The sequence below is a fragment of the Vanellus vanellus genome (assembly GCF_965231255.1).
Source record: "Vanellus vanellus genome assembly, chromosome: 6".
Lineage (NCBI taxonomy): Eukaryota > Metazoa > Chordata > Aves > Charadriiformes > Charadriidae > Vanellus > Vanellus vanellus.
In genome coordinates this window covers 60399475-60542344 of record NC_138911.1, presented here as the reverse complement: position 1 = coordinate 60542344, position 142870 = coordinate 60399475, and the positions used below count along the sequence as shown (strand labels likewise).

At 46.1% G+C, this 142870-nt stretch overlaps 1 protein-coding gene across 1 annotated transcript; it reads left to right on the top strand.

The window, feature by feature from the left end:
• Positions 1-40948: 40948 nt before the first annotated feature.
• Positions 40949-127030, top strand: RCOR1 (REST corepressor 1; the record flags this gene model as incomplete). Its single annotated transcript, XM_082485495.1, has 12 exons — positions 40949-41135; positions 41276-41335; positions 83123-83206; positions 105234-105286; positions 109354-109515; positions 112150-112268; positions 115811-115889; positions 120346-120540; positions 121537-121614; positions 122325-122382; positions 123712-123941; positions 126694-127030. The coding sequence occupies 12 exons, from the start codon at positions 40949-40951 to the stop codon at positions 126733-126735; spliced, it is 1347 nt and encodes a 448-aa protein (XP_082341621.1). The 3' UTR covers positions 126736-127030.
• Between the last annotated feature and the right edge of the window lie 15840 nt (positions 127031-142870).

The window sequence follows — 142870 nt, the reverse complement described above, 5'->3', positions numbered from 1 at the left end:
AAAGCACCCACAATGCTTTGCAAATATAGATTTCCACCTTCTGTGTAAAAATGGTGAGATGAATAGTTTTAGCACAGCTGGTTCTGGTAATACTGTTCTGGTTTCAAATATTCAAGGAACCATTTAGACCCCCAGGTTCTCATTCTTGCCATTAGAGTTGAATCTTAGCTTGTATTTTATTTCAAATTCTGTTCCAGCTCTCAACTTCTAACTTAAAATTTTGCCCTAGAAGGGCTTAGGAAGACGAAGAAATTAAAAGACACTCCCAAATGCATTATTTTTAAGATCACTTATGATTTTTACATAAAATTTGAGCCTGGTGTTATCTTTAAGTGCTGGAATCACAGCTCATAATGTCAAAAAACAGAGTATTCAAGATAAGGTCCCTTTTAAACAAATAGTACGTAAGGCGCTGACCAATATTAAAACCTCTTGAAAAAAAAACAGAGGAAAATAGGTGGTGTGAATGCAACCCAACATGGTTTCTGCCTGGTCCTTCAGGATGCTGGGTGGGTACAGATACAGGCCCAGCACAGGTCACTTGCCTCGCCCCCTGGTACACCACCAGTGCCCAGAAACCCACAGAAACCACCCAGGTGGCTAAAGCCCTCACCAGGTGGGTGGTTAAAGCTCAACAACCTACAGGTCCTACAGATTGGCCTTCAGGTGATTGCTGTTAGCTATTCATGCTGGCTACAGAAGGCACCTAGAAGCTGGGAGGTCCAGTTTGAGAATCCTGGAGAGGAGGTGTTGCCTTAGGGTATTGCTCTCTGCTGGTAGGTTCAGACATAAACGTGTGCGGCAGCCCTGGGATTTGGGCTGGAAGGAAGTTTATTTTGTTAAGCTTTCTACTGGGGGCTGAGCAGTGCCTACGGGGAGCCTTCCTCTGCCTTGGAAGATGAAGGTGGGCTTCCACCTCCCAGGAGAGTGTAAGAGCTGGGCTGGGTGCTAATGAGGCTTGTGTGTGTTTTGGAGGATGCAGAAGCGGAGCCTGTGCGATGTTCAAGGGTTGGAGAGCTCTGTGTGCCTTAACGATGGAGAGTTCTGTGTGGGCTGCTCCCTGCTATGGGAAAACCTGTCCATCTAAGTTATTCAGAGCTGGAACCCCAGGAGCAGGTGGGTCCCAGGGGGAGCATTTTCCAGCGTGAGGCTGGAGGAAGGCATGTCTGTAGGCAGCTGGCCTCAGGGGACATCTCCCAGAGGTCCCCCATGATAACTAGTCAGTGCTTCCATGGTGTTGGTGATGCACACAGGAGCAATGGTCGCTGCATCGGCTCTGAGTCTCCCTGGCTAAAGTAATTATTTCTTTCAGAAGTATCATCTTGCCACTTCGGATGTGTCGCTTTTAGGCTGATTTGTGGCTGGGACCGGCCCTTCCAACAGCGGCTGAACGTTAACAGCTGAAGGCTTAACAGTAATATGCTTAGCGTAATACGATTTATTATTTTAAATGCCTGATTAAGAGCCCCCGGGGGCTGGAATCCTCCCTCTCGCTGGGGCGCTGGCAAGCACCCGGGCACCCGTGGGTGAGGTTTCCCCTCCTCCAGCAGCCACCGGTGTTGTACCCCTCGCTCCCACGCCCAGCCTGCTTTTAGATGTAAAAAGGCATTTTGTTCTGTTCCTACCACCTTTCGATCCTGGTGCTGGTTGCGTCAGGGACTCCTGTGACGTGGGTTTCTGCCCTTTGAGCTGCATGGCCATCGCTGAGTTGCTTCATCCTGGCTGGGAAACAGGCTGTACGTGAGGGTACTTTAATGCGGGGCTCTGGGGCACAGACCTCTGCATCCGAGCAGCTGCGCTCGCGTGGGAAGTGGTGCTGCAAAGCACCTGCGTGTTGCAAAATTAGCCTTACGTGTAACGGCGTCGCGTGCGACATGCTCCAGACAGGGAAAACGGGCTCAGAGCAAGGTGGGAAGGAAAATATGTTTCTGCTTCTAGCAGGTCAGCCTTCAAGTTCCCAGATGAGATATAAATTTCAGCTTGATGATAAAGTATATTCTACTAAATGTCATCAACTATATATTCAAACTATACCAGAGAGTCAGACCAGAAATTTAGAAGATAATTGAATCTGAATATTAAACCAGTGATTCCCCAGAGGGAAATTTTCTCAACTTGTATGATTCTCTAAGGAGACGGTATTCCCAAAGAAGTAATTTTGTAACTAATGATTAGATAAAATAAGGCTCTATCAATGGTTTGGAAGGCCTAACTTGGCACTAGTTGAACGCATATGGAATTTGTCATTAGTGATAATGAAAAAATTGTTTGAAACTTTCATTGAATGTGCAATTTTTCATTGAAAATGCACTTGTAACTAAACCCACTTTTCCTCTCCATCAGTGAGGTTGGTAAAAGGTGATTATTCCCTCCGTAACCTGTATTGAAGGGGATACTCTATCTTTCTATAGCATTTTCCCTTTATTCGAAGACCTTTTACAGAAGCCAATGGAAGTTGTCATGATGTGAGCGAGAGACAGAAAAGTTGCCAAATGTCTTGGAAACACAGACAGCTACTTCTGGGAAAGCGGATGGCTAAGGGCTAACAGGAAGGTGACTGCTTGATTCCAAATTTAGATTCAGCGTTCCAAATAGCGTAAGTCTGGTGAAGTCCTTCGCTGTTTATGCAGGACCTTTTATAAATCTTGCCCTCAGAATGCTGTGTCTTGGGACATTTGAAGGTAAATGCTGTCCCCACTTGGCACTAGTACATCGGGGATGATTTCTTCTTTATTAGGGTGTGTTGGAAAATACACTAATTTCCCAGTGTGGTCTGTCCTGGGCAGCAGAGGAGAGCACAGAGAAGCTTTTGGCTGGGGTGGGTGGAGGAGTTGGGGAGAAATGTGCAGGAGGAGAGGAGGGGGCTGCTGGGAAGAGGTTGGTGCTGTCCTTCCCATGGATGGACTTCCCAGGAGAGGAAGTGCGTCTATGTGTTGGCTGAGCAAAGCTTGTTTAGCCTTGTGAACCAAGTGAGTGTGCACAGGTACTCAGGAGAAATTATGCAAATGTTGATTTTTGGCAGAGTAACACAAGCAGAAACGTTGGGGGAAGAGTGCCGTTTGCCTCCGCAGCTCTTCTCTCAGCAGGGACAGCCAGGCTGTTATCCACTCACCCAGGCCTGGAAGAAGGAGTACAGTAACCTCCTGTGAACTGACCTCCTTTTCCCTTTCTTTCCTGACCCATCTTGGGTGGTGTTGGTGCTGCTCTGGGCATGTTCTGCAAGAGGTGGGTACACCTCTGGTGACAGGACTTGTCCTGCAGGGCCTTCGCACTTGAGCTGTGGTTGTAAGGAGCACAGAAGGAGAAACCAAACCCAAAAAGCAGCTATGGAGACCACATGCTCAATCCTATCTGTGTGTTGGTGGCATAGAGACCCCTGAAGCTCCTGCATGGAGGGATGTTGGCTAACTGGGAGGGTGTGAGTCTTCCTGGTTGAGGTGGATCAAGAGAGGGGGAAGGCTTTTGCTGCCCTCTGCACGTGAGTCCCTGTCTCCTCATCCTGCTGTGGTGCAGCAATCTGCCCTGCATCCTGATCAGGTGCTGCTTGCTGGAAGACATGAGGATCTGTGTGCTTCAACCCACAAACCTGCCCTGCCCAGTGGTTGGTGACGCCCAGAGTCACCCCAGAAAAAGCATGGGGGATGTCCTCGTGTGGGGGTGAGTGCCCAAGGTGGACACCAGCCCCAGGAGGCTCGGGTCAGCATCTGAGCCTGGATGAGCTTCCCCTCAGCAAACGCTCACACTGAATGACTTGGTGGCACAGTTATGTGGTGGCAGCAGTCCAGCACCGCAAACCACAAAGCAACAGAAACTTTAAACAGAAGTTGCTGAATGGCGCCAAAGGGGAGGCCTGCGAAAGGCCCGAAGTACTCTGCTTGGGACCATCTCTCCAAGGCTAAGTGGGACAATGCCCTAACCCAGCATGGCCCCAAGCTCCTGGTGGGGCTGGTGGCATCCTGGAGTGGGTGAAACCTGCTAGGGAGCACAGGGTGAGCCTGGTCAATGCTGACCTGTAAGGTAAAAATAGCCATATGTCTTTTATCTTCAACAGTTTTCAGGTGGAGTGGCATGAAAGCCCAATTTCCTTCTCATACATGCTGGTTTTCTACCCAGCCCTGGCAAGAGATTGGCTTGTGCCAGCGCGATGGAAGAGCTGTCTCCATGTTGGCCTGACCCGCTGTGCCAAAGCCCTCAGAGTTATCGCAATGAGCGTACCAGGTCTTGCGCGGATCCTCCCTTACGGGATTTGGAGTCAAGTTGCCAAAGAAAATCAACCCCTTGAGAAGGTGGGCGGCTTTTGTAGTGGTTGGAGATGCCTCTTGGTTTTTTGTGGCTCCCCTTGAAGCTTCTCCTGTGGCTCTGCCCTGCAGGAGCTGGTAGGGATTCACCCTGAAACCACTGCTGGGAAAAGGGGCTGCTCCAGCCTCCCCGGAGCTTTGGGGGGTGTCTGTGTCTCGGGACTGAACTGCAGCTTAAGGGCTTGGCCCCAGCCTTGGGGCACAGGGTGGCACATTTGTCACCTACAAGGCCAGCAGCTCCCAGCCGTACTGCCCCTCCTTCAGAAGTGACAGGCTGCTGTCCTGGTGGGCCGGGTCATGCAAGACGCTTTGAAATCTTCTTGTCGGTGGGGGATGTTTGGTCTCACTTTTCTCATGGGATGCCAGTGCGAGAGCGATGCAATTAGCCCGCTGGCAGGCTGGAGCAGCTCCCAGCGATCGCTTCGTTCCTAACCCGCCATCTCGGTTGAGTAGTTGGAGTGTTTCCCTCCCAAAAGCGTTTGCATTTTAGAGGCTGGTAACAGTTTGCTTAAATTCCACCCTCCTGAGAGGAGAGACATCTCTTCGAGGCATCTCGTTGCTTGCTCGTACAAAACGCAGCAGCCTGTGGATAATGCAGACTTCAGCCCTGGGTGTAAAGGGGGACCAGGCGGGTGTAAGAAGCCCTGGCCTCGTCTTGTGGGATGGCTGCAAACTGTGCTTATTGGCTCTGTAAAGCCTGCTTTGCTTTTCACGGGACTGAGCAGCATGGCTGGGGCTGGCGCTTGGCTCTGGTGTTTCTTATTACCCAGCCGGCAGCTATCCTGCTTTAATACCCCCCATGGCTCAGCGTTGGGTGCACTGGGGTTGCTGCCTGTTGGATCTTGTTGTCTTCTCACGCATGGGAGGAGCTTGGTTGGGAGCTGCTCTGCTGGGTTTGGATTTTCTTTTTTTTTTTTTTTTTTTTTTTTAATTTCCCCAGCCATTGTCACTGCCGGGTGATGGCTTTTTATAAATTCAATTCCACTAGAGGGCAATGTGATCTGGCGTGGGAAAGGGAGCGAGCCAGCGAGGAAATGGCACAACGTGTGCGCGTATGGATGTGATGGCGGTGGGCGCTGGCCTGGCGTGGGCATGAGCGAAGGGCTCAGCTCATCCCTGAGTGGGACCCCGGTGTCAGGGTGAGAGCACCTCCCGTGCGGCTGCTAGCCCACACGGTGTGAGGTTTGCTGGGCGGTGCAGGGACGGGAAACAACTTGACAGTCAATAAATGTCACCAAAGGGGGAGAGGGGGGGGAAGCCCAAAGTGACACTGAGCACTTCTGAAATGGCAAAGAAAATACGGGGCCGGGGGGAGGGATGGACGACAGGCACAAGTATGTGTTCCTGCTGCGAGTAGAGGATCCTGGACACATCTTTCTCTGCCCTGGAGATGTCGAGGACGATTGCTCTGTGCTTTGAGCACCGTCCAGTGCAGTGGGAGGTGACAGCGCCTGTCATGAGTTGTCTGTTCTCTTGTCCTTCCCCAGGGGCAGGTGGGTGCAGGGGGCACTTTGTTTTCGGAGGGTCTGGGGGATTGTATTTTACTCAATATATTGAATATAAAGGTGAGGGTTGGCTTCCTTCCCTGGTGTAGGTGGGTAAGGTTTGTTATAACATCACACCACTTGGTTCTGAGAATGTGTGTGATGCAGTGTGGCTTCTGCTGGGGGCCCAGAAAGCTGTAAAAACTGAGTTTCATTGTGTTTTTTTCTTTTTTGCTTTTTAAGGGCATGGAGGTCAGCTGATGATCTGTGCTTTGTTACACACCGTCAGGCACAACAAAACCCGCAGTAATGGCCCAGAGGGGGATGGAGGCAGGAGGGTGCTCCAGGCAGGTGACCAGCCCAACGCTGGGGTGGAGGACTTGGGGGTGCGCAGGGCTGGCTGGGTGGTGAGGTGAGGGTGATAGGGTGCCTCCATCGAAGAAGAGCTCTGGGCTTTGCCAGCAGTGAGGGCAGACTTGGTGAACGGCCATGGCAGCTGGCCAGCAGCTGTGTGGTGTGGCTGTAAAGTGCATACACCTTCAAACGTGGCTTGCTGGCTGCAAGCTGGTCCCTCCCACGGGGAGACCATCCCCACCTCTGCTGCAGGTGCTCCCTCCTGTGCAGACCTCTGCAGAGGGTCCTCTTCTTCCGGGGCCAAACGTTATCCCAAATGCTTTGTTTTCCAACTTCTATGGCGGCTGAGCAACACATCCCTTGTCTGTAGGCAAAAAAAGTGAGGAAGGAGATAACCTGAGGGAGCCTTGATCTGCTCCAAATGTGGTTTCGGGGTTTAAAGCCAACTCTCCATACAAATTTCAGGGGGCTGTGCTTCAGCAGTAGACTCTGGTGCTCCAACAGTGACTCTTGGCTTTGGCATTCTTGCTGCTCTGTGAGCTGTTCATGTTGGGCTGACTGCTGTCCCCAGGGAAGGCTGTGGTGCAGTGTGAGCGGTGCCAGAGAAGCTGTGGGACCCTATCCCCCTTTTGGTGGCCAAACACCTCTTGAGCCCAGGGTAGCCCTGGCTTTGCCCCAAACCGGCTCCCGGGGTAGCTGCAGCCAGGGCTCAGGGCTCCCCGTGGGGGAGGTGACACACCACAACAGCCGCCTGCCCTGCTGGAAATTGCACCCATTAAATTTAACATGGAACCTACTGCAAGGTGGCACATCAATAAAAAAGCGTGAATTGCTGACTTTGACATTCTCTCGCAGGAAAACTGACCTTGGGAGATGATAAAATGCAGCTGTACCGAGGAGTTAGCTAATGAAGTTTGACTTTAGTTATTCTAGGTTTTCCTCAACTTTTGGTAGATGGTCTTCACTGCATTAACGCTGTAGCAGCTCTCCTCTCTTCCTGCCCAACACCTTGGACACAGGTGTGTGGGACACGGTGACTCCTTCCAGAAGGCTGGCAAGAAAGCAAAATTAATTCCACTTTAGTACATTATGTCACTTTGTTTTTTCTTCTGTGGTTTATTTTTCTTTAATTTTATCTGCTCCAAATTTGGCCTCACAGAAATTTCCACTTCAACCCAACCTGTGAGTTTTTGACAGACAGGCTTATTTAAGACCTACAGCTGGAAGAAGTAATTAAGATCCCCCTGAAAATGCAACCCCTTGAATGAAGGCAAAAGAACTAAATTTCAACTTAGTCTTACTTTATAATCTCAGGTTCAGGTTTGTAGCTATGTAACATTGTACTGCTGATTGTGGAAATAGGGCGCTTGGATTTCCCCTTTTCTTTCTGTGGTGGAACCTCACAAAGGCATAAAAAGCCTGTGAAAACGCATTTCTCTCCCTTCACAACCCACAGCCTAAGACAGGTGTCTGCCAGTGGCAGGGAGGGCATTATTTTTGGTTATCTGCTAATGGTTAATGTTGGAGGTGCTGGGCAGGGCAGGATAGCCCTCAGCCCAAAAGCCATAGGGAAAGGGTAAGTGGAGGAACATGAGCAGCAGAAGGTGGGGTGAGCACCCACCGTGCCCATGGCCCTGCTGGATGCCAAAGCCTGTGGGTGGCAGAGGAAGGCAGCCCAGTGGGTGATGTTTCAGTGGGGGTTTGGTGTGTAGCATATTGGTGGCAATTGATGGATGTGCAAGTGCTGAAGGGGATGGCTGAGGAGCAAACTTTGGCTTCCCTTCTACAAGCCTGGTCCAGGCTGGGTTCGCACCAGGTGTGCGGAGGGGATGGAATGAATCAGACCCACCATGGGAAGCCTGAGCCTTTCCCCAAGCGCGTTTCCACCTACAGCCTTGACACCTCACTCTCCCATTCCTACCTCCACGGGGCTGCCAGTGTAACTTGGGGAGCATTTGGGCTTCTGTTCTCCTCAGCAGTCCCTTGGGACAGAGCTGTCCCCAGGGGCCATAAGGCCACACCAGCAGTCCAGGTGGGCTTCCGTGGTCAGGAGGCGCTAGGAGTTGGCAGCACATGTTGCTGTGGGGACCCTCTGGTTACAAACATGCCCAGCTCCCTTGTGGAGCAGCACAGAGAGGCAAGGAGAAAGCTGCCAGGCTGAGAGATGCTTTATCTAAGCTGGTGTGGGGTATTCACACGCTGTCCAGGCTCAGGGGAGGGAAAATTCCTTCCTCAGTGTTCCCCTCGTGAACCAGGATGCAGCCTGTCAGGTTTTAGGAGTTTGATTTAAAAGTCCTGCTTTTGTGTTCAGCGCCTGCTGTTGCCTGCAGTTGGAACGGGAAGCTCGTGTCGGTTGTGAGCTGACAGAGGTGACTCTAACCCCATGTGTCTGTCCTGTTCCTCTGCTCCATATGGTGTCAGGGCTCCGGCAGCACTTGGCAGACCACAGCAGAGAGCAAGAATTTTAAAAGCTTCAGGAGATGATACACATTAAATGACTTCTCCCCTCCCCCCTTTCTTTTTAAGGTGTGTCAAAGGAAATGAGCACTTCTAAAGGTTCACCTTCATTGCAGGGCTGGTGTTGAGGGAGACGGGGGTTGTCCTTGTTTCACCAGGAGCAGGATGAGTCCCCTCTCCATGCTTGGTTCTTACACTGCTGAGCTGAGCTGAGCTTTGGAGCTTCCAGCCCTGAGACCCTGCACAAGGGGCTGCTCCTGCCTCATACCTGCTCCAGGTCAGCTACGGCATTCAAGGCCCTAAATGTGCTACCAGCGCCTTGTCCAGTGTTGGCCATGGGGATGGGGAGGGGGGGGGGGGGGAGCTGTGCCTCTCCTGCGTCTCCGCAAGAGCAATTTCCATGTCAGAGAGGGGAATTTTAGGCCTGGCTCAGGGAGAGGGTGTGTAAAACTAACACTACAGCTGCACGGAAATATGCACAAATTTCTTAAAAATTAATAAGGAAAAAACCTAGTGTGGGATCCTTAGAAAATCAGATGATCAAATTTTCATTGCAGAACAGCACTCCACACTGATTTTTGTTTATTAACTTGCAGGCATGCTTCAACAGCCTTCTCCTGTCATTCCTCTCCCTCCCCCTCAACATTTCTAAAGGTTTTCCTGGGAAGAGTGGCCAAGGAAACTGCAAAAGATCAATGGAAAATTTAGAAACAACTCTTCTTTTGGAATGTTTTTTTTTAATATATATATAATTGCAGGGACAAACTTTGTTCTGTTTTCTGGAAAAACTTTACTTAGTTTCTTTACTTTCTTGAATGAATCACTGCTGTTAAGAGGAAAGCGGTGCTGGTCCTGTCCCTATCACTTCCTCTTTCATCAGTACCTCATCTCCAGAATATGTGCTGTTAATCCTGGCTGAAGCCAGCCGCTGTCTCAAAATTCCCTCTTTTTGGCTGGCTGGGGCTGTTGCTACTGTTTATCAATAAGCACGGTTAAAACGGGCCGCTGTTTTTCTCTTCGTGTCGCTTTGTCTGATTTCAGCTTCAGGAGCTGGATGAGAGGAGAACCATGAGTTTGGCTTGTTGGTGCAGCGAGTACCCGCTGCTGGAGACCGGACCGCTGCTGCTGTGACCCCCCCCCTGCCGCAGAGCCTTGGTGTGGCGTGAGCTCCCGCTGCCTGTCCGAATGGGCTTAAAACATTCTGACAAGTGAGCGGTATCGGCTGGCTTGATGCTTGATCAGATAGTGTTTGTCAGGGCTGCTCCAGCTGCATGGTTCATTAGAGATTACCCGTCTTCCCACAGCCAGCGCGGTCCCGGCGTGTAGCACCCAGCTCACAGCGGCGCTCGGGGTAATTCAGCCTCCCTGTGCTCCTACCCGACCAGCACCAATTTTTGCGCTGTGTGTGACCCGCTGGGGTTCACACCTGGTGAGGGTGAAGCCACGGCTGGAGGTGGGCACGCTTCTTCCACCCCGCAGCTGGTGAACACCAGTGGAGGAACGACATTTTGGGTGGGCAGGGGCGCAAACCCCGGGGGGATGCTGATGTGCACAGGTAACCCAGCCCCGGCAAAGCTCTCCTGCGGGATGGACCACTGGCCCTGACCTGGGGAGGAGCTGGGATGCTCCTCAACCTCTGTGAACCCAGGGGCAGGCGAGGGGGCACAACCTCAGCCTGGAGGGTTTATGCCCGTTGCGTACTGAAGCATGATTTTTGGGGAAGCGGAGATGGTCTGTGTTTGCTCAGCGGACCCAGGGGAAGCCGCGTCCTGGGGAGCAGGGAGTGGGAGGCCAAGGGAAAAGCAGAGAGCAATTTAAAGGACTCCTCTGGTATTCATTCACCTGCCTGTGCTGCAAGGTTAATGAGGAGGCTGTCTGGGAGCTTACAGCACTGCTGCTGCGCTGTGGCGTTTGCTAACACAGCTTTTGAATCAAAGGGGAGCGAAAGAAATCAACTGACACTTTTTTTTAAAAAATTAAAAAAAAAAATCCTTTAGATTTGGCGATGCAAAAAATGTGAATAACTTTATCCCTGTGAAAATATTTTTGGGGGATAGTTTCATGTGCGAACTGCCCCATTTTTCATTGATTTCGCAATAAAAAGCACCCGACTTCTCACCGGGGTTGGCTCTGGCAACGTCCCTCGGTGACGCATTTGCAGTTGGCAGGGGGGAGGAGGGAGAAGTTCATGTGGGGTCAAACACATCCCAAGCGGGTGTTCCTCCAAGCGGGGAGAGCTGCAGGGCAGAGCTGCATCTGCGGTGGCTCATTGTCCTCGGAAAGACCCCACAGGGCTGGCGAGGGACAGTAGTGTCCCTGTGCCAACTCTCATATATGTTCAGCAGAGCCCTTCTCCGGTCCTCTGTCCCGCTGGCTCCACGTGGGCTCCTTGTGGTTTGAGGAGTGGCTGTGAGGAGCCGGGGCGAGTTCCCCCAAGGTGTGTAGGCAGCTTGGCTCTCACCGCAGCGAGTCTCTGAAGGTGGGATTCTGCTGGGGGCTGTTCTCGGCAAAACAGCGCTTTGGGTGTTGCTTCGGTGGCGGTGCCCACGCATGTATGCGTCTCAACCCCCAGTTTCTCCATTACCTCCTGTAAGAAGCATACCTGCTATCCCCTATGGCCTTTATAAGCAGCCTGGGAAAAGGCAATGTCTGAGTGTTACGGGCAGTGCTGGCCAAAAGCCAGCTTCGAGTGGACACGCTTTAAGTGCCTGCGTTTGCCTCCCGCATCCTCAGGTGGATCGTGCGCATGAGCGATGTGACTGGCGAACGCCTGCCCCTGGCAGATAAGTGACGTCTCAACATTTTCAAAGTTTAAAAAAAAAAAATATCTGCTTTTCTTCTTCCAAATTATTTTAAAAAGCAAGCGAATTGTCTAGGTGATTGCCCTTGCGCCGGAGAGTTCATCTTTCTGTGTTGGGCGCAGTCTAGCGCAGTAGCAGGATTGATGGTACGGACAAACTGTGATGATCAGAAGGAAAAATGAAGCGATGTTGAAACAAAATATACTGAGCCGGACTGGCTTTCTTTGCAAGCGTTTTGTTTTCTGACGGTTGCAAGAAATCTTTGCCTGGGGATGCCATGCTGGGACAAATACCCCTGGGACAAGCAGCTCAAAGGCGTTTTTGGGAGGGGAAACTTTCTTCCAGCCCAGCTTTGGCAAAAGCACGCACAAGTGCAGGAGTAGAGCAAAACCCTCTGACCTCTCCCTCCATCTCCTCTCCCAGCAATGGGCTGGGTTCCTCAGGAGCTGCAAACCTTCTGCTCCCCACTCCTTGACTGGAGCTGGCCCTGATATCAGTGTTTTGGCATCTGAATTGTAAAATCTGTCGGTGACCTGACCGATTTGGAGACTTGGGAACTTGCCACCAGGATGCAGAGCAAGACTGTTTATAAGTTATGCTGCTGCTGTGACATACATCCTTGAGGGACAGTGGCGTGAACAGCAGCTCTGACGTGAAATGCTCCCGTGTGGCTCCATTCCCCTCCGCAGGGAGAGATGTGCGTACCTCGGCAGCCCTTCCTGGCAGCCGGCATTTTGGGCGCAGTATGGCCACACGTGTCCGACCTGGACAGTCATGATTTGGGACTGCAGCGTGGGAATTTGCACGTGGAGCTGGGGATGCTGGGAGAGGAAGATGGCTTGCACGGCTGTGCTTGCAGAGCCGGCGTTGGCGGGCTGACCTGCTGGTAACGATTTGACCTCTTTCTCTTAATTGGCGGGCCCCGGTTGGGGAAATCGTAATTATGGTGGCTCCTCACTGATGCTGAGCTGCGCAGGGTGGTGGACACGCACACGGCGTGGGACTGGGTCAGCTTTCTGAGCAAGGGTGTTTTCGCGTGGGTTGCCAGAGTCCATGCACACCTCTGGAAGTGCTGGGTGGTCTCTTTATCCCAGGAAGGTATTAAAGGCAACCCTGGAGGGGAAAATGCCAGGACAGAGGAGTTAGGAAGGCATGGAAATGGAGTGAGGGGGAAGGAAGGCAGAGATGATGTTTGCAGAGGGCCTAATTAGCATGAGTGAAAAAACAATGATAGGATGAACGGAGAAGAGAGGCTGGGAAGGAAGGGAGAGCTGTGCGCATGGAGAAAGCAGCTGGTGGAGAGAAACCAGATGAAAGGGAAGAAACTTGAAGCAGGAGAGGAGTAAGGATGGGGAAACGGGAGGTGGGAGGGAGAGGGGGAGGGCAGGAGGATTAGTTGTTTCAAGGGACTTTTTCAGCGGAAGAAAGTTAAGGTTAGGGGAGATGGAAATCTGCGGAAAGTGGAGAGGAGAGATGAACTGAGGGAAGAAAATGTGCGCTTTTATATTTCTCCTCTCTGGGGGAGGAGAAATTGGTTTCAGGGTAGCTGGGCATTTGGTTACACTGAGAGGAGAACCTGGGCAGTCAAAGCAAGAAAAAGAGGACCGAGGTCTATAAGGAAAGGAAAAAGAAAAAGGAGCAGAAGCAAACTGTAGAGCTATTTATTGCAGAAAGACTGCAGTTGGATTTTCTTTTCCCTCCTAAGCCAGGTAAAAGTGGGTTCAGCTCCCCTTCTCTCTCTCTGGAGCAACCCTGGGGCAACTGCTTTGCTGTTTTCTCTGGTGGTGACGCTGCTGTTGGGTTCACATCCACGCTGCGCACGTGTGAGCAGGGCTCGTCCATGGAGCAGTTTTTCATTCCCAGGCCCACCCCAGGGGCTTCCCTGGCAGTGCTGGGTGGGGGCACCGGCTGCGCCTGGGTCTGCAGCCCTGACGCCAGGCACAGGGCTCAGAGAACAGCATGGTGAGGGGGGTGCTACCCCTCGTCAGCTGCACCCCAAGGAGGATAAATCTCCGCAGCAGCCTCCCCTGCTCCATCTCCTAGCTGTGTGCCAGGTGGGGGAGCTCAGTTTTAATTACCGAACAACAAACTTTTTCCCATCCCCTTTGGAGCCACCACTGTTGAGCTGTGCTGGCATGCAGTGCTCGGGATGCTGAGCCCCGGGGCGCTTCTGTGACACCCAGAACATGTGGCTGGGAAAAAGTCCAACCAGGGAGAAGCCCAAACCACTTCACCAATGGAGACCCTTTGGACATGGCAGTGGTGGGACCATCTCTGCCTGTTGGGCAGAGGTAAGACCAGGTTACACGTAGGTCTCTCCTGCTTCTTGGTTTCTTTCTGCAATATCTACCCTCTGTAATTCCGGTTACATGGGTGTATCCTATACAGAGGTCTCCGTTGCTGTTCTTGCCCGGTTTGTACAGCAATGCCATCGGCAGCGGAAACTCAGATCTGGTTCAAGAAAAAGTTATTGGCTGAACAGTACAGGCTATGCCTGTAGCTGGCAGCTGGGTGCATGCAAAATAGCACTGAGGACCCTGGGAACTGGACTGTAGGGGAGGGGTTAAGTGTGTGTGGGTTTTTTGTGGTTTTTTTTTTTTTTTGCAACTTTGTTTTATGTATGTGAAATTTTGACAGACCTGGTGAAAACGTGTAACAGCTTTCATGTCACTTAAAACACATCCCCCTTTTTTCTTACCGTAACAGGGTCTTTCATAAAATAGAACGAGCACTATCCATGTAGCCTATCAAAGGTGCTCAGGGAAAGGGTCCTGTGGTGACTTATAGATAGCTTTGCATTTTAATGCACTTCTGGATAGCTTTTGGTTCAGTGTGAGGCTTGCACTCAGCAGAGAGGGGAAAAATATCTGTTGGGCAGAAGTCATTATCAAAATAACGAGGCCATAATACAGACCCAAATCCTGCTCCTTGTCACCGCTCAAGCAGTAACACTGCACCAAGTGCAACCAGGAGTAAAAAGTGCCATTCCTATAGAAATCTCTAAATAAGCTGTAGTGGTGGAGTAAATCAGGAGTGACTCCAAAACAGCTGTCAGCATCACCCTTCCACACTTGTCCTTCAGTGGGTGTTTCAGAAAATGGGGATGGCACTCTGTGAGTGTGAAGTGGGGCATACGAGTATAGTGTGGTCCTACGTACACCAGTGCCCTGGGCAGGACTCCAGCAGCCAAGGGGGAATCACTCCTGGGTGGCGTTTGTGCCTGGTGGGACAGCAGAGGTTGGTGGTCCCGACACCTTTGCAGCTAGCCCCCAGCAAAGTGATGCTGTTTGGCTGCCCTTGTTGGTTGCCTTTGATCCATAACATACCCCACCATGCAAAGAGGGGTTTGCCTTCGATGGGGGGAGAAAAAAATCCAGGATTGGGCAAAACAGAAAGCGAGGTGATCCCGGATGAGCAAAGTGAATCCTGTCTGAGGACGTAAGTGATGGCAATGACCATGGATGTTATGAGAAAACCCTTCTTGCGGCATTTCTGCTGTAATATAGCTGTGCTTCAGGCAAAAGGCACAGTCTGATTTGGCAACAGATAAAGTCTAAGTGAAACTTTTCTTGTTTATTTTTCTCAGCTTTACAGCTCATAACTGGAGTCGCTGGGTTTCTTCCACAAAAAAAAGCTAAAATTCAATGACATTGAAATGGCTGAAAGCTAAAGAAAATTAAAACTGAACAGTTTCCTGCTTTTCTAAAAATGTCAAACAACACTTTGTTTCAAACATTTTTTTTCTATTTTTACTCAATTTTAATTAATTTTAATTAAAGACCTTAACACCGTGGTTCAGTACCAAACCAGGTATTTAATCTCACATCAAACTGAAGTGCCAGTAGCAATAATACTTGTATTAATAGCCATTTTCATAATACAAAGACAGGGGCATGCTGAGGCTGGAGATCTTGTTTGGAAGGGTAGATTTGGTGGGCACCCTGAGACAGCATCAAGAACACAAGTGCATGCCATGGTCCATCCGTTTCACTTACAGGGTAAGATCACACAGTTAAATCATAGTCACCGGCCTTACAGACAGTGTGGCCCTTCCAGGATGGGATAAGGAAACTACCGTCCCTCCTTTTCTGCCTTTAATAGCAGTTCAAGACTCTGGACCACACTGATCCCCTCCCTTCTCTCTTTCCAATTACAGGATGCCAAAGTGACTCTGCTCGGTGGAAAAAAAAAAGAAGGAAAAAACCCCAACCCTACAACCCCAGAAAAAATATCAAACGCCCTCCCCCAGCCAAATTAGATATTTTTTATAAGGTGATGTTTTGAGGAAAGCGAACATGATCAGAGAGAGCGAGCACTGCGAGGGCTGTACGTGAGATGTGACAAACTGAAACCGTCCCGAGCCGGGCGGTTTAACTGTTTTAGCAGCCAGCAGGCAGATGCAGAGGGGTGGAAGGATGTGGGGATGCACATACAACCCTGCTGCCCATAAGGACGGAGCCTGTGATCAGCGCGACGAGGCGGTGGGTCCCCGACCTCCTCTGCCCCTGGGTGTGAGCAGGGAGTGGCGGCGGGCGGCAGTCTGTCCCTCTGCTCTGCCTCTTGGCTTCGCTTTTAACATTTTTGTTTCCTGTGTTGCGGTGGGATGGGTTCACAGGCAGTGCTTCCTGCCAGACAGCAGTCAGGGACCACAGAGCAAGCTGGATCAATAGTCTCTCCGCTGCGATGTCCTTTTGATTAGCGCAGTGTCTTGGTGGCCAGATCCCGGTGTCGTATCAGCTGCCCGTGGCTGGAGGTATCAGATTGAGTCAGGCTCGGCCTGTCTTGGAAGCAACAAGGTTTTCTATAACATCCCGTTGTTGGCAACTTCCACTTCGTGTCACAGACAGACAATAGACTTGTCGGTTTTTGCCTGCCAGAGGAGAAGCAGCTATAGATATCTCCCCTATGCAAATCTGTGCAGCCAAGCGAAGAGCACAGCCACTCGCAGGGTGTCAGGGTCCCCTCCTGGGCACCCAAAGACCGCTCCGTTTTTCTGGTCAAGAATCATTGTAAACACGTTTACTTTACCCTTCCACTCCCCATCTTCAGAAGGAAAATAATTTGTAAAGGCAAAAACACACTTTGTCCTTTTCTGCACATTCTGGGCTTGAACTGCAAGGTCACACTGGGCTTGTTCTCTGGCTTTTCCTGGGAGCATGATGAAGAAAAAACCACCCAGCACTGCAAAACATATGAAGAAGCTACAGGAATTTCCTGCCTGGGACCAGCTGGCACACTGGCATGGGAGCTGGGGCAGAGCCCAACCCCTGGCTAAAGAGGCATCAGGGCTGCCCTTGGCCCGGCCCGTCTTGGTGTTGGGAGAGTCCTTCTCCAGCCCTTCTGTAATTAAAGGCTGAAAGATTATGTCCTTGACTATCCAGTTGCCCTTCTCCACTTCTTCAGGTTGTAAAGAGGTAGGGGTCGGACTCTTCTCCCAAGTAACAAGCGGACAAGAGGAAATGGCCTCAAGTTGTGCCAGGGTAGGTTTAGATTGGGTATTAGGAAAAATTTCTTCACCGAAAGGGTTATCAAGCATTGGAACAGGCTGCCCAGGGAAGCAGTGGAGTTGCCATCCCCAGAGGTATTTAAAAGACGTGTATATGTGGCGCTCAGGGTCACAGTTCAGTGGTGGTTTTGACAGTGTTAGGTTGGTGGTTGGACTCAATGATCCTAAAGGTCCCTAGACAATTCTATGATTCTATGGCACCTGCTGGAGGTGACTCGGGCCTGTTGCTTTGCTCCGGCTCTGAGAACCGGTGGCCGGCAGCCTGCCCGCCTCAAAGTGCTGGCTGTGCAGGACCCGTCTCAAGCATTGGATGAATGGCAATGGATATATAGACTGTTCATGGCTTTTGGGGGAGGGGAATTCACTGCACTACTTATTTTTATTTTTGTTGTTACCTTTACGAGCACGCATGGCTGTGGGGCAGTATGATAGGACACAGGCTGCACTGTGAGACGCGGGTGTTAAGCTCCGCAAAATAGTGAATCTTCCACCATTTTGACCAAAAGTATTCTTAAAAGCAAGGAAAACCTCAGGATTGACTTGAAGCACAGAGCATTTTCCGTTTCAGTTTGCTCCTGAGGCCAACTTAGATACCAGCTGGCCCCCACAGCCGCAGTGTGCCTGGGCTGCCCACCTTTGGGGAAGCGGAGACTCCCTGGCAGGGCAGATGTCGGGAGCCACCAGCCCCGCCACTTCACAGACCCTTCACGCTCCCAGAAGGTGCTGGCATGTCCTCATAATCCCATCTGTTAAAAATGCTTGATGTAATTGAGGAAAAATGCTGTATTTATCTTTTGCTCATCTTAACTTAACTTGAAGAAAAGGCTCTGCTCTCATTGCTTGGCGGGGATGTTGTCCAGAAAGGTTAATGAGAGAGGATGTTTATACGGGAATGGAGTTTCCCAAGGAGGGAGCTGGGCAGAGGAGATGTCTCCTCCACTTGTCATTTTAATTTCCTGTTTTTAAATGATTGGTCTCAGCCTTTTAGAGGGAATACAGGGGCAAGCTGTGTTGGATGTGTGCTTCGCCACCATGGCGGTGTGACATGAGTAAACTGATGCCTCTGGCTCTGCTCATGGAGGCCCTCGTGTCTCAGAAGACCAGCATCTGACATGGGCTGGGGGGTCCCGTCTTTGGAAAACAGCCACCCACTGGAGGGCCCCTTCAGTTTAACAATGGGGAGGGTTGTATCAGCAATGGGAGGGACTTGTTCCACCTTTACTGCTGCCTTGTGTGATACATGCCCTCTAAGAGCTATAAGGCAGTTGATGTAATTACCCCATGGGCTCCTGGACCTTCTTCCCCACTCACAGCCACGCAGTGGTTGCACCCAGCCCTGTAGCAGCACCCAAACCTCTTATGGGTCTCCAGTGGTGTCATGTCAACCTGCTAGCCAGGAACTTGGATGGATGGGGAGATGCCTGCCATCTTGCTGGAGGTAAGGGCTGGAATAATGCTGTTTTGCCTCCAGATGCCTGGCCAACTTTATGCATCAGCACAGTCTCCTTCCCCATCCTGAGAGCCTGAGAGAAATTGCTCCATAGCTCTTCTGCAGAAGGCACCATGGAGAGGTGAGGACCAGTTTTCGGGCACACTTTCCTGTGTAAAGACACCAGCAACGGTTTAGAAGATAAGTGTGAGCTGGTAGACTGGAAGGGTCATTCCTGCTGCCCATGGTATGGGACTGAGGTTGGAAATATTGATGGACTGGGGTCATTTGTACCACCGAGGGTTGCATTATAAAGGGGCTAGCGGATGGCTGGCTAACAGAAAGGACTGAATTCTGTGCAGCCCTTCAGTGAGCTGGCGTAGGGTGCAGTCAGCTCTCAGTTTATCCCCAGTGAAGATGTTATTCTAGTTGGACTCTACTATATGGCATGGAGTTTGCTGCATTAGTGGGAATGGGATCAGAAATGCCTATATAGGAGACACTGCACACAAACAAAAGTAATTTTTCAGTTCTTCACAATTCGACTAGTGTTTCTGGGGAAGAAAAAAGGTTCCTGATGGGGATTCGTATCTAAAATTTCTGCTAGGTAGCTGCATCCTGCTGTGTCCTGCCCTGACCCTACATCGTTTTCAGCTGTCACGGGCTGTCCCTTGCTCTTGCCTTGTGAACTATGCGAAACAAAACAAGAACAAGTACAGTGTGAAAGCGTGAATGGCCTGTGCTGCTGGTCTCCCTCAGGTGCTCTCTGAGAACAGAGACCAGGAGTCAGAGGCTCTGGAGATGTGCCCTGGGCGAGCTCCAGGAGAAGACAACTTGCTCCGCACACCAGCAAACAGCCTCACACCTGCGTGGCCCAGGGGCACCAAGCTCCTGGCGCTTGCTGAAGCATCCAGCGTGGGGTCAGGGCACAGAAAGGCAGAGCCTGAAGGTCCCTCTGTGGTTTCCCAAAGGATGGGCTGGACTTCTGGGCAAGCAGCACCTCTGTGGCTCCTTCCCACTGACCACCCCGCCTTCCTCTTCCCAGGGCAGCACATGGGGGTGGGGAAGTTTCTCTTCAACCTTCTCATGCGATGCAGCAGAAAGTCTATTATTTCTGCTCAGCCTGCACCTCAGACAAGCTACTCAAGGTCTGGGTCTGGCTGACGGCAGAAAGTGTTACCCAGCTTTTGGTCACTTGGATTTGTTTTTCCTTTTTGTTTTCCCCTCTTATTTTTCTTCACGCTGGGTCAGGGGGGCATTTGAATCACCAGTAGATTAGCGCAGGATAGATTTTTAGTAACCCCTAACACATCTGCTGCTCTCCCGCAGTCAGAAGATGCCAGCAGAGGAACTGTGATGAACTGCAGTGACTTGGGGTGACTTTAACATCTTCCGCGTACACCAAGGCTGGAGCCAGCAGCCTGCGGGCAGGGAGAGCGGCCACTCATCCTCCTGTCTGCTGCTGCCCACTCAGGTGCCCACCCTGTCCGTGTATTCCCTCTGACTTTTCCTCTCTGACAGAGACCTGGGTTTCTGTCTGTGTACATATAGAATCACAGGATGGTTGAGGTTGGAAGGGACCTTGAAGATCATTGAGTTCCAACCCCACTGCCATGGGCAGGGAGAACTCCCACTAGACCAGGTTGTTCAAAGTCCCATCCAGCCTGGCCTTGAACACCTCCAGGGATGGAGCTTCCAGAACTTCTCTGGGCCACCTGTTCCGGTGCCTCACCACCCTCAAAGTGAAAAATTTCTTCCTAATATCTAATCTAAATCGACCTTCTTCCAGTTTGAAGCCATTCCTCCTTGTCCTATGACTACATGCCCTTGTAAAAAGTCCTTCCCCAGCTCTTCTGTAGGCCCCCTTTAGGTACTGGAAGGGGCTATAAGGTCTCCCCGGAGCCTTCTCTTCTCCAGGCTGAACAACCCCAACTCAGCCTGTCATATATTTAATGCATGGCAGAAGCAGCGTTAGGCTTAGCTTTGGGTGTTTGTGGGTTTTTTGGCAGGGCAATTGTTTCACCTCTCTCCCTGCTCTGCAATGGAGAGGAAGTTGACTGAACGTTTCTTACATTTTGTAGATTACAATATGCCCATCTATGGCATATGTTTACAACGAATTTATAGACCCCCTATAAAGGGGCTTACAGGCATTATATTTAATTAATGTGGCAGAAATTCTATCATTGTAATAACTGCCTGGCCTTTAGAGGTAAAACTCAGTGCCAAAGATTCCCAGATGAATCATCTCTGATAAGAACCAGAAATGACACAGGCCATATATTGTATGGTGAATTTGTTTGGATTGGTACCTTTGGAGTATTGAGCCTTGCCAAGTCTCTGCGGTGCTGACACAGTTTATTACACATTTTCATTTATTAAGAGATTATTTGACTGCAGTTTGTTGTTTTATTGTACAGCAGGTGATAATTTTACACTAAATTAACTGTAACATCTCTGTTAGGAACAGGCCGAAGAGGCTTCTTGCTATGACGCTAAACACTAAGTAATGGCTTTTATTCATCAAGGGAGTAATTTACTGTCATGTGCAGGGCTTGAATAAGACTCTCCACCAACCTGTTATTAGTCCATGCGTGTATGAGGTTCAGGTTAGGGTTAATGGGTCTTGTGCCAGTGCAGGCTGCCTCTTAAAACCAGATCTCTGTGCCAGCATCAAATAGCTCGCTACTTTGAGGCTTGACTAAAAAATGGTTTGAGGCGACCAAATCTGCACTTAGGCAGACAAATGGCCACCGAGGTCTGGAGGTGGGCAACGCTCAATATGTCAGCTCAGGAGCTCGGCTTTTAGCATCAGAAGAGGTTACAGCTGGGCAGGCAAAACAGGGAACGCTCCTAACACAGTCTGACTCTTCAGTAAAATGAAAAGATGCTGTTTCCATTCCTGGCTTAAATATTTGTTATTTCCACCAAAGAAATAATTCAACCAGAAAATAATTTTCAAACCTTTTATGAAAACAAAGGAAAAAATGAGCAACAACCATCCCTTCTTTTCCACAGAAATTATTAACTTTTGAAGGAAAAATATTTATTCAAAAGCTCTTTTTTCCATTTGAAATAGATTACAGATGAAAATAATTTGACTATCCCTTAATGAAGTCCATTATACCAGACTAGTTTCATAGTCTGTCTCACACAGATACCGTCAAGTTAAGCTTTGTGTTGGGAGATGGGAATTCCACACCAAATTGAATTGGAGACTGAAGCAGGAACAATTATGGCTGCAAATTATTAAAGCTTTGCTATATTGGAAATTCACAGCATGCTTATCGCAGTAACTTGCTATTAAGAAGAACCATACTACAAAGCTAAAAATAGAGGAAAAAAATCAGAACCATATTGCTTTGATCACAATTCCATGTTTAAAGGAAGTAATCATTGGCAAAATAATCCCCTTCCCAACTGCGCTGTGGATTAGCTTTGGTTAATGCTAACATTTCCTTTCTACAGAGCACATCAAGGGAAAAATTATCAATTAAAATCTAGGGCTGGGTAAGTAATTCATAGTAAATAATTTACTCGAGGGAACCCCCCCCGGCACACACATGCTCCTTCTCACTTACGACTTTTCTGCAAGCAAACCCGGACTTCCAGCACATGATATTGGCGAGCAATAACTGCCCTGGCGGTCAGCTGTGAGTTACACACGCTTGTTCTGACTGGACAAGCAGATGGAGTGTTATATTTCTAGCTGCTGAAGGGATGATCAGAGCTCCTAAATTAGATGTCCAGTGTGGGTTTTTTTTATGATTAGTTATTTCAAATTGTCTGCTGGGGAATATTTTCTAGGGCTCCTTTTAAAATTTGCTGCTCGAAGATCGTTCTGCGGCAAGCTTGTTAGCTGGAGCGCTCATGGAAAGCTGCTACCAAAGCAGGGCGCATCCACACGCTGAGAATAGAAAATTCTTCCCAACTACTTTTTGCAGTCTTCCCCAGTTCTAAAAGCATTGAACGGGCTTGTCTGTTTAATTTATTTGAGAGTGTTTGTTACTGTTTTTAGATAAGGGAATGTGAGACCATGTAAATGGCTGATGTCTGTTGCCTTTTGGGAATAACGTATGATTTTCCCCCCCCTCCCCAGATTTTTGGAGTCCCTGTTTTCTGCCAAGGGAACGTACAGCCAATTTCCAGCTCGTCCTTAATGTGAGTTTGTTTTTTTTCAACGTCAACACCAGCCTATGAAACAAAACTCTCCCAGGCCCCAGGCTGGCGAATCAAGTGTTTGTTGATGCTCTGCCCATGCATACCAGCTCAGATGCGAACACTTGGGGAAAAAAACCTGCACACCTGGGAGCAGAGGAGATGCATAGTACCCTATGGACACCAAAGGCACACCTGTACAGAAGGTACGCTTGGGAACGAATCCTTTGCTGGACAGCTTACAAAAGCTGCTGCTCCTAAAGCCACCAGCAAAAAAAAGATGAGCAAATTGGGGGATAACCTCAGGTTCAAACATCCTTTGTGCTTATTCAACATATCTTTTGTGCATAGTTAAGAATTTAAATGCATTTGATCCTTTGTAGGAAGTTTCAGTCGGTGCATTTTTAGAGGGATGTGGTCTTGCGCCTGGACTGGAACCTGCAGGTGCCTTCTGCCGTTGCCTCTGTAAGAGCCCAGTGATGTACATCTCTGTGGTTTTTTAGCAATTTCATACCTAAGGCTGGCACACAACAGCGTAACATGAGCTTGTAAAGCCCTGAGACATCCCTAAGTGAGGGCTGTTCTACAAAGTCCTGTTGTGGTCAGACAGGATTGCAAACAGTGAGGTGAGGTGGCATGAGTGACATGAACATTGACTAGATCATGTCTATTTTTAACATCCAGCAAAATTTTTAGAACCATTACTGTTATCATCAAAAAAACCCTAAAAGGACAGGGCTACAATGGGACATCCCATACAACACGATGCTTGGAGGTTGCACCAAAGCATATGCTCTTATGTTACATTCCTACCCATCTAGCATCCCTGCGGCCCGTTCAAAGAACTGTAAGTAAACCCTGAGCTGCTGATAACCACTTTACAAATGAAAATCTTGATTTTATTTGATGGTGTAAGACTCGAGAAGAAAATGGGGGAAAAAACACAGACCGGAATAAATTTTATTAGTAGAGTAGATGTGGCAGAATAATTACAATTTCTGGGAGAGTGCTGGGAGCAGCATAAGAAGGCTGGAAAAGAAATAGCAGCTTAAATTTTGATTGTCTGTTTGGGGTGATAGTAAAGTCAAGAGTGCCATTTCCAGTCTAAAATCCCTGTATCCAATACTAAAAAGCATTAGAGCCTAAATAAGGATTTGAATACAAATGCCTTCAACTCTGGCTCACCGCAAAATTAAAGGATCTGTTCCAGGAAATACAGTATCCGCATGAAGAGACCCCCCCAGATCTATGCCTTTAAAGCTTAAGTTTTAATTTGGGATTAAAAAAAAAAAACAACAAAACCAAACCAACTTGCACAAGGCCCTGCAGAACTCTGACACGGCATCCTGGAAGAGATCCACGGCATCCTGGAAGAGATCCTGTGCCACTGCTGGCTTGAGTGGAGCTGAGTTGGTGGTCTCACTGCTTGCCCGCCCCAGAGAGGGAACGCTCCCCCCAGTGATGCTGCTGATGCAAGAGCGCTTCAGCTGCAAAGGCGGAGAGAAATTCTGAATCCGGGAGAGAAGCGCGGAATCCAGGGCGGGCGGGTTGGCACACAGGCTGGCTGAGCCCCTGTGATGTTGGCTTTAAAGGCAAACGCACATGGTTTGGGTTAAGGCTGGCCTCCCTCTGTCCAAATGCGTTGCAGATTATAGATGATGTGGGCTTTGCATGGGTAATTTTTTCTTTTTCATCTCAGTATAAGGCAGCCCAGGAGACACTATCATGTATGATGTGTGCATTTTTTCATGTGCTCTGTGTTTCATTTACTCAGAAGAGCTTCTTAGCAGCCCAGATACAGTGGGTGACAACTTCTATTATTCTCAGTGTTGTGCAACGTTATTATTTTGCCTGTCCTCTTTCATGTGCAGGCTTGAGTGCACTTGGAAGCACCAGGCAGAGCTCACTCATTTAGGGCCATCTGAACTGGGATAAAATAAGATATCCAGTAGCTTTTACCATCACGCCTTTACCTCCTGGTGTAGGCAGAGCTGGCAGTAGGGTCATATTCAATAGATGCCCATGCGTGGCCCTACCAAACAGGATGCCTCAGCGCTGGGAACGCTGCGTCCCAGCAGCAGGGATGGCAGGGTCGCCAGATGCAGGGGATGCTGTTAGGGGAGCTGCTTTGAGCTGGGACTGGTCCATGGCTCCAGCGCTGGGCAAGCGGGTGCTGGGGTTTGTGGCCTCTGAGGTGTTTTCCCTGGGTAGGTGTCATAGACCCAGGAGCATCGGGAGGCTCTGCCTCAGGGTGACAGCGGGGAGCCACTGACCAGCCTCACCGATGTTCTGCCAGCTGCCCAGTTGCACTGTAAGCAATTCTGAGGTTGGGTTTCATTTTTATTTACTCCAGCGCATAAAATATTCACATCTCAAAAAAACCCAACCAACCAACAACCAAAACCCAAACCCCACAACACCCAAAGATATTCCCAGAGAGCAGTATTTTCCATTCGCTCCTGCTGGGCAGTGTCCCTGGCCTTTCGGCCCGTGGTGCAGCAAGTTTCCATTTTGATCTCCAATGCTCTTGGGTCAACCCTGGCTACAGGAGCCTGTCCAAAATAGGGGCCTCCTGAGCCTGGTTCATGGGCCATTTGCAAGCTCCACTCCAAGGTGAGTGCGTACAAATTCACTGGCCCTATTCCTTGTCTTTCTGGAGCTTGTTGTACAACTAAAGCTTGGTTTCTGAGTGATCCCACTGTGCATCCCGAGTCCCGCAGGAAGACATGCCAGTATGAGCCATATTAGCAAAAAGATCTAGTAAAAGGGTAGACGACTTCATTTTAGCCAGTGAGAGAACACGTGCGTCGCGGCTCAGCTGTGGGCTTGGCGGGACAGGAACACTTTGGTGAAGGGCTGCTGCTCAACAGACGAGGGTTGTAATTTTTTCACCTGGAAGAGCTGCATCTTCCCAAAGGGGGAAGAGCCTCCGAATCCCTCCTGTGAGCTCTGGAAAACATTTTGAAAAATTTTCCCTTCTTCAGATAAAGAACTCATTAAGTTTTCTGTTCCTCTGAGTCCCTGTGCTTCCCATTCCCAGAGGCATAACATTGAGCCTAATCACCGGCTAGAACAACTGAGGCCTTTATTTTGGTGTAAAGCTGCATGAAAAAAAGAAAGTCCCCTATGTATACAGCTGTAACACTTACATGATTGTAAGAAAAATGGAGGAACCCACAACTGATTTCCAAATCTGCATCTTCCTTTTTCCTATAACGAGCGTGGTGCATAATTTACACAGGGAAGAAAGCATACGAGGCTGATTATGTTTTTCTTTCTGTTTGTTTTCATTCAGTTGCAGAAGGGCTGGAGCTCCAGAAAGCTGAGATAAGAGCCCTACCCTTTGCTTGGTGCGGGGAGCATGACAGCGTGGACAGGAACGCTAGTACTCAAGGTACAACCACGAGGACTTTGTTGGGTTTTTCCAGCAGCTATCAAAAAAAGATGTCTTGTCTCTTTCCTGTTTTGGAAAGGAGGAGCATGAGAGCCATGGTGTGAAACGCTCAGTGGTGTCGGGGGCAATCACGGTCCCAGTCACCGAGATACTTGCCCACACCCAGGACTCTGGCAATAAACTGCTGACTACAACCAATATTATAAAAATTCCTCCCCGGATGCCATAGACACATGGATGGTTTTGCATGTCTGGAAGACTCACTGGGTGATGACATATTTCCTCTTTGGGTTGACTCATGAGCTGCTCCTCCTAGTTGCTATGAAAGTTGGAAGCACTTTAACGCTGCCTGCTGCAAGTACGTTTCATGAAAAGAAAGAAAATCTCAATATTATTTCCGGATTCACTGGTTTGACCCTTTCATTTTTGCCGTGGGTAAGCTTTGACATTTAGTAAATAGCTTGTTAGCGGCAGAATCAACAACAATAAAATTTGTGTGGATAATTTAAAGCAAACAATCTTGTCTCTTAATCCGTCCTTCAAGGCCTGAAGTAAACAACTGCATTTCAAGGGAACTCTAGCAAAAAAAGAAAAGTCTGCCGGGTGCTACTTTTTTGTAAACCATGAGAGACAATGTTTAACAGTCTAAAAGCTCTAAGCCTCGAGTTGTTATGGGGAGATAACAGCTCCATTAATTAGATGATCAAATATTACTTTATTAGTAAATTCTTGCATTGGTCTGGCATGGCTTGTGCTTGTTTATGAGACATGAGACTCTCTCCTTTTGAGCATTTGCAAGGAAATTTTTCCAGTAAGTCATTTAATGTGATTGCCATAGTTCTTTAATCCGTATAGTTGCATCAATGTTGTGTGTTGATTATGACCTGGCTCAGGGTAGTTATCTGTGCTGATTTTTGGCGGCTCTTGGGAAAATAAAGGAAAGGTCTTTTCATGATGTGCAAGTTTGCCACCGTTTCAGACCTTGCTTTGTGGCACTCAGCGGGAGAGGTGAGGCTGGTAGATCTGCGTACTTGAGCTCATCCCCAGATAGCCCCGTGCCAGCATGGGGGCACAGGGGAAAGCGAGAGGGAAGAGGGTGGATAAAGCCATTAGGGCAGCTGACAGGGACACCAGGAGCTGACTTAGCTCCCCTGCCACTGACTCCTGAGCAGCGGCAGTTTCTGTGGAGATGGACAACATCTCCTGCTGCGTCTGCTTGCCCTGCCACATGGATGGTTAAATCGCCTGCGAGCTGCTGACGGTCAGAGCTTACAGCCTGGTGGGTTAAGGGGAACTAAAATCACTGCTGGTCCACTTTGAAAGGTGGGTGTAGGCAGAGAGCTCAGCGGTATGGCAAGAGCCGAAGTGGGGAGCCGGAGGGACGGTGGCAGAGCGCTGCCAGCGGAAGTCACCCAGCCCTCGAGTCAGCGCCAGGCCGTCCTGCAGGGATGTGGGCTGCCCACATTGGAATCGCGGGTGGGTTTAAATCAGATCGAGCATGTCACAGCGCAATCTCTCCCTGTAGTTCCCTGCACAGGACCCGTATACATTGTATATTGTACAGCTCCTCCGCAGCCTGCAGTACTTTTAACACATAATATACATGGTTATCTCAATGCTGGACAGACACCAATTAACACTGCTTGTTAATGAGGGCACAATCAACTTGCATAACCTTGAACCACTGAGTGCACACAGTGATGTATGAATGAGAGGTTAACTGCAGATGACAGCTCATTTCTTTTTGTTCTTCTGCCCAGAACATCCTGCCAATACACACATTATAAATAATGTGTTCTTGTGATGGTAAGGGGGGGCATTTCAGAAGTGAGTGTTGCCTCTTTGTTTTAGGAGTGATTGCGTGACATTCGGGGTTTCAGCCTTAATATTGTCTATCACCACGGCTGCTGGGATCAGCTGTTTCCCCCCAGGATCTCCACTGCTGGTACCCCTGACCGCAGCCTGGTTCTGCTTTCTGAATTAGAAAGTTGAATATGACACGGATTAATTTAAAAACCTACAGAAAAGGGCAAGTGGCACTTTTGATGTGCCTGGGACACCCGTGCCCATCTGACTCACAGTTCACAACTCGCGGAGCAGTGTCATTCGTAATTCATGTAAATGCTCACTTGCTCACCCACGCACAGCCGTGTTATACACTGCTTTTCCATGCAAAATGCTCAGCCAGCGATAAAGCCCAGTTAGCATCACGCTATCTCCGCTCTCGCACAAATTATGCCACATCAGTGTTCTTTCTGCGGGGAATATATTTACTTGCTGTAAGGAGCCATCTAGTGAGGGTTTACTGCACATAAAATCAAAGTAACCGTTTCTTTACTGTTTCCAGGCAATAGGAAAAGAAAAAGTGCTTTTTTTTTTTATTTCCTCTTCCCCACCTCCACGTGCTCCCGCTGCACTCGAGCCACAGCTAAAGCGAACAGCTTGAGCAGGTGGGGCTGTACGGGACTGAATGCTTATTCCTCTGGCCTTCCCTTTACAAAAGACAGGCAGCACACGTGCTCGCCTTCGCTCAGCTCTACTCTTGGGGTACCCGCACGGAGTAGGAAGAGTCCCGGAGGACCTGCCCTCTGCACCGGCAAGAGCGAAAGCGAAGCGAGTGGGTGGAGAATAGAGGGAAGGGCCACGCTAGGCAGAAGTGAAAGGCCTTAAAGCTGGTCCTGTTTTAGCGTGCGGGGGAATGGAAGAATAGAGATGAACGGTGAAGTGTCCCTTGTCACGCAGGCAGCGATGGCATAGCCAGGAACTTAATTCAATTTACGGAAGGGTAAGCCAGAGCCTCGGTCAGCAGACAGATAAAGGGAGTGGCGTTTGAATGGGGAGCACTTGTGTGCTAGTTTGTTATTTTGTTCTTTAAAGAACAATGAACTTCAGCAGATGAAAATGTGAGAGTAGAGCTGAGAGTGTCTGCACACTACAGAAATATGAAGCTATTGCTCTTGGAGCATCAAAAGCACGGCTACATTGCAAATCTATATCGTTATGAATTTTGCAGTCTGCAGAAGGTACTGAACACACCGAGTTAAATATTAAGCACTCAGTCAGGGAAATGACAGCAGCTTTCCTACAGGTTAGAAATAAGATTTTGTGTTGTGCTCTGAAACTATACCTAGTGAGTGTGGCTGGGTGGAGGGAGGGGGTGCAGGGGCAGCATCTCTTCTTTTGGTTGTACTGAGGCAGTCTCCAGGCTAAATCCGAGCGGCTGCAGGCAGCAGGGTCTCCGTCAGGGTGTGCCCGGGATGCTCCACCGCAGGCAATACGCTGGAGTTATCATCGTGACATTCACTGTGGAGCCTCCTCCAGCCACTTCAAGCCTTTTGGGCTGGGAGTTTGCAAGCAAGCAAGCAGCTCCGCATCACTTTGGGCAGCTTTATGCTGTGCTGGCACTGGAGTGACCCTCCCCTGCTCCTGCCTGCGTATGTCCAGGGCTGGTTCTCAGTAGGCAGCTTTTCCGTCCCTCGATAGCTCAGCTCTGTGCTCTCCCGCCGTTGTCAGTTCCCCAAGGCACAACCGGCCAGCCCTCGATGGGAGAGCGCTGAGCGACAGCTCCTCCGTAGGGCTGAAAAAAATGGCTGGCACACTGGAGGTAAAAGACTCTGAGATGTTTGACACCGTAATACACAATAAACAGGACAGTAATTTTTCATAGCTACGCTGCGTATCAGGATAGGGAAAGTAATCCAACTTTTATAAACAAGCCTTTATTCTACAAAACCCAGACACTCTCTCATGCACAAGAAAATGCTCTGAATTATGAATGCCTGTCATTTTACAATAACTATTCCTTGCTTTTATTTTTTTTGAAAATGCAAACAATGAAAAATATTTTTTTTTACAGTAGGAAAATCCCCATTTTTAGTTGGCGGAAATTATTTGACTACATCAATGATTAATAGGTTTAATGTAATAGCTGCAACTGAAATTTAAAAAGCAAACAAGCCAAACAAAGCCGAATGGATTTGTTTTAATGATTTCATTAGGGATTTAAAAAAGTTTGCTTTATACTTGCAGTTTGTTGTCAGTAAGAATTGGCTGAATTCAGTCAAAATGGTTTGTTCTTTGTCTGTCCGTGGTCACCATAGCTACCATTTCAATCTGTTAACATATGTGGTATTATTTTGTTCCTTTCTCTTAAACTCCATTCACAGATGCTGTCAAGATTTTCCTTTGTACATATCTGATCAGTTGGTGCCAGGTTTGGCTCCGTGCCTTTTCAGATGAGAGCCTCTATGACGAGGACAAGGTGGTCAGGCACTCGATGCAGTAACGGAGACAGAAGGAGACGCTGGGGTGGGGATGGCTCCTACTTGACTATGGCATGGGATCCATAAGAAATACCCTGGGAGGACATTGTCAGAGGTCTATCTTTTTTTCTGGAGAGGTAAGTATTCCCTGGATGTGCTGTGGCGGATCCTCAGCTGCTGTAAATCAGTATAAAAGCATTCATTTTAGCGGAGCTGCCGTGCCTGCTGATGGTCAGGTCCTGTGATGTTGCTCATTACACAGGTTTTGGGTAAGGAGCCAAGAGATGAAGGGAGACATGGCTACAACATTTTAAATAAATAAGTAATAAGATTGTATATTCTCTATTCTCTTCTTTTTTCCAGTCTTAGTAAAGGTTCAGATTGCCACCACTGAGTATGGAGGTGTATCCACTCTGTATAATGGAGGTGACAGGAACATTTAGTGGATATCAGATTGTGCACATTTCACGTTTTAATTGGCATTGAATGGGAGAAAGTCGGTTTTCTCTATTGCTGAATGTGAAGATGATTGAGACGGCTTCATTTTCTTTCCAGCTGTGAAGCAGGCAGGTAAGTGTGTTGATGTGAGTATGTATGCAGTACAGTTTATAGTGGGGAAACCGTAAGAGAAATCAGATAGTCTAGAAAATATACAATTTTCTTTCACAACAAAGCTCTCACAGTAAAGAGTAAAGTTAAGGTGAGTCTGTCTCTCTCTCTTTTTTTTTTTTTTTTTTTTTTTTTTGTAGTATAAAAGCCTTTGTTTAAAGCTGTCTGAGTTTGATTTTCAGAGCCGCTGAGCACCCTGCTCTCTGATTTCTTTTAACTGGAGATGTAGGTGTTCAGCGTTTCTGGCAGCCAGGGCCCCTCTACTAATGCCTGCAGAGAGTAGCTGGAGAAAGTGTGAGAAACATTATTGTAATGAGGGGCTAATTCTGCCTCCTCTTCCTGCCTCTCAGCACAGATGAAAGAGTGCCTGGGAGTCATGTTATGCGCACGGAGAAAGGGAATTCTGATTTACTGGCTCTGGCTCCCCAGGGGCAGGGATGCTCTCCTAGCACAACTCACAGTAAGTCACATCTGCATTTCCAGTATAAGGCCCATTTTTAAGGACTCCTAGTTTGGCTATAAAAATTCACTTAGCATGCATGAATAGAAACCAAATTGACAAGATAGACCATAACTGCTCTGAAAGGGCCATTAGTTCCTGTCGTATGAAAAACCCACATTTTAAAAAAGCGAGTATTGTTCACATTTGCACAACAGGCTGTAACTGTTCCTTCTAAGTCATTATAGCCTGTATGGAAATAATAATTTTCAAAATCACTATTGATACCACAGGCATAAAATCAGCAGGAGGCATATGCCTGTGCTTGATATTAATCCAGAGCCTTCCAGTGCCTCTGAGCAGATTCGGGTCAGTATAATCTCTAGATTTACACTCCGATGTAACTGAGAAGAGGAAGACCACAATATAAAGATTCGGTCTGATGGCTGAGAGTTTGGTGCAAGGTTTCTGGTGTCCTCAGATGAATCCCAGCAGTGCAGTGGCTGTGAGAGGGTAGCAACAAGTTGGTTGTTGAGAAACACCATCCACCACCACCCTGTGCTCAGTGCTAGCGGGGAGGGCAGGAGAAATGCATCTGCATTTGGTGCTTTCAGTGTTTAATGAGGGAAAAGCCCAGGGCAGATAGGAATGTAGCTCTGTTTTCAATAGTGATTTTAAGAGATACTAGGTCATGGCATTTTCTAAAATAGTTTCTTTTAGTTGGTGATTAATCCCTCACTTGACGCCCAACTGAGGTTTCAATGATGTTTTTTTTCTTTTCCATGTTTTCATGTGTTGCAGGTTTTCTTTAGATAAATAGCAGTGAGGAACTAACTTTGATTTCTCTCTCCTCCCCCTGAGATCGCTAGCATTTGAGATTTCTAGATTATATTTGGAACGGATGGAAGAGAGTGTAAAATGAAAGGCTGGCACCAGAGTCCTGATGAGCTGTGCTATCCCGTAGGGGTGTATTCATGGAAACACTGGGCCTGAGCCTTCTTATACTGGTTTTACAACGAAGGGAATTTCCGGGGATTTCAGCAGAGTGATCCCAGTGTTCGTCAGAAGGATGTGAATAAGATGATTTTCTCCACTCCCACATTTGTGTATGGACATACCAACCTATACATTTTTACTCTCTTACAGAAGTTTGTTCAGACCTATGACTACATGTTTTGAGGGCAATTTCAGATTAATTTCTAACAGCTCCCTTTCCTGTGGGAATGCCAGGGGTCAGAGGCCCCGTAGGATACCCCTGGCTGAATTTCACTAAGATCATCCTATGTCATGGGAAGAGATTGAGCTGAAGAGCGGAGTAAAGGGGGTTGTGTTGGCAGAGAGTCAAACCAGGGATTTTTTGGTAAGATTTCAGAAGCAAGCAGCTGCCTCTCAGCTGGGCCTCTCTTCCCTGTTGCTGGGATTAGCACAACAGCAGCAAGGCAAGTGGAGAGGAACCCCAGGGAGGCTGGAGACCGCCTGGCTGAGGGACTTTGCTGCAGGGTTTCCCTTGGAGCCCTGGACATCAGCGTGGCTCCATGGGAGGGTGCAGGCAGGGGGCTGCCTGCCAGGTTGCAAAGGTGGGGCACCTCTCCCTGGGCTGCCTTTTCTGCTCTCAGCAGTGGACTCCAGTGACATGGGCCACAGGAAAGCTGCCACCGTGGAGGGTCTCACATGGAGGAGTTGTCTTGCTGGATCCAGCCGGTGTTTCTTTTAGTCCGTTAGCCGCTAGCAGCATCCTTCAAAGGTAATGCCACAGCACTGCATGAGTAGCTGCTCCTGGGAGAAGCTGCTTCCCTCACTCGACAAAAAAAGGGATTGATTTAAATGCTGAAGTGCAAGGGGTTGTATTCCTTGCAAAGCTCTAAAAATTATTATCTACTGTGATGTCTTAATGTCCAGCATCCAATCTTTGTCCCATTAGGTCTTATGACAAAGAGCTCCCTGATGGGTTTGTGTGTGTTTCTTGTTTGAAATCTCCTGTGAGAAAAAATAAGTTATTGGACTCCCAGTCACCCTGAAAACAATGGCAGCTGTCCCCTGCAACTCCATCTCCCCTCACAGGCTTTAGCATTGCACTGCTGCCACCGAGATGGTGATGATGGAGAGAAGTGAAATGAAAGAGGTTTATAAAAACAGAGGGATATCTTCCCAGGTAAGCGCTGTGCTAGCTGCAATCATCCCTATGATGGAGCGGCTCTCGAGAAGGAAATTTTTTTTCCCCATTTGTTTTTTTAAGGAGTGATGAATCTCTTCGCACCTTGTGTTTCTCTTCTGATATGGAGATTCTCTGCCTAAACACAGAACTGAGTGGAGCAAACTCGTCAGCTACCTGAGGCTTTCTGCTCTGATTTTGCTGTGTGCCTCCACCTCAGGAAGGGAAAGGTGCTTGTCCCACCTCATATGAGTCTGCGATTTCTGTGAGAAGGCTCCAACTACAGAGGGGTTAATAACACCAGAGCCTGGCTCCTGTCTCACCCCCTCTCACTGCTGTCCCTTCCCATTTTCTTCTCCTGAGGTCTTCAGGGGTGCAGGGTGGGGGGCAGAGAGGGGCTGCCCGCTCTGGGTGCTGCCTGCCGGGGGGTGCTCCCGCTCCGGAGCTGCACTGGCTGGGGGTGAGGGGGCAAGCTGGTGGGGAACAGGGCTCTCCAACAGCCTTAAATTTAATTACCTGAGAGAAGTTCCCAGGAGGAAAAGGAGAGAGGAGACTCCTGTGGGAGCAACATGGGGTGGTGGGGAGGGCCATGTGCCCCAGGAACTGAATCCCTGTTAAGGGGATGCTGACAGTAGCATGTACAGGTGGGTGACTTCTGTTCCCCTCAGCATCACAAGCTGAGAAATAGCACGGGCACTGAAACAAACCCACTGGCGTCTGTGTTCACACTTCGCTGGGGTAAACGGGGCGTTCTCCGCAACTCTGCCCACACCAAGACATCGTGTGTTTGTCCCACTGCTCTCCCTGGCATTGCCAGCCCCTGCCTGTGCAGGGTTTCCATCCCATCCTCTCCTTCCTCCCAAGGCCAGTTCTTAGTGCCTCCCCTCCGGGCTAGCCAGGAGCCCTGCTCCAGCCCAAGACGGGGTTTCCTCTGCTGCTGCAGCTCCCCTGGCTCCACCATGCTCACCCCACAGCCGCCAGCAGCCATTCTCCTGCCTCTCCCCCACTGATCCAACCCCAGCTGCCTCTCTGCACCCTCTCACTCCCACCATGGTCCTCCCCGTATTTTTTCCACTGGCCTCCCACTCACTACAGGATATGAGCCATTCTCTCCAGTGGGAAATAAAAGTTTGGATTAAAATTTGCCGTATTATTCCTTCTCTAAAAGCAGCTTTCAGGCTGAAAAGCTCCAAGGACAAATTTCCAAAGGAGCGCAGGATATTTAGGGACAGATTTTTAAGGTCTTTTAGTTACAATAAAATGAAATTAGATGCCTCTTGGGATTTTTTTTTCAGCAGAAGGAGGAGGTTTTGAAATTTGCATATGATGCCTGTTTACATCTTTAGGCATCAAAATGTTTCCAGAGATTTGGGTTTTGAACACCTAAGTCCCCTTGAAACCAAAGAGAGGCAGGCATCAACTCCCGTACATTCCTTCCAAATTCCAGCCAAAATTGTTGTCGAACTTGGAACACAAAGTTCTAATGTAGGAGATTATAAACCCGATTTCCACTATGCTTTAGGAGGCAGCTTAGCACCAGGGGAAAAAAAACCAACCCATAGCGTTGACTGTAAAAACATCTTGTTCAAAGGGTAACATTTTCCTGATTAATAGCCTTTCAGTATTAAAAACAATCAGTCTAGAGCATGATTAATTGTCCCTTCTACTACTAGTAACCAAATATATGTCTGTGTATATACATACATACATATATATATATACACTCGTGTAAACACACAGGCACGTTCTGACTGGGGTAAGCATTTTTAGTGTGTCTGTTTTCAAGGCAAATACAATGCGCAGGAGGCGAGAGCTGCTTTTTACAACTCAGGCAAATGGGAAGGGTTTCAGCTCTTGTAACCCTTTGTTGCAAGAACTGGCAGCCCCAGGGCTGCGCGGCGAGCATTGCTGTCCTGGCGAAAGGCATGAAACACTCACCTGGGCAGGGAGGAGACCAAGAAAGAGGCAGAAGACTCTTTTCATCCGGGGAATGAAGGGTGCTCAGTTGTTGGACATCTCGGCTGTGTTTCTCCTTCATCTGTATTTTACGTGTGGGACTGACAGGGTTAACGACAATAAAAAGTTTTCATTTAAAAGTTGGCAAGGAGAAGTGCTTTTCCCCTGACAAAGATAACCAAATTTCAAGAAATTATTTAAAAAGACAGTCCTGCCTGGTCCAACCTGTTAGGCTACAGCAAACACACAACAGTGAGACCGTGGACTGTCTTTGTATGGAAAAGACTTCTTCCCCCCCCGGCTCCCCCCGCTTTTGCTTTGATATCTAAACAGCTGAACAGGTTAACCATTGCATTACAGTAATGTTCAGAAGTTGCAGTCAGGCTCAGGGGCTAGGAAAAACGCCATCCTTGCTTTATGTGACTCAGTCTGCTACAGATTGTATATGAAACTCCTCCTGATCCCACACACGGCTTGACGAGCCTCAGCAGGACATATGGGTTTTCACAGTTTTATCGGGTTTGCGTGGCAAGGTTTTGGTAGCAGAGGGGCTACAGGGGTGGCTTCTGTGAGAAGCTGCTAGAAGCTTCCCCGTGTCCGATAAAGCCAGTGCCAGCCGGCTCAAAGATGGACACACCACTGGCCAAGGCTGATCCAACCAGTGACGGTGGCAGTGCCTCTGGGATAACCTATTTAAGAAGAGGGGAAAACTGAAATGGTGCAACCACAACCAGAGAGAGGAGTGAGAATATGTGAGAACAACTCTGCAGACACCAAGGTCAGTAAAGAAGGAGGGGGAGGATGTGCTGCAGGCACCAGAGCAGAGGTTGCCCTGCAGCCCACGGTGGTTAGGCAGGTGAGGCAGGCTGTCCCTGTGCAGCCCATGGAGGTCCATGTTGGAGCAGATATCCACCTACAGGCCGTGGAGGACCCCACGCCGAAGCAGGCGGATGCCCGAAGGAGGCTGTGACCCTGTGGAAAGCCCATGCTGAAGCAGGTTCCTGGCAGAACCTGTGGCCTTATGGAGAGAGGAGCCAACACTGGAGCAGGTTTGCTGGCAGGACTTGTGACCCTGTGGGGGACCCACGCTGGAGCAGACGGCTCCTGAAGGACTGCACCCCATGGAAAGGACCCATGCCAGAGCAGTTTGTGAAGAACTGCAAACTGGGGGAAGGACTCACGCTGGAGAAGTTCATGGGGGACTCTTTCCCATGGGAGGGAGTCCACGTGTGAGCAAGGGAAGAGAGTGAGAAGTCCTCCCCCTGAGGAGGAGGGCGCAGGAACAACGTGTGATGAGCTGACCACAACCCCCATTCCCAGTGAGGAGGAGGTAGAGAATCTGGGAGTGAAGTTAAACCCGGGAAGAAGTGCAGGCGGGGGGGAGGTATTTTAAGATTTAGTATTTATTTGTCATTATCCTACTCTGATTTGATTAGTAATAAATTAAACTGATTTCCCCAAGTCAAGTCTGGTTTGCTCGTGATGGTAATCAGTGAGTGATCTCTCCCCGTCCTTATCTAGACCCACAAACCTTTGGTTATATTTTCTCTCCCCTGTTCACCTGAGGAGGGGAGTCATAGAGTGGCTTTGGTGGGCACCTGGTGTCCAGCCAGGGTCAACCCACCACAGCAGTCACGTGTAGGAGCACGGCCTAATGCCTCAAAATAAAGTATTGATCCAGGTAAACAAGACACTGTACCCACCAGAGTTGCTCTTAGTGCTCATGGGGTTTGCTCCTCATCTGTCCCACCTTGGAGAACTTAAAAATAGTGAAGGTTTAACATCAGGTTTCCCCAGAGCAAGTGGCGTGAGCTGGAGGAGTAGAATTTGTTGCTCTTTTGGCACTTGCAGTAGTCTAAGGCTGCAAAAAGAACATTCACTGTTGCTGCTGAAAAATAAAATACAATTCTGTATTTTGTGTACAGTCTCTGTGTACACACTCGCCTACACTCTGTGAAGAGTTTTCTTTATGGACAGAAAAGAATTTTTCAAAGTTTCCTTCAAGAACAACACCAAAATATGTAGCGCTGTGTTGGGACACTCTCAAAACTTCAGGCTTTTAGCCTAAGCAAAAAGAAACCAAACACCATCACTAAGGAAGCAAAAACAAACACGAAAAATTTTCTCAGTGGTTAGAAACTAAAAGCTCCATCAGCATCGGAGATGTTATGTTCGGGGCTCATGAGTTTCTGTTGAAAAGTTTGAAAAAAAGAAAAGCAGCCCTGCTGGGGTTGAAGAGGCTGTTGTTGGCCTGGGACAACAGCTGTGATAGCTGCCAACTGGCTGTGACAGTGACAGCCCCGAGACTGCCTGCTCTGGGGACACACAGTGCACACAGACACCACCCCACCTTGGTACCCAAGGGAGAAGGGTCCACTCCTGATCCTGGGCTCTTCTCATCTTCTCTTGGGGATAAGGACCGGCCTCAGGAGTGGGTGGGAGTGGCAGAGCACGCCCTGCTGTCCCAGGCAATGGCTTCGGCATGGGTGGCATCTGTCAGGGCACTGCCAAGCAGAGGTGGGGCTGCAGGGGACGTGCTGCTCCTCCACCTGCTCCAGTGGGACGGTGCTGCTCAACCCAGCTCCTATGGGACGGTGCTGCTCAACCCTGCTCCAATGGGAATGGTGCTGCTCAACCCCGCTCCGATGGGATGGTGCTGCTCAGTTGGCTCCTAAGGGAACGGTGCTGCTCAACCCCGCTGCCAGGAGGGGCAGGGCCAGGGCCACAGCTTTAGGAAAGGCAAACAGTTGTGAAGCGCTGTCAGTAAATGTTGTTTCAACAGTTTAAAGGAGTGAAATTATGTTATAAATATTTTAGATGATTGACTTAGATTTTAATCCTGGGGCCTAAGCGGGTAATGGGTACGAAGAGAGGAGGAGGGAGGGAGGGAGAGGAAGTGAAGGAAGACCAAAATTAGGCCCCAATTTGCAAAGCCATACACACGTGTCTCTGTGTAAGCACATCTGTGGTCTCAGGTTCAAGTTCAAGTTGAATACTCAGGTGCGCTTCACTCTAATTCTTGGGTGAGCTTTTTTTTTTTTTTTCCCCAGGGCTGAGACTTGCAAAGCAGAGTGAAAAATCTTTCAAATTTCACCCAAGCTTATTTTTAAATGAAAATTCAGGTGCCTTTGCTTTTCTAGAGTAGAAACACTGGAGTACAGAGAAGGATAATGAACACCCTGGCATGTTTGCATTCCTGTCTATCATGAAAATGTATTATGTGCTGAAAAACTAATACACTTTGCACCAGGAAATATTTGTGGCTGTCAGTGCTGGGGTTTCAGAGCATCGCTAATTATTCCCCTGATTTAGAATTGGTATTTTTAAAGAGTGTGGGATCAAGAATGGCCATCATAAAATTTAAGATTTGTAAGCTAGAACAAAGGGGTTTTTTTTTCATAGGGTAAACTAACTTATTTTTTTTTTTTGTTCTGTAAATAAATAGTTGTGGTGAATAAATATTCACAGGTACATGCATGTGTACCTGAAGGAAACTGATTATGCATCTGTCAGTATACACACACAACATACACAGTGAGTATAGAGGGGAAAGTAAATATCAAAAAGAGGTCACTAGACTGAAGGAAATTAACACGCATTTCAACAAGGTATTTCTTTCTCTAATTTTAACGGAGCAAAGACTGCGTGTAAATCAACGAGGACCCTTTGCAAACTACTGCCTAGAGGTGAAATTATTTTGATAATCTTAAGGACAATATGGAAAAGGAACGGTAAGCTCAGTACGAGACCGTAGCTCTCCCTCAGCAGCTTTCCCCCTCCCCCTGTGCAAATTCTCTTGGATTAAAATGGCAGAGGGAGGAGGGGAGTGGCTGGGGACAGTTCGTCTGATATGAGATAACTGCTGCTAGTCAAATTGCACTTTTAATTGCACGGGCCAATAAAAAAAAAAAAAAAAAAACAAACTTGCTACAGAAGTTAATTTGAATGAAAATAGAAGACACGCCCCACAAGCTGCTTTCCATGATTATGTATTGTTTTCCCTCACCCTGCTGTACAGTTCAAGTCACACATAAAAGCGAGCAGTTTGTATATTTTTGGTGCCCGTTTTTGTCAGACGGGTCTGGACCGCCATCCCCGCTGTGTTCCCCCCCCCCCCCCAAAGCCCTTCTTCCCCTGGCACATACAGATGGCAGCCTCATGAGCCAAGGCAAGGAAAAGTGGTCTCGCTTCCCCTTTTGTTTCCTCCCCTTGCTCTCCCAGTTTTGGGGTGTGCTGCCCTGCCGGGCTGAGGGTCAGGCAGCACCCACGCTGCCGAATTAGACTCGGGGAAGGGACTGAGGTGTGGGATGATGCCGTCCCCAACCCTGAAAGCCAACTCATAGGGACGGCAGCCATGCGGGGAGAGTTTCTGTGCCATGCCCAGGCCTTCGCAGGCTGAAGGGGCTTCTCCAGCCCCACAGCCAAGGCTGCTCGGCGAGCCGGACGCCTCAGGGGGCCTTGCTGGTAAGGCCCCGGGCAGGGAAATTTAGGGCATGGGGTCTGTTGCTCTCGATGGGCCCAAAGAGCCAATCTTCACTCGGCAGAAGAGCCCCTTGAGGGGAAAGGTGTGTGTGTGTGTGTGTACACTGCGGGGGGTGGAAGGCCCGTCCGTGTGGTGCCCGCTTCCCGACCGGCTGCTCTTATCCCTTTAGGGCTCCGCTGCCGGGAAGGGCGACGCTGTCCTGTCTTCTCAGCGCCGCTCCCAGTCAACCAACCGACCGACCGACCGACCGACCGGCCGGCCGCCCCCCCCCCCCCCCCCCGCCGGCCGCTGGTTCCCCCCCCAACGCCTCGGAGGACTCTTTCCCCGCTCCGCGGGGCAACCACCCCTGCCGGCGGGGACCGTCCCGACCAGGTCGTCCACAGAACCCCAGCCCTGGCCGCCTTGACACACGACCCCCCCCCAGCCACAGCCCTCGGGCAACGGGGGCTTTGTATGGAATCCCATTCAAACAACGCCGTAACCTTCCGCCGGGGGGGGGGGGGGGGGGGAAGGGGGGAGGAAAGTAGTCCCTCGCCACCCTCCCCCCGGAGCTGAGTTCACAGCGGGGCGGCGGACCCCGCTACCATCCCCTCCACGGGCCGGGCCGGGCCGGGCCGGGCAGCGACGCTCCGGCGGGGGCGTGCGAACCCGCCTCTCTCCCCCCTCCCCCCCCACCGCTCCGCTCCGGCGCGGCCCTCGGAGGAGAGGTATCGCTGGGCGGAGAGATCGCGGAGCCCTCACACGTACGGCCCGGCGATACGCCTCCACCTAACTCAGCAAACGGAAGCGCCGGGCCGCCGCGATGGACAGGAAGCGCCATCCAATGAACAGGCGGGCTGGCCTCCCAAAATGTAGGTTTAGCCAATGGGAAGGGGCGGGAGCGGGGGAAGGCGGGGCTGGTGGCAGGCAGCAGCGCAGGTTGAACGGAGTCCCAGCGCAGGGCTGGAATGAGCCTCAAACTTCGGGGCGATCGTGGTGGGGGATGTAGCAGCGCCGCCGCCGCCGCGCACCGGCCCGCCCCGGCTCCCGCCCGCCCTCGGCGCCTCCCCCAGCCCCCCCCCCGCAGTTTTTAAACTCTGACACCCCCCTCCTTTTTCCTTTCTTTCTCCACACCCCCCTACCTCCCCCCACCCCCCTCCCCCCTTTCCCTCCCCTTCCTCTCCTAAATGCCAGCCATGATCGAGAAGGGCCCGGAGGTCTCGGGGAAACGGCGGGGCAGGAACCACAACGCCGCCGGGGCGAATAATAACAACAACGGCGGCAGCAAAAGTTTATCCGCCGCCCCCAACGGCAACAGCAGCGGCAACTCCTGGGAGGAGGGTAGCTCGGGGTCCTCCAGCGATGAGGAGCACGGTGAGGAGCGGTTGTGTGTGTGTGTGTGTGTGTGTGTGGGGGGGGGTGGTGGTGGTGTGTGGTAACCTGGGGGGGGTTGGGGGGGTGTAAGGGGCCGGGCGGGCCCACGCGGGTAACGCTTCTCCTTCTGCCTCCCTCAGCTGGCGGCGGTATGAGGGTCGGGCCGCAGTACCAGGCGGTGGTCCCCGATTTCGACCCCGGTAAGTCTTTATTAATTCTTTAGAAAGGGTGACTTCCCGCCCCCCATCCATTGCTTTGCCCCCTTCCCCCCCCCCCCCGCCCCCCCCCCCCAAGAGCGGAGCCCGGGGGGGGGGGGTGTACCCTCCCCCCCGGGCTCCGCTCATGGGGGGGGTGTCCAAAAATAATCCCCCCGTAATTCCAGTCCCCAACACCCAGAGCAAGAACAAGGACACCCCCCCCTTCCCCCCCTCTTCCCTCAACACGCACGGTTGATAAAAGAAGTCTCGATGCTTTCCAGAGGGCGCTTTGCAGGCAGGGAGGAACAGGGAAGCTGGCAGGGCTAGAGAAGGCAGGAGATGGCAGTTGGGTGGTTTTTTTTTTTTCTTTCTTTCTTTCTTTCTTTCTTCTTCTTTTTTTTTTTTTTTTTTTTTCTTTTTCTGCCCCCTCCTGGACTCGTGTGCCTGTAGGCTCGGTAGCAGGGGTGGAACTAGAAGGCATCAAGTTGTAAATAAGATTCCCCCCCCCCCCCCCGAACCTATTTAGAAGCGACTTGGGTCTGTATTTTAATTTTCTCGCCTCCTAAGGAGCTGCTCGCCTCCCCCCCCTCAAAAAAAAAAAAAATGTTTCACATTCCAGCTATTCTGCTGCGATCCTTTGTAAGCTAATTTAAAGTGGTATGGAAGCAAATTTTGAGCAAACAAAGGAATTGGGGCTGTGCTGAAAGGCAGGTGCTGGAAGCACGTTAGTACTGATGTATATCCGTGTATAGAAAGACAGGCTGTTGACCTCCTTAGTTTGAAATCTAAGCAATTTTTTTTTTTTGTTCCTTTGTAAGTGGAGGTTGAAGCTAGCGAATATGCTCCTGTCTGGAGATCCTAGCATTTGGAGTTGTCCCTTTGCCCAGCCCAAACTTAATTGAATCCTCCGCACCTCTTGCCTTAAAACAAAAAGAATGGTGTGGAAAGACACGGTGTCTCTTTATCGAATAATCCTGTAAGTTGCTATTGTGTGGATTCAGGAAAAAGGTTTCTTGTGGATCTGTGCACTGATATGTTGGATGCCTTTTTTATTATTAAATATAGGTTTGCTCTTAACTGTTAAGGGGGGGGAGGGGGGCAAAGAGGCTTTTTTTCTTAAGTTCAAGTATTTATTTAGAGAATAATTTTTCCCCACTCCTTCCCCTCTTCATTTTCTTGACAAAATAAGATTCAAGGTCTTGGCACATGGGAACTCCATTTCTTGGTTGACCAGGAGGAGGAAGGGAGGAGGGGGGGAAGGAGGAGGAGAAAAAGTGGGGGGGGAGGGAGGGGGAGCTGTTAGTTAGGCAGCAGTTGACACTGTTTTTCAATCTGTAGGTCAAACACAACGTTTCTGTAACACACAACGCGCATCACACTGGCTATTAGCCAGGTACCTCAACAATAGTTGGGCTTTTCGGTCACCCCTGTGAATTACACTCTTTTGTGCAATTCATTTCTCTAACATAATAGATGGAGGGGGAAAAAATACTATGTGCCCCTTCCTCACTATTATGTGCTCAGTTATACATTGTTCTGGTGTTAACTTACAGATGCACAGTGACCTATACAAAGGTTACTGCTTTCTGTGCTGTGGGGAGTGGAAGGGAGGGGGAAGTGTGTGATGTGGGGAAACAAATTGGTTTTTCTGAGTAAAATATATCCTAACACAGCATCAGCAGGCACTCTTCTTTGAGTACACAGTACACATAGCAAGCTCTTAGTAGATCCACCCAAAGTAAATGATCAGTCTTCTCATGACCTGAGTGGGCATCGGATCCCCCTTTACTGGTCTGTCTATTTTGTTTTTTTTTTTTTTTTCTTGAAAGTATACTTTTTAGTTAACAAGTTTGAGGTGAACTTTTGTCTGCTTGTGTATTGAAGAGTTGGTTTCCTGGCCTGTGGAATTACGCATGAATAATTTTGCAATGCAATGTTGTTCCCTGAATTTTGTGATCACTTCTCGATACTAAAGGCTAAATGGTCATGTTGTGTTTATTTGTTTTGCCTCTTTTGTTTCCCTGTTTAAGAAAGAAAACCCTAAATAAGCCTAACACACACTCCAATAAGACCTTTTGACTGAAACTGTTAAATTGTCCTGTCTCACTGGTAATTTCAAAGTTAAATGGATAGAATAGTGTTATCAGAGCACACAGATACTGCGTCTGTTTCTCACTAGAAATTTTAGGGGCTGATTGACCAAAGGATCCTAAAGCTTGAAGGTTGCTTGGTGTTGTGTTGTGGAGGCTTTAACCTTCACATTAGCTGTCTGGTAAAATGCAGAGGGCTCATGCTGCTCTAGCTGTGTCTGAGGGGAAAATGGCACAGACTAGGCCTTGTGTGTATTTTTTTTTTTTTTTTAACTTAATGTTCAACTATACCTTGGGTTTGGCTGAGGTATATCTGTAACTGCTAATTCTTACATCAGCATTCTTACGTGGGTGTTCCTCTGTCCCCATACATAGGGGCAGAGAAAGCATTTAATTTTGTTTCACTTCTCAGCCACATGCGAGCTGTGGCAAAGAGCAATAAAATTAGGAAAGCTTTTCTGAAATCCTTATCTGTGAGACTACGGGAGAAAAGAGAGGTAGAGCAAGGCAGTGGTGGGATGTTGGTCTGGGTTTCATGAATTAAATAGCCAGAGAAGAGCAAAAAAAGTACCAAATGGTGTGGCCTGAAAGTGAGGCCTGAAAGTGAAGAGAGTGTCTTCTCAATGATTCCCTAGGTTTAGGGAGGGAAGGGACCTCAGCACCTTTTGGTTAGCACAGAGGAGGATAGACAGTGCTTGTCTCTCCCTTGGTTGAGTGGAGTATGAGGAAAATGGTTAAAGGTTGTGCTTTGTTTTTGCTTAATCCTTAAAACCAGAACATAACAAGTTCTCATTCTGGATTAAAATATTTTGGTGCAATTCTCCTTGTGGCTAAAACTTGCTTGGCAGTGGCCACAAAAGGGCCTGATGTGATTCTTTGACTGTAAAAATGCTGGTGGCTGGAATGCTATTTAGGAGGTGGTCCTTACTTGCAGCTCCTTTGGTAAATCTTTTAATGGTGGCAAAGCCTATTCTATGTGCTGGCAGAGCCTATAGGTTCTGTGCCAAAACTAATGTTGCTATCTTTCTCGCTTATCCCAATCTCCCCTTACTTTGGGAAAGTAAGTTCTCGCTGCATTGATCTAACTTTTATTCTCTCAAAAACTGGCACCTCTATTATTATTGGTATAGTACTTACACCTCTATTACTATTTGTATAAGAAGAATAGTTGTACAGTAAAGGCAGGGCTTTTCAAGAGGCAACGTGTTTATTAAACAAGCCAATTCAACTAGGGAGAAGAACAGCCAAAACTTTTTGGGCTGAAAATCCTGTGCCAGAGCTCACTAGAATCAGTAAAACTTTCACTTCGGCTGTGTTTCACTGTTTGGCCTTGATTTCACAGATGTGATGTGAAAAATTGCTATTGTCTCTCCTGTTTCTTCTCTTATTAGAGCTCAGAGGCAAATATTTGCCAGCTGAAAATTCTGTGCATTAAACAAAGGCTGGTATCAGTAGGTCAGCATTTCTTGTGAGTTCTCTGTCTGAGACATTGAAGGTTTTGAAGAGGGAAAACTATTATGGTTCTTTTAATCCATACAAACGAAACCCACATGCCCTCTTAATGGAAAAACTCAGTGGAAGGAAACATTGCATATCCTAAAGCTAAATAAATATCTTTCATATGAGGAAGCACTGATATACTTGACCATTTTACTTGTTACGTATTAATTTATGCTATTGGAACATTGAAAGTAAGAGGAAGAAAACATTTGTGAGTACTTTATCACAGCCAGTGAATTTAAGTAAAGATTAAAGTGTCCATAATTTTGAGGAGTGTTAAATAACTCCCTGCAGGGAATGGTCTCTCCTGAATTATGACACGTATTGATGGCAGATGAGTTTTTCTTTCTCCTTCATAGCACTAGAGCTTTAGATTTTCTCATTTGTTGTGATGGCAGTAAGAATACAAGCCATATCTTGTACCTTTGGACATCTGTTATGTTGGTCATCTTTGGAAAGCAGCTTCTGGGGCTATTTCCAGTGGAAATGGATGAGTGAAGGCTGGTTTGACTCAGTAGTGTCTTGTTGTAGAGATCCAAAATTGGGATGTGTATCTGTTGGGAGACTTCAATCCCTTGTTTGCAATGCTGTTTTCTTTTCAGGTTTTTGTTGTTGTATTATAACAGTTAAAGTAAAACTGGTGGAAGGAAATACACTGTAGTGCTTCCACCCCTAGGTGCAGAAAAGCCTTCTGGAAGGTGCTTACTGCCAGAAAGTCACCAGTCCTTGAGGGGCTCCTTCTCTGGTCCACACTGTTAGCTGTGCTCTGCGTGCTCCTGCATGAACACTTGATATTCCCTGGCCTCCTTTCATGGCCTAGACTGTGTTGTTTCAGTGTTACCAAAAGTGAAGGGGGCGAGAAAAAAACGAAAAGAAACCAACAACCCTTTTCAGTGTGGTCAGAAACTCAGCCAGTGTAGTTGTGTCTAAGAAGGGTAAAAAAAAAAAAAAAAAATTAAATATAGTATCTGCTGTCTTTCATCTGGAATGTCTGATAGGGAAGTTGTGGCATGGCCATGTCTGAAGGGAGGACGCTCGTGCATCCATCCATCTATCCAACTGTGGCTGTTAAAATATGTCCACCCTCTGTCTATTTAGGATCAAAGGTGAAAGTATGATAATGGGACAGGCCCTGGGTAGCTGATTCTCCTAGAATAGCTGTATTTCTCTGGTGGTTGTAAAGGCCAGATTTCATTAGGTTGTGCCTTCAGCTACTTTGCAGGGTTCTCCGCAGAAGCACCTATATTGGCCTACACAATAGGGACTGTAGCCCTTTAACAAGAGGTTGTTAAAAGGCCCCTTATGACTTGCACTTGGCAAGTCCAACTTCCAGCCAGCTTGTTCTTTGTTTGCAAATAGTCCTGCTCCTAACAGTCCTAATAGTTTGCAAATAGTCTGAGTACCCAATGACTGTAAGACAAAATGGTGTTTACATGAATGGACTCTTCAGAAAGGCAGTGGGGAAAAAAGCATGCTCTTCAGGTGATACTTTGGGATCTCCATCTAAGCAAGTGGAAAAGTCAAAACCAAGCTCCTGAAACTGGAAATACTGGTATCCTGGAAAGCTATCTCATCTCCTCAAATGACTTTGCCTTAAACGAAACAGGCAGGAGGAACTCCTTTAGTGCAATAGTCCCTTTGGAAAAGACGGGAGAATTATGAGGATGTTTGATCTAATCAGAAATACAAAACCATAATGTACTAGTGCCCAGTATGTTTCGGCTGATATCTTGATAAACCAGGCATGTCTTGGTCCTTTCACTGTTGTATGAGATGATGTGCGTTGTCCCCAATGAAAGTGTATTTTCCCAATTAGGTGGTGGAAAATTTAGGTACTGTGGGTTTTCTGTTAAACTTTCTGGTGGGAGAAGAGGAGCTTTTTCTCCTAGTTGTAGTCTGCTCAGCCCCTTACTCCCTCGTGGGCTGGATTTGTCTTGCCCTCCCTCCTCCACAAGTCACAGCCTCTCTGTGTGTGCTGTGCTGTGGAGCAGATAAGTTCCTCAACAGGTGCTCTACTAAAAACTGTTGCTGAAACCTTGGTTTTTTTGGCTGTCTCAAACCAGTAGGCATTTAGGTACAAGTGAAGGGGGTTCTTAATGTCAGGCTGGTCCCCAGCAGCCTTGGGGAAGGGGGAAATGACTCCTGCCGCCTCCTTACCCTGCTGGCAACTCTGCTGGTGCGTGGGTGAGTCTCAGACTCGTTTTGTTCATCACTGCTACATACTGCTGGTCCAGTCACTGCGGCAGGAGAGGGTGCAATCCCACTACCCCTATACACTAGGAGAATGAAGCTGACTTGTAGATGCTAATGCTTCAGCTTATCCTCTGTTTTTTAAATCCATCTTGGAGGAAAAGAAGAGTAGTGCTCAAGTTGGAGACTTTATTATCCATATCTCTGGCACCTCAGGAGGAGCACAACTGTTGATTTGGTGTTGTGCCTTTCTTACCTCTGGGCTGCTTACCCAAGGGAGACCATTTTTAAGCCTGTGTGGCTCCGTAGTTAGCTTTCACCCAGTCTGTTCACTTGCCCTATGAAGGGATGCAGAGGCTCCTGGTGGTGAGTAGAGCTCCTGCTGTACTTTATTCCAAGGCATGGCTTCGAAGCTCTCTGGTTATTCAAATAGTACCAAGAACATCCTTCTCAAACCTGAATGCTGTAGTAAACAAACAAGTCTCAGTGCAGCCAAAGCCTGTGGCTTCCTTCCCTGCCTGGCACATGCAGTGTTTGTATGTGGAGGTAATAGCTGTCTCATGTACTGACAAATGTATTAATGGCTGGACTGGAATTAATACTAGGTAGAGTGAATGCTTTGTTCTTCATAGCTGGTTCCTGCTGCTTAATGAGTTGCTCTTAAAACTCTTGTTTTCAGCCCTGGTTAGGTCTGTGACTTGGCCAAGTGAAGGCTTAGAGCTCCCTGTGATTAGTCATTATAATTAGCTCGGAAATCTTTGCCTCTGTGATCAAGGTGCACTGTATAATGCGGCTTATAGTGGGCTCTAGTCCTGTCACATACCTTCAGAGTAGTATAAATGACAATGCTTTGTTGGACATCTGTATGTATTTTTTTAACTATGTTGTAACAGTAATACAATTTTTTTTTTTTTTTAATATGCACCAGGCAGGTAAATCTGAAGTAACTGGCTCCTCAGAAACTTGTGGTTAGTGCTAGTCCCCACTTCCCTCAGATGTAACAATTTCTGGTTGTGGCCAAGGCTGGCCTTACCCATTCCAGGTGTAAGCTAAGATCGAAACATGGTGACTAGTGGTTGACTGAGTATAGAGACCAAATCAAAAAGAAAACTTGGGGTGGTTAGAAATAGCATGCTCCCTTCCTTGGAAGTCTGTATCTCTCTCTGTACTGGGTGACCTTGTCTTTTGAGGCTTTGACTTGATGTTATAACAAGATGAGCAATCCCATGTTCTTAAGTGTTTCAATTTGAAAGAACAGTTTGAAATTCAGTTCTTGAAAATAAAAAGTTAATTTGTAAACTAAGCTTGGTGTTACAAAAGCATTTTTAAGGAACATTAGATTAGGTGTCTCTTTCTTTAAACTTCACAAGCTTTATAGCTCCATATGAAAGTTTTGACTTTGTGCTTTTTCGAAAGTGCAAGAGGATGTGCTCAGCCTTAGTGAAGGCAGTGAAAGTTTCTCCAGCATATTCTAGAATTGGGCTGGTTTTGTGCTCCTCTCACTGTTTGTTTTGAAGTGCAACAGATTGTGATATGACTGCTTTTAAGTATTGTAGGTTAAACTCAATAGATTTGCTTCATTTCTCATGTGAGGTTTTGAGACTAAACAAGTGAGTTTAACCTACCTTTCCAAGTATCTTCAAAAATTCAGCTCTATGCAGCAGCTTGCTCTTTGAACTTCATAAAGGAAGTATTGGTAAATGTTGCCTCTCTGGGGGGAGGAGGCTGCAGCAGTGTGATAAAATTGCAAAAATCCCCTCTTGGGGAGGAAATTCTAGTCAATGCTTCCCCCTTCAGCTCTGTCCTTCTATCGTGCAGGTACCTCTAGGGAATATCAGCAGGATACTCTGTGTGTGTGTGTGTAACTAGGTATATCTCAAGGAAAGTATTCCCCTGCCCCATTAGGGGCAGGAGGATAAAGTTGTGAGTTTTCGTCCTTAAAGTTATTTCATCTTCCTTGCCACCTCCCTTATCTCTGTGCTCTTCACCTGGGTGGATTTCACAAATAATAATCTGAGAGAGCCTACGGCTTGTTTTTGTAGTGTAGTTGCCTAATTAGAGGAGTCTAACCACGTGGCTGTCTATCGCAGCTTTTCAGTTTTGCTGTCTGTAGGTATCTGTGATAACCTGTCATGATAGCATGTGCATGTACTCTTAGATGACTAGATGTCTTATCGGGTTTGGGTTAAGTTCATACAGAGACTTTGATTTGAAAGTTGGGTATTGAAAAGAATTAGTGTACGTGACCTTGAATTTGTGTCCTTCTAGATTTTATAACCAAGGTATGAAAGCACAACATAACAAATGTGTAATCACAGTTGTGGGTTCTGGGTTGAGAAATCCCTAAGGAATACGTACAAACAAGGCTTGCATTCAGGGGCGCAATGCCTGCCCTCCCTCCTTAACTGTTCCCTGGTGAGAGTCCCTGGAGAGGGTACAGAGAAATTTTTAGTTCCACAGGGGGATGAGGGATAGATAAAGGCCAAGAAAAACCTCTCGTGAGTAGGAAGAGCCCTCCCCTCTTGAGGAACTGAAGCAGCAGAACTGGGAAAGTCTGGTTTACATAACAGCACTGCTTTTGAAGCAACTCTTTGCTTGCAGCTTTCATTGAAATGTGGATTTTTTTTTTTCTCTTCCCTCTTACTTCCCACCTTCTTTGGGGGTCTAAGCTCATCCCTCTGTTCTCATCAATAACATCGGTTTGAGTCTTGGCCACACATGAATGGGGATGGGGGAGGTTTTTTCACCTTATTCCCCGCTTTGTATTGAGCGCTGTTGGCTGGAGTTGTGTATAGTTCCGTGTTTAGGTAGCAAATGGATGAGTGAGAAGCTAAAAGTGCTGCATCTGTAATCCAAGCTTTTTTTGTGCTGAACAGTGCAAATGGTCTGTAGATACCAGTGTGCATGTCTATTCCTGCAGCTGACATCTCTCCATCCCTAGGAGGGGGCTGCTCTGGGTGCTTTTTGGGGGGGTAAGGGGCTGTAGGGGCAGGCAGGTGTGCCAGGTGTAGTGTTTGTACTTTCTCAGTATTGTTTTCTGTCTGGGAATCTTAAAGATGTCCCTCCTGGGACCCTTGTGCTGATTTGTGCAGCTGCCACCGCACTGTTCATGACAGTAGCCATGGGAACACAAGTAGGATGATACAAGTTTAAAACTCCAACTTGTTGCTAGGCAGACCCAGCTCAATGTGTGGATTAAGTAGTCTTAACAACAACAAAAAAACCCCTGTTCTGATATCCTACCTCTTTCGTGGGGGAAGACAGCTCGGCTCGCCCCAAATTCTGGGTCTTTGTCTTTAGGTTGGCAGAATGAGATCAGCCCCAAAAGGGTCCCCTGATACCAGCCGACCTTAGGGGGAAAACCCTCTTGTACATCTGAAAAATTAGTATGTGGAGGCTGGGTGTGCGGGAGTCTCAGCAGGTAGGGCTTGATGCAACCTTCTCTTAAGAACAAAGTGCTGCATAGTAAAGCCATGTGCCATCCAAGCAGAACTGTTGCACTGCTCGTATAGTCTAAAAGTTGTAGCCTGCATTAAAATAGATACTGCTAAAAGTGACATAATGCTCTAAACAAAGGTCATGAGCTTAAAATATCGCAAGATCACTTCTAAACTCTGGGTCTAAAAACTTAAAATTATGACTAAGGCAAGGTAAACACTTCCAAACCTTACAATGCTTTTGCACGCTGTTAGGGTAGATGCTGGTATGTGCTGGATGAGCTGGCTTAGAACTTACAATTTAGGTAATCGCTTGTTGATAAGTTGCTTTGTCCCAAGCTTGTGTTTTGGTACTTCTTATTCAAAAAATAAGGGCAGCCTATTCCCTCATGTTATTTTTGTCATGAATGCCTGACAAAGGATGTATGGCAAATTAGAGGGGCCTGAAGGGAACTGGAGACCAAAACTCTAAGGGAGAGATGGGCCTCGTGTGCTTCTTGAGGGCTGAGCTCCAGCATGCCTTTGTCTCTGCAGCTGTTGGCCTCCTGTATCACAGCACTAATTGGTTGTGCTCTGGCCACTGGTTTAAATGGATCTTTTTTTATTTTATAAATATTTGCTGTGCAGTAACTGTCATTCCTGTTGGAATAAGGGCATTTATAGAGATGCTCCCAATTACCACCTGCTCTTTTTCTTTCTTAGCAAAGTACACTCTTACCTGATTTAACCTCCCACAGCAACTGCTTTGAAGTTGTTTTCTCTCTGCACCTTGGCTCACTGCTGTCCTCTTCCCCTCTGACCACCCTAACAAACTGCAGTTGTCCTTGCTTGTCCTTCCAGAAATTACCTACTTCTGGGGGGAAAAAAAAACCTGCTTGCCTGATTTGCCCCAAACGTTTTTGTACTCAGCTCTTGGAAGAAAACATTGCTTTCCTTTAATATGCCTCAGCCCATTTTTTTTCTTTCCGTTTCCTAAGTTGCTATTTGTGGTTCTCCCACTTTCATTATAATTTGTGCACAGCTTTTAGATCCTATCTGTCCACCCTCTTACTAACCCAGCCCTGCTCGGATTTCTGTTGCTCTATGCTCTTGAGCCCTCTTTCACCATGCTTTATCCCTCCAAGAGAGGGGACTTCTCTTTGCCTGAGCTACATTGTAGTTGTTCTTTCAAGTTCCTCTCAGGCTGGAAGAAAGCCCTCATGATTTTTACTTTGTTAAAATTTTGCTCTAGTAGAGGGGAAAATGTAGCCGAACTCTGCCCCTTAATAAGCTATTTTAAATCTTGCTTGCCTCTCCTTGGTATGGGATCTGCCTGCTTTTCAAGCATTCAAATAGCAGGGATATTTTTGCCTTTTCAGGCTCCTTTCTTAAGGCTTTTTTGCATCCCTGAAGAATTTGTGCCTCAGCTTCTCCTGTGGAAGCCTGGAGGCGCTGCTTGCTCTTGTTAGGAGCAAATGCTTCCCCCCACCCCATTTTAGCCTGGTAGAGCATCCTGCTCTTTGGCCAGTAGTGTCACTCTTCTGAACTGTTGCTGCTGTGAGCACACAGGTGTGAGAGAAAGGTGAGATAGCTGATCTCTCCTGCAGCCAGGGCTGCTCTGGGGATGGGCTGAGTGCTTGGCTGGAGCCTCTAGCTGGCATCTCCCACTGGGCACCAAGGCGCAGTTGCTGTGCATAGCTCTGTCTGCCTGAAGCCTGTCCTATGGGTTTGGAGAGGAGGGAGGGGAGGTCTCCTTGCCTGTTTTGTGAATAAAGCAAAACTCGGCGTTGCTGACTGAGTCAAATCTGCAAGCTGTGATGCAGCGAGGACAGGCAAGTGCTCTGAAGTGTTTTTACTCCTTTTTGCTGTAGACTTGGCCTCGGGCTCATTGTTGGGTGTGCTGAGTCGAGTGGTGCTGAGGGAAGCTGGGGAGGGTACAGCTGGATCTCATCTGAAGTTCTCATCGCCTCTCTTCTCTTGTTAGGTTTTATATGGGTATTGAATAACTTAGGGGAGAGGCTTACTGGTGGGAACTTGGTGGCAGAGGGAAGATTCTTCAGAGCTGTCCTCTGGCTTTCAGCCCAAGATCCAAGTTGCTTGGCAAATTGTTTCCTCCTGTGCGTACTGGCTCTCAGAAGCGGGTCTGCACTCTGGGAAACTGCTGCATTGTGCTCTAGCGCCTTCTGTGTTTTGGGTGGGTTTTCAGTCCTCTCGATTCTTAAGATGGTTGTCCCCTCAGATTTGCTTGTGAGCGTGTGAGTGCATGGGATCAGTTTATCTTCTTGGGCAACTTCAGGTGTAACATCAAGCTGTCCTCCATGTGCAGGTCAGATGCTGTCCTTTGTGCAAACAGAGCAGGCACAAAACCAGCCATCCTGCCAACAGCCTGAAAGTTGGCAAGGGTCTAAGTGTATATTTGTGGATTTGGGTGAAATATGGCTTTTTCTATTCGAGCAGAAGCAAAGGTGGTTAGAGTTGGGAGGTCTTGCAGTTTGCTGTGGTGCAGTTAGTGACTGAGGAGCATCCATGTGCTGGTCCACAAGCAGAGATGGGCAGCACTCTTTGCCTGACAATCCGAGCCTGGCTGCTGCTAGTTTGAAAGAGCGGATGTATATTGAGAGTACCTTTATAAATGTTTAAGCTGTTTAAAGCATGTCCACAAGTAGTTATATTAGGCAAATTGATGTCCTTTATTGTACCGATCTTGCTGAAGTTATTTTGGAGGATGGGGGAATGAATAAAGACAGAACTTCTTAACCCCCTTATAAGAATATTTTTAGAGGTCATAAAAATAAATAAATTAGGTGTCAGGGGAATTAGCCTTGGAAGCAGTCCTTATTGCTCTGAAACTTCCTGGGAAAGGAACCGTTTCATGTCCTCTTACCTGAACCTTTGGAAAGAGGCTGTGGGAGCAGACACTGGTCTCCTCTTGAAACCAACCATCTCCAGCTCAGTTCAGTGGAATGCTGTCCTGTCTGGTTATCCCTTGCTCTGCAGTGGCGGCTGCTGCATTGCCCAGAGCAATACCTCCCGAGCAGCAGTGTGCCCTTTTGTTTCAGCTCAAGAGAAGGAAACTACTGGGTACAGTAGCCTTGCTTGCAAAATGATTTCAGTGTCTTCTGGAGGAGAGGGTGGGACGAGATGCGATGAGGTCTCTGAATGAGATGGGTAGGAAAAAACTTTCCGGTGACTATATTGTGCCTATATAAATGAGGCAGCGGATTTAATTTGTGCTGCCAGAGTTGGGACAAAGCTGGGAGCAGGTGCGTGCCCAGAGCTTGCTTAAGTTGGATAGATGCCTGCTGAAATGTTTATCAAACATGAGAATAAAAGGAAAAGGGTTGTATTGAACCTTTTTTTGATGATGCATTTTAAAAATAACTTACATTTCTACAGTGAGCAGCAGTTACAACCAGGGTTTGAAAAATTGACTTGGCGCTTGCAAGCCACAGTGGGAAACACCTGTGCTGCAATATGCCCTGCAGCAGGAAAGGATAAAATGGTTGGGTGCTGCTCACTTGCTGTGGCGTTTGTTGGCTGTTGCAGTAGGGTTCTATCCTTGTGTGCTAGGGTTACATTCACACTCTTACTGCTGCTTGGTTCTTGCTCTTTCATCAGTAGACATAATTTGGCTCAATATCTGTATTTCAATGCTGCTCAAGTGATTCTGAGGCTCTGGAGTAGGAAAGAATGAATCTAGTTAGTCTTAGCTCAGTTTTACCTCCGTAAAACTATGGCATACAGTTGAGGCACTGAAGCTGTCTTCAGACTAAGGAAGACACTACTGCACTAATGTGCTAATTTTATACTCTCACTTGGCAGGTTGCCTTTGTAATCAAAGGACTGGAAATTTTTCAGTTTGAACAAAATGTTCTAAGTAGCTGTTCTCTAGGTGGAAATGGATTTGATACAGGATACTGCCTTCAAAAGAAATCTATCTTTCCATATCTTTCTGGGCATAATCATTCTAACTAAAATTCTCCTTCCTAAGTGAAGCTATAATCAAGACCTGGGTAAGGCTTACCTGTGAAATTTCCTTAGCAGAGGTGTACCTCGTCAATCTCTATGCATATGATGGGAATGGAGACAGGGAGATGTTTTCAGAAAGTACCTGGAAGTTTCAGGAATGATGATCGTAATAAATTTCAACAGAACCATTCTATTATGTGTCACTTTCTCCTTGTTTGGTTAATAACTATTGTAAAGGCTTGGTAGAGAGCACGGTCAAAATACAAAAGCTTGTTTTAAGCAAGTTTGGAAGAGAATGTCCTGGTGAGTTGCACAGTACCTGGAACATGGGTATTCTGCAGCAGGGAGTAAGTATCTGCTTCTCATCAATAGTGTAAAAGTAATTAGAAACATCTTTTGATGCCCTTGGGTTTTTTGCCCTTTGTTTTAGGGATTCGGTGAGCACTGACTAGAAAATATGTCTATCCAGACTTTGTGTTTTCCAATGAAAATCTCCATGTGAGCAGAGCAATCACAGAGCAATCATATATTTTTAAAGTGGTTTGAAATGAAATGTTAACTCAAAGGCCATGGTATGTTACTAGAAAGCTTGAAACAAATGGCAGAATTGCTTCCAGGCTGTATGAAACTTGTGTTTTTCTGTTGCCTTTGATTTTTTTTTTTTTTTTTTTAAGTAGCTTCCAGTGTTCTTGAATCTATGTAGAATTTTAAATACACTATTTCTTAATGAGCCGAAAATTTCAACGTTGGTAATGAGAGCTGGCTGCTAAACTTTGTTGCTTTAAGATGAAACAAAACTCTGTGTGCCATATGTTAAAAGGACAAGCCGACTTGACAACAAGAATGTGTTTTATCTTCTGCATTTTGGCAAGACTCTGTGGTCTTGAAGGGCAACTGTAAGGAGAGAGAAATCAGTGAAGATGCAAGAAGGATGCGAGAAGGACTTGTGAGGTCAGTGGAGCTGGAAGCTAAATGTCTTAGATGGGAGGGGGGGGAATAGGAAAAGAACTGACCAAGAAAGGCTGAAAAGTGGCATCAGAGAAAATCTTAATTAAAAAACCCAAAACCCTGCTGTTAGTGTCCTCTTCTAGAGATGTTTGGCTATTCTTTCTGCTGTTCTTTAGATTAAACATGTAGTTGCTAGTTTAGGTGAGTACAAATCCACCCTTCCTACACTTTTGAGAATATGGTCTTGAATTGAATTCTTGGATCAGGAGGCAGCCAGGCTGCTGGAGGGGTGGTGGAAGGGAAGCTGCATTCATAACAGTATCTTTACTGTCCAAAGGCTGTTGTATCTGAAGGCCTGACACATCCACATTGAGGTGAGCCTACAGCAGCTGTTCTTGTCTGTGTTACAGGCATATGTATATGGCTGGGTACTGCTCTGACAACCAGGGCAAACATGCAGCTCGCCTGGCAATGGATGAGCCAGAGCAGGCCTGTCCTTCCTTTTTCCCCTCCCAGGGAAGGAAGGCTGTGGCTTTCTCTGCTCATGTGCCCTCTGCCAGCTCTGCAGCTGCTCAAGCCGTTGACCTGAGACTCTTCTTTGCAGTGACTTTTGTTCTACCTTACTGAAAAGCAGTTTGCTCAGAAGTTGAGGACTTATATAGTGGGATACAAGTTGTGTTTCACACCTGCTGTTGTTGCTCTGTCACTTGTGACCATCAGCAAAGTGTGATGTCCCCACAGCATACTGTTTACATGGTCCTGATGTGCTGGGCTTGGTGGAACTTGGTTACCATGGAGCTAATGACTTGCTTGCCATAACCTGTGATAAAGGTGTGGGGGGGATTGCAAGTGAAGGTTTCAGCCATCCTGTCAGTATATTTTGCTCTCTTGCTGCTTGTCCTGCCTGTCCTTTGAAGCCAGGCAAGCATCACTTTGTACTGCTGTTGGGGCATGGGACTTGGTGTGTCATTACCTTCTGCTGGACTGTAGCAGGCTGCTGGAAGTGCGAGTAAGCCAAATGAACTGCTGGCTCTGGGGAGTGTGCCCGAGCCAGATGCAGGAATAGCCAAACACTGTAAGTCACCATGCAGGCTCGCTCTTGGCACAACGTTCAGCTGAGTAAAATTGCAAGACGTGCTTTGCAGGGTCTAGAGTCTGAATTCACCATCTTCTCAAGTCTTGTAACTTCTGTTCAGGCTTGAGTTTTACAGTACAGATCTCGTTCATCCATCTCTCTGATTTATTCCATATAAGTTCTTGGCAAAATATTTGTTAGGGCTAAGGGATCCTTACGGCTTTCTCTCTTTCTACCTCTAACCTCCCTTCCTTCCAGACACCTTGTTTCATCCCTGAGCTGCACAAAGCACTGTATCACTTTCAGCTGTGGAAATGCTGCTACTATCTGCATTCCTAGATCCCTCTGAGGCTGGGACAGGCCTTGCCTAACTCAAATCTCCTGGCTCACGCCAATTCCTGTTCCTTGTGCCATGATACAGCTCAACCTCACCCCTCTGAAAAACAAGCAGTATTGCAGTCACTCATGCTCTGTTCCTGTGCTGTGCATTCAGAGCAGGACCCCCCTCTGGTGTTGGGGTGTCCTTGCTGCAGAAGGTGGTTACTCTGCTGCTGAATTTAGCCAGGTGTGCCCAGAAACCTCTTCAGTAAGAGCAGGCGTGAGATCCCCATTGTACTTGGATCACTGTACTGTTACACCCTGTTGTTTCACAGATGTGTCTGTGTCACACAGCTGTAGGGTGACAAGGACCTTCTTGTCAAAGCAGATGTTTAAGTGGCTATTTAACTTGCATTGTAGTGAACTATCTCCATACAACTGCAATTGAGTGGAGTAGGAGTATGGGCTAGCACTGAGGGAGGTGGTGAGAATACTGCCTCAAATAGCTATAAATAACTAGTCTTTAGTTGTGGCCAAGCACAGCTAGTGCGTTAGTGAAGCGAGAGGGGGAATGAAGTAATGATTGTGGACCGACCCTGGAATGAATTGGATGGGGGAAGCTGTCAGCACACCAAAAATGGCCCTTCTGTCTATATGTCTAATTGGCAGCGATGGGGGAAAGAGCACGTAGGACACTGGGATTTGACACTAGGCTCTGGAGGGTTCTGGGGCATATCTGACTGCTGGAGGTGGCTTGTAAAGCTGGCTGATAGGTTCCTTCCAGGGTTTAGATGTGTAGGAACAAGAGAAGGTGGGCAGTGGCAGGAAAAGAAAAAGAAGTTCCCCTCCTGCGGTCTTTTGGACTGTAAGAGTACAAGCTTGTGCTAGGATTGGGGAAAATGAATGCTATTGCCTGCAGCATTTAATGGCTTTTGGTACGTACTTCCCTCCACACAGAGGAGCTTGGGACATTTGTGTGCCACAGGGAAAGTAGCCACTGTTCCCATTTAGGGCAGGACTTCCAGTGCACAGTTAATCCAGGTACTCAGATGAGTAATTAGCACCTCCGCTCTGCATGTGTGTTCTCCATGGCTAAGCCTTCATTCAGTTCTTGTGTTTCTTATTCTGTTAGCTGCCGGCTGGGTCACCTCTCTTTGCACAATGGAGGCTGAGCTTGAATGAATGAGAAACCAGTTGGTAGGTGAGCCAGCTTGGTATGCAGATCATGTGGTGATATTTCTTCCCTTTCCTCTCCCTTTTGGCCCTGTGTCTTAAAACCTTGTTCTGAAAAGGCATCCTCCAGTTGATTTTTCAAATAGGGAAACAGGCAAAACTTCTAATAAGGGAATGTAAGCTTGGTTTAGGTTACTTTTCCCTGCAGTGAAGATCACCGACATCTGAAGGTAAGAGGGGGTGGAGGGGAGAAGACTCTAAAAAGAGCTTGGTTCCATTAAGCAAAGTCACCAAAAAACTTGACATGTGAGAATCATTTCCACTCAGCATAGACTGTGACAGGTGTTTCACCATAGGAAACTCATTGCTTGACTTCTAGTATGACCTTGGGCAGAAAGCTGAACCTTTTAGCTTTCTCTGTTTTATGTTAAGTCTACCTGTGTTCAGTGTGGGGATGGGAGGAGTGGAGTGGGCAAGCATGCATGTATCTAGAGACATTAGAGAAGAAACCAGCAGCCTGAGCAGAACTAGTGCTTTATGAGGCAAGGCTGGAATCCCCTCTGTCTGATTTGGTGACAACAATTAAGATGGGGAGAGGAGGTGTCAGGGTTTGTGGTCTGTCTTATTAACAGAATTGATGCATCTGAAGTCTGGTCTTAACTCAGCAGACTAATTCATGTTCTGAAAGTAAAACAGGAAGAAATTTTCCTTTGTAATCTGTCTTCCAAAAGTCAAAAGTGTTTCTGGCTGCAGGGAAACTAAGGTGCATTAACTATTCCACTGTGAATTCCTTGTGGAGACAGTGTGCTTGCTCTAGCTTTACTGCAAAGTAAAGCAGGTACAGCCAGTGCTGGGCTTGCCTGTCCATCTCAGGGAGGAGTCTGCATTTGTGCACTATGGGGGGAGGGAGAGATGTCTCTAGCAGGGAAGGCAGAAGCTAAATTTACACATTTCCCTTTCAGGCTGCTTGGAAGGAAGAGAAATATGTAGCAAATAAATGTGTGTTGGGGTTAGACTCTGTTGTGCCGGACCTGTGCTGTACCTTATCAGCAGTGGTGATGTGTCTCAAAGTTTAATGGCTTCCCACTGTCTATGATGGAGTGATGGGGGACTGGAAGGTTTCCTAGACTGTCCAGTGCTGCTCATGTAAGTGTATGTTTCTCTGGGTTACCTTAACTTCTAGTTCATGATGCTGCCTGTCTTGCTTGCTCATGCAAGAAAAACTGCTCCCAGGGACCACTGGAGTTAGGGAGTCCTCTGCTCTGACTGCTTTGGCGTCCCTGTTTCTGGAATGTCACTTCTGTGCGTGAAGGCTGGCATGGTGGAGCAGCCATAGCCCTGAAGCAGGGGGATTTCACTGGCTTGGAAGAAACCCTCTTCCCCTTTAAAGGGTTTGGAGGTGTTTCTTGGCAGCTTCTCTTCCATGCTTTTTTCTGTGACTTATTTCACCAGGGGTTTTCTGAGAATCTGGAGGCCTGTCCCCTGAAAATCTGGGAGGGGAATACAAGATAGAGGATAAGGTAAGGAAGCTCTTGAGGCGGTGTGTTCTGGCACGCTGAATTCAAGCAAGTGCCCGAAGCACAGAATTTCCCACACTCAAAGGCCTCATCTACTGTGAAAGCTGGAGAAGTGAAAGCCAAGGGATGCTAATAGAAGCATGTTCAGTTCTCCTGGACTCCTCTCTGTCTGCCTGCCTAAATAAACACCCTCTGCATCAGTCACACCATTGTCCCATGCCTCTGAGCTAAGCTAATTTTCCCTGTGATGGTGTAAAACAGGAAGTGAATTCCAAATCTTTATTAAATGACAACTCCAGCACTATCCCCTGCTAAGTTATGAGGGGACAGCTGGTCTACGGAGACACCACAGCATTTGTCACTTGGCCGTGTGCAAGGTAGCCAGAGGGTGCTGAGTGCCTGCTGCATCCATCAGAAGTCCTTGGTAGTGGAGCTCAGGTTTGTTCCAGCCTGTTCTGTGCAGGGGGCGTCTATATAACATGTGAGTGCCTGTTGTTTGGAAATCTTAACAGAACTCTTAGTCAGCGCTTGAAAGGGAGAGATTAAAAGCAGGTCTTAAATGTGTCTGCTGTGGTCTGTAAAAACCATGGTCTATTGGATGGTGAAATTATCTTCCTAGGCTCAGTTATAACGGAGCCTTAGGGCACCCTGAGGGGAATAGGCTCTTGTTACTTTGATGTGGAGGCATAATTTAAGGATGCCCCTCTCAGGGTTCAAGGCCTCCTGGTGACCTGCTTTACCTTGAAGAGATGCTATCGTGACATGGACAAGCAGAAGCTGGTCCAAGGCTATGACCAAGTACACGTTGCTGTAGTTTGACATGTGTGTTATGACAGATGAGTACGCAGGTGAGCAGAGAAGAGGGTAAGAGGTCAGAGTAGCTAGAAGAGCTTCTCCTGGATCTAGCAGCCTAGTCATTGTCCTAATCAGCACTTTGTGGGAATGGCTTGAGGAGAGAAGAATGAAACAAACACTGGCTCAGCAACCTGCTTGCTAGTGTGCACCCAATTGTCCTGAAAATGTATTTCTTTAAGGTGTATTACCAGCTATGCAAAGCATTTCGTGTCTCAGACAAATTGGTCTGTACCTGTATCTTGGTTATCATAAGACTTTTTGCAGGACATGTATCACGTTAATATAAATCGTTCATCCATCTAGTACAAAAAAACCCTCTAATTATTCCTGGAAACTTGCTTTTGAGTTGTCAGAATGTGAGCTCTCTGCTGTTCTAAGCAGTAAGTCTGAAGTGTGTGGTGCTGGCCTGGTCCCTGCTCGGTGCAGTATGTGTGAAGGAGCCCAGATGGAGCCCCCGGGTTCAGGAGCAGTTGCTGGAAGCCTAGCTTCCTGCTGCTCGCGTGTTCTCAGCTCTGTGAAGTTTTACGCTTTTAAGCGAACGATCTTTCTCAGTAATTGGTCCAGCACCATGTCCTGTTGTAGTGCTGCTTGTAGGGAAGCAGAGAATGATGTTGCTGGTATTTTGAGAGCAGTCCTTGAGGCCCGTTGTTTTTAAGTATGCCGTGACTGGCTCTGATGGAGGGCTTGCAGGGTGGCTCTGTCACTAGTTTGCAAAGTGCTTTCCTTGTGGCTTTATCAATCATAGCTTCAAAAATAAACTTGGAATTATTGGCTCTGTGTAGGCTTGCGATGGCAGGATATGCTATTAGTTCATCTTTGAGATAGAGGTGTGCGGGTCAGCTGCTGGCAGGGGGAAATCCCTAATGTAGGTGCTGTGTGGCCAGCAAACTCCACCCTTCTACCACCAAAACTTGCTGGGAGGTGGTTTGCTATATTTGTACAAAGCACAGCTTGCTCTGCCAATATATCAGGATACATACTGGAAACACTCTGGGGATGGTTTTGTACTTAACTGCTATGGAGTGAGTCCACAAACTTCAGAGCATAAATGCTGTGAACCAGAGCCCAGCTAGGTCAGTGGAACAAGTCCCTTTGGGTCACAGAGCTGTAGGCTGGACCTTGTATTGCCATTTCTCTTCTCTTTCCAAATTTATGATGTGAAAGAATTGTGGGATTTTTTTCCCTCCTCTCTTATTGTCTTATCCTATCACCTATGATTCTTCAAAATTGTAAATTGGCAAGAGACTTGATTAAAGCTTAGCAATATATTAAAATCTTTTTTAGCATTCTGGGAGCTTTTACGAGAAGAACAACAAGATTTCTAGAACCTAAATGTCTTTTCCTTGTTCATTTAGCTTTTCGTTTTAATACCAGTCTCCAGTGATCTTTTTCAGGCAGTTCACCTGGTGTGGAGGTAAGACTTTGTTCTGAGCTTTCCAGAATCACTTCTGCCCGCCTCCCTCCTAGAGGCTCTGTACTTGGTACCTGCAGTTGCAGCGCCTGGTTAGAATAAACTGATGTGGTGCATGAGGAAGGCTGGACTGGGGAAGAAAGGGAGGAAACTTGTATCTGAAACTGCAAAGGCGTAGATAGCCTCCTTATGGCTAGTAGCTTGCTTTTCTTCCTAGGTCACTAATTTATTCCTTCATTTTCCTATGCATTAAGTCTTTGAAATACTGCTAAGAAAGGATAGGTATAGATGCAGTTTCCTCTGTTCTGAAGTCTAACAGAGATAGATCATTAGCTTCTCTGTAACTAACTTATTCTCCTTAACTACTGCTTTTTGTTCCTGGGTTTTCCAGAAGATCTTGCTGACTTACATCAAAACAGGAAGTCTGCAGTGCTGTAAATAACTGGGTGGTACAGTTTGACATTTTCCATCCAACATTTTACCAGCCAGAGTTAAAATTCCTTTTATTGGCATCAGTTGTCCTGAGCTAGGGCTCAACTTTATCTCAGCACATAACCTATCCAGTTTCGTTATGGAGAAACATGTGAGATTTGAGGGAGAATGGGGTTGGTCCTCCCTTACCCTTCCGTTGTATTTTGGCAATATTCCCTACAAAGGTACCGTATGTGAAGACACCACAGAATGTCAGAGCATCCTCGGACTCAACCTGAAGCTTGCTGTCTGTCTTAACGTGACTGTAGGAAAAGAAGGCTTAGTTCAGCAGCCTCTGAGGAGTACAGCAGATGGACACAGAGGGTTTCGATTTCCTGGTGAAGTTCTGCTTCTGAATTGACTCAATCACATGAGTATAATCACAGAGCAGCCTCCTTCCACTGCAAGAGTGGACATAGTGTGGTGTGCCTACTTTTTCACTGATAGTAACTCCTCACTTTAACTTGCTCTTAACTTCCATATCTCTACAGAGATTTGGGTGATGTCATGACTTTCCCTGCTTGGGGTAGCAGCTATAGGTAGGCTAACTGTACTCTGCAGTGAGATTCCTGGGTATAAGAACTTCAGGAACTCCTTTTGATAGCTCAGGTACGTGGGTATCATCCTGCTATGTTCTTTTAGTAGTATGTTTTAAGTAAAGCTTAAGCTGTGTAGCACAACTCTGGCTACAGATTTGCAGACATAGGGTTCTGACTTACTCTTTGTACAAAAACTACAAAACTCTTCATGTATGAGTTGGGCCAGGCTGTGAATCTAATCTGCTGTAGTTAAGGCTGTATAAGGCTGTACGGAGTAACGCCAGTCAGTTGTGAGTAGCTTCCTTTCCCCTTCTTTTCTTCTTCCCAATAGGGTCTCCTATGTAGAATGGGGTTTTGTGAAACCTTAAGGGATATTTGTGAAGCTTCAGACTTTCCTAGGTAGGCAAGGCATCCCATATCCTACTAGACACCACTCTGAGGCTGTGAGCCCAAGGACACTTTCCTTTTGTCCTGCTAGAGTGAATGGTTTCTGCTCTTGCTTTTCCCCCTCAGGCCAGGAACCATTTTATGGAGGTCTCTGATATCTAGGTCCCTGGAAAGGCCTGTGTCTCAAACAAAAGGGACACAGCTACCAAAAGACTTGTCCAGGTAACTGGCCTGACACTGGAACTGGATATGCAAGTGCTGTTGGTGTCTACACTGGAAAAGTTGTGAAATAATTGAGGGCGTGACTGCAAAGCACAGTAGTTCTGCAGAACTCCACTTTCTTTTGTCTTCCTCAGAAAGGGCATTTTTGTAGTTCAGTCTGCTGTGGAAGGGAGGGTGGTGATCTGCCTGTGTTGGTAAGCTATTAATACTGGGAGATTCATTCGTTGGATGTGATGGATGGAGGCCTCTTATGACCACTGTTACCTCTAGGAGGTAACTTGAATTGACTTTCTGTAGTCTTCTCACTTTGAAGCACACTGTGGTAAAAGTTCCTCCAAGGTCTGTCTTTGGCTCATGCATGTGCAGCAGTTCTTTCTGCCATGGAGCCTGGAACGCTGTCCTGATAATGGCCTTTAGGCTTTCTAGCCCTCTGCATGTATGTCTGCGAAGTGCTGAGTATCGCCACAAGTTGAATGCAGGAGGAAATCAAGGCACTGAGGTAAAATGACCTGTTTCTGCTCCAGGGAACAAAACCCGGTTTCCCACATAGCATCCCTGTTCCATGTTCAGTCACTTTCTGTGGTAGTCAGAAATAAATCCATTTTCATACAACTTTTTCTTCAGAACTGCAGCGCATAAGCATTCTAGCAGACGATCTAAGCTTTTGTTGTAACAATGCTTGAGAGGAGAAAACACGGGGCTTCTGGCTGCAAAGTAAGTTAGCAGGGTAAGGTCTTCATGAATCAGTAATGAAATGCAGGGAGTCCCATTCCAAGGCACAGATCTTTTAGGTCTATGAGAAGAAAATAATTTCCTCAGTTTTCTTGTTTGTTTTAATAAATGAATAAAGTGGGTTTATGGGTGTCTTGTGAACTCTGGGCTCAAAGTCAGAAGGTCAGACTAATGCAGATCCTCATAACCAGAAGTAAATGATACCTGGGACTGGTTCATGGATGATAGTGTTGTGTTTCATGAAGGCCAGATAGTTCTCTAGGGCAAGATTCAGTACATGAAACAACACTTAATCTCTATGGAAAGGTCATGGATGCAATGTATTAGATGTGAGACTATATGGAAAAAGAGTAAGTCATTAGCTCTCAAGACTCCACTCTCCCCTCCCCAAGTCCAGTGTGGCAAAATCAGTAGGGATATTCTTGAGATATATTTAGGATTAAAAGTGAAAAGCTTTAAATGGAGATGGCTGCTGCACTTAAGTTATTCAGAATGTTTTCTGCCACTAATGAATTCAAATATGTTTGCTTCATTTGAAAAAATAAAATCCGTATATATGAATTTAATTAGTGATAGCGTGGAATCAGATTTACTTTTTGTCCTTGCTGTTTCTGTGTCACAATGAAGGACACTTTTACGTAGACTGGGATGTTGTACTTGTTTCTTTGTTTGCATTATGACACTAGGTCTTTATTTATGTACCATTTCAGAGCCCTCAGGATATATAAACTTCTGTTTGAGTTAGCAATATTGATACTTTCTATTTCTGACACTTTTCCTCCCTCCTTTCTCTCATTTTAGAGATACACCAACTGGCAACAAATAAACTTATTACCATAGTGTGCTGTGATGTTCTAGTCTCACTTCTGAAGGGCGATAAATGTACCTTGTATTAAAGAGCTTTATTTGAAACCATACCTGATGGAAATTTATGGGCTAACTCAATTAGGCATGACGTGTTTTTCATTCCTAGATGAGCAAATTAAGTTCCAAGTTCCTACAGCTGACTTCTTCGAAAACTTCTGGGAAAGGGCAGTTAGAAAGGAAAGAGTACTAGTTTTCACCCCTCATGTTTTAAAACTTCAGGATATGTTACACCTCTAGGTGATGCATGAGGTGAACAAGACTAATCATCTTCATGTTAGGTTGTAATGAGACAGGACAGTGTCTAACCTGTGAGAACATGGTGCATGGCATGGACCTTTCCCTCTGTCCTCTGCTCGTGTGCCTTGTTCTACCAGGATTTAAGTGGCTGGGGCAGTTCCCTTTCTACTTCACAAGTGTTATTTTTAGTGGCTGAGAATGATACTATTGTAGATGGCCTTGAAATCACCTGGACAAAGAAACTAGAGGAACAAAGGAAACTGACCGTGTTTTTTGAAAAAGGGCAGAAGTGGTAGGGTTGTGTGGTTTCAAGTGAGTTTTCTGCAGAAGAGCCAAGGGAGCTAGGGAAGAGATTGTTAGTATAGCTAAATGGCAAACCCAGGGATGATAATTGTTGCTTCTATAAAAAAAAAAAAAATAATTTTCCCCCCTTGTGGCAAGGTTTCTTGTGGCCAAAATTGATGGTTCTGTAGGAAGAGCGGAGGAAGGGCTTCTGAAAGCAGAAAAATCCGCTTTCCTAGCGGTGTTGGTAGCATGACCTTGGCATTACATTTGACTTGAAACCTCTGTCCAGGAAGGTGCCAGCATCACAGGGTAAACTTGGACATGACTAGTTGTAAACTTGGTGAGGCAACAACAACTGACCACCTAGTGTGTGTGCATACAGCTTGGGGGTAGGGGATCTACTCTGCAGTATCTTTCTGTCATTAGAGTGCTGTAAGAGACAAATGCTTACATTTTCTTTCTACATACCATACCCCAGTGTGTTCCCTCTCCCTTTTCTCTCCTGTGCTCCTACAGGGTGAAATTCTTTCTTGCAGGTGGTGCAGTAGAGCAAAGGCATGGTGCCCTTGCGTTACATGAAGTGTTACTGCAGGGGACTGGCTGAGCCTGCTGGCATGTGACCTGAAGTTTTAGAAATTGAGAAGTAACCTGGAAGCTCATTATGAAAGCTTGAGCCTTCTAGTTGTATCCCCCAGGCAAAGTGGGGCTTGGAAGAAAAAGGTGTAGTTATTCTGTTCCTGTAGACCACTGAGTGGAATCTTCAGAAGGGCTTTGCTCTTGGTTAGGATGTGGGGGAGGGAGGTTGCATCACCAACCAGTGCAAGATGGAAACAAGTTTTCCAGCCTTACTGACTCTGCACAAAAAGAACTGTCCAAGGGCAGTAAGCCAGAGATGTGGAAACTGTGGTGCTCTGGTGTCATCTTTCCTAGAAATTGCTGCAGACTTCTCTACTGGAGACAGCACAGATATTTAAACAAACTGCATAGAGGGAGTGCTGTTTTCTTGGTGCATTGCTATAGTCAAGGGTGTAAGGATTCCCAAATAGAGCCCAGGCATCCATTAGGCATTGCTTAATTATTACTCCTTTTTCTTGTGCAGGAATAACTTTAAACCTGCTCTCCCAGCATCTGTGCTAGTCTCATGTGACTCTTCTATGTACTGACTGGGCAGTTGCATAAGGAGGTGCTGAGGTTGTTGGGGGGATGTGCCAGGCCTCTGGGACTCGTCATTGAATTGCACTTGGACTGATAATGTCTTTTGATGAACCTGTTCATACCTGTGGCTGAACTGTTGTGTTCTGTGAGAGGGGGGAAATGGAGGCTTTTGGAGGGGACTCTATTTGCAAGTTTAGACCAAATGCAGCAGCAACAGGCACCTAAAACTTTTCTGCATGTAAGTTGATGCCTCTGGCTTAGGACAGCACCAGAAGCAAGGGATCGTCTTGTTCTGCAAGCCTGGAACACTGCTATGAGAAAGTGTTCTTTTAAGGAGTTTTGTAAGCAGCTTCCTTATTCCTTTCTCAGTGGGGGCATGGAAACAAGTAAGGCCATGCAGTCAGCAGCTTGGCAGTCTGTGCAAAAGGTGGCTACAGGTCTAAAACTGATGTTCTTAGGACTGTGTTGCTGGAGGCCATGTGAGTTGACCTAGCGTGTGGTTTACCAGCCTGAACACAGTGCTGGTACCTGTGATAATCACGACCTTGAGGAATTGAACATCCCAGATTTCTTGGGGCTCGTCAGGGATGTTTCTGTCTCCCCGCCTTGTGCCAAGGTCCTGCAAGCATAGGTGGTGTTCAGGCCTTGCTGGAGCAGAAGAGTGTTTGCAGCTTACGCTGGACAGACCAGAAGAAATACCCGGGTGCAAACAACTAGCATCCAGCTGTTGAGAAAGCCAGGGTCATATTCCTGCTGAATGACAGGTTTTGAAGATGGGGTTTGTCTGGGGCTTCAGGGAGTCACATTTCCCTGCTGCTACTGTGTCTTGTGCAGCAGTACAGTTGTGACTGCTTCTGCAAGAAGGTTCCACAGCTGTTGCAAGATAGTGGAGAGCTGTCTGAGGAGGTGTGGGAGGGTAAGTATGTCACAGTGCTGTGGCTGGATGCCCTCAGGGCTCTGCAAGTGGAGACACGGGAAGCGTTGACAAGAGTGAGCTTGGGCTCTTGCTTGTATTTGGGCCCAGTACAGACAACCAGCACCTTCTCTGAGCAGTGCTCAGGTGTGGGGTCTTTGGAACAAGTAGAATAAGATGTTCTTGTTGCTCTGCACAGTAAATGTATGCTCCAGAAATCTGCCATACGAGAAGAGCTTCAGTCTCCTTGTTTGGAGAAGCTGATCTACTTTTGAGTTTTTATTGGTTTTATTTTATTTTATTTCTTAACTGGAGCTTGGTATCTTTTACAGACAGGGCGTGGACTTTTTCTCCTTTGCTGCTGTGCATTTAGGCTAGGTATTAATGAATAGAATTCTACCAAGAATCACTGCCAGCATCATGAATATCTGACTACAAATAGTTTTATGTTAGAAAGTTGGACCAATCAGAGCATGCCTTAAAGGGAGCTGAGGCTCTCAGCAGTGTCCCTGGCTGTGCTGAGAAGTATTGGTTTAATGTGTGCAAAGCTTTTGCCGAGGGGCTGTGTGCGTGCAAGGAGGGGGAGGTGAAGCTGAGGGATTTTCTGGGGGAGGAGGAGAAGAGAGAAGTCTGTGGAGTCAACTTACCCTGAATTATTTTGACACTTGTTCTTTCCCTTCAACATAGATACAACTGGACTCGTAGCAATTTGTATTTGAGTGGTGGCACAGAGCAGAAGACTCAACTTTAAAATGCACAGGGTGAAATCAGTGTTACAGCCTACAGCTCCCAGTTGCAGATCAGAGTTCAGTTGCACTAAGAATGGTGGTTGTTAGTCCCTGTTTTCATGGTACCTGTCTTGTAGTATATACTTTCAGGTAGCATACTTTTATTGAAACAGCAGCCTATGGAAATCCAGATGTCAGGGAAAATGGTCGTCTTTCGGTAAATGCAATAAATTGTGCTGGGAACGTTTACAAAGAAAGTGCAGGCCAGGATAAAAATCAAGAGGACACACAGCTTTTCTGCTGAGGAAGATGCAAGTGTCTCAAAATGCTTGGCAGAGCCCCTCTCTATGGGTAAATGGTGCGGATTCCCTGGCCTGCCTTGCCTTGTAGTTTTCTTTGACAGTCTGCTTCCCTCTCTGGTGCCAGTGTGTCTCAGCTTGTCTCTGCTCCGGCCCACATATGCACCTGTAAGGCTGTTGTGTTCTCCAAGATGCTCTGCACAGACTTCTTTTTCCTTTGAAGGCTCAGCAGCCTTAGCATGGTTTAGCTTCTCAGTCTCTAATAACTCTGCTCCTCTAAATACTGTCACTCCCCTGAGGCGCTCTGTCCTCTTTATGTCCCTGTGTGTTTTGTTTCCCTTGCTGCCTTGTTTTTGTTGCTGCTCCCCCCCCCCCCCCCCCCCCCCTTCTTTTCTTCTGTATGGATATGTGTAAGCCCCATTAAGCACTGTTCTACAAGCTGGGGAGCTGAGGTTTGGATTTGTAGTGACCTGGTGGCGCACACCAAGAGGGTGCATTGCGTCACTGATACTTGGAAGGTGATAGTGTGGAGAAGAGTGCTCCAGAGTGGCCAGGGTGGTAGTGCTGGATGTAGGCGGACAGGGACAATTGCTTAATGCCTCCTGAGGTGGCTGGAGCTCAATATGGTGCCCTGTGGACAGCCACTGGTTGCTTTTATGGAGTTATGAGATGGTCACTAGGTAAAGAAAATGAGCTTGGCAGCCATGTTTTGAATTTGTGCAGTGTGGGGCAGCATAATTGATGTGCGAGGAGGCACAGCTGTATTCCTGTCAAACAGCTGCCGGGGGCTGGCCACTGCATTTTTTTCCATTATATAATTTGCGGGAAGGGAAAACAAGACCTCTGGGCTCTTAACACAGGCAGGGATGCTCTGGCTGCTTTCACTATGATGATGGTTTTTGGAAGGAAGGGGGAGAGGGGATGTTTTGCCCTGAGCATGAATTATGTCCAAAAGGGATTTTTTTTTTCCCCCCTCACTTCTTAATTTGGAGAAAACGGAAGAATTTTCAGCCTCAATAAAGAGGCATTTATGTGCTGAATAGGATCTCGGTCCTCAGATTGGAAAGACTAATGGCCCTGAACACAGTAAAATTAAGTTAATTTTGTAACTGTGTATGAGCAGGACTGTGCTGCAGCATGCGCGGTATGAGGGACGTGCTACAGTGCAGGTAAGTATAGTGCAAGCCGCCTTCCCCTGCCTTGCTGGGAAGCGTCTCCTCCTTCCCCTCCCTGGGCAGCGCTAAGCCAGGTTCCTCCCTCAGCTCTGTACCAAACCACACTCTTCTCCTTCCAGCAGGGTCTTGGCTCCTCTGTTTATCTACGCTGCCAGGCTAGCGTTCAGCTGGCTTCTTATCTGCTTAGCCTCCCCATCCCCTTTGTGTTTGCTTGCTTGTGGTGATGGCTGGAGAATAAGGCTCGGTCTCCCCTTCCCTGTCTCTTGGCTGCGGAGGCTTTCCCAGCCCTCTCCCCTCCGTCTCCTGCTGCCTCTTGGCTCTTTGTGTGAGCTCTGCTCCTGACGCTCGCCACGTGGTGGTTGCGTTTTAGAGAGCTTGTAAGGCCTTGCGCCTGCAAACTTCTGTCCTCTTTGTTAAAACAAGGTGAGGAAAGGGATTGTGCTCTAGACGTGGATAGGTCGTAACCGGTTTGCTCTTCCCTGAAGCATCTAAGCAGAGCAGAAAGCCATGTGCTTTTCTGCAGGGTGCCCCAAGCACTACGGACCTCTTCTCCGTGTTCACCTTCGTGCTTGTGTCCCGATTGATTTCATTGTAAATATGCTGTGGTATGCAAACGCCGGCACTGCAGAAGGAGCGTTTGTAATCCCAAAGCAGAGGCAGCTCAGGAAAATCCAACATCTTTGCAGGGCTGTGCCCCTCTTTTGTTCCTCTGGGCTGCAAGTGTACTTGCGGCTGCTTGTTGCCGAGAGCCTGTCTCTCCAGGGTTTGGTTTGCTGTTACTTGGCACCTTTTAGGGTCAGTTGTGTTCAGCATAAAGCGGGAGTGTGGGCAGACCAGCAGTGCAGAATGAGTGCAAGGCGGTGCTTGGTGTGGAGCAGTGAGGAATTAAGTGTTTAGCCTCTCTCCTAGTTATCATACTGCTTTCTTCCTCTGAAATTATTAATGTAGATGCAAGACGAACTAGTTCTGAGACTCTTTTGAAGGCAGGAGTAGGAGAGGAACCAGATAATTTGTTTTGGATAGTTTTTTACTAAATGCTGAATGTTAAAAACAAAATTTTAAGATTTGCCATGATTGTTAGCTGCATTTTAAATATAGTCCTTACTGTGCCTCTGCGTTTGGCAAAAATGGGAAAAAACAAACTGACTTGTGAAATCTGTCAGAAAAATGTGATCCAGGAGCTGCCTGCATTTCAAGGGCACATTAGATCTGACTTTTTGTTTTTTGGGTATGAATATTATCCTTACAGCACCTTGTTGAGCTAGGCCCCATGCAGACAGAAGGAGAGGGACTGTCTGTGCCTTGGGGAGCTTGTGAGCTAATGAATACAAGTCAGCTCTAAGGAGAGCTGGAAGCAGACTGAGTTTTCAAGATCTGATTTGAAATATTGCAAATGTGTTATTTATGGGCTCCTATTTGATTTCAGCATTTCTGAGAGTGGGATGATGAGGAAGGATGACCCACAGTTGGGGCTCTAACATGGGGCCTGGGAAACCTGGCTCAACTCCTGCGAGCCTGGCGCTTGGCGCTTTGCGTGTGTGTATGTTGATAAAAGCTCTCATCTGCTGGTAGGGGTGCTGTGAGGATAAGGACCTGGAAGACTGTCATGGATTGGGGGTGAGAGGAGGATATGCAGCCGTCACAGACGTTCAGAAGTCGGATTTGTGTGGGTTAAACTGGGCATGCTCACAGCCTGTTGATTGCAGTTGCACACCACATCGGTGCATGACTCAGTGCTGGGTGGGATTTGATATATAAGCTTCTCGTATGCTCACGTTGGCCTGAGGACAGGTGTCTGCTTCTGGAGATGGCTGCGCTGGGAGAGGAAGCTGTGCCCTCTTTTCAGAGGTTGCTATCTCTGCCTCTCTGCCAGCCGGGCCACTCGCGTAACCTCTACAAAACCATCTTCGGGTAGAAGTGGCTGGGGTTAGTCTGGGTGACTTCAGCACAGAGGTCAGGACTCCCCTGCATGTGCTTGTAGGACCCAATTCTGCAGCTCTTGGAGGGTACCACCTCCAGCAGGGAGGTGCTGTGGTGATACCTTCCTGGATGTCCAGCCTCTCCACGGCACCCAGCTGGGTTTGTAAGATTTGTGTCTGCTTCTGTACTATGATGGGCTTGTCTACTTAACGGCCTTAAAGTGTTGGTATTTTACCCAGGTTTAAAAGAATAATAACAATGTGAGAAGTCTGCACTGTCTTTGAGAGCTGACTGTGCTTAGCTGTTGCTGATTGATTCATTCTGCTGTGTAAAATGATTTGCTACTGCCAAGGGTACAATAAAATGGGATTTCTCTATTATTTGACCTTTTGAGTGGTCTGGATGGAGACACCAGCATGTCCTATCTACATGCCCCTCACAGTACTGTATCATCAAGCATTAACATGGTCACCCAGTGGCCTTATTTCGTAAGCCATTGAGCACAGCTGGTTTTCTGTGAGTGTGTGTTTTTTTTTCCTGAACTCCTGAGATGTAGGGTGAGGAGGAGGAAAAGTGCCCACACCCCATACTCATTGGAGACCAGGTTCTAGTTAGTCAGATCTGTTTCTGGCTATCTCTTGGCAAGGGTTTTTGAAGCCTGATGGAAAAAATAAACCAGTTACTTTATAAAATGTAGATTCTTGGTTAATATATTGCTGATGCTTTCTAGGCATTGGTTACTTCCACTAATCAGTGTAAGCTATCTCAAAAGGATGCTGTCATGTGAACTTTGGATGGGTGGGAAGGGAAGAGGTGTTGCTAAAAATATGAAAAAGTAATCTCTCTGCCTTGCGAACACTTGAGGCGCTGGCTTTTTTCTTTTTTCTCATTGCGTTGTGGGCAATAGAAACAGGCCAGCTGGTCTTTGGTGTGTGGGAAAGATGAGTAAAATGCTGCTTGTTTGGGTTGCCAGTGCTTGTGCAGGCCTATGAAGGCCAAGTTTGAAGTTTTGCAGGGGAAACTAGACTCGCTCTATGAGTAAGGAGGTTCAGTGCTTTCTAAAGCCAGGGTGGTGGGAGTGGCTCTTCTGAGCAGAGGCAAAAGCACTGGTCCCTCTCCCCCCTTTTCTGTTCCTCTCCTCATTCCCCAAAGGGTGCTGGGGAATAGGAAAGGGTGGCTGGAGAAGGGGAGTGGGGGGTACTTGGGTCGGTGGTCTAAACAGCATTGCTGTTCAATGGGAAAGGGAATGAGGTGAGCCACAAGGTCTAAGAACCCTCTGTTGGCTTCTTGCTCCTTGTGTCGTGTCTCCTGGGAGAAGAAGCCTTGGGAAGCCAGAGGTGTCCTAGAGCTGGGGGTTGGAAAGGAGCCACCATGCACTTCTCACTGTTGAAATAAAGCAACACTTGTGTATTCTCCATTTCAAATTACATATCTTGTTATTTTTGTTTCTCACTTATCTTTACTGCTAACGCTGGATTGTCCTTTTGTCAGTGTGCAAAAGACAGTATGTGAATGGGAGAAGGGGGTGGCAGGGGGAGTGTGGGTATCTACTGAATGGGGGAATGGGCAACCTGTTCAGTCTTGTGACAGCATGGTTATAAAAATGACAGGTGACACTTGTTATGTGCGAAGTAATATTCGGGGAGGGGGGTAGGGTAGGGTGGAACAGCCTTGTAACTGTATGTGTACGGTAGTGGTCTCTAAATTAGCTGTTAAAGATCTTGGGAGTCATAGTGATTTTTTTCATCAACTCAATGGTAATAGTGAAAAGGCAAGAGTATTGTTAAAAGCTGTTATGAAAGCATACGAGAACAAAACAGAACCTCATTATGGCATGCTTTATAAATTCTGTGGTGTACCCTCTTCTTGAACACTGCGTACAGTTCTGGTTCTGCCCCGTTTCCATCCCTCCCCCATGCATACGCGCTTCTCAGAGCTGTAAGATAACTAGATAAAGTACAGGAATTGTTCTTCCCTGTCTGTACGAGGGAGAAGCAGAGAAGCCAAGACTGTCTAGCTTGGAAAACAGATGACCGAGAGGAGTATGGTAGAGGGTCTGTAAAACAGCAAGAGACACAGAGGAGTTGAACAGGGCACAGTTATTCTCTGCTTCTCATAAGGCAGGAAATGGGGCCACCAAATGAAATGACTGGGTAGCAGCTCCAGAGCTGAGAAGGGAGTGTGTGCATGGGCTTTCTTTGTTCTCCTTCAGACAACAAACATATAATTAAATTGAAGCACTCCGCCACAGGATGTTGTAGATGCCAAAATCACAAATGGGTTCAAAAAGGATTAGACTAGTTGATGGACTTTTTTCTCCCCACCCCCTCCCCCCCCCACCCCCCCCCCATGAAGGGCCATTAAATCCAGTGATGCAGATACAGTGTCAGGCTCGGGAAGTCTCTGCTGGTCCTGGTCTTGTTATTCCTAAGTGCTGCCTGTGAATAATGGGCAGGACTGGGCCCAAAGCAGCTCTTCTTGCTGGCTGTAAGGGAAGACAACAGAGGGGTGGGAAGAGTTGAGGGCTGGCTTAGCAAAGAAGTGGGAGACCATGTGAATGTGGAACTGTATGTGTAGGAGTTGCTGATTGTCAAGGAACAGGGGAGGTGGCAGAATCAAGATTTATGATGGAAAGAGAGGAAGATGTGTTTGCCTTATTTGCTTCCTCATCAGTAGGCTGTTTGGCTTCAAATAGATTTGGCAGTGCCTAGATATTTGTCGGCAGCATGAGGCCTGGCACTTGAGGGAACTGTGCTATGTTATTGTTGTTCCTTTTTTTGTATATTAAATTCTATACTGGATCTTACTTGCATACATGTAGGCGTGCCAGTGTGACTTCTTGGTCACCTGAATGAAAGTGGAAGGGAAATAGCATGGAGGGAAGGAAGGAAATCTCTTGTTGGGGCAGCATTCAGGGAGGCTGAACAGAAACCAACAGTAGTTGGCTCATTGTAGCTTGGCTCAGCTTGTAGCTTGGCTCTCAGAACTAATTGTGTGCATGCATTTACCTGTTTTTAACAAACTTTAAAATGGTTCACTGCATGACTCGAGGTTCTGCATTGATTTTTTTTTTTTTTTTTTTTGTGTGTGTGTGTGTGTAGGGTTGTGAGTGTGCGGGGGTTCCTGGTGTTGGTGGCAGCACGTGGGGCCCAATGTGGCAGCTATGGGTTGTGGAGTGGTAGCCACAGGGGCTGTGTGGCCCACCAGGCCCCACGTGTGGTGTTTGCTTTTGTTGCTACTGACTGGCAGGGTGGCACACGTCCAGTACCATCCCAGTCCTCCTGATGGAGCTTTGGAGCTGCTGCCGCTCTGACCCGCAGCCTGGGGAGGCCAGGGATGCTCTCTGTGATGTTGAGGGGGGAGAAGTGCACTTGGGAGGGCAGGTGAGCCTCGTAGGTCCAACCCAACGTATGCGCTGTGGGCTTTTGCTTTGTTCTGGTTGCCTGCTTTTTGGTTGTGCATTCAGGATTTGCTGTAGTATAGTTACTAGCCTTCCTCCTTCAAAAAAAAAAGTGGATAGTGCAAATTTTTACGTTCCTAAAAAGGCTTGCAAGAGGTCTATGGAAAAATCTTAATCAAATGTGCATTTTCTCCTCTTAATTTTATACTTAACTCTCTCTTTAAACAAACTCCAAACCTTTCACCTTTCAGTACAAAACCCCAGCCATGTCTAGACAAAACCCCCTTGTGATTAGCAGAGGTGTGCTTCTCAATACTGAGTGTGTGGGGGGGTACATTCATGCTTCTGATGTTATGTTAATGTATTTCCTGCTCCTGTATGGGTTGCAGAGCTTGTGTATGCAGAACTCGCTGCAGAGCTCGAATTGGAATTGCATGCATGTAGAAAAAATAATGCATGTAGAAAAAATAATTTTACACACTTAGAGTGTATATTGAAAGGCTGTTTGCTTGTATAGTTATTCAGACTTCATCTATGGCTGCACATTGGTGCCACCTGCTTGCAGGAAAGAATGAGCGGACTCCTATTATTCAGGAAAAAAAAAATCAAGGCGAGGCCCCAACATCTGTTCTGGCTTTATTGTTCGGTCTGGCCTGGGTTGTGGGCAAAATGTAGGCCACAGCTTTTGCTTTACCGCTAGCTCTTAAACTGGAAAGGCATCTTGGATCAGATGCGATCTTAAAAAGTTTAAAATAAAAAAAAAACCCACAAAGATATGAAGTTCAAACTTCGTATGGGTTGAACTCTAAAGAACAGGAAACTGTATTGCTATCCATGCATTTTCTCATTTTCTCTTCCCGTTCTTCTAATGGTAATAATTTTTATCACTGCAAAGTGACCTTTGTAATCATGGCTGGATGATTAATCTTTAACTGGGTAATTTTTAAAGCAATATTTTTCACACTGTTGTAATGTGTGATACCGTGTTTTTTTTGTAGCACAGCACCTACAGTTATTCTGAGGCAATAAGGCCCTTCAGCCTGCATTTCCAGTGCTGCTGCTCTGTATAGAAACCCAAATAGTCGCCTTTGTTTCCCCAGGCAGATACAAAAATGCCCTCAGAACTTTATTTGCATATAGATTATAGTGCCAGCCGGGTGTAGTCATGTATAGGAAGAGCTAACCGCTGCTTAATTTATAAGTTTTTAATTAAAAAACATTCCTCAACTTGCAGGATTCCAGTCTAAAATGTTCTGCATTTGATGCTGCTATAGTGTGTGTATAAAGGTGGTATTTCTATGAGGTACCAGCTACTATATCGAGCCAGTCCTCAGAAAACACACATGAAAGGGGATCACAAGCATTATCTGCTGACTCGGGGAGAAGTCACATGCAGAAGGAAGCAGAGATGGGCAGCAGAGTTCTTCAAATGTCTTTGAGTAGCTGCTTGAGACACCAGTGCCAGCAGTGGGTGGGGAAGGAAGGTGGAAAAAGCTTTTCTTCTGACTTTCAATTTTGTTTGAATTCTCTTGTGCCACATAGGTATTTTGTTGTTGTATCGCAGCTGTGCATTTACAATTACACTGTGAGCCTGAGTAATATCAATGAACCAGTGAGAGCAAGTTTTTTAAACTATGGGAGCCAGTGCTTCCCTTGTCTTATTTTGTTTAACAGTCATCATGGGTACTGTAAACAGGGGATTTTACCCTATGCAATAAATATATGGTCTGCATTGATAAAGAAAATACAGAGTTGGGAATGGAAGCAGTTGTTTAATCTCACTTCATTAGAAGTAAATACATTTAGACTTGGTCCAAAACTGCTTTAAGCAGCATTCAACAGCTAAGTTATTATATGTCAGCTTCAGCTCTTCCCCAAACAATAACAGCATCTATTCACCTTTGAGTATTATACAATGCATGTTTTTATATATAATGCTGAGGGTTACTTATTAAAAGGAAAAGGTGTTTCTTAGTATTTCTTTTTAAAGGTGCAATATGTGAATTAAAAATAAGTTAGTACCAGTAAGTGCTGTTAGTAATGCAGTAGCCTTTGTAGGTGGGAATCTTGCCAATGCTGTACCTTGACGATTTCAGTTGTTGGTGTGTAAACTTTAATAACTTCATGAAATATGTTGTTTAGATGTAGAAGTCTTTTCTTACCTGTTGCCTTGCAAAGATCAGTACCTGAAGAATTCCCTGTACTTCTATGGCAAGTGGGTTTTAAACTTTTTGATTTGCCTATATTTGCTTTCTGGAGAAAGTACAGAAGCGTGTATCTGTATCAAGCACCTGACAGTGGACATGCTTTTCTGAGTTACCTTTTGCCATTTCTAAATAATGGAGGAACTGACAAGCAGCAAATTCCCACTCTTCATGGTGTGTGTTGCAGTGCTCTCGCATAGTCATACGTTAGGGTGTTTTGCTTTGAAACTCAGAGGGCTTCAATAGCTCTGAAATGTCTTGTGCAAACAGCAAGAGCGAAAACCTATGTCGAAGACTCCTGAAAGGTTTATAGAGAAGTAAGAATGCTGGAGGCCTCGTGGCAGAGCTTCACCCCGACTTGGGCAGGATGGAGCTGGGAGCAAAGTATGCCTTGGTATCTGGAGGAGACAAGGATCATCTCTCCAAGGGGTCAGTACAGGTGCCAACGGGAAAGCGCAGAGCACTCATGAACAGCTCACAGCCCCAGCTGGAACATGCAGCATCCTTGGGGAGAGCTGCGAGACAGAGCAGCTTCCTCAAGTGCAGGAACTCAAGTGGGAGCTGGCACTGCTGCCTTGCACAGAAGCAAAATAATAGGTGACAGAGTGATTGGTGGCTCTTTTGAGAGGCCTCGGGTCCCATTGAGTTTATTCTGGCATGATTCTTCTCTAACTTATAGAAGAAACATAAAATGGGATGCATCAGGCTGGGGCCGCGCAGCGGTGGGCTCCTGCTCACTGGCAGGCTCTGTTGCCTTTCTACCTGCTCTTCATGTATGCTGTCATTCCACCAGTGGTCCCTAAGACAGCATAAACTGGTGCTGTGGGTGAGGTGCTGTTTCTGCTTCCTCATTCCCCTTCCTTGTCTATTAGGATATGCGGTAGAAAACTACAAAATGGTACGAGTTAAAGCTAAGTGCTTTTTTGTTGGATTTTATCTTTATTTTTTTAAAAGCTCATATAGATGCCCTGCTTTGGTTAGTCCCTGCTTTGGTTTGTCATGTAGGTGTTGGTGCTGGTGGAAGGGGAAACGGCCTCCCTCCCCCTCTCTTTTGTAGTGGTGCTGCTGCACCATCATGTTGGGGTAAAGCTCTGTGGGGTGAAGGCAGAGGGGTCCCTATCCACGTGGGCCTGCCACTCCCTCTGCACCCGCGCAGCTGTTTGTCTCATCTTGCAGCCAGCTGATTTGATTTAATAACTGGGGAAAATGCTGTTTGCTTTCTATTTTGCCAGGTTACTTTTAGTGAATCTGCTTGGCTTGGAGGGATAAATGCCAGAGTCAACACAGGATGGGGGGGGAGAGGCAGGGAGCACGAGTCAGGAGAGCAGAGCAATGCTGGCTGAGCAGGACCTCCTCTCCCTTCAGAAGTGCTGAGGTGTTGGATGGATTCAAACTGTGAAGTGCAAGCTTCACCCTTTGGCCTTTTGACACAGCTCTTCAGAAGCTCTTTGTTCATCTCTCCAAAAGGAGATTCAGGTGGGATGAAGGCAGAGCTATTCCTGCCAGGCACAGCTTTCCTTCTGTACTGATGCCAGCTGCTCCATTAGTACCTTGAAATTTGGGAGAGGTCAGAAGGATGGGGAAGATACTCTCTGACCGGCGGGGGGGAGGGGGGAACAACGTCATGTGTGCGGTGCAGTGGCCTTTGGTGGTTTCTGTTTGGAGACGTACACATTTCCTTTGCCCTGCCAGGTGTCCTGACTTCATAGCACCCCGGTAGAGGTGGGGAGACAAGCACACTTGTTGCTTTCAGCCCTGCTTTGTTGTCCATTTGCAGCAACTCTACTAAGCGTGGTAGCTGAGGAGCCTTCAGGGCACGTGTACATGTCTTGGCTCTCTTGCAATGTTCTGGAGAGAGCTTGAACAAAGATCTGTGGTTTCATGTCAACACAAATATATTCATGATGACAAACTCTGCAGCATGTTTAACACTGAGCTTATTCATACAGTCCTGATTCTAGCACTGGTACAATTTTGGTTTGCTTAAGAGAAAATATGAAGTTACAATATCTGCAGAAGAACCCCTCAGATGTGAGGTGTTTCTCTTGGGGTTGGAGGAAGCATCCATGATTCTTCACAGACTTGGGACAAATGGGAGAGTCAGCAGTGAGAAAGTGATTACAAAGTGTTTGCTCCCACAACAGCTGTGATAAGGAGCTAATGGCTATGGCAGAGACTTTACAAATACCTGGTGGGTAGCCTAGATGAAAGTGCGGGATTAACTGAAATGTCAGATGATCTCATCTGCCAATATACAGCTTCTCTAAACACAAGTTGCACTGGTTTAACTGCAGTTGCTTAAACAAGCAAACCTCATTGATCCTAAATTGATCTATTCCCCTAAAAAAAGAGTAATCCTTGCCCTCCTTATGTGGCTATTTTTATATGAAATATAGAATGGATTAAATTGAACTAGGTTTTTAGCTTTGTCACTGAAGCGTAGAGTGTTTGAATTCACCCCGGTATCCTTTGTCCAGAAGGAGGGGATGGGGGGAAGGAGTTTCCCCCATGTTGGTGAGCCTTGCAGCTGTGCTTGGAAAGATGTGGGAAGGGGATGTAATAACTGCTCTGCCCTCAGCCCGCTCTTCCCCTCTTGCGACTATTGCTCTGAAATAACCATTTCATTGTGCTTTCAAATTCTGAGCAAGCTCTTAAGGTTTTCTTTGCCACATCATGTAGCAAGAGTATTTGTGCTGTATGTATTTATGATGGGGTCAACGCTGGATTCAGAAGAATGCCTGTCTTGTCTGCCTTGTCTGTTGGGGGATGGTAAACGTGGGGGCTCTGGGCTTGAGAAGGGGTGATAAGGAGGATGTGGTGCTGGAGCTGGGTGGCAGGCTAAGTCACCTGTGGTATTTGGGAGGGAGTCTTGGCCTCTGTGGGTGTTGGAGGAACACATGTACCCACAACCCCTTGCCCTTCTGTGTGTGTTGGCCTTTAGGTGCTTCTGTCCTTTGCAGAGAAGCATGAGTTTTAACCCTACTGCATGCCTTGCACTGGCTTCTACCTCTGTTGAGGAACAAGGGCTGAGGGTTGAGAGGTGTGGGTTTGGGTGGAGAAGCAGAGCAGGGGGAGATGTGGGAATACCAGAGGTGCTACTTCGCAGCCCATTACAAGTGCAGCATAACTTGGCTGGTTGTTGCTTTTGAGAGGCTGGAGGGAGGCAGAGGGGAAGAAGCTGGGCTGAGGGAACTGGGCAGAACGGGGTCCTGAGCTTTGCATGAAGCCCGATATATGCAGGGGGTTCTTGTTCTGGGTGTGAGGTTCAGGGAGTGGTTTACTCTGGCTCATAGGGAAATGATGTGGGCTGGAAGGAGGTAGCTCCTAACCCAAGGTACTCCCTTTGCAAAGGGAGGTCCCGGGTGCCTTGTAGGTGGGAGCTGTGATGTGATGTGATGGAGGACGAGGAACACATTTCACTGAGTGCCATGAGCTCCCGCAGTACCTCCGTGCACTTACCATCACTTCCCAGGGCTCACTGCAGTTCACAGCTAGGAAGGCTGTGGCACTCCTTCCGCAATGTCCCAAAGCGTAACTTGGGGTTTTAACCATGAGAGGTGAAACTTCACCCACCTTACTATGGGTGAGCTGAGCTAGCAGCGCTCTGCTTCTGAAAGTGACAGCCGGGCTGGGACGCACGCCTGACATGTCAGGGAAGAGGTTGAGCCTGCTAAACTAGGAGAAAACTTTTCCCTTTTCCTGAGTTAAGTGGGTTTTGCCAGTTCAGCGAGTGAGAATGAGGTAAAGCCAGGATGGCAATTTGCCTAGTGTTAAGCCTCACAGGCAGAATTCGGGTATCTGGCTCCTGAACGGCGGTGGGTTACTTGGGGGTGTGTTGGGATTTGGGTGGAAAGTGTTTAGCTTCCTGGAGTCCTGACTGATGATTTCTGTCTTTGAGTATTTCTATGAAATGAGAATGTGCTTTTCAGGGTAGTGCAAAGTGAGGAGGGAGACTGACTTTCTGTGTTTTGAACCCTATGCTAGACTTTAGTAGGTGCTAGACTATCCTGGTTAGGGAGAGCAAGGAGCAAAATTTGATAAAGGGGAGGCTTAAGGTTGCCTATTTCTTTACATTCCTGACCTAGACTTGAAATGAGGGAGAATGTAAAATTTAATCCCCAAAGTTTCAAGACTTTTTTTTTCGTGAAGTTGTAATTTTAAATTCAGTATTGTAATTTTAAATTCAGACACCCTTTGCGTTCTGCGTATAGATCTGGTGTCCACCCCCTATCTCACAACACCAGAGGCTGTTGTCTCTTCTCACTCGTTTTACTGCCTAGTGTAGAAGTAATGAATGTGAACAGTGCACAAAATATCTTGTATGTGCTGTTGCTAGCCTTTTTAAAAAAAAAAAAAAACCAACAAAAAAAAACCCCAAAAAACCCCACAACACCAAGAACCCAAACTGTATGAAAGATAATCATGGTGCTTGTCATAAAAAAAATAGTTAGATTAATGTAAATATGTTGCTGGCAACTGGTTATTTTTAATACATGCTATTTGTGCTTTAAATTTAATGTTAAAATATTTTTGTCATCTAAACCCTGATTGTTCTTAGCTGAGCAGATTTTGGGTTAAAACCAGTAGTCGAACCATGAGTGTTCATAGCATTGTAATTACTAAATTTTCTGATGTGTTCAGATGAGCAGGAGCTGGGTGCTAGCAGGCCTCTTTCTGCTGCAGTGGAGGCATGTGAGCAGATCATGTTCTGATTTCATCCCCTGTGCCATGAGACAGCATCCTGGCATTGCGTCTCTCGTGTTACTAGATCTTTTCTGACCTGTTTGTTTAATGCATCATGAAGTGGCAGTTATATGTCTAATTGCACAGCGCAGAGAAAATAGTATTGTGTTCAAATATTGCATAAAACTTCAGCGCTATGTGACGTTTTGTAGTGGAAGTAGTACTGTAGGCAGTCATTCATAACAAGACCTGCAAGTTTCTCTCGGCCAGGGTGGGTAGCTGAGCTGGCTGTGTGCGTGCTGACTCAACACAGCAAGTTTCTTACTCTTCCCGTCCTCCTTCTCTTTTGACTGCTTGTGACCAAACAACAGCAGATTCATAAGAACTTGCTGTTGAAATGTGCTTTAGCTTGAGGTTGCTCTTTCAAACTATGTGCAGCTGTGGTTCTTCACTTGAGGCTTTCAGAGGTCTCATGCTAGCCAGGTGTTAAGTTGGTTGAAAACGGACTTGCTTTCTGAGCGTGGGTACGTGTACACAGTGTGGGTGTGGATGCACAAGAATTTCTCTGGCACGGTTGAGCAGAGGACCTGATTCTGACCTGGGGGACCCTGTCTGTATGGGGGAGGGAGGCATAAAAGGGCTGCTGGAGCAGGGGAGGAGGCGCTCAGAAGTGAAATTCGGGAGGTTCATCCATGTGTCTACCCTGAAGTATTAATATAGCTGCACAGTACGGTCTCATGATGTCAAGGGCTTGGAGCCTGCTGCCTGAGCCTAGCTCCTCCCTTTTTCATTTAACGATGACTGGAAGAAAAATAATCAAGTATGCTGGAAGAGAAACATTAATTAACTTTTAATTTAGATCTAACGTATGCTTCTTGGTTTACTGCATGAAAGAGTGAGTGTGCGGTATCTGTCATGTTATATAGGGAATGATGCATTGAAGAAACAAGGAAAAGCCTCAGGTCTGAATGGGAGGATGGGGTTTTAACTCTGCGGATGGGTTTTGTATCTTGATTAAAAGCTGCAGATGTGTGATAAGTCACTTGATATATCCATTTTGCATCTGAAATGACTTTCTCTGTAACTTGGTTTGTATCTGTTTTCTCTTAAGCCAAACTCGCAAGGCGAAGTCAGGAGAGAGAGAATCTTGGCATGCTGGTCTGGTCACCTAACCAGAATCTGTCTGAAGCAAAATGTAAGTCTCTTCAAATACTTTTATTCCCCACTTCCCTTACATGTGTCACTTCAAGAATGCAAAGTTGCCACTTTCAGTAGAGAGGTTATATCTGTGACCTTTCCATTATGATTTGAAATTAATTTGAAAAAATAAAAGCCTATAAAGCAATCCCCCAGAAGAGCTTCCTTCCCCACTGGGCAGCTGCTCAGAGTGTCAAATCCACAGAGGCAGGGAAAGCAGGAGGAATGTGACTCACTTTCTTTCTTGGTATGAATTCTTTAAGATACTTATCCATGGGCCTGCATGATCTGCTTTTTATGCTGCTGGTGCTGTGGAAGATGACAGAAATAACTGGGGAGAGCAAACTGAAAAGTATTGGGGGGGGGGGGGGGGGGATATGGTAATTAGTAGTACCTTTTTCCCCACAAAGACACATATAAAATCCACATCTGGAGCCCATGGAGGTTTAAATGCCAGAACAATTGCAGTGCCTTGAAATTCCACGTGAGGGCAATTACCAGTGCTCGGTGTGTCTGGGAACAAGTCTCAGTGCTGCTGCCAGATGGCAGAACTAGTGTTTGAAAGGTTTGTCTAGCTACAGTTCTCCTCATGAATAAGTAGGACTCCTTGATTAAAGGGCTGCTGTTTGAATGCAGTAACTAAACCTAAGTGCTTTTGGGGGAGGGAGCTGAAAGGAGCTATTTTTGACTTTGTGCTTTTACTTTTTTTTTTTTTTCCTCCTTTTTTTTCCCCTCCTTTCTGATTCTGGGACCAAGAATAAGAATCTTGCATTCCTGTTCCTCTGCAGTTGTTTGTGGTGGCACTATTAAGTTGATACCTGTTTTTTTTTTTTTTTTTCCCCCTAGACCTGAGGGCTAATATGCCCTCACACACTTGTAAGGGGTGTAGTGGCATTTGCAAATTAAGGCAGCAGAGGTTGTGCACAAACTGGCTCTGTCATGAAAGGGCTGGGCTCTGCCCTGGGGCATTTGTTCCACTGAGCAAGTTGCCCCTTTAAATTACTGAAGGATGATGGTACTGTGATCTACAGATAAAAAGGGCTTTGCAAGGATCATGTCTGCCTTCTCTCCTACCAGTGGTGTCTTGTCTGCTCCCTGCTGACTATTGGATGCTGCACTAAATAAGACTGATGAGGAGAGGGATATATTTGACAGTTACATACAGCTAGAAACCTCTAAAAAGGTATAAGAGCAAGAAACTGTTGCCTCCACCAAAAGGAATGACTGTTCGTGGGTCATCTGTGACACAGAGGGTTCCTGTAGCTGCCTCTCAAGTCTGAGAGTCTTTTGAATCTCAGCTCAGCTTTGGAACATTTAATTCCTGCCTGATAGGAAACAGGTTTCTTAAGGAGGGAAGAGAGAATGGAGGAGGAAAACGAGTGAAGATACATGGAATTAAGTAAAATAATCTGTGACTGAATATTCTGTGGCAATTGGCACAAAAACATGGGAGAATATTATAGGGCATAAAAAGGATATAATATCTAATAAGAAGATGTCACAAACCTAAGAAGTAATTAAAAATTTAGTATGACAGTGATTAATAAAAAATAGGTGGCATTTGACTGTTGCTGGTACAATAAAAAAGTTGGGGATAACAATATGAATATAAGAGGGTAAGAAGAAATGTCTCAAAAGACTCAAAATTTTAGTAAGGGTGTAGGCTCATCAGTGATTTCACCTTCCAGAAAAGATACATAAAAAAATTAATAAATATTTCATGTGGTTTTTGGGGGAGACTGTGATGCTCTTGTGCCATACATCACACACAAAATACCTCCCAGGTGCCTAATTGATATAGAGGGATAGAGTTGGGAAATTCAGCATCTAGTAGTAGTAAAAAACCCCCAAAACTAAAGGAGCATTGGGAGAGGTGGCTGAAGGGACCTTGGGGTGGCAGGAAAACTCCAGCAGGTGAGGAGAGGGCAGCTGTTCAGGGAATGAGAGAACAGGGTAAGAGTGAGCTAATTGGTCCATGCTTTGTCTTGTGCTAATTTGAGCTGATGCTACTGAAAGGTATCAGTTATTCCTGTGTTTACCTGGCATTACTTAAAAATGATCTGTGAAAAACAAATCCTGCTGAAGGTAGCTGCTTTTATTCTTTTTGAGACTAGAAATGGATTGATCGGTAGAAATAACTTTATAGCTCTAATGTATTCAGCCAGCTGTTAGGCATTGATTTGCTACTGCATGAGACTGATTCAATCCCCCTTCCTTTCAAAAGATGGGAACCTTCTCCAAAACACCAGTGTTCTGCAATGGCTGTAGAGCACTTACTGAATGTATTACAAGCAGAGTTCTCTAATCTGTTTTATGGTTTATGAAGAAAGAACATCAGGGGACGGGAGGTCTCTTCAGCTACTCTCGGGTTCACTGACAAGTCTTGGCATTGTTGGTAGTGAATCCTAATTAAATGGGGTCTGTGGGGATGTGTAAGAGGACTGATGATGATCAACATTTCCATCAGTGATATGGGAATTGATACAGAATTGCTGTGGAGAGATATTGAGGATGAACCATAGACTGACAGGATGGTAAATAAAATGAATGCTACTGATAGCCTTGTAGAGTGCTTTGGGTCTTTTCCTAACTTGAACTGAGGCCAACACAATAGGCTCTTAATGACCCAACTGCAGGGTTATGAATCTTGGTACTGAAAGCTCTGGCTTCATCTTCTGCCTCAAGGTCTGATGTTTGGAAAGAAGTGGCTTGGAGAGCAATTTTGGGGACACAGTGGGCACAATGATTTGACCAAGCTTCCTGGTGTCCTGCTTGACCCAGTGAATGATGTTGGTGTAAAGAGAGTGAGGTAGTCACTGGAATGGTTTGCTGCCTCTGCACCCAGTAGTGTTCAGGAACCTCAGAATAGTGGCTTTAGTCTTGAAAGACTGAGAAAAGGATGGAGACAGGAGCTACTGAAATATTTTGGAAACTGAAGATGAAGCAAACTCCATCTGTTTAGCTTACTGAAAAGAGACTGAAAGGGGACTATTGTCAATTATTTTCTCAAAGGGAAAATTTGATGTAGTAAGAGACGTGCATAATACAAATAAATGGCTGCAAAATAAGTCCACATGGACTGAAATGAAATGCCCGCATAGATTTTTTTTTTTTTTTTTTTTTTGATGATTGACTATTGGAAGTTATCCAGGGAAGTGATGCATTCTGTATTTCTTGATGCCTCTTGCCTTTTTAAACCATGGATTTTTGTGATTTGTGTATTATCCTTCGTGGGGAGAATCATTAGCTGTGTGAAATGGCAAATGGAAGGAGCTGTGTTCTCCAGGAGGTTGCTGTAGCCCCTTGGGCTATGAATATTAGCTAAGCACATCCATTCTTAATACCGCTGTTCAGGCTGAAATGAAAGCGAACAAATCCTTCCAGTCAGCACCATGTTGGTACCTGTGTCTAGTTACTTTCATTTGTACTCCAAAGCCTTTAATCCATCCTGTGCCTGTTCTTGTGAACTCTTTGAAAGTCATAGGACTCTGTTCCTATGGCTGGGGCTCAACTTGAAGATGGAAGATAGTGCAGCACAGGTTAGCTCTCTGCTCAGAGTGAACTGGTAGCTCTCATGAGCAGGACAAGTCTGTGCAATCAGTGAAACTCTTGAACGCCCCCTCCATTAAAGGTGAATCTGTGCTACATAACACCGTGAGCAGATCTGTAACAATGCTCAGAGCAATGCATGCTGATGGGTTTGGCAGAGGACTGGCCAAACTGGTGGAGGTTGTGGGAGGGTCCTCTGTAAGCTGCTGTAATGAATCCTGGAAAGACCAGTGTGTCAGCCAAGACCTGGTGGATATCTGCATATCTGATCCTCCAGGCTCATACAATTAGTTAAAGCCCGTTTGGGTCCCATGCACCCTATATGCTGGAGCAATGTTTTAATCATGTTGTAGAAACCTTTTGCCTGGACGCCATGAATGATGGATATGGTAGAGAAGGTTAAAACAAAGAAAAGTATGTGTTGGCACATTGATTACTTTTTTTTTTATCCTGTACCTTGTTAACCATTAATGCTGGGTACAACCCACTTACTGCCTTGCCCATATTAATACCAAAGTGGAACGCTGCCAGCGTGTTCCATATCTGCTGCCAGTGTGTTCCATACCTACTGCCAGGCTTCTGCCTTTTAGGGGTCACTTGCATAGCAGTTGCCACCATTAGTGAGTTGTTCACAAAGTTAGACCAAAGCTAGAATTTTGCCCTGTCTCTTTTGAGAAAGAACGAACTGTCATTGTGCAGTGACTGAACATTTGCACTTAAAATAACTGTGCTCTCCTTCCAGCTCTGCTCCAAATACCCCATGTGCTGTGGTTGGCTTTGCACCTCTTACAAAAAGAGCTTGTTCTCAAAGAGAGACTCTGAGAGAGGCTCTCTGAGGACTTGGTACCATGGAAGGCAACTGATGTGGCTCTGCTGGGACACTGTCATGGAGGGTGGGGAAGGAGACAGGGAGAGAGGAGGAGCGAGGTCTTGAGCAAGGTGACATTGAGGAGCAGGAACAGCTAGATGGAAGACAGGCATTTGCTCTCCTTGAGTGGCATGTGGGGAAGGAGGGGGGGAAATAGTGAAAAATGCATTGTAATGATGCTGTGGAAATCCTGCACAGGATAGAGCTGGGCCAGCATGAAGCTATTAATAAAACAGCAGTGTCTCTCTCTGTGCCAAGTACGCCAATGGGTGGACCCATAAAAATGACATTGGGTTGGTTTAGAAATGAGCAAGTGCTGGCATGCTGCAGCTGCCCAGGAGCGAGGGATGGAAACGAGGCGGGAGGATAGGATGTGATGATTGCTTTCATGCATCTGCAGTTCAAAGGTGAACTACAAGAGGAGAAGGATGTATTGTTTTGCTAGTTATTAGCTCTGTTTTGAAAGTCATTTTTCTGCTCTCTTCCTGACAGAATACCTGTACCACTAGATGGGAGTTTTAGTGTCTTACTGACATCTTGGTGGGTGTCTCCAGTGGATTTATGGGGTGTCACTGAAAAGGCAGGCACTGTCACTAATACCCATAGGACAGTGGGTTGTGAACAGCAGCTGAGTCCCCTGGCCTTGCAGTGCTGCTTCTGTTTGTGATGGTTGATCGATGTGCCAACTTTGGACGCTCAACAGTCCCTCCCTCCCTTACCCCGTGGCTTCTCTTCCTGCGAGGCTGCAGCTGGCTCCTTGCTTTACATTATGCCTGCCTTGGTGCACTTGGAGAGAATTTAGACTGCCTCCTTCCCCCTACGGAGGGGAGATAGAAGTGCTGTGGGGACAGAGGAATGCCAGAATTAGGTGAAGCAGCAAGCGCTCTGACATCCTCAGGGTGTGCTTTGCCAGACCCGGTGGCTGGGGGGAAACGGTGGTGGGGTCCCTAAATGTGCTGCAAAACTTGATGCTGGGGAGGCAGCATTGTGCCAGCTGAGGCTCTGATGGAGGAAGAAGTGCTGGTTGCTATGGTTACTAAGGATATTAACCTTGTGGAGTCTGGATGGGCAAGGTTTAGTTAACTGCCACAGGCTGGGTAACGGTTTGGGAGTATGGAGCAGCATGCTCCACCCTAAGAAGCCATGAGTTGTCATTCAGGATCTCAAAAGCCCATGTGCCAACCAAGTCTGTAAGCATGTCCTGATCATTAGTGTGTCAACAGCCTTCTTTGGGTAAGAGTGAGTTTTGGTAGCTGTCCTCTGTTGTGAAGGTGAGGTGAATCACAAAATTTCTGAGGGCAGGTTACAGGTTTGAGCAGCCAGTCAGTCTCCAGCGGTAGTTCAGGGGTAATCTTTGCATAGAGCAGGCTAAGGTTATTCTTCAGTTTCTCTTTTAAAGGGGGTGTTAAACAAGCTTGGAAATCACCTTTGTCTGAATTTTCTAACTTAAAATGACTGCCAGAGTAGAGGACAGGAAAATGTTTGTCTTCTCAGGTTGCTGAGTGTATTGTCATGTTTTGTGTGGCAAGTCTCTGTTTTCAGTGTGTAGCTGAACCATAGCTGTTTTAAAAAGGGCTTCTGCTTGAACATATTCTTTCTGCTTCAGCTCAGTTATTTGGCCTGTGTATTCTGTGGACATACGACTCCATCAACTGTTGTCATCGGTTCTCATTTTCCTTGGGGTGTAGGGTGCCCTAGCAATAAATAAATGCAATTATCATAGAATCATAGAATGGTTTAGGTTGGAAAGAACCTTGAAGATCATTGAGTTCCAACCACCCTGCCATAGACAGGAACATCTCCCACTAGACCACGTTGCCCAAGGCCACGTCCAACCTGGCCTTGAACACCTCTAGGGATGGGGCCTCAACAACCTCTCTGGGTAACCTGTGCCAGTGCCTTACCACCCTCAAAGTGAAAAACTTCTTCCTAATGTTTAATCTAAACCTGCCCTCTTCCAGTTTAAAGCCATTCCCCCTCATCCTATCGCTACATGCCCTAGTAAAAAGTCCTTCCCCGGCTCTCCTGTAGGCCCCCTTTAGGTACTGGAAGGCTGCAATAAGGTCTCCCCAGAGCCTTCTCTTCTCCAGGCTGAACAGCCCCAACTCTTTCAGCCTCTCCTCATAGGAGAGGTGCTCCAGCCCTCAGATCATCCTCATGGCTCTCCTCTGGACACGCTCCAGCAGGTCCATGTCCTTCTTATGTTGGGGACTCCAGGGCTGGATGCAGTACTCCAGGTGGGGTCTCACGAGAGTGGAGTAGAAGGGCAGAATCACCTCCTTTGACCCGCTGGCCACACTTTTGATGCAGCCCAGGATATGGTTGGCCTTCTGGGCTGCGATTGCACACTGCTGGCTCATGTTGAGCTTCTCGTCAATCAGCACCCCCAGGTCCTTCTCCTCAGGGCTGCTCTCCAGCCATTCTCCACTGAGCCTGTATTTGTGCTTGGGATTGCCCTGACCCAGATGTAGGACCTTGTGCTTGGCCTTTGTGAACTGCATGAGGTTGTTTTAGGTCCACCCCTCCAGCCTGTCGAGGTCCCTCTGGATGGCATCCCTCCCCTCCAGCATGTGTACCTCACCAAACAGCTTGGTGTCATCGGCAAACTTGCTGAGGGTGCACTCGACCCCACTGTCCATGTCACTGACAAAGATGTTGAACAGTACAGGTCCCAGTACTGACTCGACCAATTGGAAAACCAGAAATGGGAGAGAGTAGATTGGGGAAAGTGTTGATCTTAAAATCTCTGTTTTAGAAAACGAAGCCCCTATTTAACAGGATGCATTTAAAATGGAAGGGATTAATGCTTCAGAGGTACGCAAGAGCCACCCCCCTCCCTGGTGCACAGACACCCCTGCACCAGGCAGTAGCAGTGAGGGAGAGAATGTAGTCCAGTGTATATTTAGCATCAGCAAAGCTGCTTTTTAAGTCCCTTCTCTCCATCATGCTGTAAACAGGATCCTTGAAACAGTTGGAACTGGGGTTTTGTTTTTGGTTCCCTCTCCCCTCCAACCCCTATCGTTTCTGTGACCTGGTTTATAACACAACCCCATGAAAGGTTGTGTTGGCACTCAATGAGAGTACAGCCACCTTGGTCAGGGATGGGAGAGTGGGAGCTCCTTAGACTTTGCTACCAGAGTGAAAGATATTGTTGAACTATTAGCTGAGCTTATTTCTTTTCTTTGTGGCTGGCTAAGTGCTGTGGGAGGTTTTGAAAGATTGAGTGTATGTATGTATTGTGCTTTTCTTGTTTGGGATTTTTCTGCTTGTTTGTGTCAGGTTTTTTTTTTTTTGTTGTTGAGATGAGGTTTTTTTTTTTTTTTTGGTAGTAGGAGAACTGTTAGCCTTAAATAACTGCTAGGTAGAGCCAAGACTTCCAGGTCTCCAAGGGGTGGACTTCAGGGGTTATAATTCTAACCTGAAGCTAGGTGCTTACTGTTTGTCACTCAAAGTGAAGATAGCAAAAAACCTCCAAACTTATGATCTTGCTGTTTGTATGCACTCCCTCCCTAGAAATATCAGTTTGATGGCTGTCCCAGTGACAGCAAAAAGGATTAATGGAAAAGCAGAATTGGGTTTATGTTTATCCCTAATCCAAATTTCATATTATTCAGTGAACCTGGCAGCTGTGAAGCTTGGATGCAAATACAGTAGCTGAAGAATACAACTCCATGAATTCATAAATGAGAGAACTGGTGTTTAATTTAAGATTCCACTCGAGTTTAGCTGTAGAAATAATACAGTCACGGACACTTCTCCCAGCAGCTGCGGTTGCTGCACTTGAGAAAATGCTCAAAAGATGAAGGTGAAGGGATGCAGTTCTTCATTTTAACTGAGGCAACTTTAGATGCTTATAGTAGCAATACTGCAAACAGCAGAAAAGATACCAGGCTTCAAAGGCTATGGGTGTATCCCAGAAATGGCTGAGTTGCCTCAAACTTAGCTAGTTTCCCCTTTGTTTATCTGCTGCGCTAGTTGCTGTTGCAATGCTGTGTGGAAATCTCAGAGCAGCTCTTTCATCATTATTGCTGCAGGTTGATATTTCTGGATCCTGAATGCATTTTTAAATTAAGATGAAGTTTTAACCCTTTCACAGCAGTGGTTTGTATTGGAGCCAGGAAAGCAATTTAGTTTGAAAGGACTAAGGGGTGTGTTTAGGATGGATTTCACCCAAGGTGAAAGGACTAAGAGTGTGTGTTTTGTGTGGTTATTTTGTTTGGTTTTTTTTTGTTTTGTTTTGTTTTTTAAATAAAATCAAACAACTAAAACCCAAAAAACTGTAGGAGACTATTTGGAGAGTATAGGAGGTTTTGGAGAGTATCCAAGAAAAGGATGTCTTATCTAAGGTAGCTGTGTTATCCTGGAAGAATTTTTGCTGCTGCGCAGGGGGAGGGGACATGGGGGACACGGTTGACAACCGACAGTCACTAGTTTCTTCATGTGCCTTGTCCTCTCCTGCCACCTGTTTGTTCCTCCTTTTTACTGCAGTGTGAAACGGGGCTTATCTGAACATGTCGAGATGACCCAGTTTGAAAATGCCGGCTGCCACTACTGTTGCTGCTGCAGGGATTGAACCAGTGCTGGCGCTAGGAAGAAGCTTTTTTCTGAAGAGAAGTTTAGAGACAAGATGACGTGGATGTAATGGAGTGATGATAGCCGTGTTAAGAATTACCTTGGCAGCGAGCCTTGATCTGAAAGATGTTTGTGAGCAGTCTTAGCCAGCCTGATAGGCGCTGTGTGAGTTGTAGGACCAGTATGACAAGAACTAACAGGCTGCAGCTACATTGTGCTGCTTGGACCCAGCCCTGGGATGGGCTGAGTGTGCTCCAGTCTTGCTGGTCTTGGTGGGAATGGCAGACTTGGAGCATTTCAGAGAACTAGGTCTTTTTTCCTGACCTCTTGTCTCTTACTGTAGCTGTGAGAGAAAAATAAGAATGGTCAGAGCACTGGAGGGTAACTAATTTATTTATTTATTTATTTTCTTCTTAGAGCAAGGTTAGTCAGCAAATGCACCAACATGTGTGTGTTTATAAGGATGTGATGGGAGCTGTGTGCAGGCAGGGAGGAGCTCTTGTGGGCTATCTCCTCCACTGAGGAATGCTGGAAGCGGTCATGGTCATAACAGCTTGCTGTGATGAGTTCATATGCTGCTGAGTGTGACCTTTACAGAGGTGCTAGTGCAGGAGGCAGAGCAGCTGGGCTTTCTCAAGGACACGTGCAGAGATCTTCCCTCGCCGTAATGTATTTGCTCTAATTAAGAACCACTCCTGCTAGTTACTTTTCCTGTTCTCTTATTTTTGCACTTCATGTTGTTGCTTTACCAATCATGTGCTTCTCATGCAGATTCATATTATGATAGGGTAGTAGTGAATTTTCTAGCACTGCAAACATTAGTGGTAATGCATAATAACTTCTCAGTAAGGACTGGGCTTCTAAATCCTGGCTAGAAGCTGTGATACCACTGATACTTCAGGATCTTGTTAGTGACATTTGTTTACCGGTAGGCTTTTCCGGTCAGTGTCTTAGGATCAGCCTTGAAAGCTGAGGGCCAGTCTGTAATCCATGTTTCAGCATGTACTGTGTGGATCTTGAACTTGACTTTTCCCAAATTGACTTAATTTTATGTATTTTTGAATACCTTAATATCTGTCAACATAACACTAATACTATAAAGATTATGTTGTCCAAGATCTGGCTGTGTAAGCTTGCTGTTTTTCTGCATGGGCTTCTTAGAGGGGTCAAAAACATTTCTTTGCATCTCTTTGGTTTCAGACCTGTAGGAAGTAAATAAGTGCAAGAATAGATGTATTAAGTGTTAGTGTCTCCCGAAGGCTGGCCTGCCTACAGTAGGGCCGTCTGTATGAGTTTATCCATAGGTAGCTTCTAATCTCCAGTGGAGAAAGGGCCGTTCACCTAAACCTCTATTTCCCAGGTTCTCATGTCTTGTGGGGTAGGGTACCAGGGATTTTGTGAACTGCTGCACCTTAACCTGCAGTAGGTGCTTGTTTATGTTGCCTTAGTTCATGGTCTGCCTTATTAAGTGATTAAGCAGCTGCTTAATCAAGCAGCCAAACTGTTTTTGCAGGAAGCAGAAATAGGAACTTTCAGGAGAGGGATGGGGCAGATAGCTGGGGACAGCCACAACTGCTCTCGAGATTCTTTTAGGTTGTGCAGCACACTGCATTGGAAGTGTTTGTCTTGTCTCCGTTGTTCTGCTTACCGCTAACTTTTTCACATCCAGCTGTTGTGCAAGTGAGGAAAATGGAGTCTTTCAAAGCAAGTTTGAAACCTAATTTTTTCATTCTTAGCACCCAGGTGTAGTAGTGCAATAAGAGAAGCTGTTGGAAGCCCCTTGCCTTCTCAGAAGGGGCCAGCCCCAAAAGTCTGAAAATAGGTTTTTAACCTTAAACGTTAGAAGGAATAAAGGCATCTCATTAATACTTCAGAAAATACAACTGAAGGATTAGTTCCCCTCCAACATCAAGCTGCTTTCACTTAGCCTCTATCATTCTTCATCTAATTTTGCTGGAAGCAAGTTTCGTGTAACTTGTTCAGGAGTGCAGAGGCTGCCTGGGTTGCTGAGACGATTATGTTACTCATATAGCTGGCCTTGGAAGTGAGGGGGCTGGCTGCAAAAAATAACTGAAATAGTAAGTCGTGCTTTTGTGGCCTGACCACTCACCATTCAGGATCGCAGGGTTCTCCTGTTTGAGCTGCTGGGGAGCTGGATGTGGGCAATTACACCTGGAGGCTCTCTCCCTTCCACGAGCAGCTCCTGGCTCTTTGCACATCTGCCAAGGGCAGCTGCTCTGTGTGACTCTGACTTGTCTCCTTCCTTTCGCTGCCAGCTGACTTGCCCGATACTTCCATTCTGCCCAAGTGACATCCTTCCAGGTGGTAGCTAGGGGACAAATTGATCCCTCTTCTTGCTTTTGTATCCATTATAAAGGGGGTCGGCATGGCTTCTGTTGTCTTGTCACAGGCTTTATTATCAGTAACGATAATAACGAGCTGTAATTTAGCCTGATGGCTGTTCTGCTTCCACACACCCCTTGTGTGTGCACTCATCCTGCACAAAGACCCTGTATCATGGAGTAGTGGAGTTACTCATGCTGTTTAGGAAGCCTGGTTCTGATACAGTTCTGGTGTTAGACAGGAGCTTTCAAAATCTTGGTGGAAAATGGACCTTGTGGAAGGTTTCACTCTCTTTAGAGGGCTTTGAGTCTGGATGTTCCTTGGGGGCTTCTGAAGCTGGTTGACAGCAGGTTGCTTTACCAAGCTTTATGGTAGTCTGCGCTATTTTACAAACCAAGAATTTCAACAAATAAAGCATAATGTGGATGAAGAGCTGAGAATGTTCCTAGGTAGACTACCAAAGACTACTATCAGACTGCTAGTAGTCTAAATGTGTGGTCTCCCATACTGACTGTCATCAGTGTGTGTCAAACTCTATTTTTTCAAATTAGTGAATGTGGCTTTTGGAAAGGATGCACTGGTTCAGGTGTTCTCAAGGATTGCAAAAAATATGACAAAGTAACCTGCTCAGTTGATGTGGGGCAATTGGTGGACATTGTCTACCTGTATTTCTCCAAGGCTTTAGATACGGTTCCCCACAGCCTCCTCCTAAAGAAACTGATGCGTTACAGTCCAGATAAGTGGCCTGTGTGGTGGGTGGGGAACTGGCTGACAGGCTGTACCCAGAGGGTGGTGGTAAATAGCTCTTTTTCAAACTGTCAACGGTCGCAAGTGGGGCTCCCCAGGGATTGATATCAGGCCCAACATGGTTTAATATCTTCATAAGTGATCTGGATGATGGGATCAAATGCACCCTGATGAAGTTTGATGACACCAAACTGAGTGGGAAAGTGATCATTTTGGAAGGGAGAGCTACCCTGCAGGAAGACCTGGATAGGCTGGAAGAGTGGGCTAACAAGAAGTTTAACAAGGAAAAATGTAAGGTCTTGCACCTGGAAAAACATAATCCAGGAGTGTAGCACAGGCTGTGATCTACCTGGCTGGGGAACAGCTCTGGAAAGGGATCTGGGGGTTCTGGTGGACAGGAAGATCAATATGAGTGAACAGTGTGCTGCAGCAGCAAAGAAAGCCAAGAGGATGCTGGGTTGCATCAACAAGGGCATCACCAGCAGAGATAAAGAAGTCATTATCCCACTGTACTCAGCACTTGTCACACCTGGAATACTGTGTTCAGTTTTGGTCCCGCTATACAAAAAATATATGGACAGGCTGGAGAGGGTTCAGAGGAGGGTCACAAAGATGCTCAAAGGACTGGCAAGGCTGCCATATGAGGAAAGGCTGAGAGAACTGGGTTTGTTCAGTCTTGAGAAAAGAAGGCTTAGGAGAGACCTTATCACCATGTTCCAGTATTTAAAGGGTGGCTACAACTTAGAGGGAGGCTCCCTTTTTACAAGGAGTCATGTGGAAACAACAACCAGTAATGGGTACAAGTTACTCCTAGGGAGATTCCGATTGGACACAAGAGGAAAATTTTTCACAATGAGAATAATCAGCCATTGGAATAATCTCCCCAGGGAAGTGGTGGATTCCCCAACATTGGATGCTTCTAAAATTCAGCTGGATGGGGTGCTGGGCCGTCTTGTCTAGACTGTGCTTTTGCCAAGAAAGGTTGGACCGGATGATCTTTGATGCCCCTTCCAATTTGGGATTCTATGATGATAATTTCCATAAGCAAATCTGCACAGGGGAAGTTTCTTCTAATCCAAGTTACCATCTCCTGCAGTGAACCATCTGATCAAATAAATTTTTTAATATTCTACCCCTCATCACAACTATATTGATAATGTTGCTACTTGCGTTGCTTGGACATGTTGCTGCCTGTAGTTGAAGTATATAATCCGAGGCTATAACCTCTCAGTAGAGTTAACTCAAGCCATGGTTTGACAGCAGAATAAATCTGGCTTTAGGGCTCCTCAGACTGAATTGAGAGCACTGTGCTGAATAATGCAAAGAGCTGTTCTGCTATAAACTCACTTTGTTGTTCAGGTGCGTGCTCTGTGCATTTATCCTGTCTGTAACTTCCTGTCTATGTCTTAGAAGGTCATTTGTGGGAACGAGTATCCCCTCCCTGCCACAAGCCTACTGTTTGCTAGTTTTATGTTCTTACGTGGGCTCCAAACCCAATATCAAGTGCTCTGGCTATTTAATAATTTAAATTTTTTAAATAATAATATTTAATAACATTTAATACAGTCCCGTGCCTGTGTCTGACTTAGGATCAGGTTTGCACTGCTGAATGATCCAGCCACGCTCAGATCCTGCAAGGTCAGAGATTAGGTCCCCAAGTGATCTGATGTGGCTCTGCCTATTCTGTGCTAGGTCCCAGAGGTAGTGTTTCCTCTTTGCTACTGCCCTGTCAGATCACCCTTGTCCCCTTCTCTGTTGCAGTACATATGGAGACATCTGGGCATGTGGTACCCAGGGCTCTGCAGATACTGACACCTGTGCCACTCCTCAGTAAAGTGGCGTTCAGTGCTATGGCGGAGAATATTACTGTTTGAAGGTTGAATGTGATGGATGTGTATAGAGCAGTCTTTCTTTCCAGGGGGTCCTCTATGGATGTCTTTACAATGAGTGGGCATCCATGTGGCCTTTCTGAGGGAGAACGGCAGCAACAGAATCAGAGAGCAAGAGAGGCAAGAAAGCATCAGCCAGCTGGTTTTCCTTATGGTAATCCTCATTAATAGACCACCTCTCCACATGTGCACTGTGTTGAGCCATTTCTTGATGTGATAGTGTCAGTGAAGGTGCAGCTTAAAGAAAAGCCCATGTTGGTAAAAGCTTTAAAAGAAACACATGAATGCTAGTAAAAGGCCTTTCCTGCGAAATAAAATAGTTTTGGCAAGTTAAAAAAGCTATGCTAGATTTGTCAGTACACCTGTGTCTGCAGCACAGCCTTCTTGCTGGCAAAATCTAAAGGCAGGTGAGTCAGGTCTTTAACCATCACTGGAGCTTCAACTTTGGACTTGCCCTTAGATGCAGGCCATGAAAAAGAGCAGTGTTGAAAATTTAAAAAGGCAAATAGGTGTGTTTCTTTGCTATCTTGTTAGTGTGCGTTGTTTGGGTGGGGACTGGTTGCCTCTGTGTGAGAAAAGACGACTTCGGTAGGTATCAGAGCTTTTAAAGGGATAAATCTCCCAGCAATGGGGCACTCTGTTTTATTCCTTGTTTTCTGAGGCTGCAGTGTCTAGGCTTCAGGTGTGGTTGCATGAGCAACTCTTTCCTCACCAGTGCTGGGTTACACAGCCATGCCTGTTCCTGCCTGTCTGCTCATCCCCACCACTGTGCTGTGCCAGGGCAAGAAATAAGTTGCACTTTTGGCTGAGCCAGTCTCATCCCTCACTGGAAGTCAGAGATCTCATCTCTTGTCAAGCTTGTGTAAGCTCCCAGCAAAGTGATTTTTATATTGTATACAACCATACAAAAAGTGTAAAACTGTTGTGTCTTACAAATAGCATGGCACTTTGGTGGTGGTCAACTGTTCAGTGCCATGAGTGTCTCCAGAGCTAGTGCAAGAGAAGAGGGCAACCTGCGTAGCACGGGCTGGTGATAGTAGAGGCTGGGACTGTCCCTCCTTGTAAGTGAAAGCACTCTGTGCTTGTGCGGCTTTGCTGCTGCTTGGGTGGGGGAACTCGTGCAGCAGGAGAAGAGGGTTTGTTGTTTTTCAGAGGAAACAGTTTCCCAGCCTGGTTCCCTGGGGGTTCCAGGCAAATGTTTGTGCTCCCAGGTGGGAAGAGGTGTCTGGAGACGAGGGGTGTTTAACCTGGCCCTGCTGCCAAGAGTGACTTATAATGCAGTGGCACTGTATGGTCCTTGGTATGTGGACAAGAGATGATATACAAGTAAAAGCTGAGCTACAGGGAGGTAAGTGGGTGAAGGGTTGAGCGGTAGTGTGGAGTCCCATGACTCAAGGTACCCTGTCCTGCTGCAGGGTATTTTTCTCTTGCTCCTATTCAGGTAACCTTTTCCAAGTAAGGTTGGTTTTTCTTTGCTTTGCAGTTACATCCAGACTTTTCCCTCACCTGCCACAGATGCAATGGAATTGAGGCCTAAATCTTCTCATGCTTCCAGTTGAAGGAAGTAATTTTTAAGTAGTCTTTGTGTCTCTAACTAGCGCTCTCTGATCCTAGAAGTAGTGTTAAAGGAGGCTGTATGCCTGCCCAGGTGGGTGCAGCATGGGGCACAAAACATGGCTGTGTTCTGGCTCTCCCCTCCTCTCGTGCCTTTGACACACATCCCATCTCACCAAGAAGAGGAAACAGCTTTTCCAAGGCAGAAGGCCCTTTCAAATAGGCAGGGTTTATTTCCTTTTAAGTGATTCTGCCCAGATAAAGTGGTCAAGCCACCTCACTTTGATCTCTGCCTGCTCCCCCCTGCCTCCTGTTGCAGCTGGCTTTAGTGAGACACACTTGTTGTCCAAACTCTTTGCTTTTTGCGGCTTCCTCTCCTGTGCTGGGACCACGAGGTGGCAGGATTGTTCCATTGATGCTGTGAGGGCGGCAGGACGGCAATGCAGCTGCTCATTTTTATAGCTAAGGCAAAAACTGTGCTTAGTTGTTTGTGTACTGTCATAATTGTGTTTTGAAATTTGGAAGAATTTCACATGTATGTGTCTAATCCATGCTCCTTATTTTCTTTATGTAACATTGATTTTTTTTTTTTTTTTCTGGGTCTCGACTTTTTTTCTGTTATCAAGGGAAATGGAGGGGAAGGGGAGATGTACAGCAACATCCAGAATTCCTCACAGGTTCCAGCATTGATCAAATCCTGTGAAGCACGTTACTGAGCCTGTGAAGGCTGCTGCTTTTGTCCTCATTTCACCCCGTTCTGTCAGGGTATTGCATCACGTAATATGCAAAGTGTTCAGAGCTCCTGCAGTACCCCAGTAATAGGGGTGAACTGAGGTTGCAGCAACAGCTCTACCTCTGCATTCCTGTTGCTTTCTATAGGCTTTAGCATACTCGCTTCTGCTGCAAACCCTCATTGGGGTCACTGAGTCCACTAAACATGATGTGATGCTTGTGGGGTCATTAAGAAGCAATTTGGGTTGGGGGAGAAATTTTCCCAAAAGACCAACTTGGAGAGGTCATTTTATCTGATCAAATGGTGATAAGGGGAGTCATTGCTTTCAGGCATTTCTCTTTTCAGCGTTCTCTCAATCCCCTGAAATTAATACTCCTGTTTTACATCTCTCAATTCACTGTTCTAGGGTGCAGGACTGAAAATCAGCAATGCAGTTGTTTGCTCTTGTCTCTCCTTCCCTCTGTCAGCTGAGAGGGTCCCCTTTCTTTTGCCTCTAGTGAGGAATTATTGCAGGAAGATAGTTAGCAGAAGAAAAGGGTGTATGAGAAAGACAGCTGGAAACAAGACCACAAAATTCAGGGCGTCAATGACACCATTTTAGTCAGAAACTCTTCTTTCTAGATGGCAGGGGGGAAAATCACCTTTCTCTGCTTCCTTTCCCACTCCCTTCGATTTTCCTTGTCTCTTTGGCTGTGTTAGTGCTATACCTGGGGTTCTTTTCGTCATCTTTTTGTAGACCTCATTTCTTGTATTAGGGAGTGGTGGTTTTTAGCATCTCAGCACCCTATGCTCCCCTTTACTGGTGACAATATGAATGTGGAGCTCTGTTCCCTTTGCATCCCCACCTTTTGTGCTACTTCTGCCTTCCCGAGCATGACTAGCTTTAGGAAGGGGCTTTTGGGGCCAGTGCTCACTCCATTTTGGGTGTGGGGTGGACAGGAGGGTCCTGCTCACCCTCACACAGCTAAAATGCATGCAAGAAAAGAAATGTAGCCAAGTAGGTAAAGAAATACCAGTTTATGATTCTCTTCTCTGTCCCTCCCCCCATCTGGTTTCTAGTAGCAACAAGAGCCTTCACAGGAGCAATGCATCTCCTGTCACACGACCGTCTCTATTCAAGCAGCGTTGTCTTTTTGGCTTGGTCTGTGCCTGAATATCTTTCCAAGCATAGAGAAATGAGTTGGGTGGGAGGGGAGGATGCTCTTGTCTGCTCTACTTGGGGAAAAGTTACACTGGTAGAAAGTGTGCATGGTGGTGGAGCTTATGCTGGGGGAAACAGGATGGGATTGCTTTGCTGCTCTTGCTTATTCTCTTCCGGAAAGTGGTTAAGAGCTGTGCTGGCAAACTGTCTCTTCTGGTGTAAGCAGGGCTCTGCCCTAGGCTCCTCTAGCTCCGAACTCTGATGTCTAAACAGATTGCTGGGTTACACGCTGAGCGTGACTGAATGCCACTGAAACGCAGTGGAGCAGAATTTCACGTGCCCGCTGCCCTGGCCTTGCTAGAAGTGTGTGGGGAAGGCAGAGATGGAAGAGAGCACTTAAATTTATCTGCTGTGGCATGTGGAGCATTAAGCTTGTGGCAATTCCAGGCTCTACTGGTATGAGAGACTAAAGGGATCCTGTGACTCAGCTGGTGCCATGCTCTTTCTTGCTCACTTCATATGGAGGGGGATGGTAAAGAAAGAGCAATCAGAGGGATTGCTCAAGGGACTGTCATACCTCTCGGATGGTGCAAGTATCAAAGTGAGTGAGCCCGCAATTAGCCAAGAAATGACAAGCAGAACGGGCTCGATTGTCAGTAAGCAGGCAGGGAACAAGCCAAGAGTAGAGTACGGAGGTGTACTCCTTGTCCTTCTTTCATCCACAAACACTCTTTTAGTGTATAGAAGGAGCGTTGCTGTGTGATTATGGTAGGTTTACTGCCTTATTGCCTTTTTCTTACTTTTCTTTTCTCTTCCTCCACTGTAACAATGAGGTGTAACACTGAGGAGTTACAGACCCCACCATGACAAGAAAAGCATTCTGCCTCCTTTTGTGGTGTCCGATCACTTATAGTCTGTTGTTTGGCTCTGTGGTATATTGAATTGATTCAAGAGAAACCCTTTTGATATTGATATGGGGGGGACATAGCTAATGTTCTTAGTTAGGAGAGAAAATGCTGTAATGATTTTTTTGGGGGGTGGGGAGCAAGGGCGACAAAGTGTGTTTTCATTGCTTATAGCATCTGCCATAAGAAAGGTAATACACTGGAAAGGAGAACAACCTCATCTCTTCTCTGTATATATTAAAGGATAAGATGCTGAAGTCAAATCAGGAACTGTAGATCTTTCCACAGTGAAAGCGAGCTAGTTAATGCAGCAGAACTTAGCATTCAAGAGCTTAATTCAGCTTTGGACTTCAGAGAATTCAGCTCCTTGCCCTTCCACTTCCTTCACCTCCCCCTTAGACAAAATATATAACACTGGATGTGCAATACCTGTCCTAAGGAAACTGAGAGCGCTTAGCTGAAGTATAGGAAAATGCTGCACTTAGGATTTCCTGGCAGTCTTGGTTTTGATGTGGTTATAAAGTCTGAAAGCATCTGAAGTCGCCATTCTGCCCACATCCTACTGATATTCCCTGCCCTGTTTGGTGCCTGGAGGGAAGGGATGGTGTGTAGGGAGGAAGCAACTCCATTCTCTGTCCCCATTTCCCCTGTCTGGTCCTCCTGGATTGTGTTCTCCCTTTGGGGTGTGGTTTTGCAAGTTTTGGGGTTTTTATCCATGGCAAAGCTGATTTCTGAGGTTCCTACCCTTTGGTAACCCTCAGGATGTTCAATTAGGCAATGCAACAATTTCAGCCTAAGAAGTTTGTCACCGTCACCCTATCCTCCACTATCTGTCCAACTATTTTATTATGTTTGTCTTGTGCAAGAAAAGGTTATTTGCAGAGGGGATAGTTTTCATCCCACTTCAGCATGGTCCTTAGAAACAATTTGTTGACTTGGAGAGGCAGATGCGTTTGTGCTGCAGGGGTGCAAATGAGTAGCTGTGGCTACACCTTTCTCCAAAGGTCTAATAAAACTTTTACTGAATGTATCCAGAACATGGTCCAACAAACAGGTTCATGAACCCCTTGGGAGTGCCCATGGTGTGCAGGTGAGAGCTTAGAAGAGCAAGAACCTTATGGAGTGTCCTTGTTGGCATGGAACTGTCTGTATTTGTCATAGAATCATAGAATGGTTAGAGTTGTAAAGGACCTTAAAGATCATCTAGTTCCATCCCCCCTGACATGGGTAGGGACGCTTTGCACTAGATTAGGTTTACTTTATACTCTACTCCTGCCACAACATGTGGCTGAATTAATGTTCTCATGGACTCTTCCATGACACTTAAAAAAGCCCTTTTTTGCAACACCTTTCTGTGAAAATTAATTAATGCATCTGTTTTCCAAATGAAGGGACAGCGTTGATATAAAATGTCATATTGTCTAGTAGGATGGGATGTCTACTCCTAAGTACCTAGATTTAATTTCTTTGTAGTGATGACAAGCTGAAAATAGGAGGCTGGTGCTCTCCTGCTGTGCATTTTCTGATCTGTCCTCTCTGTTTTCCCAATACCTTTTGAGTTCATTGCTTAGTTTGCTCAGCTGAAAGAATAATTGATGAGTGTCTGAATTTTAAGGAAAGGCTGTAAGAAATGTCATGTTATTAGTAGACAGCAGAGACTCCATGAGAGAGTTCTCATAAAGGCAAAAAACATTGGAGAAGCACATTTGAGAGCTGAAGTTAATTGAGAGGCCCAAACTGTGGGAAATGTGGCTTCCTTAGCTGCAGTGCACATAGAACCATTTCCTTCTGGTGGTGCTGCGCATGCTCTTCATGAGTTAGGTATGCAGCACAGGAATTTGCATCCCTCCCTGGGTACCTGCAGAGAAGGAAGGGGGACTGATTTTTGAGTGCATCATTAAGTGACTAGTCTTGAAGTCCAAAATTTGTAGAAGAATGAAAATTCTGGCTGTGTGTACCAGTTCTAAGTCTTTTAGGATACTTGTATGTTGGGGATCCTACAGACAACCAATGCTTCCAGCATCATCCACTCGATTAGGTAAAGCAGGAGTCTCACCTTTTTAGCTTGTATTATTTTTTTTCAATGGTGTTATAATCATTGCAGTCTGTTTAATCATAGAATGGTTTAGGTTGGAAGGGATCTTGAAGATCATCTAGCTCCAGCCCCGCTGCCATAGGCAGGGAGAACTCCCACTAGACCAGGTTGCTCAAAGCCCCATCCAGCCTGGCCTTGAACACCTCCAGGGATGGAGCTTCCACATCTTCTCTGGGCCACCTGTTCCAGTGCCTTACCACCCTCGGAGTGAAAAATTTCGTCCTAATATCTAATCTAAATCTACCTTCTTCCAGTTTGAAGCCATTCCCCCTTGTCCTATGACTACATGCCCTTGTAAAAAGTCCCTCCCCATCTTTCCTGTAGGGCTCCTTTAAGTAGTGGAAGGCTCCTATAAGGTCTCCCTGGAGCCTTCTCTTCTCAGACCAAGCACAAGGGCACAGACTTCAGAATACCACCGGTGGTGCTGACTTTGATCCAGCCCTCTCGAATAGGTGCTGTTGGGTATAATGTCAGCTTAGTTGCTCATACTGAAAGAGACGTTTGGGTTTTAGTCCCGTCTATACAAAATGTAACTCCTCAGGGCATCTTCCCATTGTAAAGTTTAAAAGCTCATGGGGGCTTTTAGAGATGGGGTTTGGTCCAAGATGAAAATTGCTGAGGCATAAGGCCTGAAAAATTTGCCAAGATATCTGCAGTGGTTGTGCAACACTAGGAGTCTGGCAGTACTGGAACATATGGATTGTGTCTGGGGATTTTTGTTCTTAAGAAAGCAACTGCTTTTTCCAATACTTTGTTCAGTTTTGGACCCCTCACTACAGGAGGGACATTGAAGGACTGGAGTGTGTTCAGAGAAGGGCAGCAAAGGTGAAGGGGTCCAGAGCACAAGCCTTATGAGGAGCAGCTGAGGGAACTGGGGTTGTTTAGCCTGGAGAAAAGGAGGCTGAGGAGAGACCTTATCACTCCCTACAACTACCTGAAGGGAGGTTGTAGTGCGGTGGTGTTGGTCTCTTCTCCCAAGTAACTGATGATGGGACAAGAGGAAATGGCCTCAAGTTGTGCCAGAGGAGGTTTAGATTGGATATTGGGAAATACTTCTTCCCTGAAACAGTTGTCAAGCGTTGGAACAGGCTGCCCAGGGAAGTGGTTGAGTCACCAACTCCAACTCTCCAGTGGAGGTATTTTAAAGATGTGTAGATGTAGTGCTGAGGGACATGGTTTAGTGTTAACTTGGCAGTGCTAGGTTAATGGTTGGACTTGGTGACTTTAAAGGTCTCTTCCAACCAAAAGGTTCTATGATTTATTTTTTAAAAAAAAACAAACCAAACCAACTAAACAAAAAAACCCCAAAAGCAAAAAGTAGCAGAGACAGTCACGTCTATAGTTTTAGTGAACAAGTTCTGAAATATATGCTGTGTTTCAGAAGTTTCCTTATGTATCATGTTAAGGAAAATATGTAGTAGTTTGTCTGGTGACTGTTGTTTTTCTTTTGTTTCCTTCCTTTTCTGAATTGTTGGAATCAGCAGCTATTCATGAGAGTTCTCTGTGGAAGATGCAATGACCATGACTGAAGTCAGAGCTGCAGGACTGGGTTTTAGACTGGAAAGGGGAAGGGAGGAGGAGATGAGATCGTGGTATAAAATGCTCTTATGCCTTCTCTTTGTTTTTCAGTGGATGAATATATTGCCATTGCTAAAGAGAAGCATGGATACAATATGGAGCAGGTAACAACCCTTTGATTACTCACTTTATTTTAAAAACTTTTCCAGCAGGTATGAAAAAATGACCTAAACCGACTGCCTAGAACTGCTTCTTCCCTTCTGTACTGTCTGTATTTTTTCCTTTCCTGCATCTCCAGAAACTGACTGTTCCTAATAGTACCCTGTGCCCTGGGGGTATGGAGTTTATCCCTAGTTTTACATCAAGAGTTGAAAGAAGAAAAACAAAACCATTGTAATTTCTAGTGGAGTTTGGCCATGAGTGTTATGTTTCCTATGGTGACTACCTCTTGAATGCTTTCAGAACCCCTAAACAACATTAAAAAGATTGGCTTGTCTTTGGACAGCTGCCTGATTGTATTGCAGTTTCCAGATGACTGCTCTATCTCTGCTTCGTGGATGTCTTGGCAGTTACTAATGAGCTATTGAACCATCATATGCTTTTCTGAGGCAAACCAATATCCACAGTTATTTACCTTAAAACTGTGCTGCAGATCACTTTGCATTTCATAGAGGAGCACCTCAGATGTCTGTGCAGTAGCACTGCGTGATTTCAGCAGCTGTTCCTGAGGTTAGCCAGTGCCTTTAGCCTAGGGATGGGAATCTTGGTCTGAGGAGCAGACCTCTCCTTTACTCCACGTGTTCTAGGATTGTGTACTAATCTTCTGTGTTAACCAACATTGATTTCAACGCTCATCTTGAGAGATGAGTAGACCTGTGCCTGGGAGGCTTTTCTGAATTCTGTGGGGTTTCCTTATGCACTAATACTTGCCCAGCCAAGGGAAGGTGGGAAATCTCATGACTTACTGTATTGGCAAGTTACATACTGTCTCTACAAAGGGATTCTATGAAAATTTGAAAGTTTATGTAATTGCTTATAGCCTTTGCCCAAACATAGAAACCAATGATTTGGATGGTCAAGGGTTTCTATTTAAATGTCTCTGCTGTCATCTTTGAGTTAGACTTTCATACTCTAAAAACTTCTTGTCGAACAAGAGCATTGAAGTTGAGATAGCGAGCAAAATTTCCAGTAAAGTCCGGAATAATCAGACTTGATATTTATAGTTTCTAAGAGCAGAAAACAGCAATAAAAGGAAGAGAAAGGCACCAAAAGGCTGCAAACTTAAATGAAAATAAAGATGGTTGCTCATTTCAGTTGAGATGGGTATATCCTGGTATTGGATATTGTGAGTAATATTTGCCAAAAGAGATGGTCTCGGGCTAATAAAAATGGGTTTCATTGTTTTACTGGAGAAGTGTTGTTTGGAGACTGTAGACTGATCCAGAAGACTAATCAAAATGAAGCTTGTGATTTTTTTCAAAAAACACTGAATTCTTGTGTTTTTAAAAGCACAGATTTGGCTAACAGAGATTTGCATTCATCTTAATGCTGGAAAAATGGACCTCCCACTCATTCCTCAGTCTCTCTTCCCTTTTTTCTCCCCTTCTCTTTGTACAGAAGTAGAAGTTATAGAACTCGCCACACTAGGATGTGAAGTGGCTGAGCAACTTGTAAAAATGTCTCTGCTTCTAAAAATTTTCTCATTCCTTCCCTAGCGCTCTCGCATAATACTCTGGAGTTAAACGTGTTTCCCAGGTCCTTTGGGATTTCCTAGACAGCTAAGCTAGGCACTTCCAGGAAATAACTGGAGAGGATCTATCTTGTATCACTCTGGAAGGCACGTACTCATTTTGTGTTATAGGGACAAGTGTCAAAGCTTTCAAATCAGGATGATTTGTTGTATCACCAAGGGACACTCTCTCTTCAGCTGGTATCATCAGAGTTGCTGTTGGCTGGGTAACTGTGGACAAGCTGATACAGACGCCCTGGAAGCCAGTCAGACCTCACTTTAGCATTTGGCCACTGTCACTGGTCTTTGCTGGCCAAGGCAGCCCTTTCCCACGCGTGCATCCCCCTGACAGCCGGTCTCTTTGGACCCCTGTGCAGGTGGCTTGGCTGACAGTCATTGCGCAGAGATTCCTGTTCTTCCATCTGTGCCCCCTGCCCAAAACCTACCTTTGCGGACTAAGACGTGCCAGTTTGTTGAAGGGAGTGGTGAGCTGTCTGGCAGTGTAGCTGGGGTGTGCACTGGCACTCCTCTGCCCAGCGGCTTTCCCGTCCAGCTGGCCACATCCATGCAGGGTGCCGCTCCCGTATCTCTGTCCTTTCTCTCCCCTTGCCCGTGGCTGAGTGCCCCGTTGTTGGCTCTGCTGCTGTTGGATGATGGCTGGAGGCTCCAGGCTGTGCTGGTGGGATTCTCTGCAGCCTCACCGGCTCGAGGGCAGGCAAAGGGCAGGCTCCAGCAGGCGAGTGAGCTCTGGCAGGGCAAGCCCATTTCAGCTGGTGTTGCAAACAGCTGTAGTAGGTGGTTGTGCTGGGCCATAGCAGCCACAGGCTTTTGGGAGCGCTACACCAAGTCGGGCCATGAGCTGTGCTCTCCTGCCAGCCTGTGTCACGCACCCGGGATATAGGAGGCTGGAAGAGCTGTGTACTCACTTGTGTATGAGTGCAGAGCTCTCCTAGGACAGCACAGGGTGGAGGAGGAATATTGCTCTCCTGTTAAACCTATAAGGAAAACCTTTTTTGTTTACCTGCTGCTTTGTGTAAGCAGCTGTCCCCTCAGCCCTAGCTAGCACCTTAGTGGTACTTAACACTCCTCTGCCCTCCCAAGATGTCTCCTTCCTTGTTTTTCCCTTGCTTTCTCACAGGGATGTTTGGTACAGCTCATATCTGAAGCTGAAAGGGATGGCAGGGGAGAGAAAACTCAGTCCTTTGTGACTGCAAAATAGTTTATTTGGCTCCATGCTTGCCAGAGTGGATGGAGATAAGTGGCTGTGTGGCTTCTGTGACGTCTCAAGTGACATTGCTGCAACCAAGCCTACTTCTTGTTCTGCATGGTGGCAAAACAGAGGAGAGGGTGCCTGGGCAGCGCTGAGAGGCCAGTAGGGTCAGGACAAGATCTTGGATAACGCTGTTATTTATATGCGTACTGTCTGCAGAATCTCAGGGGAGCAAGATCCCATAAAGGAACTGCTTTTTGCATAGCAAAGCACAATGGGGAAACCCTGAATTCAGAGGGATTTTGTAGCTCTGAGCGGCCAGGGTGAAACTACTAGATGAGGGTAACTGTGGCTGCGAAACTGAGCTGAGTTTGCATATGACGAGCAGGTTACACTGATGTTTTACTCAGCGTGTTAGGGATTGTTTTCACTTTACAGCCATTGTGAAAGGCTGGTTTCCAGCTCTGCAGAGTCAGGCCTTCCCAAAATGACTTGCGGTGGTCACTGGCATGCCAGATGTAGTGATGTGTCATAAAGCACAGGGGCTGTGCACCCCTGGGAGAGGGGTGGCTGTGAGTGAGTGTGTTGGAGATGGCGGGAGAAGGACAGTTTGCAGGTGGTGAAGCACAGCACATGCACTTTGTCTTTAGAACTGAGAACCAGAGACTGCAACAGTGAAATGAGGTGTCTCTCAAGGGAACAAATGAGCAGCCCCCAAAACAAGTGAGATTTGTTCTTCCTTTGGGCCAGGGACATCTTAGCAGCAAGTCGAGGTTGTGCATGCTCTTTGCCTTTCCTCCTTCCAGTTCTTCCCTCATCTTCTCCCCCTTTTCCCCCTCCTACTCACAAAAAGCCCTCTAAACAACCATAAAACCCCTCAGTCAACTAAACCATCCTCCAAGTGCACAGGCAATGATGGGAGTTTAGCACTGGCAAGAAGCTCCCTTTAGTCCAGCCTGTTTTTTACATAGTCTTCCCAAGTCTTTGCTTAGCTTTCCTGTGCATATCGTGATCATGAAGTTGAAGTCATTTCTTCAATTTTTTTCTCCCTCCTTTCTGTTGCTACTCTCTTATTACACTACTACCTGTGTGGTTTGCATAAACTTCAGGTTGGTCTTCACAACATAGCAGGGTGGGGGTCAGATTCCAGGTTTCTTGCATACAGAAAAGTGTCTGATGTAGCTGAAAATTGAAATTATGTCTAACGTGTTGTCTGAGAAAAAAGCTGTGACTCTCCCTGTGCATGCATATAATGTTTCTTGTGATTACAATTGTCGCCTTGTCATTTCTAGGCCCTTGGGATGTTGTTTTGGCACAAGCACAACATTGAGAAGTCTTTGGCAGATCTGCCAAATTTTACTCCCTTCCCAGATGAGTGGACAGTGGAAGACAAGGTCTTGTTTGAACAGGCCTTCAGTTTCCATGGGAAAACCTTTCACAGGATCCAGCAGATGGTAAGTGGTGTCACAGGAATGGAGGAGTGGAACAGGCGGTTGGACAATCATCTTCAGTGCCGATTGTGCTGAACTCCTGTCTAATGCTTTTGGGAGAGCAGGCCAAAGCAGGTATTAGAGGAAAAATACTACCATGAATAGAAAGAAACAATGGTGTTTCCAGAGTCTCTGTAAAAATGTTTTCCCAAAGTGCTTTATTGGTTCAGGATAAACCTTGACTGTGCAATTTTTTTGGTTGGAAATTACAGTTTTCAGTCCCCTGTGTGCTATGGTAGTATTTATGTCTCTGCTGGAGTTCAGGCATGGTCTGTACACACGTGCCCACCCACACACAAAGTAAAGATCATCTCTGTGCAAAGTTGATTTCCTTTCTTACAGCCTGCTTTTTAGGAATTCATTTTATTTGACTACGAAGTCTGTGCTTAATGTGATTTGTGACTGTCAGTGGATGCTGTAGTGGAGGTTTATACATCATTGCAAGCATTCAGTCCTTTGCTTTTGGGTGGTAGTGATATTTTTCTTTAAACTGTGATTGAAAATTTCAAGGGTACGTTTCTCCCTGAAAGGAAACTGCCGGGATGTGTGCAATATTCTTTCAAAAGAGGGAGAGGATATGAAGTAAATTTTTTTTAACTAATTGTATCTTGAGAATTTCTTCAAGTGGTTCATAACCTGAGTGGGAACCAGACTTTGTTCTTTGGTCTCCTTCAGTAAAGTGCCTCTTGAGTGTTCCAGCAGGACTGGGTTATGTTGGTTGTGACCCTTTGAAGTGAGCCTAAGCTATTGCAGTCTGTTCAGCCTCTTTAAAGCACATGTGAAGGTCCGTGTTGCTGATGTCACTGAAAATTGAAAGGCAACTTGTGTCCCAGGTATGAAGGAAAACTGCCAGGTCCCCTTTCAAAAGGGTGGCAGGAAGAGGCTCATTCTTCTCATGTTCTCCTTGAAGGTTCCTTCACTGGCATTTGTTTCCAAATGTTCTTGGAGTCCTAAAGTCTCCCACTCCCTTGGGTGAGATAATGGGGCTTGCACATACTGTGGACAGCTGATACAGACAGTCTGGGGAGTTGTGGACTCCTGAAGGCTGAAGCTGTTTTCTTCTTTATCCCCCTGTTCTTACATAAGGGAAAAGAAAGGGATGGGGAATGTCCTGGGGGGAAAAAAGAAGACGTAAAGCCCATCCTATTGCTTGGTTAAACACCAAAGCAAGAAATTCTCAATTTGGTTTATGTGCAGAAGCATGACTGTCCATGAGTGAGGTGCATTCCAATACAGGATGCCAAGCTCATGCACTGTTCCCTAGGTAATGATATTTTTTTACTGTTGCTCCCAGAAAAACCATTCTGCATGAAAGGAATTAAATGGTATGAAGCTTTGTGTTTAGCAGGGGACAGGAATCAATGGCTCGGGAGCATGTTAGTTGTTAGTTTATATGTGCTGCCCCGTTAGAACCAGTGCAGCTTGGAACTGAGGGGGAAAAATCATCAAAGCCAGAGACTGAAAAGTGAGTTACGTTACTTACCAAAGCGGGTTCTGATATTTTGGCAGTCTTAGCATGTGTTTGTAGCCAAGTGGATGTTTGTCACGAACAGCCTTGTCCCTGAGTTTGTTCTGTGGAACTCTTTAATTCCAGCGTACCAGCCTGCTGCATGGCTGTTGGCAACACAGCATTGACACAGCACCTGTGCTTTGCCAGCGCAGATGGATTTATGCCTGTGTGCAGCTGTGGGCCAGGGTGGCAGTTCGGGTGTGATGCATTATTAGGAGCTAAAGTCAACCTGCAGTCTGAGACCCAGGCTTATCTCCAGTGAAGACTTAAACTGAAGTATCTGAATAAGAGATCTGGCTTTTGCTCGCAGTTTTGTTTTCCTCCCCACCTGTCCTGCCCTCCAAGCTGAATCAAACACTTATCTAAAAAAGGTTTTATTCAGCAAGAAAGGCTGGACTTTTACTGGTAGAAATCCTGTGTAAGAACATCTGTGCAGAGTACCTCAGAAGTAGAGAATTAGTCTCAATGTAGTTTTATGCTTTTTGGAGGCAGACTTTTTGTTCATAGCTATGGGGCAATGACATTAGTGTAAGAGGATAAAAAAAAATAATTCTGAGACTTGTGTTTTCCTGTGTCCTCAGTTCACCATACAGTAACATTTCACCTTTTGAAAACATCTTTTGTTGAGACCTTTGAATAGACTAAATCATGTGAATGCTGTGAATAAGCCTTTTTAACCAAACATCAAAGATAGGCTTGGGATGTAGCCTGCAATTCAGCAGTTCCTGTGGTTGCTTACCCATGCCTGCGTTGGCTTTTAAAACTGTTATCTCAGTTTCAAGGCCCCATTTCAGATTTGCTCTTGCTATGTTCCTCTATTCTGAAGACAACCAGCTACCTGGCTGGTGAGTGGAGGCTTGCTGAGATGCTCTTTAGAGATTTTGATGTCCTAAATTGTAGGCACTAACCTGAAACACTCCCCCATAGATCATTTTTAGAAAGGCTGCAAGAGCTGCCTTGCTTGAGCCTTTGAGAGAATCCAACATAGAGAGATCAGATGTTTCTTGACAAAACCAGACTGATTGTATGTGAACTCCTGGGGATACTTTACATATAAACGTATAAAAGGATACATGTTTAATTTACAGCTTCCTGACAAATCAATAGCCAGCCTGGTGAAATTTTACTACTCCTGGAAGAAGACAAGGACTAAAACTAGTGTGATGGACCGTCATGCTCGTAAACAAAAAAGGGAACGTGAGGAAAGGTAGGTTTGCAAGCAGAAAGGCTGTGTATTGACGCACACTGATTTCTTCAGACTAACTCAGAGATTCCTGTTAGCTTGTAAGAAACTAGATGTAGGATATTCCCCAAAATGTTTCCTGGTACCACGCCTTCTTTCCCCACCCCTCTTCCCTGCTCTGCATGTTTTGCTTTGCTTAAAGCCAAAAGGAATCTGTTGGCAATTAGGTATGCTCCCTTTTTCAACACTGCAATTCCTGGTTGCCCTCTAGTGCAGTGGTCACCGTCCAATCGCTCTAGAAGCTTTTTTCTCTGATACTGCTTGAGTGTGGAGAAAATGAGATTAAAACTGTTTACAAGCTGATTGGCACTGTTGTCAGCAGAGCCAGAGAAGCTGATAAGCAGGACAGTAAAAGGAAGTCATGAAAGAGCAGGAAATCTGCCTTTATTTCCTCTGTTTGATACTCAGTAGAGTAAGAACATGCACCTGATGGGGAACAGGCTCCAGTGTAATACCCCTCAGCCTGTGCACACACAGACCCTTCCCCTGCATTTTCCTTAGAAAACTGTGACCAGTATAAGGCTGTCAGCTCTGTTCCCTGAGAAAGATGAAGTTAAGGCTGTGTTTTTGAGTGACAGAGAAGAGAGTAGCACAGGGGAGCTTAGAAGTAGTTCTCTAGCAGAGGTGTCACAAGGAGTGCTGGGTGCATTGGGACTTGGGTGAGGGTGGTGGTGTTCAGGAGGTCACTAGCTACTGAGTTTCAGCAAGTGAGCTTGACTCCTGCTTGTGCAGCTTTGTCTGAAAGTTCACCTTCCTGGATACCCATGCAAGCCCTTGAAGGTACATTAGCCAGTGGCCTTCTGTGTTATTGCTGGAAGTATCTGTACAGTTAGAACTGCCACTCAGTGACTTTTGCCTAGTTCTAGAGCTGACAGAGACTCAGAAATGTGGGAGCCTCAGATGTGTGTGGGAACAAAAAGCCCCTCTGAACAGCAGCGACTCCATCCGCTTGACACAGGTGCCTTCTTAACCTGCTCTAAAATGCAGTTAATGGCTTTGCAGACCAAACTTGAGATGCGCCTGGCTTTGGAAGACTCCTAATGTAATTGGTCAAAATTCTGCAAAATCTTTTCCCTCAAAGGAGTTGCTCCTCTAGCACTTCCCAGGGAGCTGTTTGCTGACTCCAGTGTGTATGAGCATACCCTGCTTGGGAACAGGGAAGAAATGTGTTTCTAGGGTTGAGCTGGTACTACACCAGTGACTCACTCAACCTCTCCCATATCTCTGTTAGGTTGACAATACTTGCTTAACAGGCAAGGCCAGGGAGAATACTACCAGCCAACTTGTCCAGTATTTGGTTGGCCTTCTCTGACCTGAGTCTCTTCTTCCATTCTTCTTTTCACTTCTCTGCAAAGGCTGTCCTGATTTTTTTTTTTTTTTTTTTTTTTTTTCCCCCTCTCCACATCCCGCTTTTTTTTTTTAATCCTACTAATTTAAGGGGGCTGGGAAACCTTTTATAAGGAGTATATGTTTGTCTCGTACTATGTAGTTTAGGATCTTTTAATGCTACCTCTCTGTTTTTGTTCTGTGCTCATAAATGAAATTACTCTGGTTTGGAAATACATCTCTCTTGTACCTATGCCTGTTTGCTGGGAAAAGCAGCACCTCAGACCATCTGGTGATTGGGAAAGAACTGTATGGGCTGTCACGTGTTGTAATTTTGTAACCTTTGACGATGGCAGCTGTATTGTAAACCAAATTTCGTTTTCGTCTGCAGCAAGCTAAGCACCAGGCCATCAGTTTGATGTTCGATTTCCCTTCTTCCCCTCCATTATGTAAAATAGTCAAAGCCCTACACACCCAAAGGATTTGTCAGTGCAGCCATGTAGGGGGTGGAAGCAAAGCTGAGTGAGTTTGGGGTGCCTGGATTTTGAGTTTGTACTGTGCCATTGGGTGTTGGCAAAATCTCAGAAATGCTCTTTTAGTTAACAGTGATCAATGTCTAAAACTGCAGGAATGAGTGGGTGGGTTTTGATCTAGCTCATGTCTAGGGAACTTGCTGGAATAGAAGAGCAAACTAGGAGCACAGCAAAACCTGTGGGGGTTTGGGCTTTGCAGAAGGGCTGAAAACTGAACCTAGGTGAGAACACAAGGAAGCTCATTTGGAGATGGAGTTAAGAGAAGAAGCAGTCTGAGGTATCTCACTCGAATACTGCTGTATCTCTTGCTGTGGCTAGGCAGGGAAATTCCCCAGCCCCTCAGATTGTCACTAAAATAGCTGCCAGTGCATTTGGGACCAGGTTTTCGGTAGCTGTTCTTAGTTGTAGGTGAGGGGCTTTGTGTGTGCAGCTCTGGGAGGGGGTGCTTGGGAGTTTATTTCCTGGCATCCTGATTACTCAAACTAAATAACTTGTGAATCAGCTGGTGAGCCAGGCAGCTTGGGGGAGCAAGCCACTGCTCTTGAGGAGATGGATGCCAGCTCAAGCCACCCGACAGTATGTTCCTCCTTAGTCTTATGTCTGCAGAGGACATTTCTGCAGTGGGGAGACAGCCGTGAACGAGCATCAGTACCGCAGCCGTGCTCACTGTGCAAATGTTCCTGTGTGATTGCTCCTCGGCTGGCTCCGGCTCCCCAGCAGCATCGCACAGCTTCTGCTGGGGCTTCTCTGCACAGCCCTGCCTTGCGCTGGCACTGTGACATACCTGCACCATCCAAAGTTCCTCGTCCTAGGCTATAAAGTTTGACATGACAAAATAGGTTTATTTTTTTAAAAAAATAATAACAATAAAAATCTTTGATTGGGTCAGCTTATTTCTTCTGTTTCTGGACAATTAACTTTAGTTGTGGTGAAAATAGATTCGATTTAATATCTGATTAAAATTCCAATGAGGCCCAACTGGCCAGGTATGCCAAGGTCACTTTCAATATGGCCCCAATTTCATACCTATTATTATTATTATTATTATTATTCTGTAACTGATAACCTCTTTTTCTTTTCCAGGGGAGAATTAAATGTGAGGCTGTCACTGAAAAAAAAAAAAACAAACCAAACAAAAAACAAACCAAACCCAAACATCTTTTATGCTTGTTCTTGAGAGAGTTCATCTTGTGCATGTCTGTTTTGCTAAATATTAAGGAGTTGCATGAAATCTGTGTTTTAGCTACTTGCTTTGATTTTAAGTCTTTGTTTCTGTCTCAGTTGGCTTAAAGTTAAAATGCTCAGTGTCCCATGTTTTTTAAAAGATAACTTGTGTAATCAATTTCATGTATCTTGCCTTCCTCTGAGCAGACTTGTTTTGCTTCAGTACGCTACTGAGAATCTTCCTTTACAAGAGACAGTCCCTAGTATATTTACAATTAAGAATTTCTTGACTTAAAATTAAAACAAATAAACAAAAACCCCAAAACCAAAAAAATCCACCCCAACTGCCTAAAAAACCACCTGGGAATAAAACTAAGGGAAGCTGTTGGACTTGCTATTGCATCCATGCATTTCTTCTAGCGTGCTATTTATAGAAAGAGAGCCTCACAAACTAATACAGTATTGTTTGCTTTTGTCTTCCAGTGAGGATGAAATGGAGGAAGCAAATGGAAATAACCCTATTGATATTGAAGTCGAACAAAACAAGGAGAGCAAAAAGGAGGTATAATTCTTTTCTTCCTACTGTACAAATGAAAGTGTTTACTTACTAGCTACTTCATGTAGAAACTGACAGTATCTAATTTTCTTTACTTGTGCTTTGTGTAGTTGTCATACAAGAAAAGAAGAATTGTCTTGATTTATTCTTAGATCAAGACAAGTATAGACAAATAAGTTATGGAAGTTATGGATGGAGCTGGGAAAATTTAAGACTTTACCATTCAACTATGTGAATGTTTCCAGTCTTTTTTTATTCTCTCTTTGACTGTGTTAGCTTGAACCACCTTCAGTGATGGTTTAAATCATCCTAGCAGTGGAGATGGAGCAGAAGCACCTATATCCCCACTGAGATGGCCTGGTGGAGGGGAGATATGTCCTTTAATCTTTTCTAGGTAGACTAGCAAGAGTGTGTTTATCTACACCTTAGACTCTAAGGTAAATTCCCGATGTACTGAAATCCTCAGCAATAGTTCTGAGGATTTCAGTGGCACCAGGATTGCAACTACAGTGGTAAACAGTGAAGGAGAAAGCTTTTGTGTGGCCAGTTCATTTTGTCTGGCAGAGGGGGCTTAATCTGTTGTTATATGCTGAATATTTTGTCTACTTGAAAGGTATTACTTGCACCTCACTTCAAATACTTCATTTTAAGTGGGCATAGAGTTCTGGATGAAAATAACTACACAAATATAACAGGCAGTTTTGAAAACCTAGTCTGTGATGCTTAACAGGAAAGTGTATAGTCATTTTTATTTGCATAACCTGCTGGTTATCTGTTACTAAATAAAAAAGGCCTTGCCACTCAGCAGCAGCGTGGGTTGTAGTGTGAGTGCGTGCTACAGGAAGATGCTTACCCTAAGGCCTTCTCTCCTTGAAGTAGCTCCCTTTCCTGATTTCACGTAGCCTAATTTCTCTCCCATAGTCATTCTTTTTCAAATTTTTTTTAAATTATTTTTTTAAAAGGATATATGTAGGAAGAAAACACTAGAAATATTTTAAAACATGATTACACACAGGCAAACCCAAAGTCTTAGAACAGCTGTTTTGTCAATCACTGTCAGTGAGATTAATTCCTCTAATAAATTATTTTGAATGGAAATAACTGAAAAATCACAGCATTCTAGTTTGTTTTTTACCCATGCCAGAGTGCTCTCTAGACTTTCCAGAAAAGCCTAGCTATTGCTTCCACCAAAAGAACCAGCATCCCTGATGACTTCCAAAGAGCAGAAGAGATGTGAAGCCACTCATATTCACCCTTACAAGAAGCTAAGTTCTCAAAAGCCTCAGCAACACCCAAACTGGAAGGGTTCTCACTTGGCTAATAGTATAGAATCCTAGAATGGTTTAGCTTGGAAGGGACCTAAAAAAGATCATCTAGTTCCAACTCCCCTGCCATGGGCAGGGAGACTTCCCACTAGACCAGGCTGCTCAAAGCCCCATCCAGCCTGGCCTGGAACACTTCTAGGGATGGGGCATCCACAACTTCTCTGGGCAACAAACTGCAGCTCTCCAGTGTGTCTTGTAAATAATTAATACTATCATCTCATTTCCTATTATTTTAATAAATTTTCGAGTTTGGATTTCTCTGTAAGCTCTTTGAAAGCTTGCATCTGTAGGAGAGCTCCCTTCAATCCCCGTCATTATTGGTTCCTTCCCTACCAATGCTGGCATGTTCTGAACTTGCTGCAGAAGAGGGAAAGGCAGTTCTTTGCCAGCTTGGCTGCCTCTGCTGTAAGGCCAAACCAGAGCAGATGGCTGATAGCTACCATCAAGACATTTTCATAGAAAGTCTCGTATGGGCTGTCTGCCCTCCCTGTCCCACTAATACAGGCCATGGCCCTCTAAAGTGTAAAAATGTTCTGGTGATGTGAAAGACCTCACCAGAACTCAAGGACCATGTGCAGCCTGGCTGTGTATGCAATGGTGGGCAGCCTTGTAGGGGCTCTTCTGGGCAGGGAATGTACTGGTGGGTAAAAGGAAGCTGGCAACCTGCATAGCCTGTTCAGAATTAATTTGATTTGATTTTGCAGTACCTGCACCTGGGGCTGATTGAAAATGCCTTGAGAGAAAGCAGGCATCAAGGATGGGGAATATGTTCTTTCTTGATCGTTACATTTCTTTTAATGACGTGGGAAGATGTGTAGGGGTGGTGATGTACCACTAGCCCAGGACTCTTACCGTAAAGAACCTCCCTGTCCCAACCCGCAGAGATGTTTTTTTCCAGCTCTGAGACATGTTGGTTACTGTATGACTTGCCAAGTAATACTGGGATTTCTCAGAGTATCTGAAATCTCTCATCTGTTTCCTCTTTTGGGGATTATTGGAGGGGGAATCTTCTCTTTTTAGTACTTTCAGTGTTAATGCATCTGTTCAGGTTTCCTCAGATAGTGACTCCATAATACTGAGGTCACGAGTTAGAGCTGCTTTCTCCACATCTTCCCTGTTCCTGGAAATGCCTTCGATTTCATCCTTTGCTTTTATGTGGCTTGAGATAGCTTGGCCTTTTCTTTTTACACAGTGAAATCTGAGGAAGGGAACTTTGTACGAAAGAATTTGTAAGACTGAAGTGCGCTGGATAGCAGTGGCAATATCTAAATAAACAGAGGAGCACTGCTAAATCCCTGTATTTTAATTCTCGCTGGTTTTCATGAATTGATGTAATTCTGTAGAGAGATGTGTGTGTCCAGAAAAGTAAGAGTCTCCAAAATAGAGTAGATGTTCAAATTTTCAGAGCCTGCGTCATATCACTGGAGCCTAGAGGCATTTGGAGAATTTTGCTGGAGCTCTGGCTTCTTGTCCATAACACAAGAGCTTCACATTCTTTGAACTGTGTAAAACAATCATTTGAAACTGCTTTCATTTTTCCTTAATGTTTGGGCTTCTGGGATATTTGCACTGCAGGCATTGCACGTTGGTCAACCTTCAGTCTGAACCTGTTGTGAGGTGTTACTGCATGATCCTGTGAAATTCTGTATGTAGATGAAATATGAATAAATCTGCAATGTCTGTCTATGTTGAATAATTTACCTGGCTCAGCTATCAAAGTGCTTGCTTCTGAGGTGGAGTGCAGAGCTTACCTCTCTTGTTCAAAGCTAAACCAGTCTGGTTTCTCCTGCACTCCTTTCTGCAAAAAGTAATAGGGTATCCATCCTGTAACAGCAATAGTTATTTCTTGCTCCTGGACTTGCCTTAGGCATTGTCTCTCATGGAGTACTCTGCACTAAAGGAGTGAAGGAAAAAGGTTGAGAACAGGCAATTGTCCACATTACTACTCCTATGTGGCTCTGGCCATTGAGCCCAGGAAGAGGGTGCAAGCTTTTATCTGCCAGCAGCTGTGTTGGCATCCTCCAGTCTCTGGGAGGCAGAGCCTCATGATTATGTGGGGCTTTGTGCTCAACCTTGTGTGGGTTTGAATGCAAGAGTTTTAATGTTCACTAATGAGCAAAAGCTGCAAACTGTAGAAACTACATGTAGCTGCAAATTAGGAGGGAAACAATAGCGCTAAGTGAAGCCAATGTGTTTAAAGCTGGCAGTGATCAAGTAGAGGATTTCAGATGTGTGGCCTTCCCTCTCTGCTTTTTCTCTCCCCGCCACCCTTCTTCTGTGCTGTGTTCTTGGCCAAGCTCCAGCCACTGGGTAATAAATCTTGGGTATGAGTTGCTTGTTGAAAATAACTTCTGGCAGAAATGGTTTTGGTATTAGACAATGAGATGTGCTCTTGAAGTATCTGTGGTACAGTGTCCTAGCTAATCAAGCTCTTGGAGGTATGCACCTAATTCTTTGCTTTAGACAGAAGGCATAAGAATAATTAGTGGTGTGTGAAATACTCCCTTTTCCAAAGGAGATCTTGTGGGCAAAACTGCATCAATTTAATGGAGCAGTTGATCTATCAGTGCTATGCAAGAAAACGTGGCTTCCAAGAAACTGCATAATAATCTAAGAATTACTTTGTAGTCACCTCGCTCCTTTATCTTTAGCCTTTAAAGAAATTTTGTTTATTCCTTCCCCTGTCTGACAGGTAGAAAAACAAGTCTCAAACTCCTCTAGTTGTGTTCTTCCCCTGTCTCCAAACTCCACTTCGTTTCCTTCTGGTGTTCAGTTAAACTAGCATGTTCAGGCCTGGTAATGAAAGCAAGAAGAGAGGTTTTGGAGCGTTTGAAAATAACCAGAATATTTAACTGCTGGAAAATTGGGCATCTCTCTTGCAAAATGAGGATGGGCAGAGAAGACAACCAGTATCTCTGTAAACATTGAAAGCTGTCTAGAAGAAAGGAGAGATTTCTATAAGACAGTGTTTGTATGACATGCTACTTAAAGCAAAAAAATCTCTTCCTGTCTGCAAGCTACCTTTTTCATTCTCCAACCTTTGATGATGGCTAAAAGTCATAGAATCACAGGATAGTTTGAGTTGGAAGGGACCTTTAAAGATCATCTAGTTTTGTAAAATGATTGCTGTTTGCCAGGTGCCGCCCGCCGAAACTGTTCCTCAGGTGAAGAAGGAGAAGCACAGTACACAGGCCAAGAACAGAGCGAAGAGGAAACCTCCCAAAGGAATGTTCCTTTCCCAAGAAGATGTGGAGGCCGTTTCCGCCAACGCGACAGCTGCTACCACTGTACTCAGACAACTGGACATGGAATTAGTCTCAATCAAACGACAGGTATGGATGGTATAGTTCAAGAGTAACTGCTGTTTTGCCTGTCACAGTCTGCAATGTTTGCAGGAATTTGTAGCTTGACAGTGATGATGCACATCATTATGTGACTTAATGGATAAGCTGCTAGCCCTGTGCTATAAACTAAAGCAGCCTTGTGTTTTACATCTCTTATATCTTAGTTCTGTGGGCAAGCTGACTTTATACCTGAAGTGAAACAAGGAAAAGTCCATAGTACTGACCTGAAGGAATATTTGCTGGTGCTTAGTGTTTCTTGCAGTTCAGAGTTCATTATGTTTTAACTATGAACTTCCCTCAAATGACACGGGTTTCAGCAGTATCTGATTTCCATCTGCAGCAGTTGGTTTCCTTTGCCTTTTCACATGGTACTTTTGGAACAGGCAGATAGGTTTGTTTTATTCTTTCTTAGACAGGCATCATACAAAGTTTTATTATATACCTTTTGCTTCTCTGGTGGACCTGCCTTTTAAACAAACGTTTTTCAACTATCTGTTAGTAAAGACAGGTTTACTACATGAGTCTGTTTCCTAGATCTGAACATTTTCACTGTTTTTAAAGCAGAGATCTGGCTCAAGCTCTTTACTAAACTGAATAGAATTGGTATTTCGGCCTGAAGCCTTTTTCTTGGCACTCTGGGAGAAGCAGAGCTCTCAAGCAGTCTTTGATTCATTACTTGCTGTGAACAGGGCCTTTCTTTTTATGCTGGGCTTCATACAGACCTGGACGTTGGGGCAGTTCTTGCTCCAAATAACTTGCAGACAGAACAGAATCAATTAAATAGGATCTCCTGATGTGCCAGCTGCTCCTGCATTCATTTATTCCAATATAACAGACCTCCTTCTTGGAAATAGGAAGTTGTGAGAAAAACTGGAATGCTGAGCTTGTGGGATTCCCGCTGGGGCTTCTGGAAGAAGGCTCGTCCAAAGTTTTTTTTATTTTTATTTTTTATCCTTGTTAAAAGGAATGAAACTTTCTTTCCAGATTCAGAATATCAAACAGACAAACAGCGCACTCAAAGAAAAACTTGAAGGTGGTATAGAACAATACAGACTTCCAGAGGTAGGATCACTTTCTGACCTTTGTTTATTGTAGAGATAAATGCTAATCTGTGGTGACATACCAGGGCTATTCTGAGTCCAGTAAACTGCGACCAATGTCCTGTTAGTTGTCAGTGTGAATCAAGACTATTGCCATATTCACTGTTGTTGTGTGATGGAAATGGGAGATGAGAAGACAGTAAGAACAGTATTTAACATGCAGAAGTGTATTTTAACAAAAGTACAGGTATCCCAGATATGCCATGTTTTGTCAGTGTTGTATCTGCGTGCCCTTGTGAGAGAGGTAGTTGCTCTCCTCTAAATACTGAGAAATACCGGAGAGGATGTTAATGGCCTGTCTTACTCCTGGCACTTGGTGCTTTTGCTGTTTTCCTTCTAACTCGGGTACCTCATGCTGGAAATAATTTGACCAAGATTACAGAGGGTGTCTGTGATAAAAACAAGTAAGTGCTTTGGAAGAGTGTAGCTCTTGATTATCTGCTCAGACCATTCCCTATCTTTTTGTATTACTGTGACTTACAGGCTTAGTGTATGTTGCAGTTAACTGAATGGATGCCATACACAGTTCTTTAAGTTGAAAACGTTGTTGCTACAAAAAGGAATGATATAGTTTGACTGACAGTTAATTCCTTCTTGTGTTTTTGTGAGCTCAGATACAAGTGATAGTTGTTGCTTATGTAAATGAAATTACCTCCATTTTTTGATGTCTAGGTCGTTCAGAAATTTAATGCACGTTGGACCACAGATGAACAGCTTCTTGCTGTGCAAGGTATGGCACTACAAGTGTATTTGTACTTCAGTTGGTGATAATCAAAACTTTGCTGCATTTCAGAGCTGTGTTTCCCTTCAGTGGCTAATGAAAGATTTTGACATTGTTGTCAAAATTACTACAATTTTTACAAAATTGCTAATGCCTGAAGAATGGAATTGAACAAGGAAACTGTATTTCTCCCCCCTGCCCCCCTTCCCCTCCCTGGGCAGTATAAATTGCACCATATAAATGTTTGCAAATCATCTCTGATTGTCCAAGCTTTCAGAAAGTGAAAATCTACTGCTATGCCCTTTGCCTGCCTAAGTTCTCAAGTAGTACAGGCAGATTTACACAGGTCTTTTAGATTTGTTTCTGCCCATCTTTACTACACCTCTATTTTCTTCTCTTCTCCAGGGCTAGTCTTAACTGTGTCTGCCCAATTTAGACTTTTTTTTGTTTGTTTTTTTCTGGATTAGTTTGAGAAAGGCTTGAAACCTTATAGAAATTCAGCTTTGGATCTTTCTCACAGAACCACAGAATGATGGGGATTGGAAGGGACCTTCAGAGATCATCACCCCCTGCCAAAGCAGGTTCACCTAGAGCAGGTTGGACAGGAATGCATCCACATGGGTTTTGAATATCTCCAGAGAAGGAGACTCCACAACCTCTCTGGGCAGCCTGTTCCAGTGCTCTGTTACCCTCAAAGTGAAGAAGTTTTCCCTCGTGTTGAGATGAAATTTCTTGTGTTCGAGTTTGTGCCTGTTGCCCCTTGTCCTGTCTCTGGGCACCACTGAAAAGAGTCTGGCCCTATCTTCTTGACACCACCCTTTAGGTATTTCTCAGCATATATAAGATCCCCTCTCAGTCTTCTCTTCTCCAGGCTAAACAGACCCAAGTCTCTCAGCCTTTCCGCATAAGAGAGGTGTTCCATTCCCTTGATCATTTTTGTAGCCTTCAGCTGGACCATCTCCAGTAGCTTCCTGTCTTTCTTGAACCAGGGAGCCCAGAACTGGACACAGTACTCCAGATGTGGCCTCACCAGGGCAGGAGAAGGTTAACCTCCCTCGACCTGCTGGCCATGCTCTTTTTAATGCACCCCAGGATATCATTGGCCTTTTTGGCCACAAGGGCACATTACTGGCTCAGGGTCAACTTGTTGTCCACCAGGACTCCCAGCTCTTTCTCTGCAGAGCTGCTTTCCAGCAGGTCAGCCCCTAACCTGTGCCAGTGGCTGGGGTTATTCCTCCCTAGGTGCAGAACCCTACACTTGTCATGTGACTTGAGCTTGATTTGTGGTCTTTGTGGAAATAACGCATTGTTTTTGTTTTTCTTTTTGTTTTTTTTTAGCAATCAGGAAATATGGCCGAGACTTTCAGGCAATCTCTGACGTGATTGGAAACAAATCTGTGGTGCAAGTGAAAAACTTTTTTGTAAATTATCGACGTCGTTTCAACATAGATGAAGTTCTACAGGAGTGGGAGGCAGAGCACGGCAAAGAGGAGACAAATGGAACCAATAGCCAGAAGCCTGTAAAATCCCCTGATAATTCCACTAAAATGTCTGAAGAGGAAGATGAGGTAAATCCAATTTAAAAATCACATAAAATCCCCAATCTGAGCTGAGTTCAGATAGATGCGTGTATGTATATACTCTTTGCAAAAGCTATTTTTGACAATCTTCAATCTGAGCATATTTCACTTCCTCTGGATATACAGATTCCAGTACTGATTTTGGGAATTCCAGACATATATGAAAGTGGAAAGAGAACAGTTAATTTGCAGCCTTCTGACAGTATGCATATCTGATCAGCACATCGACATTTTAATGCATTTTGCTGCTGAAACCCCATACATCTTTATCTCACTTGGATGTTTTCCCTGCACTCAGTTCTCCAAGCTGTTCTAGGTTTGGCTTTGTGGGACTGTACAGTCTTCTGAGGCAAAGCTCGCTCTTTCATTCTTGAAAATGGAGTGGTTTCACTCAGAGGAAGGGAAGAAAGCTATAAACAAGGCGAGTGTGTGAAACTACTCAGTCTGGAATTACCTAGAGGCAAAGTTTCATTGATTTTACAGCAGTTTCTGTGAAGACAGAAATTCTAGAAACAGCCTCTCCTTGATGGGAGCTTCATGGAGTTAACACTTCTCCAAAGACAATGTGTGTTTAAAGTTAACTAAGAGACCATAGAGTGTTTAAAGATGAAAGTTAGTTACAAAAATGTAATATTAACAGTCTTGCAAAAGAAAACCCCACTAGAGGTTTGCATGTTAAAAATGTCTGATCTAGGACTCCCTTTGGCCTAATTTTGTAAGATGGCTTGGCACAAAAGCTCTATCTTCTAAGTGCAAGCACAGTCAACAGCGTAAAGCCAATTTTGGTCTCACATGGACTAAAGGCTTCTCAGTGTACTGCATCTTTTTGTTGCCCTGACTATGGTTGGCTCACTTGTACGTTGCTGTTCAGACATTGAAAGAGCAGAATCATAGAATGGTTTGAGTTGGAAAGGACCTTAAAGATCACCTAGTTCCAACCCCCCTGCCATGGGCAGGGACACCTTCCACTAGACCAGGTTGCTCAAAGCCCCATCCAACCTGGCCTTGAACACCTCCAGGGATGGGGCCTCCACAACTTCCCTGGGCAGAACTTTATTGCTTCACAAATCCTAATAATGTGTTATTCAAAGATGCTTATATGTGGGGACTAGGTCCAAAGGTACAACAGATGAACAAAACCAAACTCAAAAAACTTGTCTTCTCAGAAGGGTGTGAGTGAAATTTTCCCATCTTCCAGAAGTGAAAGGTGGAACAAAGAAGCAATCATACTAGTACATAGCCAGCCATTTGAAAGACAGGTGGCTCATGTCAGTCTTTTCCTGTGACCAGTAGAGTTGTGTTTGTTGGCAGAGCAGTGTCTTTTCTCTGAGCCCTCTGAGGTTCTTCCTGGCTTCAAATACACCCTTGCTCCTGAAAGGCACAGTCACAAAAGGGAACTCTTGCTTGAGATAGGAAGAAAATTGTTGTATCAGAAGCCGGAGTGTGCAGATGTGGAGCAATGAGGATCCCAGACAAGTTAGCAGAGGAGGAGAAGGGAAAGTGGAGGCGTGACAGCAAGGTCTGGTGAAGCGGCTGTTGCAGCAGAAGTCACGATCCCCAAACTAGTGTTGGAAAGTGCCCAGGCTGGAGCCAAGCAAGTGCTAAGTGGTGGAAGGGGGACCAAAGCAATAGGTTGGTGGGAGTCATCACAAAGCCCAGAGAAGAGGCAGTTGTTGCTAGAGTCAGGCGGTTCATTGTGTCCTGCAATACAGTTCGGGATGAGGGCAGAGGCTGCCTGCACTAGGCTGATGCAGGCAGGAGCCAGGCAGAGTGGCAATGAGCTGCCAGCCGTGACATACCGTGTATGCTTTATACTAGCACCATGTGGCTTGTGGTTCTTGATCAAGCCTATTCTGGACAGTAGGAACTGATGTGTCACGGCTGGGAGGAGGAGGATGCTGGCAGCATGGAGGGGATTTTAACTAACAAAGCCTGCAGCTTTTTGCAAAAATGCACAAGGAAGGGACACAAGGGTGTTGCACAGGGAACATCTAATGGCCATCATGGTCTCTGAGCACATCAGACATTGCCTCTCAGGCTGGCTATAGATGTAGTGCTCCTGCCTTCAGAGGCAGCATAAGCACAGTGCTGACTGGGTGCCTGTCTGAGCAGTTCTGGGGGCAAACTGAAATGTTATTGGGATTATCACATAGGTGATCCATATGGGCTAGGAGGGGGGTTCCTGGTCCCTCCTGAGCTGCGCAGTACTGTGTGGCTGGTGCCTGCTCCTGAGAGCACTTGCACAGGTGGCTGGTCAAGTCAGGTTGACTACTCAGTCAACAGTAGCCAGGAGAAGACTTTGCTGGCCTAACCCTGAAGTACCTCAGGTGCTTTCTCCTGTGGTGTGCCTTGTCTGCCTGGCTGCCAGCCTAGTAAAAGCTTCGTCAGCCCTCTGACTGCTCTGGGCTTTCCCCTTCAGTGTGTTTTCATAGCAAGCGGCCACAGTTCCGTTTTTTGGTTTGGTATTTTTTTTTTTTTGAAGGGGGGAGGTGATACTGCTGATTATAAAGCAGCCTCAATTCCAGTCTTAATTCTTGTATGTTTATGCTCCCAACAAATCCCAGTGTGGCTCAGAATAGGGGAAGCTGCTGCAATTCCTCCTATGTGCCAGGGTTGCCTGTTTTGTCACTTTTAGTACTGTGGAACTGGGATGAAGTTTGGAGATGCAAGAAGGCCTATGTGTATTCATTTTTTTTAAACTAAACGTCTCCTTTTTCTTCCCCCTCCCCCTTCCCTCCAGGCTACTTCTGTTCTTGATGTCAGATATGCATCTGCTTCGTGAGAAGGTGCTGTAGCCTAGAACAATTTGTGTTGACTACTGTGTTATCCAGGATATCAGGTATTAGCAAACCTCAGACAGCCATCTGCATCATATCTGTGGACAAGCAGCTATTACCAAAAAAAGGCAAACGCTTCCAGTCCTGTGCTACATCTGCCTTAATCTCCCTTCATTCCTCCATACTGCCTCCACTTTCTTTCAAAAGCACCCAGGTAGCTCAGCTCTCCGTTTCATCAACATCCAGCTTAAGCATGGGGACTTCTAGAACCAGTAACACCCGTCTGTAAATTTTGACCAACCTGCAAAACAAGGAGCTCTTTAGCAGCCCCACAGTAACTCTTCACATTAGGAGTTCTTATAATACTGGGTCCGTAGGGTATAAGTATGTATTGCTGCATGGCCTTGTGGTCTCCGCTTCCTGTGTATTCTTACGATGACACTATTATTAGCGAGCTTTCTATAAAGAAGAGGCCTGTGCACATGCCAGTGGTGTCAGGTTTGTTCTGAAATGACAGGGCATGTTAAGAAGCAATCTTGAATAATGCGAAGTGATAGGAAATGTTATTTCTAAGGAGGTCTGGTCAGTCCAAGGTTGTAAACGTAACTCATTACACTTCTGGTTTGTGCAATTCTTTCCACTGTATTTGTGTGTTCCTGCTTCATAGAAAGCTCCCTAATTGAGCGTTTTATTCCTGTATATTTTAATGGCTTTTATTTAGTGCAAAAGGGAATACGTAACCTGAAACTGATACGCTATTTAACCCCTGGCATTCAGCATTTTCATTGTAACTTGTTAAATGAGTGCTACACAACTTTCTTTTTCCTGACCCTCTGTGGGATTAAGTCAAAACAACTTTCTCTGGTGCCTCTCCTTTTGGAATATGTGCCTTTTTACATTTGGCTACCATAGGTCACTTTCTGTCCCAGTGTCTCATTCCTCTTCAGAGCGCTGTTTGCCAAAGACATCAAACTACTTCTCCCACTGGAAGTCTGGACGAGGGTTGGAGCATGAAATCCAACTTTCTGGTAGTTTTTGGTCTCTCGGAAGTTTAAAGGAGAAGAACTCGGTTAATTTCATTGGCCATTTTAACCCTCCTGAAGCACACATTGCTTTCATGTTCTGAACCAAAATATGCAATTTAAAATCTAAGAGGTGCTTTTCCAAATACTTGGTGCATGCAGCTTTCAAATCCCCAGCCCTCTGCTCGGATGACCTGTGCCGTGGCCTACCTAGCTGGCTTCGACTGGAGCTGTTCTTGAAAGTCCTGTATGAGGACTTTGCACCTTGAACAAGGTAGTTGCTGACTGCCGAGCAGACAGTGTTCAGAGAAGCTAGAAGCAGCAGTATTACTTCTTTTCTAGTGGAAAGCTGCAAAATAACACTAGTCACAAAGCATTTAAAAATGGTTAATTTAATGATGTTGGAAGAAACCATCAGGTGTCTTTGCAGGTGGAAAAAAGGACCTTCTTTGCCTCTCTTCCTCTCCAGAGGCTTCAAGCCAAGACGGCACACAGCAATGTAGGGCACCAGCCTCTTAACACGACCTGAAATGAGCTAGTCCATGTCCTGGCCTGCAGCTGAGGTGCTGCAGCTCGGAGTCTAGCCCTGAACTTGGTGCTGAAGTTTGAGCTGCTGGGCTGTGCCATATTGTGTGCCGTGGTGGCTCTGGTCCCTGTACCTAAACGAGGTAGGCTGATGCCAGCTGGCTAACAGAGCCAGCTCTGCCTGCACCTCCTCCAGTGGAGACACAACCCAAGGAAGGGCAGGGGGAGGTAGCCTCATGTACCACTGAGGTGGTCTCCTCCCTGGGCCTTGTGTGAGGAAAGTAATTCAACATCAGAAATTGAGCAACAACACACAGGTGAAGGAGCAGATACGCATTTCTTAGGGCAAGCAAGAGTCTAGGGCCCAAAAAAGGCCTGTTTCAGTCACTTTGCAGCTGTTTCTGAACAGTTTCATTCTGGTAGCTCCAGAAGGATCCTTTGAGGTGATGGGAGGATGAAAGGGAGCTATTCCCCATCCTCTGTTTTGGAAACATTTAGTCCAAAGTTTGTGGCAGCGTCTCTACAGCTGTAGATGTGAACTGGCAGCTCTACTGTGGCCCTGCAGATGTTCCTTCAGTCCTGCAACAGTTGGAGTTGGTAGTCTCTTGTGGGAAGGGACACTAGTTGTTAGCCAGTGTGAATTAGGATTAAAGACAGGCAAATAGCACTGTGAATTCAGCCGACAGTTCTGGTGTAAAGCAATGCCGCTCATTAGAAATACTCTAGTATTAAACCTCCTGCTGGTACCAATGCACGGAGACGGGTCCTCGCCAGTGTGAGAGGGTTGTGAGCTTCCAGCCCAGCTGGTGAAACTCATCAGGAGAGGCTTCTGCTGGCGAGTTCAGTTACCTGTGAAGACTTTTTCATTGGTTTTTGCTCTCAAATCTGTCCATCTTATGATCAGAAAAGTTGTGTTTTGGCTTCATCCCCAAGGGGTAGGGGGAAACATGTATAATTCATGATATTAGGAAGAAAAAAGTTGTTTAATTACTTTTCAGTTGACTGCTATCTTATTGTAGTTGATTCATACAATATAATAGCACTGTATTTTAAACGTTTAGTTTTTTACATTCTCTTTAACTATCTTTTTAAATGCGATAAAAATCATTTTAGCTTTTGAAAGTTTAAATGGTTTGGTCTTGTTTAGGTGAAGACCCTCTTTTTCTTTTTTAAATGGGTCAAGCATTAGATACATCAACTGGTTGCATTCTAATTAGAAGGGTCCACAAAGATAACTGCGTAAGACAGAATATTCACTTAAATTTTGTTTCTTAAACTATCAATGTGAATGTCATAATTATATATATTTTGTGGAAAACGGGAAATTATTTCTCCTAAGTATAAGTTATTGTGCAAAATATGGTATCGTTAAAGAAAATGATAGTTTAAGTTTTAGTTTTAGAAATCTTAAAGATATAAAAGTGTATTGCATATGCATAAACAAATTTCATTTGTTCTATTTAATTTTTATGTAGTTGTGTAAAGTGCTAGGTAACTTCTTTTTTCGCTTATCCATTAAAACAACCTTGTTACTTGAATATTCGTGTTTTAACTGGTTTGAAACAGTGATCAATTTTTGTAATATAATCTTATAACCAAGGGAAAAAAAATACATGCCTCAGTTGTGCTTAACAATACAGCAACAATGTACAATCAGATGCTTAAGACCATAGTAGCCATAACTGGTAGTGCAACCACAATGGTTGTGTCTTGATATATTTAATACCAATGGGGATAATGAATTCTTAATATATTTTTACAAGTTTGCAACCAGGAAGACCCCATAAATATCCAACAGAACACTTTTTTAATAGTTAATATAAGAGTGAAACTCTTATTCTCTTAAAGCAATGTCCTGACAAATGTTTTCTTTCCTGTACAAATACATCTGAAACATTATGTATTAAAATAAGCTCATTGTCACTTTAAATTTCAGTTTTTATTCTCTAAATCGCTAATATGCTGTTGGTATTCTTGCACACCAAATATGAGCCAAACAGTGCATTACACTAACTTGATCACTGGATTTGTGAACGTAAATCCTCCAAGTCAATGAAATGTAAAAATATCGTAGGAGATTTTTCTGATAATGCATTTTTTCAAATCTGTATAAAATTATGCATAGCCCATTCAGCGATGAGTGGCCTGATATTTACTCTTTAAAAAAAAAAAAAAAAGAAAAATGATTTTTATTAGCTCCAGCTTGTCTTCAGCAAGTCAAAATCTAGTGATCTTGTGCAATGCCCCTAAAGCAAATACTTTCTGCCACTCCCTGGATTAATGCAGCTTTTCCTGTTGATAGTAAAGCACAATTGCAGTGAAAGTTACAGTTCAGAAGATGGAAGGTCAGTATAGTCTATGCATGTTGTATAATAATGAGTGTTTACATTCATATTCTCCTAAAATAAAATTTATACTGGAGTGTATAGTATTCCATTATGTAGATTTTATCAATTTTGTTAACTGCTTATAGATTGCTTAAAAGAAGTTTTTTCAAGATTTTAAAAGATGTATAAGGTTAAGTTTGCAAATATAATGGAAATGCTGTATAGCTTTTGAAGTGATAAAATACTCGTTGGGATTTTAAAGAAAGTATGTTGTAATAATGCTGTTGTAAGTAATATTTTAAATGTCTTTTTTGCCTGTTTTCTATTATTCAGCACACTTACTGTGGTGAATGTTCATAGCATTATAAAATTGCTTAGCCACTGAAAGGTAACATTTGGTTCTGAATTATTTTACTGTATGAGGAATTCTAGTGGGGTAAATTCCTTTGTGAAATTCTACAAAATTCATTTTTCTATGATTTCCAATGTTTGCCGACATCAAATAAAATTTTTTCAAGCCATTGATGTAATAAAACGTAGTAAAATGTTATTGATGTAAAAGGTGGTTCCGATATGTAACCGATCCCCTACCTTTCCAAGCTTGGTCAGGAGAACCAACCGGGGCTTGCCCCTTCCTGCATGGCGCCGTCTGCGCGTAGGTGTCGTCGGACCGCAGGTTAACTGCTGCTGAGCAGAGTCCCAGTCTTGGGAAACTCATGCAGCCTTTAGGGTACGGTGCTCCCAGCTGGAGCTGCCGGGTGCAGTTCATGCCAGGGGCCCTGCAGAGACCACCGCTCTTTTTTTTGATGGTGTGGTGTATTCCTTCCCCTGAGCGTGCAGCCCTGCGAGATCCCCACAGTCCCACTGGCACGGGCAGCGCCGTCAGCCGAGGGGCAGCGCTGTTGCGGGATGGCTCTTGTGTTTGGGAAGCGGTGGTGGGACTGGGATGCTGGCTGGTGTGGAGGGGGTAGAGCTGGAGCCTAGCTCCTAGGGTACAGATGGGGACTAGCTGACGGTGTCATCGCTAATGTAATGAGGACCTGAAAAATAAGCTGCTGTCTGCTGCAGGCAAAGGGTTAGCACGTGGCTGTACAACTTAACAAGACTGTCATCTTTGTCCCGCAAGGAAAGAAATGCAATTGAAATACGTGGGAAAGGGCACCTCTTGCCCTTGAAGCTTGGCAGTGTGTAGATGTTGCTAGCACAGATGCTCAAAATGGCAGGAAACTTTCCACCGGGCTTGAACCTTGGGATTTTCAGGAAGGTAATAGTTTCTGTCTTCACATTCTGGGTGCAACTAAGCACTAAATGCAGAAGCACAGATCAGGTGTTACGGGGCAGTTAGGGGACAACTGCTTTGTGTTGCCTTGTTGCGTTCAGCAGGCAGGGTACCTTCAGCACTCTGAGCCGGGGCGTTAGCACAGGACAAATGATGAGGATGGCCATGTGTTAAATGCAGCAGAACTACCAGAGCGAGATACTGTGGTGGTTTCCAATGCTGCTGTGTATGGAGGGCACGAATTAGTTGTGCCTTTCTATATTGTAAAGCAAGGAGGGGGGTGAGGAGGTGGGAGATGGGCTTGGGGTTTTGGAAGCACAGACAGCATTTTTAAGAGTTGAGGGTGTTTCCTTACTGGAAAGCGTCTTTGTAATTTTCCTGGTGGTGGTGTATATGGTACCAGTATTGTAGGGTAGTGATCCGCATTTTTTTTTTTAGCGGAGTTGACTCGAAGATCTTTCAGCCCTTCCTGCCCGTGTGCCCCCCTAACCCCAAAGCAAAACAAAGGAAAACAAATAAAGAAGGAGCATCCCCTCGGTCCAAGTGGGGAGTGTAAGTAGGTGAGGAAATGGGGACTTCCTCTGCCCAAACACATACCTGAGGAATCACCCGAGGAGTCCAGAAGCAAAGGTAAAGTAGTGGTCGTGCTACTTTTCACGGGTGCTACATTTCTGCCTGGTAATGGTATATATTTGCAAATGGGAACACAGTGGTGAGCTAATGCTGAATGGAGTTAAAGCGGTGTATTTAGTATTCCCAATAGCCCGTTTCCTACATAAACAGATTGGTATCTGATAACTTCCAGTGTTGACATCTTAAGCCATCAGCTCTCTGGCAACTACTGTGGTTTAGACTTTAAGGTCTGACCTTATTAAGCTTTGGACCTCAATTAAGAATGGGAATACATGTATATAGGGAAGCCTTAGTTTCCAGAACAAATGCATGTGTCTTCCAGGCCTTTCCCATCTGCAAGCTGTGGAGTATGAACACAGCAGTACCGAGCACTTCTCCCGGAGGATGGGAGCTGCCTCGCAGGATGCAGTAGGAGCTGGAGCTTGGGCTGAAACAGAGGAGTTCAGTGTTGGTGCTGTCTGTGTGCTGAGATCTTAATCTAATCCCTAAGCATCAGCTTTATGAAATAACAGTATAAGCGTGAATTTTATCTTGTAGACCGAATTCTATTCTGAAAGATACAGCATGATGTTTGAGAGAGAACTGGGTATCAAACCCGTGATCTCATTCCCCTCTAAGCCGTGCTCGGGCTTATCCACCCAAATCGTCTTTGAACTAATAAGAGCAAATGTAATTTCTGGTCTTGCTTTTAGTAAACCATAAACAAAATGCGCATGTGTGTATATAAAGCAAACAAAAAAACCCACCCCAACCAAACAGAAACAAAACAAAAAACACCCCCCAAAACTCAGGAAAGGGCCTGCTGGCAGCAGTAGAATGGTTTGCTTTTGCTATAGAAGGGCTATAGCAGAGAATTACTGTAAAATATGAAAGGAACTAGTTTCTGAAGTCAAGAAGGAAAATCTTGAGGACAGTAGCATACTTTTATCAAAGACTGAGAAATCACCTGGAAGTTTCCCCTACTGAAAGGGTAGAAGTTTGCAGGGAAGAAGGCTGCAGGCGCAGCCTAACAAGGGCAGCGAAGGGCAGGGACTTTTAAGATTGGGGAGAAACATCGATAAGCCAAGGAGTTTATACTGAGGAGATCAGGAACTGGGAGTAAGAGAAGAACCGAGACGTCTCATGCTGATTTCTGTTTCCAGCCAGAGCCGATGGTAGGGGAGAGGTTGAGGTGGTTGTTCTGATTTTGGGTGGACACTTAGTTTTCACTGAGGTAGCTTGGAACAGGAGGAGGTGTGTGGGATGGTGGAAATAAAACGTGCATGCGTGAACTGGGAGGAACTTTCCGCATCTGCACACTTTGGAGGAGTGGACACGGTTTGTCTGACAGCACATGAAACTGGATGGGTTCGCAAGACCTGAACAAGCTTTTAAAATGGAAGATGATACTATGTGACTGACAAAACTGAACTGATTCCTGAAAGAAAAAGATGAATAGGAGTTCCGGGCAGCCGCAGACTTTTCGATACTGCCTTGTGAATTCAAGGTTTAGAATAAGTCATGATGGAAAGGAGAATTAGGTGAATTAACAAAATAGAAGAATGGGTGCAATGGGTTTGCCAAAGAAAGGCTTGTGCCTGACTAGTCAATCACAAGGCATGGGATTCATCGGTGGATACAGGTATCGCTGCCTGAGCTCGCTGTCCACAATCCCTTAGAGAGAAATAAGCTTTTCTAGGGTGTAATTAATTTAATCCTAAATTAGATGTTGAAAACTGATCTAATATATTACATCCTGAAAGTGCTTATTTCTCACCTTATTATAGATTGCAGGCAGAGCCTAGGGCTCTGTCTGGGATGTGGGAGCTGGGCATTAACCGCACAAGTGCCGTGGCTGCCTGGGCTTAGCCCCAGGAGAGGGCAAGGACTTCGACCCCTCACCGCAGCGCCGGGCATTGTACTTCCAGCGAGACGAGGAAACGTTGATGCAGTCATACCGATGCTTTGAAAAGCTCCTCTGGGCTATTGCGTATGATCCTGGCTGATCCTCTGGAATACGGGTCTGCCCGAGCAGGTGGAAATGAAGGGAAGGCACCCTGTGAGCTCGGCTTGCTCAGGTGGGTGGAAGAAGGTCTGGGGGTTGTGACTGTTCTCTGTAAATGGCACCGCGGGGGTTGAAGGTTATAATAAAGGCAGTGTTGATTGGAGAAAAACTAGGCTGGATTTTAGTTTGTCCGTAGACTTAGGTGATTCTTCCAGGTTTGGGGACAGATGTCTCCATTAATCCTAAACTTTGAATAGGATACAATGAGGGGGAATGGCTTTGAACTGGAAGAGGGAAGATTTAGATTAGATATTAGGAAGAAATTTTTCACTTTGGGGGTGGTGAGACACTGGAACAGGTTGCCCAGAGAAGTTGTGGAAGCTCCACCCCTGGAGGTGTTCAAAGCCAGGCTGGATGGGGCTTTGAGCAACCTGGTCTAGCAGGAGGTGTCCCTGCCTGTGGCAGGGGGGTTGGAACTAGGTGATCTTTAAGGTCCCTTCCAACCTAAACCATTCTGTGATTCTGAAAGTATGCGAAGGAGGTGCCACGGTTACTGTGCATACGGCACAAGATCCCAACTCCCTGCCCCTTGGTACAGTAGGGTATTGGGCAAGCTCTGGTTTGGCAGGTGGGTCCACCCTTGTTGCCCAGCTGTTTTCTTCCACGGGGAGAGTAGTGGTGTTGAATCACAGGGATTTATACTGTTGGCAGGGCCACAGATTCTGATGGAAGGGGGCTCCAGAAGACATACCTGCCTCTGATTGTATCTGTAGCCTTCCCCTGTTGTGGGCTCCTGGCTGCCTGCAGCTGCCCGGCCCATTGCAGAGGCCAAGCAGCTCCCCGGTATGAAAGCTGGAGAGGTGTTGTGAACATATAAGTGTGCTGGCTGTGGATGGCGAGTCTGAGCTTGCACCAGGATGAAGCCACTGGTGTGGGTGCGTGCTGGGAACAGAGGGATGGCTCCCCGGAGCCAGCGGGTCCATGCTCTGCGTGCTGCCTGTGGGGAGGGATAAATGGCTTTGGGATAGGGGGAGAGGGAGAGAGATGCCCTTGGCCAAGTAAAAGTTGTGTTGTGGCACTCTGGTCTGGATTTTGCACGTGCTATTCTGGGTATAGAAGCTGCTTTGAAGGAGCTTTGGCTCGCTCCAGTTGCCCATGGCAGCTGGGCCACTTGACACTGGGATGCAGTGATGGCTCATTCTCCCAGTGCTGGACCCAGGACCTTGCCGCTGGTGTGGGGAGGCTTGGAAAGGGCAATCACGGGAGCACCCGCAGACTCCCACAGATTCCCGCTGTGTTGGCTTGGGGATTTTGTGTTGGCTTTTGTTTTCTTTTTTCTCAAGTCAGATGAATTGGGTTCCCTATAGGAAAGATTGGCTTGAAAGATTCCATTTATTTTAATTTTAGTAGCTAGTGGATGTTGATTTTCCCCAAACTGCACCATGGCACGTCCTGTAGGCTTCTCTTCATCACTGATAACTGGCTTGCTTGTCCCGCTTTCCTATGGGAAGGGTCCCTACTCCTGTCCTGTGCTCTTTCCTCGTGAAGAGGAGGATTAAATTCTCCTTTCTGCCACGAGATGCAGTGGGAAACCTGGGACAGAGCTAGAAACTTCTGGAGCTCCTAAACAAATATGTGCTCCTGAAGGCCCCAAATTTAGTTGCTTGTTGAAATATGCCTCTGATAACAGAACTAGCTCCCCTGGGGCTTGGTACCTTTTCAGTACTCTAGATATACACCTGTATTGGGGGGGCACACATCACTGGACCCAATTTCCATTCTTTTGGGCCCTGTGTCCCACCTCTCTCGAAGAGACAGCTCAGGGTAGAGCTGTCATCATTCACTAAGGCCCAAAATACTATTTGTATGTATTTCCTATCACTTTTGGCCTTTCCAATATAACTTTTGAGACAGCTTTTCTGCTGCCTAAAGTAGCTTTGCACCTCTGATCAGTATGTTGTGCTGTTAACGTTCTTCCTTAAAAAAATAAATTCAGAACAACGATTAAAAAACCAAAGCCAAAAGCAGTTAATTGGATGCTCTGTTTAAGCTAATTCCTTTTTGCTGCATGGCTGGTTCTTTCCTCCTTGCACGATCAAGTCTCCCCGGTACAAATATTCTGAAACAATAACTTTCAAGCTTAACCAAATTCTCCTTTAAAAGTATTTGTATAAAGATTCCGGTTTCTGCAATTAATTGTGGGAGGCCCTGGGTCCAGGGCCACGCCGTACTCGGGAAGCAAACAATACCCCGTGTCTGTGCTCCATCACGAGCAGCCTCTCGCTTTGACTTTCAATGAGTGACCCAGAACCACAGTGGGATTTAGCAGCAGAAAAATAATTTAAGAGAATTGTGCTGTGCACACAAGGAAGATAAACTAGTCAAGCAATTTGTTAGGAACAATGCCTCTAGCCCTAGGTGTGGATGGATAACTTCTCTTCCTCCTGGTTTTATTTTTGTGCATTGTTAGCAGTGAGCACTGGGATCTGCCCAGGGCTCCAGATTTGCGGTTCAGAATCCAGTGTCAAGTAAAAAAGATCCATAATAAATAACCACGAACCGACGTGCATCTTCCCTGCCCTCAAATGTGCGCTGCCTAGGGCCTTCGTAAGGTGACATACGCTCAGTCCTCCTCTGCCGGCCTGTCTCTCAAGGTGCAGAGAAAATCGCAATAAGAGGAGAAAAAATAATTTTTATATACATATATAGATGAAAATTGCTCGTGACTCCCTAACTTCTGCTGGATTTCCCAAGATATTTTTGTATTAATGCTTTAAACTGCAAATCTCCCACACGAGGATAGTAGGGAGCCCAATCCGAGCCGTGTTAGGTGCTTTTACATAGTCTGCAGTAAGAGTTGGACCAGATGGATAGTAAATAACTTTATAACGTTAGAGCAAATGCAGTTTCAAATGATTACCTGTCAGCCTCTCGTTAGTGTCTGGGGCCAAGCAGAAACTTGACAAGGAAAGATGTGCCTTGCTAACGAAGGGAAGCGTCAGCACGCTGTGAGCAGCAGCGAGGTTTCAGCGATGCTGTATTGACTCGAGAGAGCATCGAGCACCTCTCAATTGGTACCTTGTTGGTCGCTGAACCTGTTTTGAGGACTCGGAGGAGGGAATTATGTTGCATTCAGGAAACTCTTGGCTTTTTACTTTGTCTGCTGGAGACGGTCGTTTCCTTGATCAACATGGTTAATCTCAAGGATTTCACTAGTAATATGCGTTAACAAGAGGACAGTGCCTTCAAAGCTGGATGTGGTCCAGTTTTCTGTCCTTCTGCAATCTTTTGCTTTGGTATGAAGAGAAAAAGTAATCTGTAAAATGAAGCAAAGAGGGTTTATATCACTTTTGTTGCTGTTCTTGCATTTGAAGGTTGCCAAAAGGCAGTGGAGTCATCTCTGGTTTTCTTGTAAAGGTGCAATTTTTTCATTTAGTAACTCAGTCTTGTTTCTACAGCCCCCTGGGACAGAGAGGTCACAGTGCTGTATAAATGAAAGCTGAGTAATTGAGATGGTTTTCGATGTTTTTACATTTTACTAAAAAGTTTAATGTTTACTTAATGCCCTGTAAACACTCAGGAGAATACATCTCTGTTTAAAAATTCAGAACCTACTAAAGGCTTCAAGCAACTGCTGGTGGCTTGGGAGGGCTCTCAGCACTGCTGAGAGTTGTTAACGTGCTCATGGAGGAGGAGCAAAACTATAATTTCTGCTACTTTCTGCGAAAACTAAGTCAACATTAACTCACCTGTGAACTCGGAGAGTAGTAATGTCAGTGTGAAAGCACTGATGTCTCCAGATGAGAAGTGTTAGGATGTATCCTTCCTATGGATAAGTAAGCCCTAGAATAATGCCCGGTTAGGGCTTGGATTGCCAACCTGTGGGTATTTGGGAAGTAAACCCCTCAGGTAATATTGCACAGTTGTAGAGGAGCAATTAGGTACCTAAGGAAGAAGCTATTCCCTAATACTTGTGATACACCGAAGGCCCCAGGATGTCATTTTAGAGAGTGCGTGCAAATAAGGTGTTGTTCAAGAGGTTTGTGGTAGATGTTGTCTAGTAATGAAGGGATTTTTTTTTTTTTTTACTTGTATTACGTAAGCCCCATGAAAAGCTGATGCTGGTGGGAAGGGGGCTGACCTGAGGAGCTGCGTGTGGTTGTGAGTGTGGCCCTGTTGGAGGAACGTTGTGTAGGCTGAGGTCACGTGTTTGAGTAGCAGACTGGAGAGATGGGGCCTTGGTTGGATGCAAGAACCTTCTAGAGATAGATGTCAAGGTGGACTTGCTTTCTGAAGGCCATGGTTCTCTGATGCTAGATGGGTTTTGCCCTTGGTGTTGCTTTGCTTCTTGATGGTTTTTACAGCAGGTTTTTCTGGAAACTCCAAACTAGAGCACAGGGGAAAGCTGGAGAGCACAAGAAAAATGTCCTGATATACACATCAACAAGACTGCTGGGCTGTGCTCCAGCTACAGACTAGCGTGGGCGTCTAGAAATGGACAAAAGGTACCTTGAACCTACACTAGGAGTAGCAGAAGCACCATCATAGCCTGTGGGGCGGGTGGGGGTTGGGACCTCTGAAATGGTCCCACCTCTAAGACCTTTCCTGAGTAGTGGATGAACAATTTGGTCAGTTTTCCATGCTGAGTCTGGCTGCGCATCACAAGATCCATTTTTTACGACAGCCTTTTATAGCAGGTTGTTTTCCTAGAATAGCTGGAGCTTTGGAGAACGCTGTCCGAATTTTTTCAGCGTGTGGCTATTTTGATTTTAAATGGGTTGTTTTGTAGGCAGACCCCAAGGGCCACTTGCTCGGGTGGCTCTAGCTCGGCTTGCTTTATTTTTCATATACTAATTATTCCTATGAGATTCAGTTTGTGATTTCTGTTCAGCTGTTTAGGTGTCTTGGTTGTGAAGACAAAGTAACATGTCATTTAAGTAAATTAGTGTGTGAAAACTGTGTGTCCTGAAGTGTTTGATTAATGCTTGCAGAAGCTTTCGGAAGCCATGTGTTTGTGGCTGGAAGCTGGGCAGTGCGCGCGTGCTGCTGTCTTAAATATTGCCTACAGCAGAAGCTTGGGAAGAGTTCATAGAGCCTACAGGAGAAAAGGGCATGGACGTGTCCTCACATTTCTTCTTCGCTGCCTCCTACCCCCCCCCTTGTAAGAAAAAAAGGTCGTTTGTGTGGGAAGCTTGGTGCTTCGAATTGCTCCAGCCATGCAAAGATACTGAAATCTGCTGTTGAAAAAATCCACCTCTTGTCCAGTGGTGAAGCTGAAGCTGCAGAAGAGCAGCGGCAGGAACGACGAGGGGCTGGAGGGAGTGGTGCAAGTCCTTGGCGGATGGAAAGGAGACACTGGGTGTAGGCTACGCCACAGGCGTGGGAAGCAGCTCGGAACCCTGAGCTGACAAAGTTTATTTCTGCAGGAGATGGTGGACAGGTGGATGCTTCAGCCCAGGCTGCGTGGTAGGGCTAGAAATTAGCTCTTGATGAAGCCCTGGAAACAAGGTGGCAAAGGGAATTAATCATTAGCAGAGCTGAGTGACAGATGTGCCGCGTTCTTTATTGCTGTGAAACTTTGAGTTTGTCTTTCTACACAAACTGTTTCTCGACAGCCTGTGTTGAACGCAGGAGTGGCAGGTGGCACCTCCAGCCTGTACTTTGCCAGAGCCGGTAAAGCTCCGAGGAGGAGAGGAGGGGGAAGGTGTTCCCAGTAGCTCTGAAAAGTGATTAATCTTGTCAGATGACAACCCAAGCAATATCTGGTCCAAAGGATTGGGAACTGCTTGAATAAATTATGAATCACAAATGATTTATTTGGGGGTTTTCTCTGAAGAGAAGTTTAGATGAGTATAATTTGAGGGGGAGGCACAGGCTGTGCTGGAAGGCATGAAAGACCCACGCGACTAGTGATAAATGATCAAGTGGGATGCCTTCTTGTAGGTTTTGAAGGCCAGAAAGGCCCACAGCCATATTTTTGTGTGGCTTATCCCACCACTCAGACTTTAATAGCCCTAAACCATCTCAGAATCTGCCTGATGACCTCTGCACCGTGACCCCATTCAGACCCCTGGGCTGGCCGTACTTGCAGTTCTTCTGTGGCGCCTCAGGGACTCCTCTAGGTCTTCTGGTGTCTCTGTCCCACACTCTTGTCTCTCCAGGGATACATTTTAAACCTGCGGCTGCCTTCTGATGTACCGCCATGATTTCCACGCGTTGCATGCCAGCTTGACCTCCCCAGCTCTGCTGGGGGCAGTAGCATTGCAGAGGCTGCCACAAAGCGAGTCCACGTTTGCTCAGGTGAGCAGGACGGCGGTGGGAGCAGATGGTGCGTGTGGGGCACTCGTTTGGCATTTTGTACCAGTGTGAGATGGTTCTTCTGAGTCCGGCAGCGTTGGTATTTAGCTCAAGGGCCCCATCCAGCACCCAGAGCCAAGCGGTGCTGTTTTCTTCGGGAGGTGATATCTCAAGAGGACAGGCCATCTATGCAGGCAATTGTGGGAGCTTGCCCTAATTATCCCTTTCTCTCCTTTCCTCTCCCACACACTCCAGCAGTTCCCATCGAGTAAGGAATACCAATTTATTCATAATGACTTCTGCTTGATGTGACTGTTTCCACGGCCTTTATCATATCTCTGCGCTTCCAGAACATCAGCTCTGTCACACCTGTTATTTATTCTTGAGCTGTAACGTAGCTCTTGGAAAGATGCCCAGGTTTGACTTCAAGCAACGATGAATTCACAAGGTCCCTAAGCAAGTTGCTTCAATAGTAAGTTACCTTTGCTGCCTTAATTTGCCCAGCATCTTCCCCCCCCCCCCCCCCCCCCCAACTTGGTATACCTCATTGCATCTCCTTCTGCCAGGTTAAAGACTATTATTCAACACTTCTTCCCAACCTGGTATTTGTAGATGAGGTGTCACCTGAGCTGTAGTCTCATTTTGGATAAACTAAGTAGTATAAGTTTTCTGCTGTCCTCAGGAAAAGGCGGACTTCACAGAACTGAAATCATTCCTGTTGCTCTCCTCTCAAACCCGTGGTGTTTGGCACTGGTCACACATGGAAGTGAATCCCCCCCCCCGCTGTTTTTCCTTGCATAAATTGCCCGATAGGTCAGTTATCGGATAGGTTCCTGTTTTAGAGTTGCATAGAAGATGCTCTGGAAGTTAGTGAGCCTGTCTAACCTGCTCCTATTTACAAGGTTTCTCTTTTACAAAAGGCCATTTCCTCTCTTTGTGCCTGTCCTTGTGCGTAAGGCACAACTTGTATGGGAAATAAATGTACGCGTGTGGTGGTTTTGCCCATTTGAGGGACCTGGCAAGAGCCCATCTCCCAGCATGGCAGGGGATGCTGAGCGCGGAAAATGATTAAATGTTTGTCTAGCAAGCAGAGCGGTGTGTTTAGCTGCCTGGAGGAAAAGCAGGCTTGTGGGACTTGAGCTAAGCTCGTTCATTTTCTGATCCCTGAACTAATCTAACTGAAAAAATGAAATACAAAATGAGAGCAATTCTGCAGCCTCTGCAACTCTGTCTCTAATTGGCAAAGCCCCGGCAAGAGGCCCCAGGTGGTAAAAGAAGTCCCGGAGATAAAAAAAAATAAGTGGTTTCCCATGGAGGTCCGGAGGGCACAGAGATCTCGAGGCAAAACCGATCCGTAGGGCAGAGCGCTGGGTTTGGGCTCCCCTGGGAAGGGCATGGGGCAGGCTCCAGTCCCCGGATCCCTTCCCGAGGATGCGGAGGGATGCAGCGGGCCAGGTGAGCCGCTCCCCTCCCGCAGCGAGGAGCTTTCTAGATGTTGCCTTTAACTAAGAGGCACTGCTAACGGGTTTGCGTTCCCTGCAGTGCTCTTCCGTGCCGCCGCTCCGCTGCCGTAGGGAGATATGGGGAAATGGTTTGCCGCCGGCGAGCACGGCAGCGCACTGAGAAGCCTCATTAGTATGCCGGGCAGGTCGGCTTCATTGTTTAACTTGTCGTCTTCCTCCTCCCCTCCTCCTCCTCAGTTTATCTCTGGTACCCACCTGTTGTAAGTATGATCCAAAAAAAAGAGGAGATGAGGTTCTCTGTGCCCAGGAAAAGGGAGTGCGGACCCCTGGCCGGGGGTCCCATCAGCAAATATTGAGCATGGCTGGGGATTAATTAATAAGATGCCCTGGGTAGACTTGTCGGGCAGGAAACACCAGCCCCAGAAGAGGGCCTGGTGTCACCTTAGGGGCACTTGTCAGTGTGTAGTAACTGTAGTAACCGACTGTGCAAAAATAAACACGTTGCTAAATTGCTCATAAATCTTACCCCGACCATGGGGTCTGCTGGGCTCCAGCTCGAGCCAAGAGCCATCGGTTGAACTGGGAAAAGGGCAGCGGGATGCTCGCTCAC